At 35.0% G+C, this 144,179-nt stretch overlaps 8 protein-coding genes and 1 long non-coding RNA gene across 18 annotated transcripts; 3 read left to right on the top strand and 6 right to left on the bottom strand.

Annotated features, from left to right (window-relative positions):
- Positions 1-38,574: 38,574 nt before the first annotated feature.
- LOC136813614 (uncharacterized) lies at positions 38,575-43,847 on the bottom strand. Its single transcript, XM_067070120.1, has 7 exons — positions 43,537-43,847; positions 43,155-43,293; positions 42,223-43,029; positions 41,826-42,041; positions 41,460-41,643; positions 40,211-40,533; positions 38,575-38,919 (listed from the first exon to the last, which is right to left on the bottom strand). Exons 1-7 carry the CDS (start codon positions 43,806-43,808, stop codon positions 38,701-38,703), a joined length of 2,160 nt encoding a protein of 719 aa, XP_066926221.1. The 5' UTR covers positions 43,809-43,847; the 3' UTR covers positions 38,575-38,700.
- A 259-nt stretch (positions 43,848-44,106) lies between these two features.
- On the bottom strand, positions 44,107-45,189 carry LOC136813648 (small ribosomal subunit protein mS31-like). Its single transcript, XM_067070154.1, has one exon. It carries the CDS (start codon positions 45,187-45,189, stop codon positions 44,107-44,109), a length of 1,083 nt encoding a protein of 360 aa, XP_066926255.1.
- A 3,185-nt stretch (positions 45,190-48,374) lies between these two features.
- On the top strand, positions 48,375-76,092 carry LOC136813612 (rho-associated protein kinase 2-like). 3 transcript variants are annotated; one of them, XM_067070116.1, is made up of 37 exons: positions 48,375-48,815; positions 52,744-52,825; positions 52,996-53,096; positions 53,220-53,279; positions 53,577-53,654; positions 54,146-54,203; positions 54,357-54,474; positions 54,608-54,749; positions 54,925-55,012; positions 55,160-55,201; positions 55,366-55,462; positions 55,574-55,665; positions 56,005-56,108; positions 56,271-56,326; positions 56,538-56,613; positions 57,097-57,185; positions 57,294-57,570; positions 57,699-57,848; positions 58,033-58,308; positions 58,437-58,509; positions 58,656-58,810; positions 59,042-59,226; positions 59,463-59,532; positions 59,641-59,931; positions 60,726-60,819; positions 61,071-61,297; positions 61,491-61,553; positions 61,769-61,807; positions 62,055-62,178; positions 62,419-62,590; positions 63,024-63,102; positions 64,062-64,127; positions 64,402-64,537; positions 64,915-64,977; positions 65,429-65,531; positions 74,238-74,359; positions 75,053-76,092. In XM_067070116.1, exons 1-36 carry the CDS (start codon positions 48,735-48,737, stop codon positions 74,347-74,349), a joined length of 4,119 nt encoding a protein of 1,372 aa, XP_066926217.1. In that variant the 5' UTR covers positions 48,375-48,734; the 3' UTR covers positions 74,350-74,359; positions 75,053-76,092. The 3 variants fall into 3 exon arrangements, with proteins under 3 accessions (XP_066926217.1, XP_066926219.1, XP_066926218.1); XM_067070118.1 differs by lacking the exons at positions 74,238-74,359; positions 75,053-76,092 and adding an exon at positions 70,103-70,162; XM_067070117.1 differs by lacking the exons at positions 74,238-74,359; positions 75,053-76,092 and adding an exon at positions 66,785-66,840.
- A 580-nt stretch (positions 76,093-76,672) lies between these two features.
- Positions 76,673-94,427, bottom strand: LOC136813613 (fibulin-1-like). The gene is made up of 12 exons (XM_067070119.1): positions 94,297-94,427; positions 93,556-93,757; positions 93,225-93,427; positions 92,718-92,843; positions 87,465-87,608; positions 86,516-86,659; positions 86,036-86,161; positions 85,050-85,181; positions 84,411-84,533; positions 80,951-81,074; positions 80,185-80,351; positions 76,673-76,999 (listed from the first exon to the last, which is right to left on the bottom strand). The coding sequence occupies exons 1-12, from the start codon at positions 94,349-94,351 to the stop codon at positions 76,815-76,817; spliced, it is 1,731 nt and encodes a 576-aa protein (XP_066926220.1). The 5' UTR covers positions 94,352-94,427; the 3' UTR covers positions 76,673-76,814.
- LOC136813611 (acylamino-acid-releasing enzyme-like) lies at positions 77,518-79,991 on the top strand. The gene has a single exon (XM_067070115.1). It carries the CDS (start codon positions 77,580-77,582, stop codon positions 79,650-79,652), a length of 2,073 nt encoding a protein of 690 aa, XP_066926216.1. The 5' UTR covers positions 77,518-77,579; the 3' UTR covers positions 79,653-79,991.
- Positions 88,898-90,023, top strand: LOC136813596 (uncharacterized). Its single transcript, XR_010847506.1, has 2 exons — positions 88,898-88,952; positions 89,315-90,023. It is a non-coding gene; the product is annotated as an uncharacterized lncRNA (long non-coding RNA).
- Positions 94,428-95,145: 718 nt separating the features above from the next.
- Positions 95,146-113,273, bottom strand: LOC136813609 (uncharacterized). Of its 7 annotated transcripts, none has more exons than XM_067070109.1 (7): positions 112,761-113,273; positions 100,876-101,214; positions 99,791-99,955; positions 99,030-99,359; positions 98,553-98,810; positions 98,033-98,225; positions 95,146-97,027 (listed from the first exon to the last, which is right to left on the bottom strand). In XM_067070109.1, exons 1-7 carry the CDS (start codon positions 112,836-112,838, stop codon positions 96,567-96,569), a joined length of 1,824 nt encoding a protein of 607 aa, XP_066926210.1. In that variant the 5' UTR covers positions 112,839-113,273; the 3' UTR covers positions 95,146-96,566. The 7 variants fall into 7 exon arrangements, with proteins under 7 accessions (XP_066926210.1, XP_066926213.1, XP_066926212.1 ...); XM_067070112.1 differs by lacking the exon at positions 112,761-113,273 and adding an exon at positions 109,101-109,205; XM_067070111.1 differs by lacking the exon at positions 112,761-113,273 and adding an exon at positions 108,999-109,094.
- Positions 113,274-117,138: 3,865 nt separating this feature from the next.
- Positions 117,139-119,862, bottom strand: LOC136813647 (uncharacterized). The gene has a single exon (XM_067070153.1). The coding sequence runs from the start codon at positions 119,860-119,862 to the stop codon at positions 117,139-117,141; it is 2,724 nt and encodes a 907-aa protein (XP_066926254.1).
- A 3,931-nt stretch (positions 119,863-123,793) lies between these two features.
- On the bottom strand, positions 123,794-141,097 carry LOC136813608 (transcriptional regulator ATRX homolog). 2 transcript variants are annotated; one of them, XM_067070106.1, is made up of 18 exons: positions 140,956-141,097; positions 137,078-137,184; positions 136,839-136,882; positions 136,584-136,699; positions 135,961-136,064; positions 132,280-135,009; positions 131,909-132,046; positions 131,431-131,608; positions 130,950-131,087; positions 130,540-130,715; positions 129,600-129,744; positions 129,116-129,277; positions 127,182-127,715; positions 126,751-126,880; positions 126,039-126,216; positions 125,460-125,633; positions 124,725-124,896; positions 123,794-124,405 (listed from the first exon to the last, which is right to left on the bottom strand). In XM_067070106.1, the coding sequence occupies exons 2-18, from the start codon at positions 137,141-137,143 to the stop codon at positions 123,909-123,911; spliced, it is 5,682 nt and encodes a 1,893-aa protein (XP_066926207.1). In that variant the 5' UTR covers positions 137,144-137,184; positions 140,956-141,097; the 3' UTR covers positions 123,794-123,908. The 2 variants fall into 2 exon arrangements, with proteins under 2 accessions (XP_066926207.1, XP_066926206.1); XM_067070105.1 differs by lacking the exon at positions 140,956-141,097 and adding an exon at positions 140,732-140,836.
- Positions 141,098-144,179: the final 3,082 nt, after the last annotated feature.

The following is a 144,179-nucleotide window of genomic DNA, read 5'->3' as shown; positions in this document are numbered from 1 at the left end:
TCACCAATTGGATTTCTAACCTGGCAATCAAACGTTAAAACACCAGTCAAAAGCAGCCACTAACAAAGCCACATGAATTATCTGTTCCTGTGACCCATTTCTCATTAAAAAACTAGCTGTCGTGTATTAGGACACTACTGGAAATAAATCATCTGTTCGGGAAAAAAAAGAAATTCCTGGAAAACGAAGAGCTGTTCTATTGCAGCTTGTGGCGGTCCTAGAAAATCGGGACACCAAAATATGGATGAGAAAAACCTGTGAAAAGTAGAGAAGTGCAATGGGAGCAAGAGCCTGAAATAATGATCCTGAAAGCTAAATTAGCCGGTGAGTATTTTTATTTACGGCTGGGCATGTCAATAAGCCTTGCACTTAATCAAATTTCACGACCTGGCATCCATTTTCCCTAAGTACCCCCTCCCCCGAGGGTTGGATGTCAAAATAGGGGATTGTGCAGACGCACAGGGGTGGGTCATCATAGACGCCAAAAAGGAGAATGGTCAAGAAGAACATGTGCTTATTCTTCTAGTAAAGCTTGGTAAGAAAAGCTTTTGAGAGTTTTTTTTTTAATTTCGAAACGTTTGTAAAGCGGGCAAACGTTACGTGTACCCAATTCACTTTTTCTTTAAGTTGATATTTAAGAATTTTGTTCATTATTCTCAAACAAATGATGACAAGATGGTTTCATAATTAATATGAATAAAATAGCCGTAAAAAACAAAATTTTCTGTAAGGTATTATTTCATTCTTATATTGTAGATCTCGCGACATAAGGAACGAAGAAAAGATTTTCTCGTATACGCTCCATATATAGGAGCATCAAGAGAAATGTATAGTGTTTCGGAAACAACGGTTCAAAAGAACAAAAGGTCTTGCTTATCAAGATGTCGCATATTCTTCAATGTATGATTTCGAAAAAGGTGGGTTTGGCTTTATTTACAGAATTAGTCTGAATTACGTCGACCGCCATAAAAAGACATTGACCCAAATTTCATTTTCAATTACCACGAAACGAATCTACAGAAAGATCCTGGAAAGCAAATGGTCTTGTTTGGGCCTGGTGCACTAAAGAGAGTGGAAAAATTGGCCGCGCACTCAAATCAAGCGTACAGGTGCGCAAGAGTTCAACGTTGAAGTTTTTCAAGTATTTTCTATTGATTTTTCTTTTATTTCGTGAATACTATGTGACTGGGAATTTCTGGTATTTCCTACACCTCTATCGCAAAAACCCAGACAGAATGGTTTAGTCGATCAGAGTAAACCATGGTAAGAGGTGGGTAAAAGATTGCAGTGCTGATAAAAGATCTTACGAATGCGTATCTACTGTATGGATTCCCACTTTCAGCGGTTCACTTGGCAAGTAAACGAGCTTTTACCCAGGTCAGCCCATACCATGCGAGGGAAATCAGGTAGTCAATTCAATGTGCTGACGGGGCTGTCCATTGAAAGCTTCTTGTTTATGGCTCAAACACATAGAAATAGAAACACGAACTCGTTAGAGGATGCTTATTGCAGAAGAACAGTAACTACAATAGTATCTCCCAATAACTAAAATCTGTATGCTTAACTCATAATCGAACACGTTTTCTATCTTCTTCAGTTAAAACTTTTATAAATCAGCCTCTGAAACTCGAACAGATTTACATGCCCTTTCATAGCAAGTTCGAATTATGGAGATTCCATTGCATTCACAACTCCATTCTTTTCTGAATCGAACGATCTAATAGTTTACTTTTAACGACTTTAACTGTATTTTTGGATTGATTGTGTTCATGGAACTAGACAGCTAATAGCAGTATAAAATGAACTCCTCAAAATCGAATCAAAATTAATTTCAATCTGAATTTATTTTATTTATCTTTTTTTCAGACCACGAAGTTGTATTTGACACCTTGGAAGGCTTATTAATCATTGAAACAAACATACTGAACGGTTCCACAGTAAGCTACCAAATTCCATGCTGAAAATTAAATGATCAATCTCAAATGTTAATTTTGCAAACCATTATAAGTACCCTAGATACATTTTTAATTCTAATATTTTTCGAGTAATCTTCCACTTTTTAGGTTGACGTTGGCCAACACTCCAAAGATAACGATGCTTCATGCTCGAGTAATTCATATTTAGATTCCAGGTGTGAAAGTGACGCATCAGTTAGGCTCTTGTCAAAAAGGTCAAAAAGTCAAAAGCGTGACAGGCCAGTCATCAACCTCCCAACGCAACCCAGCAATCGTCAACGACCCTAAAGCCATTCATTAAGATAGGTCCAACATCATTGGAGGTTCCAATTTTCACCAGTGGAGCGGCGCACACAGCCAAACAGCCCCATTACAAGCCGTGGATGATATTTTATTTCCGGAAGTCCGTCATCCGTGCCGATTCTCCCGTTATGAGAAAAAGCTCCCACCCCTTCGATCGAACCTTAAATCTATGCAAATCGTCACGAGGAGAACCGTCGAAGACAGCTAGACGAACGGCCCACATTCAGTCGGAATTCAAAAAGACGAGCTGAACAAGTGAACATCCGTAAAGCCGCGATGGAGGCTAACCGAAAGAAAAAGCCATTAAAAAGAATTCCGCACGGCATGAAGAAATTCGAACGGAACAGTTAGAGCAACGTTTGTTGTTCTCGAGACAAGGTCGCGAACGTGGCAAGCAGGCTACGGAACGCAAGCTAGCATTAGAGCATGAACACGTTCAAAAGCCTTCTTGGAGATGTCAATCCAGTATTTCCAGACAGCGGCAACGCAGACGCCCGACAGTAAAAGCAAAATACCTTAGTACCTATTTATATTTATGAAGTGTGAAATTAATGAACTTTTTTTCTATGATGAGAATATTATCCAATTTGTTTTTTTATAGAACTGCCCTTCAAACAACTGCGGAGGGATCGCAATGGTTAAAGAACAGAAAAAACACTATGGATATATAATGCACAACCGTAACCAAAGATATGTTGTTGGGCAAGGAGTGGCAAACACAGCGACGGTGATGGAAGGAAGTATGGTCTTTGCACAACGGCTTTTTAATTTGAAACCAAACATTGCTCATAGTGATGCCGTGGAGCTATTCCAGGCCAACGACGAGCCCAACAAATATGCAACCAATTGGCTCAAAGAGAAGAGTGGTATTCCATGTAAAAAGGCTGGTGGCTTTGTAAACGAATACAATTTGAGATATTTTGTAAATCAGTCGGAAGAGGAATGTATGTCGAATCAAAAGAAACAAAATTATGCGAACATCTAAAACTCTTTCGTGAAATATATCTTGATCATGTTAAAAATGATGAAGACATCCGAATTATATAGTCGGAAGAGGGATTCGCTGATCGATTTATTCAATGCTTGGTAAGATCATACGAGAAAATTTTTTAGTCTTTTTGTCTTTATGTTATTCCTTTGTATTTCATTAGGATGATAATCTAACGAGTTTGAAAGTCATCTAGGATTGAGAGACCTTTGCAGAAAGCCAAGAAAAAACCTTGTAAGTGTATTGCTTTGCTAAATTGAACTTGGATTAATTTGGTCATAATCGCATTTCTAATAAAATTTTTACATGAAAATGTTGTGAATATAGTTAGCTACATTATGTTTGTACTTTTTTTATTCAGTCTTCTTTAGTTTTATTATTTAAAAAATAAAATCATGTAACTTTGTATTTTCCAAACTCATTTTCTTTTAATTTCATTTTTCTGTTTCGCAACACCTTTTGGATGTATATTTTTAAACTTCTTATTAAAACTTATTTAAATTTGAAGTTATTTGGAAAAAAGTTATTCCAATTCGAAGATTTTGAGATTTTGCAAGGTTTTCAAAAGTCATGAAACCCAGAAAGTTTTTTATTTCATTGAGCTATTAATGAAGGAACACCATTGTGGTGGAACCCCCCCCCCTTAATAAAAAATTAACTCTAAGCCTAACTTAATACTGGCTCAATAATAGAGGCTTGCCTTGGTATTGCTGTTTGAAACTAGATTTTCTTTGTCATTCAATGATACTATTTGAGAAAGACGACGAGTGTTATTGTATTTAAGGTTTTTAATGATTGTTTAAATTGTTTTAATTTTCAGTACAAGTTTACAAAAGGAACTGCAAGGAGGTGCCAAAGGACCCATAGTCGGCCGAGGAGAACGACAAGGTTGTGATTACTAGTATGAAACTTTTGGGCAAGGCTGGCTCTCTTCTTTCAGGGAAGATAATACTTGAAAAGAAGTTAGTTCTGCGAGCCAAAAGACAAGGAGAGCAGGAGAAGAAGCTGAGACGGCTGTTAATCGCAATGGAAGAGAAAGGTCTGGGTAGGATCGAAACCCTTCTCAAGGTCGATACCCCGTAAGTTGATCAATAAGAAGATCGCAGCTTTTTTAGCCTAATAGAAATATTTATTATATGATATTTTCAGCAGCAGGAAGTATCAAGGTTTTGCCCATCAAACCTGAATCTGATTCAATGACTAAAGAGGACTTTGAAAAATGGACTGTGGCTGAACTTCAACAGTATCTCGCCGACAGATGTATCAACAAGTCAGGAAATACATACCATACACATGCAGTAAATGAAAATGATGTTAATGAAAAAGTTTGTTTGTTTGTGCGTTGCATAATTAATGTAGATTTGCAAGAAAATGGGTGTAAGAAGCTCTCTAATAAAAAAAAGGCTTTCGATAGGCGTAAGCTTAATGGTAACAAAAGTATGCATGACATTTTGAAAAAAAAGGAATCATAAGGCGAAACAAAAAAAATTTCTTGTTTCCGGAAACCGGCCGGGTGAAAATCTTTTTTTTTCTGACCCGGCCGCAAACTTTCGTTCGTTAGTAGTCCGTACTTGTTGTAATTTAGGGCATAATTTATGCTGTGTATATACATAAAAGTTATTCTTAAACTCTATTTCAATGAGCCATAAATTATCAAAAATAGCAAAAAAAAATTGTTTTCCGGCCGGCCGCATGATAACTTTTTTCCTTCACCCGCATTCCGGAAACAAAACATTTTTTATCATTCGCCTAAGCTGAATTTTTTAGGCAAGTTGATGGTGATATAGAGTTAATAGATCCAGAGCTAAAATTATTGAATAGCCACTTTTTGGATTTGTGCAAGTAGACAGACTTAAACATTTTGGCAAAGTTTTCTCTCAATATTTCAAGCTCCAAATCATAGATGATGATATTCGTTATAGCCTCACCTCTCTTAAAAAAGATATGCAAAAAAATTCTAGAAACATAGACTGTGGCACTTTAAAAAAAGAATATCTAGAAAAGCCATTTGATATGAAGGGAAAATTTGATACAGTTCCTACAATCAGAGGTCAGAAATCAAGATCAGCTCAATTAGATGAATTTCTCATCATTCCTTCTTCTTCTGCCTGTCCTGGGATATCTGATTTGGATAGCAGTTTGATAGACTGTAGTGTCGAAAACTTATCTCAAAATTCAAGTGACGACACAAAGAAAAAATGAAAGCCTCTCTAGTTCATTTCTCGGAGAAATGGCTTCATTGAATTTTAAACCGTCATCTTCAAGAAGAAAATCAAAGTTATTAGGAGATACAAAGCTCTTGAACAGACAAATAAATGCCTTAACCCAGGGTCCCTTCTTCTTCAATCTTTCGAAATCTCTGACAGGGTCCCAAAATCACAAAATTTCAAGATATGGCTCTGGCAGGGTTGATATTTTCGATATTTTGACTCTGACAGGGTCCAAAAATTAAGGAAATTGGCAAAGATCTTGACAAAAATTAGTATCTGACAGGGTCCATTTTTGAACCTCCAGTGGCACGTCCCGTCGCTCGTCAAGGCCAGTGCCCCCACGGAATAAAATTACAAAGCCGTATAAATTTTCTAACCGTATCAATTCAATTCAAATATCAAAGACGCAGAAAGCAGCATCGTAAAACATATAAAGACTCTTTTGTCAACAACTATTAAAAAGTTGTGACAACCAAAGATAACATTACATCATCAACAGCCAATCAATGGCTGCGCGCTTCGCACGAAAGTGAACACCGGCCTTTATAGTTTCCTTTCTACTGGGAGGATGTTTTTGCATAAATTTTGGCAAATGAGAGTAAGACCCTAAAAACCTTTTTGGAAAATTTGGGTTATTAAATATATTTAAATTTCTGTTTATTTTTACAGATGAGAAGATCAAATTCACCATGAATAAACTTAATCAAATTACAAACAGTGGAAGAAAGAAAATCGACATAATTTTAGGCAGTAAGGTAGGAAAAACGTTCTTTCGGTACACATTTTTTATAAATGTATTGCTAAAGCCCTTAAAATCAAGCTGAAAATTTTTCTTATGAAAGAAATTCTGTATTTAAATTTAAAAATCCACGTGACCTGAAAATATGTCAAACCATCGACCATTACTTTATCCTTTGTATTTGTTTTATTTTCCAGGCAAAGCTATCGTCGTTGGCTTCCAATCCTTTAATAGTCGTAGTCCATGGTGACACTGTGACACAAATTTTGGCGCATGGGAAAGTGCTCGCCACTTTTCCAGAAAGTGTGTCGAGCCGCCTAGAATTAGCCATCATTACAATGATAGGGTTTTACTATCTGTTTGACATTGAATACCCCACGCAATTGCAACTGGCGTTTTCCCTACTCTCTTACACGATTTTCAGGGACTCTAAGGTTATCCCTGCAATTAAATGTCAGTTGGATAAATTTATGGAAGCATACACGAACTTTAAACTAAATCGCATTGGGGCGAGAAATAATTAGTATGCTTTTAACGTATTTTGTTTTATTTTTAGAAGTATTATCTGATTACACTCTTTTTTATTTATAAGCATACGGGAAAATTGGGTCGAGGCCCGGGGGGGGGGGGTACTTAGGCAAAAATAGGTGCTGGGTATGTGCGGACGGTAAGGGTCGGGTTTTTCACCTTTCAAAGTCTCTCTAAGGGTTACAAAAATCAGGAAATTTCAAAGTAGTCTCACTAAGGGTAGGAAATTTTTGAAAATCAGGGAAAAATTTTCGAAAAAGTCTCTCTAAGGGTCACTTTTTCACTAAAATTTGGTCTCTCTAAGGGTCGGTTTTCGGAGGTCCCGGCCGCACATACCCCTCATTCACCAACCCTAGTACCCCCCCCCCCGGGTCAAGGCTCAATATGATTAGAGAAATTTATTTTCAGCCTAAATTTATGCTTAAGAGGGACTTCATGAAAATTTCGAATTTTAAGTGGATGCAAATCCAATCAAAATAAAAAAAATTGCCCAAAGTTTTTCATATCATTGAAAATGGTAATCAAAATACAGGAATTGTATACTTGAAAGTGCCCTGGAAGAAATTAAAGTTGTTCAAAATTTCTTACTCTTAGCTTTGGTAGTATGCTTAGCACATTTGTTACCCAATTTTCAGCCTCATTGTGCTTATAAACTTTATGCTTATAAATAAAAAAGAGTGCACTTCATTCGTAACAAACTGTATATTACAAACAACATAGTCTCGGGTCCCTAATAAACGTACAAGTATACGTTTATTTTTTTCGTGTCAAATCCCCTCCCCCCCGTGCTGTACGCACCTTAGGGTCTATACGTTGCCTAATTTTTTTTGAAGAATTTTCCCGTCTTTACGTTTATTCCCTCCTGTACGTTAATCTATTTTGACCCAATATTATTGCTGAAAAATTGTTATTTTTTATTCAAGGAGTGCAGAAAGGCCATTAATTATATTTAAACGTGTTGTGGGAGATTTCGAAATGTGACACATATAAATTTGAACGATTTGCTATAAACTCGAACGTTTGACTTCGAGCTTTCATCAAAACATATCAAAGTTCCAAAGTTTTAAATTTTGAAAAGTGTGGCAGGCCCCTATTTTAGCCTGTACGTTTACTTATTTTAGCTCTGATTTCTCGCCTGTACCTGTTCTCTCGAGAGTACCGCTAGCTAACACCATTCTTTTTTTTATGTCATTAAAAACGGCAGCATATTTTATCCTAGATTTTAACAGTATATATTTTATCCTAAATTTATATTTTTAGCTTTTATGTGTAAAGATAAAAACGACATCTTAAAACAAGCTTTTTATTTCTTGAAACGAGAAAATTGAAGTAAGAAAATAGATTCTTATCAAGTCATCTATTTCTTACTATTCTGACTAGAATTTTTTGGCTCAAAACAATTTTTTTTTTTCTTAAAATAAGATTTTCTGAATTTGCTGTGCATAAAAACAAGAAACCTTAAATACCAATTAACTCTTTACAAAACCAAAAATAAACTGCTCAATGTCACTAAACAAGAAATCCGTAAAGGATTTTATAACAAAATGAAAATACTCAATCAGAGAATAGACAGAAGAAATGATAAGAAAATTGAATTGAGAAGATCTTAAAGTTAGAAACTGACGTTGAACCCTACAAGAACATTTAGAAGACCTAGATAAGATGAAGCAGCAGAAGGGGCGCATTAGTTATTTAGAGAATCTAAATGAAGAGCCAAAGCAAAAGTACGAGTCGTTGAAAGAAAAGGAGACAATAAATTTTTTTCTAATGGTCAATACGATGAAAAGATCCGTTCCCTCTGTTATCAATTACTCAAAATGAATATCGCCGTGGAAAGTGTTTCTCCTACGATCGAAGCTGTGTTAGATCAACTTTCTGGAATTAAATGTTATAGGTTGCCTTGTAAGTCATTAGTTGCTGAATTTTTAGCTGAAATGAATTTGGTATCTAGCTCACAAGGTGCCGAGGTCATGCTGAACAGTTCTCACAATGTTTTACATACAGATGGTACTAAGTACAAGTTCAAAGAAGTTGGAAGCTATCATGTTTCTACTGATTCAGGCACCCTCACATTAGGAATTGCAGACATGTATAGCGGGGAGGCACAATCTTATTTAGAGGAAATCCTGACCCTGATGTCAGAGACATTACCATCACCAAACGCAGAATCTGTAAAGAATAAACTGATTCACTCTATTAAAGTATTGATGACGGATAGAACAATTGCAAACTTAACTTTTCATCAAAAATTTCAGAAGTATAGGAAAGGCATCTTACCAGAAGCTATTGAAAACTACAACCTCTTACCTGAAGAAGAGAAAAAAGATGTTTCAACTTCAACTATTCATCACGCTAACTCCCCATTGAGGTCCTGCTCTCCAAGCGAAAACAATTGTTCCTAATGAAAATGTAAATGAGATAAACGGTAACCCCATTCACGTTGCAGACCCTAGACCGGATCGAATAACCCAACAGGATATCGGAACAATTAACTTCGGATATATCTATTCGAAGCCGCCAATTGGCAATCGGTGTTGTGAACTCAACTTCGCTGATCATGCGTCTTGGTTAAAGCACACTAAAAAGGATCATCCTAATGCTCCTATCACCTATCTCTGCTCAAGGTGCCAGTGCCAAAAACCATCCATCAGATCCGTGTCTACTCACTTCGTCAGATGTGAAGGTAATGCAAACGCTCAGGTTGTTGTTCACGAGCGCTTTATGAACCAGTATCTCATCGGTAAGTTCCCACAACGCTCCCTAGAATCCATCAAGGGTCAGCGGAAATCGGCCAAGTATCGAAACATCCTAAATAAAATCATCGTCCATGAGAGGGACGATAATCCCATCGCCAGTGGCAGTGACGACGAAGATCAGGGTCCCGATGCCGGGTTCTCTGATACACCTCCAGATTGTCGAGACCCATTCTTCCGACAGATCAGAGAGATTGCAGAGGATGATATCGAACACCTATCTCATAAAAAAATTTGGTAATTTGACTAAGAACATTGATGTATGCTTATTAATAGTGATTCTTATAGATAAACATGCGTTTTTTGAGCCAACAAATTTTTTTTGCAAAATTCTGCTTAAGCCATCTTTTACCAATGATGTTAGCCTACTTTCATGCAAAAAATCTGAAAAAACTAATGATCCAATTTTCCACAAAAATCGGGCTCCGTCACATTTTGGCCACTACCATTTTGCACCTTTGTACCAAAAATCAAAAGAATCCTATGATTCAATCCCGAGAAAAGTTGGTAACAGACGAACGAACGGACGGACGGACGGACGAGCGGACTAACACAGGTTAATTTATAGGACCTCCACCCCACCGGGGTAGGTCCAAAAAGGGGGTTATGTTATCTTTTTTGAACAGTGCAATTAAAAGTTGGAAAATGTTAAGTGTTGGTGCATTGGTATTATTGGTATCATTGATTATTTCGAAAAGCCATTTGAAATGAAGGGAAAATTTGATACAGTTCCTACAATCAGAGGTCCGAGATCAAGATCAGCTCAATTAGATGAATTTTTCACCATTCCTTCTTCTTCTGCCTGTCCTGGGATATCTGATTTGGATATCAGTTTGATAAACTGTAGTGTCGAAAACTTATCTCAAAATTCAAGTGACGACATACTTTCCTCTTCATTGATCCAAAAGGACATTTCTTTTGAAAGACAAAGAAAAAATGAAAGCCTCTCTAGTTCATTTCTCGGAGAAATGTAGACTGGAGTCGTTTATAATGCGTGTAATACAGTAGTATAGGCGTTATATGATAATACGATAATTGTTACGGGATAATATTAGTTTGTATAAACTAAAATTTGTTCCCTCCATTACTTTTAGTTTTAATTCTACTATATCTGAATTAGTCGTCTAGCTTGCTAGACTAGGAGAAATGGCTTCATTGAATTTTAAACCGTCATCTTCAAGAAGAAAGTCAAAGTTATTAGGAGATACAAAGCTCTTAAACAGACAAATAAATGCTTTAACCCATGAAAAGAAGAAACTTAAATACCAATTAACTCTTTACAAAATGAATATCGTCGTGGAAAGTGTTTCTCCTGCGATCGAAGCTGTGTTAGCGGATCAACTTTTTTAAATTAAATGTTATAGGTTGCCTTGTAAGTCTTTAGTTGCTGAATTTTTAGCTGAAATGAATTTGGTATCTAGCTCACAAGGTGCCGAGGTAATGCTAAACAGTTCTCACAATGTTTTACATACAGATGGTACTAAGTACAAGTTCAAAGAAGTTGGAAGCTATCATGTTTCTACTGATTCAGGCACCCTCACATTAGGAATTGCAGACATGTATAGCGGGGAGGCACAATCTTATTTAGAGGAAACTAAGGCTATCCTGACCCTGATGTCAGAGACATTACCATCACCAAACGCAGAATCTGTAAAGAATAAACTGATTCACTCTATTAAAGTATTGATGACGGATAGAACAATTGCAAACTTAACTTTTCATCAAAAATTTCAGAAGTATAGGGAAGGCATCTTACCAAAAGTTATTGAAAACTACAACCTCTTACCTGAAGAAGAGAAAAAAGATGTTTCAACTTCAACTATTCATCACTTGTTTTGTGGTCTGCATATTATACATAATCTTGGGGTTTATGCTGAAAATGCTTTAATAGAGTGGGAAAAAGCAGTAGCAGAGGAAGGTAGTACACATGGCAGAAAGCAACTCAATCTAGAACTTACAGCCTGCTTTATGAATTGTCCAAACTGACAACATACAACCATGGTGATAAAAAGAGCGGAAAAGCGGAAGAGTGGAGAGCGTTTTGAAAAAGAGAGAAATAGTTGATAGGATGGTTTCTTTTCTTCACCATCGCTTAAATATTATATTTGTATTAGGTGGAGCAGCCTTCTACCATAAAGATCAGTTGAGTGAATTTGCTTCAACATTGGACGGAACAAAAAAGCTATTTCCTCTTTCATGGATAAATCTATCCACTTACGGTAATTTCAACCTTTTTCTTTTAATCCTGATTACTCTCGTTCTACTTTTAGCTAACTAATTTTAGCAAAATGTTTTTTTTTTATGACGAAGAAAGGGCGGCTACATTGGCGATGGCTGCCAAAAAAAGAAAAACGCCAACAGCAACAGCCATAATTAAAAAGAAAAAGACAACAACAACCACATCCCAAACAACAACAACAACAACCACATCGAACGCCCCAACAACAACAACAACAAGAAAACCAAGATCAAGATCTTCAAAACGAAAAGTCGGAGGTAGAGGCAAAAATTTCGTTCAATTGGCTGCAAATAACCATCCAACTGGCGGAAATTTCCCAAATTTCTCCCTACAACAATACAGGGAGGCCCTTAGAATCGAAATATAGGGAAGAGCGGAGACATTTAGAGCAACGAGCTGAACTGTTGGAACGTTTAATCCAACAAGCGGTGAAGCCTTTGAGCTCAATTCCACCATAAAAACAACAACAACACAACACAACAAAACACAATGCCAGCCAACAAACCAATTAACACGTGTTTTGTTTGTAGAACTACATTTTATTACTTTATTTTTTATTTATTTTATTTCTTAATTTATTTATTTATTTATTTATTTATTTATTTATTTATTTATTTATTTATTTATTTATTTATTTTCCCATTCACTTGTTAAGCCGACTGCTCGGCACGGGAAGTCGTACCGGGTTCTAGGCCGACTTTTCTTAATTTTCTTAACTTCCTCATTTCTGATGTTTTCTTTCCATCGCACAGTGGCTGGCCAGCGCTGTTGCCCTCGTATAGAGATAGCTGTTGATCTGCTTCTTCTTTATTCTTTTTTATTTAAATGAACTTGTCAGGTCATCATTCGCATTAATGTATCACAGTTAGTTATGTAGTCTTCAATGATTTTAATTTCATCATATCTCTAATGGAAAATTGGCCCACTCCATTTAGAGTTTCAGCGTGGGCGGCCGCCAATCCGCCATGGGAATACCAGATAAGTAAGACGCCGGACCAAGTACTTGGACGACTTGCGCAGAGTAATATGAACGATATTAACTTCTATTCTATAAAATTGAACTAAATTCTAGTCTTTAAACCGCGCAAAAGTAAAGAAACTTCTTCTCAATACTGCTTGATTATGTTTGAAATACTTTGAACATTTTGCTTTTTTGAGCAATGAAATAGAACAACAACATGAAAATTTTAAGTTTTACCCTAGGAAAACTTGTTGTATTAATCTATAATACAAATGGACTTAGAAACGTTAAAGACCCGATTGTGCAATATTTTTCGTCAGGAAAAGCTAAAGAAACTCAAAGAAGAATTAAATGCAATTGGGGATGCAAGACTATTAAAGGAAATATTCAGTTCGAAGAAGGTAAAAATCAATCCGGGAAAATTCCAACATTATTGCAAAAGGATCAAACACAAATGGGACGATGATGGTTTTGATAAATGGTTTGAAGGTAATGTTATAACTGTCTTAGATGATGACGAATTCGATGACAAATACAAGTTTCAGGTTGCATATGATGGGTTCGAGGATCCTTATGTTATTCAGGTGGTTAAGGAATGGAGGCTGAATTGCATCATTGTACTTGGCAGCATACCAAACAAAGAAGTTGTCGGCAAAAAAAAAAGAAAAAAGTAGAAAAAAAAAACAAAAACAAAAAGTTTAAAAAATCGTTGAAATAATTGAGTTCATCAATGAAATTTCCACAGCTGTTTCAAAATTGCTGATGATGTTTTCATCATGATTTAATTAAAAAGTTCTTTAATGAAATTTCCACATTTTGTTCCAAATTTCTGTTGATGTTTTCATTATAATTTCTTATGGTGGAGGAGAGGACAAAGTGATGCGGGGAGGGGCATCACCAAGTTTTTTAGTTTTAAATTTGCTTTTTTCCAACTTCTATTAATTCAGTTTATTCTGTGTAGTGAAGTATATTTTTGAAATAATTCATTTCGACCATAAAATTCTCACAGCTGATGAATTAAAATGACATTGAATATAGGGTTTTCTTCTTACTCAAATTTTCCTTCAAAGCAAAGTTCTGTTTTAAAGCAATATCTGAAATCAATTTTTACTTTTGTGATGTCAAATCAGGTTGACGATTTCAAAAAAATTTTCTAACATCAACATAAACATATTTAATTTAACTATCTACCGCTTAATCTCGTTCTACTTTTAGCTAACTAATTTCAGCAAAATGTTTTTTTTTTATGACGAAGAAATGGCGGCTACATTGGCGATGTCTGCCAAAAAAAGAAAAACGCCAACAGCAACAGCCATAATTAAAAAGAAAAAAACAACAACAACAGCAAAAACACCAACCACATCCCAAACAACAACAACAACAACAACCACATCGAACGCCCCAACAATAACAACAACAACAAAATCAAGATCAAGATCTTTAAAACGAAAAGTCGGAGGTAGAGGCGACAATTTCGTTCAATTGGCTGCAAATAACCATCCAACTGGTGGAAATTTCCCAAATTTCTCCCTACAATAATACAGGGAGGCCCTTAGAATCGAAATATAGGGAAGATCGGAGACATTTAGAGCAACGAGCTGAACTGTTGGAACGTTTAATCCAACAAGCCGTGAAGCCTTTGAGCTCAATTCCAGCACAAAACAACAACACAACGCCAGCCAACAAACCAATTAACACGTGCTACAAACTACATTTTATTATTTATTTATTTATTTATTTATTTATTTATTTATTTATTTATTTATTTATTTATTTATTTATTTATTTATTTATTTATTTATTTATTTATTTATTTATTTATTTATTTATTTATTCATTTATTTTACCATTCACTTGTTAAGCCGGCTGCTCGGCACGGGAAGTCGTACCGGGTTCTAGGCCGACTTTTCTTAATTTTCTTGACTTCCTCATTTCTGATGTTTTCTTTCCATCACACAGTGGCTGGCCAGCGCTGTTGCCCTCGGATAGAGATGGCTGGTGATCTGCAGATAGCAGGGAGTGCTCACTCCAGACCGCACCGGACTCCAGGCACTTGTGTCTCCATCTCATCCATTTTCTTCCTAATCTTCTGCCATCTTTCATTTTTCTTTTTATTCTTTTTTATTTAAATGAACTTGTCAGGTCATCATTCGCATTAATGTATCGCAGTTAGTTATGTAGTCTTCAATGATTTTAATTTCATCATATCTCTAATGGAAAATTGGCCCACTCCATTTAGAGTTTCAGCGTGGGCGGCCGCCAATCCGCCAATGGACGACTTGCGCAGAGTAATATGAACGATATTAACTTCTAGTCTATAAACCGCGCAAAAGTAAAAATGGTAGACTCTTGCACTGATGAATCAACGAAGAAGCCTACTTCTTTTGAATTGAATTAGTTTTTGTGATTGTACAACTTTAAGACTTTTTAAGAATGTTTGATGGGTATAAATTGGTTTGTAAGAAACTTCTTCTCGATACTGCTTGATTATGTTTGTTTCTTACAAATAGATCTCCCACGAATTTTATTCGTGTTTTGCATTTATGTTTTTTACAACAACATAACCCTTAGATTGTAGGACAATATGCAGCCAAGAATTTTTTGAAGTGTTATATTTACCAAACTGTTATTCTCTTTGTTTAGGATATTTTGGATGACTTCAAACTATGGCTGAAAACTTGCTACGGAAAGTCTAGTTCTGCTGCACAAGCCATCTGGAATTAAGTGGAATTCATCTGGAAGACCATCGATTCCCGGGGGGGGGGGGGGCACTCGATCTGAAAACGACCATACGTTCGACCCAAAATTGGGCTTCTAAAATCAGACCCTTACAGTGCAGTGAATTTCGATGAAAAATCATACCCTTACAGTGCACTTTTTCAAAATTTCTCGCCCGTAAGGGCTAAAATTTTTGCAATTTTAAAATGTGGAATTTTTCCTCCAAAATTGACCAATTTTGTGCCAATTTTACCAAAAAATTGGCCTTTTATCACAATTTCCTACCCTTACAGTGCAGTTCAGTGCAGCTTTGTAATTTCCTACCCTTACAGTGCACTAGCTGAACTATGAAACACCTACCCTTAAGGGCCGAACGTCTGGTAGGTCATTTACCTTGAGTGCCCCCCCCCCGGGCATCGATTCCAGCCAGTCAACCGTCATAATCCAGCTCTTCGACGTGGATAAACTTGAAGACGACTTCTTCAACCCGAAGTTGGCCATTGCAGTTGTAAGTCACCATATTTTTAATTTAATCTACTTAGACTGGGGCTCTCAATCTTGCAAATTTGGAAATTCGGGATATACAGTAACCAAAAAATGATTCATCCTAACTTGTTTTAAGTTCTCTAGTCTGCCCCTCTTAATCTTAAAAATTTATAAATATATTGCAATAGAATAAGGGATATATCAAAATCGAATGAAAAGCTGTCCATTGCATTTTCTTTTCATTTCTTTCTTTTTTTCAGGCACAATCTAAGAAACCAAAAGACGAGCAAAGTCCACACCTTACAGCGGGTACACTGTCAGGCAAATTGGACAGTCTAACATCTCTGTGTGTGTACAGCAGCTTGAAACACGTATATGTCGGTATGTTGACGGATGAAAGGGAACTTCTTCTGATGAAGATCAAGGAGTTCAAATATCGGTTGAAGAAACCTGTTCTTCAAAGGTAAATTGCAGTTCTTTTATAAGTCTTCCTGTCTCTCCGTTTAAATCTTGGAAAAAAGGCTTGTTCAAAGCAAGTTATCTTTTCAGACCCATTTTTGGAGTTTATTTAATGCTCGTCGAACCTTTGTTTAGATTCCGATTGATGAAGAGCTGGAAACATGCAACGCTGATAACGCCTAACGACCTTCATCAATGGGGACAGTCCTCTCATATCAAACCTCTCTTGATCAAATTCCTTTCAAAAATATCGTACACATCAAAACCAAAAATGGACAAAGTGACTATTTCGCAAGTAAGGTTTTCTCTTTGAATAGTATTTACTATCTTTTATAAGAATATCAGGGTGAAAATTGGCAAAATCGTAAGAATACCCTAAGAATGCCCTCCAGGGTTTTCATAGATTTTGATAAGCAAAATAGTCGTTTTCTACAACTGTTTTTTTTTCGTATGACTTAAATTACGTTTTTCCAATTAGTGATTTCATTTCTTTTTTCGAGAAGCCATTGTTAAAGTAATTTTGTTATCTATATTTCTTCAGGCCTGTGACATTCGCAATTTCCTAATGATCAGCATAACAATAATCAATGGTGCAAGGGCTTCAAATCTGATCAACATTTCCTTACAAGACATCACCAAAGCAATCCCGACAACGCCCAACGATGGTTTCTGTGGATTTGAGTTTGCTTCGTCCAAGTACAAGACGTGCCTCATCTACGGAGACAAAGTGATCTGGGTTAACCAGGAACTCTACGAATTCATTACTGGTTACATCACTTTTATCAGGCCCTTGATAGCTCCTAAAGATTCAAAATTGCTATTCAGGAGTTCGTCAAAGAAGGCAAAGATACGGGAAGAAGGAGATGAAGAGAAGGACCCGGGACAGATGGAACACGCAATGATTTCGTCTGCATTTACAAGATCTTTTCAGAAGGCTGAGGTCTTTGGTTCCACGGACAACAACAGGGTTTCTCCGTCACGCCTCCGCTGCACCGCCTGCACGGAGCTTGTTGTTGTTGATGGGGAAAATAGCGACGATGTAGCCTTGCATTTCATGAAACACAGGTATAAATTCAGTTTCCGTTTGCAATACTTGCCTCTGTCTATTATTTTTATCAACCATCTCTGTCCGAGAGAATATGTCTGATTTGGCAGGTTTAGATTTTTTAGTCAATTTGTCATTAATATGCAACTTTTGCTTTTACAGACCATCCACATCGGTAAAGTATTACACCGCTTATTGGGAAAACAGGGAGGCACTTCGTATCTCAATGAAGTGCTATTCCAAGTTTCTCCCCAACGAAAGGACGGAACGATTAGTAGCTGAACGACACCGCATGCTCTCCAAACAAAAGCCACCGACTAGAAACGATATGCAAAAATGGTTTACGAAAATGGCCAAGCTGTTGCAGGGCTCGACCGGGGAGAAGTTCACGGACGAAGGCCTTGTTCAATGTTTCAATGATCTGGACGACGACGACGTTCATTGCGAGTTTATGTTTAAACCCATTAAATTAATTAATATGAATTTACATGAACTGTTTTACATCTGGAACTGATCAAAATAATGTGTGCTAGTCTGAATTACAATTCGGGATATAGTACAGTCTGTGTTGATATCAATTCGTAATTCTCTATTTAATGTGTGATTTATGTCATGTTTTTTTCAAATTTTTAGTTGGCAAGTCTCCGGCTGTTCCATCAACAACTTTAACTCAAAGTATCAAAGCATCAGGACCTTTTGATCATGACTTGACAGGAACTTCAACTCCAAAAAGAAAGGCACCAGAAACTGTACCTTACCAGTTTCTGGTGCCTTTCTTTTTGGAGTTGAAGTTCCTGTCAATGTGTCAATGTGTCATGTGTATCAAATTACCATTGAATTTTATTATTTATACCTGGCATAGGTGTCCGAGAATTTACCCAAAATGCACATCAATCTATGTCTGACTGGTCTTTCTTTTTTAAAGTGCTCATACTACATAAAAGGCTCTCATTAAACTTATCGATTTTTTTCTTGCTCATTCAGTATCTGCTAATGACGAATTGACAAACGCTAACCCTAACGCTTCACTCTCATCCAAAAAGGCACCAGAAACTGGTAAGGGACCTTTTGAATCAAATTTTTATTTACTTTCAATCACTCATGATGAGCAAGGGGCTGTCTTGAAATGCTCTAATCCATAGGCTTAACTTGAAGATTTGGGGTATTGTCTAACCTCCTTTTGTATCTTTAAGTCAAAGTGTAAACTTATCGCTGTGCATTGTATTTAAATTATAATGTTGTAAGGAAACTGAATTGCTATAATGCTGATGACAATCTTCACCTGTAGATTTGAACACTAGTAAGAATTTCTTGTTTATCCACTACTAATCGTAATGACTGTTTGTCCCGTATCTCGTCCACTGAGCTTATTGCTTCGAATTTGGGATATAGAACCACCCTTTTGGAATTTTTTTTTCATTCTAGTTGTTTAGACTTCTTATCCACTGAATTTTGGACAATAAACTTAGTTACAAATTTTAATACTGGAAAATTATTTAGCGGTTACTTGTTTTCATTATTTAGGTAATTCCTCTGAGGTTTTTGATTTGGTCTCCAACGCAAAGACTCCAACATCAACCTTAACTTTTGAAGACACTATTGAAGGTGAGAAAATTTGTCACTTTCCTTTTAGTGAACATGATAGCAATTCTTAGGTTTGGTAATACGTATCTGTATAGCTTTCATTTTTTAGGGATTTCTGAAATACTTATTTCTCTTAATTTCTTTCATTCAGCCACAAAACTGCCAGTGCACACGCTACATTCATGTTCGAATCGTGCAGCACAAGTCAAACCTGATGAAATTGGGTTATTCGTGCAGGAAAATGCTCGCTCCTACCAGTTGCAGAGTTCGAGTGCCCCTACTTCTCAGGAAAATATCTTAAGCCTCTTGATCTTAAGCACTGGCCCTAACCTTTTAATGGCGGAACCATTGTCTTGTACCCATTACAAATTTCCTTAAATGAGATTTAATGTTAAAGTTTTAAGGTGCTTTCAACTTAATAGACCAGTCGTTATGGAACACCATTAAAACGTGTCATTTTATATCACGAACTACAAGACTATGCCTTTTATGGTGAGTGTTCTTTGGGTGTTTTCCAAAGATTTCATTTGATTTTACACTCTGAATTATAATTCGGGATATGGTACAGTCTAGCGAAGTTGAGTGTTCTTACTATTAAACTATTAAAATTGCTTATAAGAAAGCTGTTAGGACTCCCAATCTCTTACCTCGTGATTATAAAGTTGATATCAATATTTTAATTACTCATATTCGATTTTGTATAGGTAGCATCCCAGAAGAAGCCCTTAATCGACTTGGGGAAGAACTAAATAAGATCCGTGCAGAAGTAAGTACTTTTTTGCAATTATTTTGATGTAATTGATGTTCATGTTATGAGTTATGTTTTTAGGGTTAGCACACGTTCATCTTCAAATTTTTATTCCTTTCTTTCTCTTTTTTCCAGGCAAAATTCCCCACGTCTGATTACGTAAAGTTAAAACTGGATGTGCTCTACCCAGTTGTCATCAAGTAGTTTCTCTCTTCGACGTTCAACCTTACACAACAAGAAGCGGAATTCTATCTCGGTCAATCCGTAGATTTCCCTTCCGATGATATGGATAACCGTAAGTCTTAATTATTGTTACAGTTTTCCGGCTAAGGACACCTTTGTGTTAGGCTATACATACACGGCAACATTAACACTTCGCACTTGTGCTAGCAGGCCAATTATAGTTTAAAAGCTAGCAAAATTTACTGTCTTTTTTAGATTCACAAGTATCCTTACATGCTGAGCCACCAGCCAAGAAGAAGAAAGTAGAATGCCACCCTACGAACGAATGGCACTCGTGTAAAAAGACCCACTTGCTGAATGCTACACAGCTCCGGCTGCTGTGCTTTGTGCACAGCAACATGATCGTGGATGACAATCAGCCAATAGATCAAGATGCGTATAATACCATGAATAAAATACTTGGACATATACAACTTTCAAATGATCAGCATGATAGAAGTAACACAAGAAAGACCTTGGGGCAAAATAAAAGAAGTTATAAGAAATATTAGAACCAAGGCTGCAAAGGATGCGGATGGATTCAAGGAGTTTATGCTCCAAGGAAAGGCAATATGGATGAAAAGCTTCCTTCCTGATTAATACACTCGTATTCATTATTCCAATTTTATCTTATTTAAAAAACATATGTCTTCTGTCTAAGAATCTGCTGAGGATTTGAGAGATTTGAAAGATTTATATCATTGATATTGCCTTCTGAAAGGATCTTGTAAATGCTGACGAAATCTTTCCGAAAGAAAAGAAAAGAAAATTCAATGGACAGCTTTTCATTCGATTTCGAGTCAAAGAATTACATCGAAACTTTCAAAAAATCAAAACTGTATGTCTGTATGTAGACCATGTTTTCCATTAGTCATATACTTTTTTAGTACGTGTACTTTGCTTTTTGTAGGTCAAAATTTATTCACTTTTGTTACCTTAAAAAGAAAAACTTTGAAACTTATTTGTTAATTTTTTATGATTTGACAAACTTAGATCATTGATTTTGTCTTTAGAAGACCACATGTTTTTATATCAAGCTATAGCTCAGCTAAAATTCAACAGAAAATGAAGGCCACCCTTAAACCCTAAAGTAGTTATAATTTTCTGTTTTAGAAACTAAGACTATTTTAGGGTTTTCTTTTTAACCCTAAAGTAGTCATCATTATTTAACCCTAAAGTAGTCATAATTTAACTATTATAGCATTTTTTAATAAAACCCTAACAGTCAGTAACAGTAGTCGTTATTCTTTTCACCGAAATCATGACTATTTTAGGGTTTATTCGACAAGCCCTAAAGTAATCATCGTTTCTGTTAAAGGAACTATGACTACTTTAGGTTTAAGTACAAACCATGAAAGTAGTCATCATTTCTGTTAAAAAAATTATAACTACTTTAGGTTTAAATACAAACCCTAAAAGTAATCACCATTTCTGTTAAAGTAATTATTACTACTTATACTTTTTTTGTTTGTTCACTTTTTGAAAAGTATTTCGAGTTTTCATAACGTCTAAAATGTTGTTTATTACGAAAAAACGTTGACAAATAAATTGATTAAAAACAATTTTCAAAAAGACATTCACTTTTTTGGATATATACTTTTTAGGATTGGATAGGCAAATTTTCATACGTAAATACGCCAAATGCCCTTAGTTAGAAGAGACTGAAAAACTTGAACATGTAACATTAGTTTTTTTTCTCGAATTAATTAAATCACATGAGACTGATGTCTAGTTCTTTTAAATAATGTTTGTCCTTCTTATTTCCTAAAAGATGATTTTTTACAATATTATCACTTATTAATAACGCAATCAGCTGTTTGGTCATAGCAAATTTTAAGGAATTGGTCTCGACAGTGTAAATCTTGTTCATTTAGGACCATTGTAATGACACGTGATCCTTTTTTATATCAGCTGTGGAAACTACAGAAACCAGCACTAAAGAACCAGATTTTCAAATAGAAACAGTCAACCAACAATCAAAATCAAGAAAATGCCTTGTTAAAATGTTACCCATCAAAATAAACGAGACACAACCTATCACCAGATATGGTATTACTTATAATCAACCTACCATTTTTAATTTCTCAACCCTTTGTCATCGAAATTGTTTATTTGTATTATTTTCTATATCTGATATAAAATTGACAAACCTGTAGAATGACCTTCCAAATAGTTTTTAGTCACTAAAGTGAACTCTTAAGATGGTAAAAGCGGCTGGCGCTAACGAAAAAAACCATTACAAAACGAGGAGAAACAAAGTAGCAAATATAAACGAACATAATATAAACCAATAACACTTCCATATTTGACAACCTATTACATTGAAACAAAGCAGGATGTATACTATTTGATTGAAAATATATAAAATTAATCCTATTTTTCAGAAATTGATGAAAATGGGAAAAAGTATTATGACTTGCTGGAAGGTAAGTTCTATTTTTTGGAATGATTTTTTTGTTTGTTTTTATATCGCCCAGTGGTGTAGATGACAAAGGGTCAGTAAAATTTCAGAGGTAGGGTATAGAATTAGAATTAACAAATGCATTCCCTTTCTCCCTTTCTTTTTATAGAAAAATGGATGAGTAGAAGTAAAATGAAAGAAGTTGAAGGAAAATTAAGAAATGCATCAAAAGAGGATATTTCTTCGAGTTGGGCTCGAATATGTCCGTTCTTAGATAAAGTTAAAGAAGGGAAAATAGACTCTTACCGTCACGATGTGTTTAAAAATCTAAAGCAACACATAAAGGATCATAAATTGATTAGACCACATCATATACAATGGGAAAGATTAGGTATTGCTTTATTCTTATAAGGTTTGTTACAATTTTTTTGGAGTCAGAAGATTTTCTTATAAATAACCGAGTAAAATAACAGGTAGCAATCTTGGGTTAACCTTCGGTGTTGATTGATGATTTTATTCAAAACATTGCATATAGGGTCGTAAGAACTTCAAAAATTCAATTTCGGTACATCATGAATTCGTTAATATGCTATAATACATTGTTTCATTTCAATTTAAGCTTGTCTCCAAGAAGATGTAAAAGACCACCTATGCAATCTTGTCAAGGAAGCTTTTCGAGAAGATGATTTTCAATATAGATTGGATGTTCTAGAACCCGTAGCGTGGAAATTTTTTGTGATCGATTTTACCGGAATTGAACATGATGAAATAGAGTACTTCATCGACCGCTTTGGTATTCTTAACCTTTATTCAAATTTAATGTTGCTTCTTATTTAAATGGTTACTCGAAAAAGGTTTAATTTTATTTTAATTGAGTCATATAGTGTCATTTATAATCTTAAAGATAAAGCTCTCATAAATATACTTTATTTTATCACTAATTTCAGATAAAGACTGGAGTGACATTATACATGAAGAAAACGAATTAGGTAAGATAATATGGATCAATAGAAGTTATTTCTTCCTCAGCCACAGGAGAAAGGGCTTCTTGCCTCAATGGGTTAAATTTTCAAGTTAAATTTTGCGATTTTAGCAATTTACTCAAGTCATTAAAGTACACTTATTAAAAATTCTATCATTATGAGGTTTCTTTGGCTGTTCCATCTCATCAAAATCATTTAATTTCTTTTTTTAGACAATAACCGTGGAAAAACTGCAAACGAAGAAAATTCATCAGATCAGAATCATTATCCTTTTGTTTGATCCGTATGCCGAGGGTCAAATAAGAGATGCTGCTAGTAAGTGCCATACATTTTATTTGCATTCAATTCTAAATTCTTTTTTCTTACTTTGAAGATCATTAACTTTGAAGCCGTTGTATATCTGCCAAAGGATGATAGAGGATGACGATTTAAATTCTTCTACATGGAAAGAAACTTACCCAAAATATGAACCAGTATTCAAAATTAAACTCGAGTACCAAGCTGTGAAAGAAATCGTCCGGTATATGCGGGACAGATACCAAAGAGAAGAAAAAGATAAGCCTGGAAAAAGACACCAGAAGTACGAAATCATGCTACAGGAGGGTCGCGATTTTTATCGTAGGGCAATGCTGTACAAAAATCAAATGTAATGTAAATGTGTAATTCATTTGTAGAACATGTATTATGTTAAGGTTTGGTTTTGTTTTCTTCTGTTTGTTTCTGTTAGGTGCGATCTTTTTTAAGCTAATTTATAGACTTTTCTGGTATTTCATGACAAACCTATTACACTGTAGGCAACGATATTAGTATCAAAGTAAAGCGCAGCGGGGTAATCATTTTTTTGATTTTTTAGGTTTAAGATTTTGAAACCCTTAAATAGGTGCTAGGTAGAATTTATAAATTTTATCCGATCAAATTTCATTTCTGCATTTTATTGCCTTTTACTAAACATATTTTACTCATAGATTTTGATCCATTTTATTGACTTTTTCTAGGAATGATATATTATCTTTAGGTTTTTAACCTTAGCTTTTAATCTTGCATGTCATTTTTTCTTCGTTGATGTCCTAAAGACAGCTTTATGTTGTATAATGCCCCAAACGACCCAAATCGCCGGTCTTTATGCCCGGACATCTTTTCCACTTTTCGAGTTCATTATAACAAGCCTTGGGGGCCTTGCAGGAGCCCTCAAAGCTTGCAGAAAGTCGCGAGTTCCGGAGGCTTGCCGGGGAGTTCCGGAGGGGTTTGAAAGTCTGGAACACCCGGATGGGGTCGGGCCACACCCAAGGAAGGTCAGGGTGCAATCTCAAGTGGTCCGGTCAAAGTCTCGAGGAGTTATGATCACTGTGACGTGGATATCCCAAAATGTTGTCCGTTTGGAAGTCAACACAATTATTACAACAACAATAATTACAATAGACTTTTTCAACCAGACGATCACAATGCACGAAGAGCAAAACCTGGATTGGCCGGATAACTTCATCAATCTTGTGGATGACCAGTTTTGACTGCACACTTGAACGACGATGCCAAAAGAAAATTCTTTTGTTTGCAAAATTTTAAACACGTTACGTTAATAATCAAGAAAAATACAGTCGCCCCGGATGTCTGTCCTATTTGTCATAAGGCAAAGGGGGACATTACTCAACACTTGAAAAATTATCACAAGCTGAATCCTGAAGACTTGATGGACAAACGTGATGAATCTAGAAGCTTACGGACAGGTTATATTCTTTTTCCTTGCTTTCAAAGCTGTATTCGAATTCTTTTTTTCTGTAAATTTTGTGATAATCCCAAGAGGGAGGATTAAATGGAGTTGAACAGATATGAAATGCTGTGTGATTTTTCAATTTATACGGTGTCATACTCTCTCTATAAGTAGTATATAGGGAAAGACTAACGCATTTCTGTATTAATGTTTCAGCTCCTCAATTCATTGATTGTTCAGAAACCACCAGAAAGACATCCAGCCAATTCAACTTTATTCCTGCTAGAGCAAACCAGTTCAAACAAGAAGAAAATTTTCGGCACACCTATGATTTCGAATCGAACTCGTGTGCACAGGTTGGTTTCTTTATTCGAAATAATTCTCTTTATTTACTTTGATCAAATTATGATTGTCAAGAAAAGTTTTTTACGTAGAAATAAGGTAATCGATTCTTACAAATGGATCCCACACAAATTTCATTCGTGTTTTGCACTTATGTTTTGTTACAAAAAGATTCCCTGAGATTGTAGGACAATATGTAGCCAAGAATTCTATGAAGTGTTATATCTAACAAACTGTCATTCTCTCTGTTTAGGACATTTTGGATGACTTTAAGTTGTGGTTACAGACTTGCAACGGAAAATCCAGTACCGCAGCACAAGCGATCCACAATTCCGTCGATTACATTTGGAAAACCATCGATCCCAGCATGTCGACGCTTGGTTCGAAAATCGCTCTATTCGACGTTGACAAATTGGAGGATGATTTTTTCAATCCAAAGCTAGCAATTGCTGTCGTAAGTCACCACTTTTGTGTCTACTTAGACTTAAGCTCTTAGTCTTGAAATTTGGAAATTTGGGATATACAGTAATCAAAAATTATTTATCTTAACTTATCTAGTTTTCTCTAGTCTGGCCCTCTTAATCTTCAAAATTTATAAATTCGGGATATAGTGCAATCGAATGATGTTTCGTTTAAACTTCTGATAAGTACTCTGTTTGCACCAAGGGCACGCAAAGTTGTGTGAATAGATGTATCGAAATCGAATGAAAAGTTGTGCATTGAATTTTCTTTTCATTTCTTTCTTTTTTCAGGCACAATCTAAGAAACCAAAGAACGAGCAGACGCCGCACTTGACTGCGGGTACTCTCTCAGGCAAATTGGACTCTTTCTTTCTCTTTCTCTTTACAGGTCAAATCTCTCTATCCTTCCATGGAGTTTGTTAAGCTTAAACTGGATGTGGTCTTTCCTGTGGTAGTGAAGTGGTTCCTATCACGGGAATTCAAAGAAGATCATGAAGCCATCGAATACTTCATGCAAAACCGTTTGGACTTCCCGTTCTGGGATTCTCGTGGTAAGTTTAGTACCATAAATGCTCCGAAATATTAGTACTTTTTTTGCTAAGAACACATCAATATAGAAAGGATTGCGCCCGCTCCAGAACGCCCACGTTCCTTCGCGTGTTCACATGGCGAAGAAATTAAGTTAAAGCCATCAACCATTCATAGAATAGAAATGTCATCAGAGGAATATTGATTGAAAAGTCTCTCGGAATATGACAGAAAGGCGAACGAAAGAGTGCCATATTGTTGGAATAATATACTTTACTGAGTCCAGCATTTTAAATTTTGATGATGTCATCGGCCCAAATTGCCTATAAACCTATTTCCTAAGTCCATCATCAAGCCTCATAACATATCCCATTGTATTCTCTGTGAAATTTGCAGTCTCGTCTCGTCAGTTTGACGCCTTATAATGTCAACCCTCCATTCGCAAATGTTAATATTTTTGCGGTCAATGGGTAGCCATTTTAGTGTTTTGTGACGTCATTGTGGCCCAAAATGACGTCATGAAAGGGTTAATAAACTTTCGTATCGCTCAAGATAGTTTTTAATCTAACCCAACAGATCCGCCATAAAATTCCCGTTCCAATGAGGGGTCAACCATCCCCATATATCGTCTCAATCCAAAGTTATCGCAATTTTAACATTCCGTGACGTCATCATTGGGTCTAAATTGCCCTCAAATCAAATTATTTTCCAAGTCGAACCTCAAGCCTCATAACCTGTTCCATTGAGAAGCAGCTCAAAGTTGATCTGACGGAAACTTTAGGGGCACCCCCCTACCAGTACCCCTACATACTCCCAACCCTACCGGAGCCCCTACTGACCCTCTACCGATGCTGCTCCCAACCCTACCGATGCTGCTCCCAACCCTACCGGTGCCCCTATGACTCACGAGCTCCAACCCTAACCCTAACTGATTTTATCCGAAACCCAATCGGGAAACCCAATCAAAAAATCGGGAAATCGGGAAAATTTCGAAAAGTTAAAGTTTCCGTCAGATCAGGTTTGAGCTGCTTCTCAATGGAACAGGTTATGAGGCTTGAGGTTCGACTTGGAAAATAATTTGATTTGGTGTGGTTGGGAATATTGCATGTAAATTAGTAGTTTTGAATTTCGTTTTCTGCCGTGTCTCGGTGGCGCAGTGGAGAGCGTGCGGGATTTCAAATACAATGGTTGTGGGTTCGAATCCCATCGTCGACGAAATTTCTGATGTTTCTGGAAATCGTTCAGAAACTAAGTCTGTTACTGGTCTCTTACTGATATATTTTAATTGTTTTGTTTAGATTCTGAAGTATCCTTTGAGAGTCCGCCAGCAAAAAGACGAAAACCCAATGAATCGACGAAAAAGGAATGGCACGAGTGCAGAAAAACCCAATTTTTTGATGCGACGCAGTTGCGCTTGCTTTGCTTTGTCCACAAGGAAATGATAACTGATCCGACGAAAAGCGTCGACAACGTCGTATACAGTACCCTGAATGACAAATATCGCGAGATATATGGGTTCGACGAGGTCGACAAAATCTCCATCACAAAGGAAAGGCCGTGGCAAAAGATTAAGGAGGTGATCAGAAATATTCGGACGAAAGCTGTCAAGGACGCTGATGGATTCAAAGAGTTCATGTTGGAGGGCAAAGCCATATGGCGAAAATCTTTTTTACCCGAGTAAAAATCTTTTTTTTCCTAAGGTTCCTTTATTGTTTTTTAGTTATCAGCTCTGCCAATAATATTAATAGCTAATTATCAACTTCTTCTCTATCGATCGGCATATAAATATACTCCTTAAATAACTTTTCATCGAGATCATCGAAGCACCGCACGAGTCGATCGTCCGTGACCTTCTCTCCAGTTGCGCGCTTCACAGATTTTTATTTCGTCTGAGCTAATGATTTTTCTTCATTCGTTTGCATTCTTTTTTCGTTGATTCATTGGGTTTTCACAGTTAGGGCATTGTCCGGAACGGTTCAGAATTTGTTTACTTAAAAATATAATTACATTTTGAAGGATTTCCTCCAGTGATGAATCAAGGGCATCTTGTGTTTCTTGTGGTATCCCAGTGACCCATAATTCACGTCTCACTAGGGTTTTCTGTTTTTTTATTTAGAAACATACATTTACTATTGTGTACGATACGAGTGTACGATTTCAGCTCGTTTTTGCATTTTCTAACGCCTCAATCAGCCGTTCAGCACCTTTGCACGTTTGCATTCTTTTTTCGTTGATTCATTGGTTTTTCACAGTTAGGGCATTGTCTGGAACGGTTCAGAATTTGTTTACTAAAAATACAATTACATTTTGAAGGATTTCCTCCAGTGAGTGATGAATCAAGGGCATCTTGTGTTTCTTGTGGTATCCCAGTGACTCATAATTCACGTCTCACTAGGGTTTTCTGTTTTTTTATTTAGAAACATACATTTACTATTGTGTACGATACGAGTGTACGATTTCAGCTCGTTTTTGCATTTTCTAACGCCTCAATCAGCCGTTCAGCACCTTTGTCATTTTAGATATTTGCTATTTTAAATCACACTAGTTTTCTTTTCTTTTATCTAGCTGCATATTAGTTTGATTCGATATTCTCATAACTAAATCTTAGCGTTTTTTCAATTCGTCAGAAACTAGATCAGTTCTCTCCCATCCTCTTTGCGTTCGTTTTACACATGTTAGGTATCATTTGAGGTATTCCATGGAAAGGTTCAGAATTTCGAAGGATTTCTTCCAGTGAGGAATCAAGTACATCCTGTGCTTTTCCTGGTATCCCAGTGACTCATAATTTACGTCTCACTAGGGTTTTCTGTTATTTATTTAGTAACATACATTTACTATTTAGAAACATTTACTAACGTGTCAAGATTTAGTTACCTTTACTTTTGTTCATGTTAAACTTGTAATTAGTTAGCAGTTTAAAAAAAAGACATTATCTTCTAAAGACAAATCTAACCCTAACAAACTCTGTGTCTTTCAGCTCTGAATACCATAATACGTTCTGACCCATAGGTTCTATAATCAATATTCAATAGAAAATATTGATAATTAATAAATAAAGAAAATTAAAAAGTTATATTATATCCCGAATTGTAGGTACTTTAAGTCCCGATTTTCCAGGTTTTAAATTTTTTTTCCACCGCCGTTTTCCGGCGGGCGTTTTATTGCAGATAAATGATACCCTCTAGTCTATAATGAGCAGATATTTAGTCTTTAATCAATAACCAATAGAAAATATTGATAATTAATAAATAGAGAAAATTAGAAAGGTAATATTATATCCCGTCCCAAAAACTATTGAGGATCCCAAACTCAGGGCTAGCAAATCTAAACCTACAATTGGGATAATCAATACCTTTTGGGTTGGGATATAGTACTACCTTTCTAACTTTGAACAATTTTCCGCCGCGGGGTAGCCTCGCACATTTATCTGTAATATAACCTTCTAGTCTAGTGAAAAATACTAGTCTAACATAATATTCAAACCTCGGGACATAGGTACCCCTTAAATTGAGAAAAACTTAGAAATTTTGAAAAAAAAAGTTGGGAGAAACACCCCATTCTCTTAAACCTGAGAAAACTATTGAGCATCCCGAAAAACACTCGGGATAATTATGGCCCAAAAAAAAACTTAAACCTGAAAACATAGAAATTTTTGTAAAAAATATCATTGTAAACCTCGGGATAATACATACCCATTGATATTTACAGAGTACCTTATTTCCCTGTTGAGAGTATTGTTTATCCCAGATTCGGGACACCTTGGGAATCACACCACTCAGAATCGGGAAATAATATAGCTATTCGGGATATAATAGAGTATAATGAAATTTTTCGACACATACCCTACCTAAAAATTTTTGATTAGGGAAAGACATAAGTCCAAATTTTTCAATTGGGATATTCAACACCCAAAATCTGGGCAGGGGGGGGGTCGGTACTAAGTTGTGGGGGCCAGTGCCGGGTGGTGGTCTGATAAGGTAAGTAAAAAACAACTTAGTACATGGTACTAAGTGGTGGTCCTAATTGAAAAAAACATTTTTGCAATTTTGTATCAAGGGGCTAAATGGTGGTCTCACTACCAAATATGAGGCATCAAGTTAGTATCTGGTACTCAAAATCCTGCAAAATCACAAAAAATGTTCCTTCACTTTCTCTTGAATTATCAAATTTGTAAGAAAATGTAAGCTAACTTTTTTTGTGTTGCCCTTTTTGCCCCTGATGAAATTTGAAAGTTTCAGTAGGGCCAAAAGAGATTTTAAAGGTTTTGTTTTTAAATAAGAGTGATATCGTTTGGTTACTCATCAATTTCAATTCACAAGCTTTTTCACATTGGATTGACACGGATGTGGAGCAAGATTGGTTAGAAAGGGGAAAAGAAAAACCTTTTTTTGCTTATATCAGCATAATACAGTGGTCAAAGCAACGTTTTCATCACAGACGGAAATGGACTTTTAAACAACAAATCTGGCCAGATTCTTCACATTTGGCAGAATTTTGTTGTATTTGGAGACGGAAAAGCCTCTTTTTGCAACTCACTGACAAGGAAATCCGTCTGAGACGGAAAAACTTTGAACACTGATAATATAACAATAAGAAGACACTGTCCTGATATGAAATATGTGTCTGATATGAAACGGAAACACTTATGTAAAAACAAAACCTTCAATTCAATAGTATACTTTATAAGTTCTTAGGATTTTCTTGGGATGGTTGTTACATTTTTACCTTTGGATGAGCAGTTTTAAAACTATTTTTAGCTTTTCTCCTACTCTTAGGTGCCAGGGTTCACATAAACAGGGGGAGGGGGTTGGAAATAATTTTCAAATTAAATAAACGGGGGGCGTAATTACCGGGGGGTTGGAAAATGGACCTTTAAAAACCCTAAAAAGGGTTAAAATAAACTAAATTAAGGCTTTTTAGAGTAAAACAAGGAACTTTTCTTTTGGTAGCTGGGAATTTTTTCAAAAATTAATAAACGGGGGGGGGGGGGTCCTAATGAGGTCCGGGGGGTTGGAAAAAAATCGTACCAGAACGTACCATTACTAAGAATTAAAGGGTGGTATACTTATTTTGAGGGGGGAAATCAACTTAGTACAGGGTACTTAACGGTGGTGTGTCATTTCTCAATGGTGATATCAAGATTGTACCGGGTACTAAGGGGTGGTATACCTATTTTAAGGGGTAAATTCAACTTAGTACCAGGGTACTAAGTGGTGGTGGTCTCAGATAAATTTCAAAAAACAAGAAAGTAGAACTTTTCGGCACTGGTCCAGTACCACAACTTGGTACCCCCCCCCTGATCTGGGATAGTCCTTACCTAAGTAAAGTAAGACCCTACCCCTAACCCAAACCCTAACCCAAACCCTAACCCAAACACAAACCCAAAAATTTCTCTCTGAATTTTTTCTTTCTTTAGACGTAGCTCAAAGTCAAACATTCGAGGAGTCCACGAATGGCGCCCACCGTGAAGTTGAATGGTTTTGTGCAGTAGAACGAACTTATTCAACCAAACGCAGCTGAAACTTCTTTGTTACATAAACAAGAAAATGATCATGGAGGCAGAAGCTAGCGTCGACAAAAAGGCTTACTCGAAAAGAATAGACCACTTCGTCAATATTCAAGAATTTCCACCAGCCAAAGATTTGGTCATTTCTCAAGAAAAAGATTGGGAAAAGATCAGAACTGTTATTAAAAACTTGAGAAAGAGATACGCAAAAGACCAAGAAAAATTTAAATCTTATGCCTTAGAAGGAAAAAACATTTGGAGGAAATAGTACACTGAGTTATAATTTTTTTATTTTGAACAACTTTGATATTAGTTTTTACGAGTGCAAGGTCAATTTTGCAAAATAATTGGCATTCTTTTTAGTTTTGTTGATATTTTTTAAGCATTTCCTTTTCTTTGTACGGGTTTCAGTTTTTGTCAGTTCATTTGAGTGATGGGCCGAACTTCCCGAAAGAATTTACGTCAGCGAAATTAAATAAGGGAAAAACGAAACACATTGTCGACGGGAAACTCCATGCAATGAGACTGCAAAATTCCAAGGAAGTCTATTTTCTTTCAACGATGCACCGACGAAGTTAGTCGTACTATCCAAAAAACGTCGGAATGACGATGACGTTATGAAGCAACAGCTTGTTTAAGACTACAATCAAAATATGGGCTTTGTGGACAAGTGTGACTCCGTCATCGGCCAACATGGGATGGTCCGAAAGTCACATAAATGGACCACAAAATGTGCCTTTCATTTAATTGGCGAGGCCCTCTTCAATGCCCACGTTCTTCATACAACAACACCAATTGAAAAACGGCTTTCATTCAACGATTTCAAACTAACTTTCGTAAATGTGATTTTTGGTGAGCTTACATTACCAACAACGTCAATGCCAATGTTTATGAGCTTTCCACTCATAATCTGGAAAACTTTCCTGTCCCCCCCCCCGGAAAGAATGTTGCGGATATACTTCTTTAGACTTTTTTTTAGAATGTTTGGTTATTCAGAAAAAAAAAATATCTTTCGGACTTTAAAATTTTCCAATTGTTTGAATCTGTTAAATTTGGATTTGTCGACATTTCCTGACATTGGCAAATAGAAAAACTGATTTTTGTAATTTCGGCAAATAGGTTTACTATTAAAAAAACCCCGTGGCAAATAGAACGACCTATCTCATGTCGGAATATGCCGACAGTGGCAAAGAAAGAGAATGTATAAATGTCGGCACTAAAGGGTTAAATCTCGAGAAAATGCCAAAAAACCGGCATATTTTTTTCCGAAAATCGGGCTCCGTCACTTTTTTGGCATCATCATTTTGCATTAATGTTAAAGAAATCAGAGACTAATCACGTCAATTTATTTCATTTTCAGTTGGTTGACTTTTGTACCCGGTGACTCAAGGGCGTACAAACAAATCGAATGCGATATAAGAGGAATTGTGGGCGCAGTGGGTTAAAGAACAAGTGGTCGATCTTTATGTAAACAGTGAAGACAGGATCTTTCTTTTAGACAGAGAACGCAGGTTCCAGGTTTTCCCGCGACCTGGTAGATTATCACTGCTATAGCTTATGACATTCTTTTATCTTTGAATGTTCTTCTAAATTGAAGTTTATTTTCAACTTGTGTAAAGCAATTAACTTTTGGCGCAATTCACTTAATTTCTCTCTATTTCTCTTAACATCCCCTGAATGGTGTTGATCGAAATTCTAGTTATTGAAATTTCGATACTTCTTTTAACGCATCAAGTTAGATTTTTTGAATAGCGTTTTATTGAAGAATACGTTTATAAACCAAGAAGACTTCCAATTGAAACATCGTTCCACAATCATCATTAGTGACTGCTAATGACATCAATCGTAACGCGAAGAGAATAGAGGTGAGAAGATGTTCACGAAAGTTCTTTCCGTAAAAATGGACAGTTTCATTAGTAGCTACAATTTCGGCATTTAACTTTGACATAGCCGTCTTGAGCATGGTATTTTACTCAACATGGAGCTTTCAGAAAAAAACCGTATAACTCCTGTTGAGTAAATGGAAACATTTGAAGCTGGAAAGTTTGCAACTCCCTGGAATTCCAGTAATTTTTTACATATCTTTGTATTTATATTTTTGTATATTATCCCTATGGAATTCCACCACACATCAAACATTTTCATTACCCTTTATACGAGAAATGGACCTCCTCAACAGGTGGACATCATATTTTCAATCCAAAATTTTGCCAACAATTAAATACAAAGGCTGGACAATACATAAACTAGGGTGGTCAGATATTATTGATTAAAATCTTACCACGACAAGAAAAATCTCTATTGTTTTCCTTACCGAACGATACATAACAGAAACAATTTTCTATTTAGCTAAAAGACATAACTTTAACTTTTCTACAACTACAGGAGAGGCTAATGACGTCGAGTCTAGTGAAGAGTCCGACGAATCCGACAAAACTTTCAACGAAGTCGTCATTGACGATCATTCGACTGTTGTGTCTAGTAGTGAAGAGTCCGACGAGTCCGATGAGACTCTCAACGAAGTCGTCATCGACGACCATTCGTCTGTCGTGTCTAGTGAAGGGTCAGGGTCGAACGATTCGATATAATACGTAAATTAGGTTAGTGAGATGGATACTGACTGAATAGTTCCCCCGACAAGAATAATCTCCATTGTTTGTCCCATTGGAAACCAAAATAGTGAGGTCTGTTAGCACAAAAATACTTCAGATGGTGATTAAAGCATGAAATTTGGCACAGATGATCCTTAGAGGGTCTAAAACTTAATTTTAGACAGTAACACCAAATTTTACCACCATTTTTTTGAAAATAGTTAAAATCTGATGGTATGAGCGGAAAGAGGATGAAATACTGATGAAAATCGAGGTATAAAACATGCCTTCAAAATCTTCCTATCAAAAGTTACGAAGGTTTAAAGTTTTGTGATGACGTCATCATAAGCCTTTCCAGGCAAAACCTAAAATCCCGTAATAACGGAACTATTTGACCAAATTTAGTGTTTTATACATGAATCCATGTCAAAATTTGAAGTTTCTTCTGATGCTTGGGTCTAAACAACATAGGAAGGCTTAAAACATCCAAAAAATTAGTTGGTTGTGCTCCTGAAGGGAGAACGCTGCGTTGATTTGCCTTGTAAAGCTTAAAATCTAAGATTTAGTATTCTGTAAGATTTAAAGCTTTTAATTCAATTTGAACATCAGAATCGGAAAAAGCAATTAATTTTGTTATGAATTCATGTATAAAACATGAAATTTGGTCAATTTGTACCAAAATTACGAGGTTTTTAAGTTTTGCCTGGAAAGGCTTGTGATGACGCCATCAAAAAACTTTCAACCTCCATAACTTTTGATAGGAAGATTTTCAAGGCATGTTTTATACCTCAATTTCTATCTGCATTTCATGCTCTTTCCGCTGGAACCATCAGATTTTGAATATTTTCAAAAAAATAACTTTTTGCCCAGCCACCTGATGACGTCATCTGGCAGGTGGCCAGGTGGCAAAATTTGGTGTTACTGTTTAAAATTAAGTTTTAGACCCTCTAAGGATCATCTGTGCCAAATTTCATGCTTTAATCACCATCTGAAGTATTCTTACGTTTTTATGTGCTACCTGACCTCACTAAAACAGCTTACCGACCAACAAACAAAAATGACAGAAAAATTTCCAATTTAGCTAACAAACATGATTTTCTCTTTTCTACAACTAGGAGAGGCCTCTGATGTCGCAACCAGTGAAAAAACAATCGACATTTTTGCTGCGCAGACCTGACTTGGATGCTCACAAATAAGCCAAATCATTTTCAGAAAACTGCTTACACTATTACCACTGGAATATCGGACTTTCACAAGATGACTCTAATAATCCTAAATGAAAACTTTGAGAAATTGCCACCGAAAACAATCAGATACCGATCTTACAGGACATTCAACAGTGATACTTTTCGCATGAAACTAGATTTGATCATCAATAGTGATAACAGTGATTTTGAATCAAAAATAAATTGTATCATAGAAGAACTAGACAAACAAGCTCCTTTTAAATATAAAACGGTTAGAGGTAATAACATGCCTTTTATAAATAGAGATATGAGAAAAGCCATCATGGTAAGATCCAAACTCAAGAACCTTTACTATAAGAATAAAACACAAGAAAACAAAACAAAATACAAAAGACAAAAAAATTTTTGCTTATCGCTATTGAGGAGGACTAAGAAAGACTACTTTGCCAACCTTAAAGATTCCAACATAACTGATAACAAAAAGTTTTGGAAAACTGTACAACCATTGTTTTCAAATAAAGGTTCAAACAATAAGAGTTATACCTTAGTGGATAAAGAAAAGATCATAAATGACGAGAAACAGATAGCTCAAATATTCAATGACTATTATGGCCAAATAATATCAAAACTAGACTTGCCTGAGCCTCCCTATGTTGCATTTGACAAAACAAATAATCATACTGAAATTTGTATTCAGAAATATAGACAACACCCAAGTGTCACTGAAATCAAGAAAACTGAGTATCTAAATAAATTTTCTTTTATACCAACAACGAAGAGAGGAGTAGGGAAAATCATTAAGGACTTAGTTCAAGGAAAATCACAGCCAAGCTCAGATATTCCAGTGAAAATCATAAAGGATAATTGTGATATGTTTTCCAAGATTTTATGCTCAGAAATAAATGCGTCATTCGAGTCAAACTCTTTTCCAAAAGAATTGAAACTTGCTGATATAACACCTTTGTATAAGAGAAAAGGTTCAAAGAATGACAAGGGCAACTTCAGACCGGTGAGTATTCTCCCAGTTCTGTCAAAAATTTATGAAAAAGTCATACATACCCAAGTCTCAACCTACTTTAACAACATTTTGAGCAATAGACAATTTGGATATAGAAAAGGAATGAGTACACAAACTCCACTTTTGGTCATGACTGAAATTTGGAAGAAAGCTACAGATGAAAAGAAAAAGTTTGCAGCGCTACTCATTGACTTATCAAAAGCTTTCGACTGCATCTCGCACGAACTATTGATTGCTAAACTTGAAGCATACGGATTTTCAAGGAGTGCCTTAGGTCTCATAGCAGCCTATCTATCAGATAGAAAGCAAAGAACGAAAATTGGCGACCATTACAGTACCTGGCATAATGTTAAAGTAGGTGTTCCCCAAGGATCCATTCTAGGGCCGCTACTATTTAACATCTACATGAGAGATTTGTTCTACTTCCTTGAAAATAGAAATGTGCTGAATTATGCAGACAATACAACACCTTTTGTGATAGCTGATTCTTGGGAACAGGTTGGTGAGGAGCTCTCGAATGGAGCTGCTATCATCTTTGAGTGGATAACCCAAAATCAAATGAAAGGAAATGCAGACAAGTCTGAGTTGATAGCTAACAATACCAGCAAAGAAATCTTTATTACTATACAGAATGAACGCATCTTTAACAGCAACTCAGGCAAGATCCTAGGATTAACTTTTGACAACTGTCTGACTTTTGAGCCACATATTAACAAGATTTATAAGAAAGCTAGCCAGAAAATCAGTGCACTTGCGAGGGTAGCACCGTACATAAATCAAAAGAAAAAGCAAAGGCTCATGAATGCCTTCTTTCGAAGTCAATTCAATTATTGTTTGCTTGTCTGGATGTTTCATGTTCGCACGCTAGATCAAAAAATAAATCACCTCCACGAAAGATGTTTGAGGATATTGTATTCTGTCATACATCTACTTTTGAGCAGCTTTTAGAGAAAGACGGTGCCATCAAATTCCACCATAAAAATCTTCAGTTGTTAGCAATAGAACTTTTCAAATGTAAAAATAACATATCAGATCTAACTAAAGAAATTTTCAAACATGATGAAAATATCAAAGTAAATCGCAAAACGCCTTACTTCAGATCAAGAGAAATAAACTCTGTTTTTCACGGTTCAGAGTCACTTTCATTTTTAGGGCCAAAAGTTTGGGAATTAATTCCGGATGAGTATAGAGACATAGTTGATCTTAGTATTTTTAAGGAAAAGATTAAGCAGTGGAGGCCTACATCATGCCCGTGTAGAAACTGCCGGACCTATTGACGGTGTCGGCTTTTTGTAATCACCTTACAAATTGTAAAGTAGCGTTGACTTTTATTAGCCTTTGTTGCTACCTGTTCGTCAACTTGAAATAAACTATTACATACATACATACTGAATGACGGAAAGGTGCCAAGAGGACAGAATAAAGTAAAACAGGGCCAAATTTGGAGGTTCTTAGATCACTCGTTGACCAAAAATGGTCAAAAAACGGTCAACATCTTTAAAAAGTGGATTTTTGTCAAATTGACTTTTTGGCTTAAAATCTCGCTGGAAAGACACACTTTTGTTCGCTTGACCATGAAACACAATCCAATTCTACGAGTTAGACAAAAAATGACGATTTCTAACTCAAACTGGGCATTACAGGACGCCCTCCTATATAGCCCATGTCCAATAGACTCGACATTGGCACTTAAAGGGTTAAGCAAAGTTCAATTATCAATTTAATGAAATAAACATCGCTCAGATCTCACTCATGCTCACTCATTATAAATAATACTGGAACATTTACGCTTTTTAGATGTGATTTGTTCTAAAAGCATGAAAGCACAAATCAGAAAGTCATGCTAGGGGAAAAGTATCTCTGCTTCCCTTTTTGAGTGCTGTGATATAATTAAAACTTTAAAAAGTATAAAGTTTATTTAAAAATAGTTAAAATACCTTGTGAACCAGGTGTGAATTTCAACCAATACGATGCATATGTGAGTTGGTTGAGTTAAAATCAGCAGGGAAGATAAAAAAGCTTGTGTTAATATTATGGTTAATTAACAATAAAGGTCTCAACATATTGATCATACCTCCATTTTGGCTCGATAGCTTCTCCAAAATAGCCTGTTATAACCAAGGTTCCTCTACATACCGAGACAATGTCAGATAGCTGGTCATCGTCTACTTTGTCGCAGTAGCTTAAAGAAAGGTTCTTTAGTCTTGGCTGATACACTTTGGATCGGAAAGGTACATGAAAATCTGCTTCGATGAACTAAAAAGAGAGGTATTATATTAAAGTCTATCCAGATATAATTGGCAGCGGAAACAAGAATGCCTGTAACTTTTAAAATAGTCAAATATAATTCCAAAATTTTTTTTTGTTTATGTTAGAGAATCAAAAGCGCTATATTTGAATGTCTTTTTTGTTGAAAAATTCGCGATTTTTAGCGATTAAATTTGCGATTGCAAAAATTGAGCTTTTTTTCTTTTTATGCTATAACGTTCATTTTTACACCAGTGGTAGTTCAACCTTAGGTAAAGAAGGTTGTTAAATTTCAAGGCAAACGGAAAAGTCCTTCGGAAGATATGGGACCCAAAGTACCCCTTGGTAGCACTTTTCTGTGAAATATCAAATCTCCAAATTTTTACTAAAAACGGGGGTTATCTTTTTTGAACAGTGCAATTAAAAGTTGGAAAGTGTTATTTGTTGCATTGGTGTTATTGGTATCATTGATCATTTCGAAACAAAGTGAATACACAATTTGATTGTCTTTATTGAAACGATAAGCATATTGAACTGATATTGCCTTTGTTATTTTTAAGTAATAAAAGAACTTTGCTAATTCCCAAAACATTAAGCACAGTTTGGCTATGAGGTCATTATTGTAAAAAGATCGTAAAATATGTTATAATATATGATTGAAAAACTGTTTTATCATCATTACCCCCCGTTTTTATTAAAAATTTGGAGATTTGATGTTTCACAGAAAAGTGCTACCAAGGGGTATTTCGGGTCCCATATCTTCCGAAGGACTTTTCCGTTTGCCTTGAAATTTGACAATTTTCTTAACCTAAGGTTGAACTACCACTAGTGTAAAATGAACGTTGTAGCGAAAATAGAAAAAAAGCTCAATTTTTGCAATCGCAAATTTAACCGCTAAAAATCACGAATTTTTCAACAAAAAATACATTCAAATATAGCGCTTTTGATTCTCTAAAAGAAGCAAAAAAATTATATCGGACTATCAAAAGTTACAGGCATTCTTGTTTCCACTGCAAATTATATCTGGATACACTTTAGTAACTATTCTCCGAATAAATCTTATTTATCATTGTCGACGTCAATCGTATTTTGAAATTTCGGACTTAAAAATTCTCGTATTTCTTATAGTGTAATTGAGTACAGCTACAGGTAGAGAAAGAAAAGAGAGAGAGAAAAGATGTCAAGTACCTCAGGTTCACCTCACCTCCCCTGCTAGTATAAAATGGTAAAGAGAAGCTCGAGGTTTGAGAACATTGTTTTAAGAACAACCTTGTGACAATAATCCTACTTATTTACTAACCTGGTGTTTGTGTATATTTTTCCTGAGCAATTTTTTCTCACTTTCTTCCAAGTCAGATTTTTCAGCCAATATCTTCTTCGTTATGTCTGTTTTCAATCTGTACCATTCTTTGTAATTATAGATCATTGGTAGGAATGGGTTGGAACTAAGACATTTTAAGCCGATCAGAACTGCTTCTTCAAGTACTGGCATGTTACCGAAGAGGGCTATAATTGTGTCATCTGAAACCATACAATTCCAACTAAGATCTATTGATGTCAATTTTTGAAGAGATGTAAGGTGTAATAAAGAAGGGTTCTGAGAAGCCAAGTCTTGATGGAGTCCTGTACAGAAGATAGAAATAATAGATTCAACTATTCCTGTATTTAAATTAAACTTCATTGGCAAGATGAGTAGTAGGGGACCAATCCTTAGGATCCGTGACACCTTTTATGCGACGCAACCGCATGTGGTTAGTTCGAAAGTAGGAAGGCCTGTAAACGTCAGTTTTTTAGTCATAAAAGCTTTTGTCGGGCCTTATTCGCCGCCCCCTCTCAAAAAAGTCTTAAAAAACTTCCTAACTTCCGAACTAACTACACGCGGTTGTGTCGCATAAAAGATGTCACGGATCCTAAGGATTGGCCCCCTACTAGAGATAAATCTGAGAACGACTAACAGGCTGCAAGCATCCCCTCTGAATGTTTTGACTTAGGGGATGCTAATCGTGTATAAGGTCCCCGTCAGAGAGTTACCCAAATGGACTAACCTGTTTCAGTTTTCTTAAAAAGGTTTAGAAATAAAAATCCGACGGGAATTTTATAAACGATGAGCATCCCATAACCAAATAATATCAGAGGGATGCGTGTCAAAATTCGGCAATTTTTCTCTTCATAGTGTGCAGAGGGGTCCAGCCCACAGCATTTTTCAGGGGGAGCTAAGAATAATAGCCCCCGGCTAAATTCTAGAAACATAGCCCCCACCTTCACAAAGCAAAATATCAAAGAAATTTTGCATGCAAATTCTCGATAGATTTTTTCCCACAGATTTTTCCCCTTTCCCACAGCAGAGATTTTTAACATAATTTGAAATATCTTCAATCTATCAGCTCTGCCCCCAGTTCTATTACACAACACTCAGCCCCCCCTAGCAAGCTAGCCCCCAGTATTTTTTGAAAAATACAGCCCCAATCAAGCAAAAATGGTTTAGCCCCCCCCCCTAAGCTCAGGGGGGTGCATTCTATGCTCTTAATCTATTTTAAATCTAAGCATACCTTTCAAACCACTTAGTCCAATGGAAGAAAGATTTGTTTGATATTTTCCAATAGCTTCAACCGTAGATGAAGAAACTTGACCCTGTCGCAAGTTCACACAATCCAATTTAGTACATTTTGTAATCAGATTGATAGTAGCAGCATTGGTTATGTTTTCACACCAAGACAAATCTATCAATTCGAGCTAAAATCAAACAGGTAGCTAATTAGGGACTTCGCTATAATCGCTGAAGTTTGCTGTTTTATATAAGTTCGCAATAGAAATTAGCAGCGACAACAATGTTTGAAATTTATGGGAAACTCAAACATTCAGCATACCAATCTTGAGAGATCTAAAAGATAAGGAAGCTCATCAAATGGAAGTACCTTTTCGCTTAATAAATCAGTAATAGAATGAACAACTTCATCTGATATCGATGCTTCTGAAAGTCCAAGTTTCCTTATATTTTGATTGTTTTGAATCAACTGGATGATTGCACGATCTGTTAAAAATGAGGCACCAGTCAAATTCAAATCAACCAATGAATGACAATATTGACCAAACCCATCCCAGTTCAAACCTATCAAGCCACTACAATTATCCTACAATAAACAAAGTTAATTGGAAATTTTTTAATGTTTGCGAAAGCGTCCAAAATTTGACAAGATTTCCAAAATTCAGTCTCTCTATGGGTCAATTTTGGAGCTTTGGCTCTGACATACCCTTCCATCTTGCTAAACTAGCACCCGAAAATATATCTCAAATAAGTGAGTTATTACTTACCAGATGAAATGTTTTTAGGTTAATATCATTCTTCGAAATACATTTTAACATTTCATTATCAAGATTATTCCAAGAAATGAAGAAATGTTCAAGACATTTATTGGAGTCCATAAACAATTCCAGGCACTTGCGCCCAAATTCATTGTAATAAAATTCAAGATTGTTTATATCCAAGTATATCAATTTCGGTTCAAACAGCTGCCCCTTTTCTAAACCTGGATCAATAGGTATTGTTGTCATCTTGTTCTGCTGAAGGTCCTTACAGGTGCATGACAAAAGATTTTCTTCTTGTGATAAAGATATGACATCCCAATCTTCATAATTAGTTTTAGAATTACATGGAATAATATTCCCTATGTTATAATAGTCCTCAATTAATGTTGCTTCTCTTTGTCTTTCAAGACAATCTTTACATTTTATTTCAGGACTAGCACACTTCATATTTTGATCGTACTCAAATAAATCATTTAGTTCTTCGTTGAGCTCAACATCTCTAAGAATGGTACCTCCTAATTCTTTAAGATTAGTAATTTGGCAAGCCATTTTCAAAGTAAACCCTGCAAGGTAGATTAATGCGAGGCAATCAGCTGAGGTATACGAAATGTCCAGCCATTTTAAATTTGACCTAGTAACACTACACAAGTTCCTGACGAATTTATTATCAACCGATTTACATCCGGACATGGAAATAGAGGTCAGGGAAGAGCCAAAAGTTTGAAATCGTAAACACGTTGAAGAAAAGCCACCCAAGTTACAACATTCGTCTAGTGAGAGATTCTCCAGAGTAGGACATTGACTGATGATTTTCTAAAAAAGGAAAGTGAAATACTTCAAGGAAAAAAACAATTAGCATAAACTTATTTACGTATATAATACACCTTAATTGGGATATAAATGCAAACCTCTATAGGAAATTTATCCAAATTTCTCACCTCAAACATAGAACCATTTAGTCTATTGCATCCATTGATTTTCAATTTCTTCAAATTCTGAATAAAGAGACAGTCAAAGAACTCTGGCTCAAGCAATTGATCACAATGTGAGATGTCAAGGTTGTAAATGTTTTGGCATCTGAAAAGAAAAGAGTGAGAATAAGAACCAAAGTGCTATTTTTGTTAGAATCAAAACAACTTGACGTTAAATTAATTTCAAATGCCCCGTGTAATCAGCATAATTGAAACACAAAATATTGCCTACTGTATTAGTCTCAATGATTTTTTCAGGTCCTTATTAAGTTTTTATAAAGAAGGAAAATACAAGGTGTCAATCAAATTAGATAAATCAAGAAATTTTATAAATAACGAACATATTCACCTGTTCAAAAGCTTTGAAACACATTCTGCAGTAACCTTTGTGCATCCATTGAGGCCAAAACTGCGTAAACCAGAACTTGAAACAGTATCGACAACTTGATCAGTAACTAACAAAGAATCCCATTCTATGAGATGTCCAATAAATCTGCTTGTAAACACTTGAACAATTCCTGATGCACTAAGTGTTTCCAAAACAATCTTGCAATCTTCTTTGGAGTAAAAGCACTTGACAAGAGTGTCCAGACATTGGGAATAAAGTGATATAACTTGCATTGTATATTTTCATTATGAGAATCAAGAATTATTTTTGCTGAAAAAAATAAACATGCAAGTAGAAAGGTCAAACCAAGACACCCTTCATCTTTTAATAAAAACAATTACATATGTAATTCTTATAGGCCTTTAAAAATCCATATCCTTAAAATTTGGTTTTTAAACTGATTTAACAAGAACATTTCCAAGACAAAGACTAAGGCCCAGTTTAAAGGAAATCTATAAAACTAAATTCATGTATTTAACAAAACAATCATGATATATATGTCATTCTACCTATAAAAAATATTTAACCAGACTAAAGCTCTAAATTTGAAATTTTTAAGTCATCTTCAGGAAATTTATCAAAATATTCTTTGAACCATAAAACTTGATTAGTCTTTTCTTCCACTGTCAAATGTGGATTCTGTTGAAGTCCTGTTATAACTAATTCAATAAATTTATAGACAGGTCCCTCTTCAGGAAATTCCTCAAGAAGATGATCAAGAAAAACATGTTCATCAAAACCAGTTTCCTCCTCAATTCCAATATCTTGTTCATTGTCAATTGGAAAATTCCATTCTCGATCAATGTTTAACATTTTCGCATCAAAAGCATTCAAGGGCTTCATCTCTGGGAGCAAATTATTTAGATCTTTGTTCCAGTTGGATTCGAAGTAATTTGGTCTGGCAACCTCTTGTGTATCAATTGATAAATTTGTAAATAAAGAAGTAGGATTATTGAAGGACAGCTTGGGTGGAGTTTTGCGCTGTGTTGTCTTTGATGAATCTTGATTTCTCAAGTTTTGTTTTCCTTTTCTTCTTTGGTCAGTATTACTGAAAGACTTCACTAATTTTTGAAAATTAACTTCAACATCATCTGCACCTTGATCTATCCTATCAATCATAGCACTCATCAATCTTGATACCTCTCTATTGTTGTGGTCACTCTTTATCTTTTCCCTCAATACACCAATATCCAATTCAGATTCTGTATCCACCCCTATATCAGGACTTCCCTCCATTGTTTCTGATTTCATTTCTTTTTTAGCCGGTTTCTTGGCTTGTTTTCTAGATTTCTCACTCTTTGTTTTTTCAGTTTGAGGAAACCAAAATTTTTGGCCAACTTCTTTTGTTGAACTGTCAAAATCATTCATTTTTTCTTTCTTCATCTGAGCCTTTTTGATAGCATATTGTTTTCTTTGCTGCTTTTTTTGATTCTGATCTTGAACATTTTTCACAAGGTTATCCAAGTATTGATTAGTTTCCTTGTTAGAAATATTTTCAATCAAATCTTTCAGAGAAGACTTTTTCTTACTTGACACATTCACAGAAAGATGGAACCAAGATGATAAGACAGGTCGGTTAACAGTAATCAGTCTTTGTCTTAGCAATGAATACATTTTTAATAACAGCCTAAAAATAAGTAGAAATAAGTTGTCATTAAACCATATATTATATTTTCAATAGTTATTTGGAATTGAATATTTAACAAAAAATTCTATTTCTACCCCAATCCTTGAAATTAATACCCCCCAGAAAGATTGAGTAGCATGAGTCAAAAAGAAGAAAGAAATTTCTCTTTCTCTTTCTAATTTCTATAGATTTCACATACATTAAGGGAAGAAATTTTTGCGAGAAGAAATTTTCGCGGAATTTAATTTCGCGAATCAGAGTTTCAAAATGGCAAATTTCTCGGAATTTAATTTCGTGAATGAGCCGATTTCAAAAGTTTCACGGAATTTAATTTTGTGGCGGTTGAGGGAATTATTTGTATACGAAAAGCTCTATTTTGCCCTAAAAAGACCAATTTTAGGGGTGATTTTTTTAATTGTGAGAATATTTGTGTTTTGCGGAATTTGATTTCGCGGTTCAGCCATTTTGGTGTGTTTCGCGGAATTTAATTTCGCGAATTACACCCAAATTCGCGAAATTAAATTCCGCGAAAATTTCTTCTCACGAAAATTTCTTCCCTTAAGGCACCTTAACCCTTTGGATCCGGGACGGGTCAGCTCTGACCCGTCAAAACAAACTACCATCAAATCTGATTAGGTTGCTGGATTTCTATGAAATTTTCAATAGATGGTCTCAAGAAAATATACCCATCTGAAAACCATGTGTTTTGAGTGGTTTGTAAGAGCAAAAGTATTGAATTTTTCAGTCTCTATCACAGGTTAAAATAGCCGTAATAATTTTCTAAGGAAAAATTACCCATTTTTAGCACTTTTGACTTTCAGCTTCTTACAATATCTTGGAAAGTAGACAAGCTTCTTCAAATATTTTTTTCTGCATTTGGTCAGTACTAAATTTGGTTTTATTTGTGTGGATATTCGTAGTCTAAACTCAACTAATCAACTCTTCAGATTAGACCACAAAGTTGAAAATTTACGAAAAAAATATTTTTCAGAAATTTTGGTTGCTAGGCAACCTAGGCTGGTTGCTAGGAGCAAAATATCATTAACTTTCAAATATGTTTTCAGACTCTACATTTCACATGCTTTCAGAAAATATATAGTTTTACAACCATCAAAAAGCCATTCTTCATCGTATTCGCCTAGCTGTCAAAACCCTAAAATACCAAAATAATGTGCGGATCCAAAGGGTTAGTTTAACTTTAGCAAGATTAAATTTCACGATTTTGCAAATTTTTGCCATTTTTGCGAAACTAAAACTTGCGAAAACGCGTGAGATTCCTGACTCGCAAAATTAAATCCACCACAAAAATTTTTTAATCGTATTTTTGGCAGAGAAACCAGTCTAAAGCCTCCATTTGAGGCAAAAAATGGCTATTTTTCAGCTGTATTTAGGCAAAATTTAATTCATGCAACATTTTTCGAAACTCTGACTCGCAATACCAAGAAAAATAACGATTTCAAGTGGGTCGGACAAAATGTCCGATCAGGGTTGCTTTAGCTTAAAAATTATGATTTTTGGGTCGGACATGAAGCTATTTGGGTCGGACAATGTCCGATGTCCGACCGTTATTTCGAGCCCTGAATACTAAATCCAGAAATCTAATCTCGCAAAATTTAAGTTCAAAGGTTGGGAGGATGCCAAGAAGGGGGATCAGACCCCTTTCTATACCAATTCCTGACTGTTTTTCAACGGGATCATTCAGTCATTGAAGGTTTCCAGGTCCTACCAAAGGTGCATTGAAGATTTCCAGGGGGTCCTTTCCTTGTAAGCTCAGGACTGGCGAAAGTGGGGAGACTTCAACCTCCCCACTTTTGAGCAAATGAGATTTTTTTGTAAATTCCTAGCAGATTTTGTCTCATTTTGAGTCTTCAGCCTCCCCACTTTTACGGTTGTTCTGCAAGGCCTGAAGGTGACATCACCACCCTGGTACTACCCCCAGTCTCAAGTGGGCGGGGTCAGTGAAAAAAAGTTGTTTTGGGGGGTCTTGAAAGTAAAGAGCTTTTCCGAATATGTCTGACTGTTCAAACTACTACTCTTCAAAAAACCATGAAAATGGGAAAATTCACGATTTTAAAAAACATCGGGGTACTCAAGAAAAAATTTGCATGAATGTGTGAATTTTGATAAACATTTGTGTGATTGGGGGAATTGGAGGGTCCCTCCTAGAAACAAAAATTGGGATTTTTAAGGGGGTACCTGATTCCGCAATTCTGCCAATTTTTTAATGAGTTTCTGTCAAACCGTCTAAAAATGAAGCAAAATTCTGCCACTCCGTCCAAAAAAAGGGCCGATACCGCTCATCCGCCAACTTTGAAACCCCCTATCAGAACTACCTACTTAAAGGTGGCCAAATTTCCAAGCAATTTCTCTGGCTGAATCATGTCTGTCTAAACCCAACAGAACAGTGTTTTGAAGAAGCCCCTAGGAAGAATCCGGGGGGGCCCTTAAGGGTACCTTTTTTGGACTCCCAAAGTCCCGCTAACCTAAGGGTCGGAAAAATCAGAAAATCAAATTTCAGTCCCACTAAGGGTCAGAAGAATAGGAAAATTTCAACTTTTTACCACTTGAAAGATCGAAATTTGGTCAAATTAGTCCCGCTAAGGGTCGTAAAATTCACAAAATTTTCCTTGGTTTTCTCTTTTTTAGTCCCGGTAAGGGTCCAAAGTTCGAAAGTCGGGCGGCACTCCCCATCAGCTCGCAACCCTGGGGAGGAATGTGCCTAGTCAGAAAATCTGCCGTATACTATCTGACTACCTTTGCTTTCTGATTTGAATGATGGCACTTCGATAGGACTACTTTTCCTTCCATCAGAATTATTAATTTAAAGGCAAAAAGTTAGTTGAGCTCCAGCGTGCCTGGCTGTTCGGCTGTTTATAAAAAATGATAATAGCTCAGTGAAATGAGAAAACTGTCAGAGCTTTAGACTTAATACAAGCTTGACCCGTTCATTCTAGTAAATTCAACGACATTTCAATCACCCACGTGCACCCTTAAATTATAATAAGTGCGTCCCTCGCTACTCTCCTCTTCATTTTCCCCTTTTCACGGCAACCAGGCAACACAACCATGCCTAAAGTGTGCAACTTTCTGAAGGACGCGTGCGCAACAGATCGAATATCTAGACGCGGATTTTTGTACTTTATCAACTTCAGGCTAGACTACGCTAAAAATCAAGGACCGTCATCAGATACTCCCAGCACGGTCGTTGTTTTCGATTTCGATTGGAGCGTGAAGCTGGAGATCAACTACGAGGAAAAATACACAAACAGCCGTAAACTTTTTAGTCACCCATTTTGATTTTTGATGATTTTGGATTTATTCCTGAAAATTTAATTGTCTCAAGTGTGGAATGGTTGTATGTGTGTTTATACATGAAAACGGCTAGAACTACAATAAGTATTGTATGCTCTGGGATATTGATTCATTGTCAATCGTGGCTCCTACGTAAACAAAACAAAAATTTTTGCAGAGGTCTGGAGTAAAAACAACCCTTCACTCAGCCACACAAATGACCTAAATTTATAATTAAGAAATGGCTCTTCAAAAACGTTATCAAGCACTAGAAGAGCAGATAAAAAATCCAAGGAATGAGCTTTATGTGGAAGGTTTATTGGTAAGAACACTTAGAACACACTCTGGTTTATACTTTGAATAAGCATCATTTGTTGCAGGTCTTACTTCTTCTATATCTACAATAAAGAAATCTGAATTGAGACTAATTGGAATCAATGAAGCATGTTTTGTGATCTTTTATAGTGCCTTTTCAAGCAAAAAAGTCATGATTGACCACACTCTGATCTGTCAAGTCAGGCAGTTTTCATGTTTATACTTTAATTTTCTAAAGGAAAGTTTCCAGACAGTCTAGTTGAATGCCGAAAACCAAACTTTTTTTTTAGTTCTGAAAACAGAACTTTTTTCATGTATTTTCTGATCCATAAAATTAAAAGTTCCATTTTCGGAACTTTTTTTGACGTAAAAGATTGACATGCGATCGGTAATTTGTAAAGGAATTTCTCTGCAAACCACTAATTTTCAAAAAACCTAACCAAAGACAAATAAAACCGTACCTTCAAGATTTTTTTATGGTTTGGAAGAAGAAAGATGAGATTAATTTTAAGGCACCTTTTTCGTTTTGTGAAAAAGGTATTTTTGTTTTACTAAAATTCAATTGAAATGTCTTGAAGTTGCAGCAAAACCAAGCATAACGTTTCAAAATTCCGACTTCATATAGAGGTCAATAGACCTGCAAAATATATTGTTATAAAATAAAATTATAAAAACAGTTCTGTTTTCGTAATTAAGTATTGTAAACTGCTCTAACCTGGGACGATTGGTCAAAACATGGGACTGTTTCATATCTGGTCTGTATTTTCACTTACTGTAAAATCAAAAGAGAAATCGTGTATTTTTAAATATGCCGTTCCATAACTCAAATCAAATGACTTTGGAGGTTCGGTGAAATGGTGGCCAAATTGCCGTCCCATTTGTCAGATAGTCCCAAGTTAGAGCAGTTGACGGTAAGAAGTTTTGTTTTCAGTGTTTCACTAACTAGACTGCCAGAAGGAGCCAGAAAATGTCATTGATTTTGCACCATTTTTTGAGGCAAAAAATTATCGAAACTAACTCAAAATTGTGAATTCTCTACCCTAAAAATAAACTTAAACAACTAAACTTCTGTCAGGTTTTTTAATGAATTTGATCTTTATGATCACAGATCAACTGAACATCTTTATCTTATCAGGTAAAACCTTTCCTGAAAAAGGACTGTAAGATGACGGTTTAACTTATTGAAACTATATTCTTGGTGATTCCAACTAATATTCCCATCTCTAAAGAGGGGTGTCGGAATTGCTGATTTTGATAGCAAACTAAACTCCTTTGCTTACAGCTGAGAGAGGAATCTTTTTTTCCAATCAGTGATTCATGGCTCCGACTGGGGTTCTAGGTCCCCCCGCTAAATTTAGGTCCCCCCTAAGAACAAGGTCCCCCCAGCCTGATAAAATTTTAGGTCCCAGTATAATAGGGGAAAAATTTTTGATATATAATTTTTTTTCAATGTGAGTTTTTACCATTTAGTCAATGAAAACACAAGTAAATAAACAGTAAAGTAAACTAGTAGTAACTTAACATTATACAACTTATGCACCCTTGAGTTCTTAAAATTGCCCTCTGAAATAGTGCCAAGAGGCAGTTTCCAAGATTAATTTTCCCTGACTTTTGGTAAAAAATCCACCCTTTTCCCCTGACAATTATCATGATTATTTGGAGGACCCACCATGGGTCCTTGAAAAGAGGAGATTCCTAGATTGGCTAAAAATCATCAAATTCAAGGCATTCTGGAAACAAATTCCCTGACTTTTCCAGGTTTTGCCTGACTTTTTCTAAAAGCAGTCCTTTTTCCAGGTTTTCCCTGACCGCTGGGAACCCTGCAAGGATTTCCAAAGCTCTATTTACATGTGTGTGCACTTGTTCTAAGGATCAGATCACACTTCGCATGAAGACATAAAGGTTTTTTAGAGAAATTAAAAACAGTAAAGAAAAATATTTAGGAAGTGTTATTTAGAGGAGAGTTCATAAATTATGCAGGTCCCCCCCTTCCCCCCCCCCTTCAGGAAAAACAAACAGCTCCCACCTCTTATATGGCAAATTTGAGGTGTAGCCCCCCCCCCCCCCGCTCAGGCGGGGGGGTTGGGTGCGAGCCATGTGATTCCTACCTTGCTATTATTCTACCTGTTTCTCAATATATTGTAAGTTTACAGATAAGAATTTCCTCTGGATTCTTTTTCTATTGTACAGGAAAAAGCCTAGCTTAAATTTTGGTGTATAAATTTTTTTAAATCAGCTCAGTCAGTTATAACTTATGTTAAAAAAATTGAAAATTTTAACCTACCCAAAATGTCAAATGTCATTAAAAACAGTTAGCCAAATTTAGTTAATTGCAACCCTCAGTTAATTATAACTTTAAACAGTTGAATAGCCCTGAAATTTCAAATTCTGCATAATTGGTAAAACATTGCGCTACACTTGTTTTCTTTTATAAAAACAATGAGGCTCAAAATCGCCAAAAAAAAAAGAACAATGCTGAGCCTGAAATTACTCAATTTCAAGCAATTTAGGGGTCTAAGAATTTAAAAAACAATTGGGTATAACAGGGTTGCCACGTCTGCCGAAAATGTCTGGAATTTAGGAAAAGTCTGGAAATGTCTGGAAAGTCTGGAAAAAGTCTGGAAATAGCATACCTGTCTGGAAAAAGTCTGGAAATAGAGAAACATACATTCTGGGAATAACCTGTACTGTTAACTTTATTATCTTTGTTAAAGACAACCTTAGAATTTTGGTTTTTGCACGTTTTTTTTACTTTGTCACTTATAAAAAAGTCTGGAAAATATTGGTGTTTTTTACCTAAAGTCTGGAAAAATTTGGCGACTTTAAGCAAAAATATCTGGAAAAATTGAGGTTTTTGGGCAAAAGTCTGGAATTTTGAAAGTTTCCTACCCGTGGCAACCCTGTATAACGTCTAAAATAAATTAACCAATCAATTAACCCTATAAATAAGAACAGGATAAGAACAATTCAAGGCTCAAAATGCCAAAAAATAAGAACAGCTGGGCCTCAGCAAAGTTTTACTGGTTCTAATAAAAAAAGTGTATTTCAAAATAACCTGATAACTCTGGATAACTTGATAATGATAACAGGTCAATTTTTTAGCAATTGATTTTTTCTGAGTGAGCATTTCACTATACAAGTGTGTGCACACAAGGCTAAAAAGTAATTGAAAAGTCATTAGGCTATTTTATATCATTGGACTTATGGACTTATATAACAGGCATCGAAATAAGGGATAGAAAGTGCATCGCAATTTTTTGATAAGCATGATTTTGCATCCTAAAATTTTTAGCTTGTAAGTAATCCAAAAACGCACTGCAAATTGCAAAATGCGATACGCTTATTCGATCCCTGTATAACCTAATGTTAGCATTTTGTACTTTTAGGCTCAGTGTGCAGATGTTTTGCTTAACAAAAACAGTTAAGATAAAAATAAGGTGCACTGAAATTGGTCTACTTCCAAGTTATCATGTCGCTAAGATTATAGAATACATTACTTCTTTTAATACACATCTACAGTAGGTAAAAAAGGTTTGAGTAAAATCAACAAAATTATAAAGCTATAAATGCCAAATGTAATTGTTCTTTGAATTGTACTGTGTCCTAAAAGAAATATAAAATGTCAAAAACTAGATATTGTGAAATAGTCTCATGCTATAAAATTAGATAGTTAGTAAAATATTGTACATTTAGGATCTGAAGATGAAAATTATCTGGGAAATCTGTACATTATTCAAAACGTGTAATAGTTTCATAACTTTAACTTACAAGTGGTATATATTTGATTTAAAGTCTCTTATTTATTATTTCCCAAAAAGTACTTAGAGTATATTTCTTATCACATGAAAGGTGCTGAAAAATATAGGATTTTTTAGGGAAGATAGTCACATTACTGACAAATTAAAGTTATTATATAATATCTTCACTTGTTTCAGGACTCGATCACATCCATTTACCATGACTGTGACTACCCAAGCATCAGAAAAGAGAAAAATTTTGAAAACTTTCTCAACAGATGTAAGATTTTTTGTATTATCTTGTTGCTGCATTACAAAGGCGTGGAAATTCAGATATTACAATACTTTGTATACAGAAAAAATGATAAATATAAGTTTGGCAGAATGAAATATTTTCAAAAAAACTTCATCATAATTTTCTATGTTATAATAACTTGATATGTTTTTTAGATGGTCATCTCGCCAAGGAGATTGAAAAATCTCGTGTCAATATCACAGACTTCAACCTGATTAGGGTTATTGGCCGTGGTGCATTTGGAGAGGTTCAGCTGGTAAGAAAAAAAGACCCTTTCATACCTTATATTCATCTGTTCTTAACCTAAAATTTGTCCGATAAAAATCTCTTATAAATCTGTTTTTTGAAATTGTTTATGTTTTGTTTCTTTGATTTTTAGGTCAGACACAAAGACAATAAGACAGTCTATGCAATGAAATCACTGAGCAAATTTGAAATGGTAACTTTTTCTACAAAGAAATCTTTTCCTAAACCATTTTAATCATACTTTATTGACAGAGACTTCTCTTGAATTTAGCTAATGTTTTTACTCTGTTAATGTTATTTTGATTACTAGGGGTCATTTGCCTGTCTCACTTCCTTGTAAAACACAAAGTTAGTTTATGTTTAACTAAAGCTCATGACCTTCTTATAATCAACCTGAAAACTGATGTCACTTTTATAATGTCAAAATGCAGCTCAAGTGAATACTCATTTTTGTAATAATCTTTCTTTTAACCAATTGTCCTTCATTTAGATAAAACGTTCTGAGTCTGCATTTTTCTGGGAAGAAAGAGATATTATGGCTCACTCAAATTCTGATTGGATTATTTCAGTTAGTATATATCTTCTCTATTTCCATTGAACATTTTCATTTCCAACACCAAACTCAATTTTTGTTTTCATTAGTGAACTTTCTCAAATATCTTTTCAGGCCATTTTTCATGTCCTTTAAGCGCCCGGTTATCAGTGGAAAACACTGGAAAAGTGCCCTTTTGGCCACCAACGGACGCTGCCTTGCCTTTCTAAGATTTTGCCTGCTTTTATTAGATTAGTTTAATATATATTTTCAGATCATCCAATCTGCAGATGCAGGCATCACATATTTTCCCCAATTCTTGCTTGAAAAAAAGTCTTTTCTGCCCTTAGCTAAGGCTGCTCTGTCTTTCCAGAATTTGTTCCCTGAGAGCCAAACTAAATGGGTTTTTATTTTTTTAAAGTATAATAAAACTGTAAACTTCCTCAAACCTCTCAAGCCTTTTCGCTTCTTTACATGAAAATCACAAAGAATTGCTTTGAACATTTTTTTAATTTGTTTTTTTTTAGCTTCACTATGCTTTTCAAGACGAAAAGTTTTTATACATGATTATGGATTACATGCCAGGTATATAATACTTGCTGCTAGCTTTATTTCCTGAAACAATCAACTGTGCTTTTTAGAACCTGCTAATTTGCATCAAATTTAATTTATAATAGTATTTTTATCATAGAAACAATCAATTAGATGAAAGTTATTATTTGAGAATTTTTATTTAAGGTGGCGACTTGGTAAACCTCATCGAAACTTACGACATCCCAGAAGGATGGGCAAAATTTTATCTGGCAGAACTTATATTGGCACTTGACGCAATACATTCAATGGGTTTCATTCACAGGTTTGTGGTAGTAATTCTCCCCTTTATCAAATCAATCAAACAGAAAGAATTTTCCATCTGTGGTCTACTAATAATTTGCCTTATTATGGTGTCTCCAGACATGCTTTTTATTTTTTATGAATTGATATTTCAGGGATATTAAACCAGATAATATGCTGCTTGACCGGACAGGGCATATCAAATTAGCAGATTTTGGGACATGTATGAAAATGGATAAAGATGGTTTAGTGCGATCAGACACAGCTGTGGGAACTCCTGATTATATATCTCCAGAGGTATAGGTCATGTTTAATATTTTGTTATTTGTCCTTTTAGTTAACAATATAAATGTTGAATTGCTCAATGTTATGTCTGATTATATGATATTATACTATCTCTATCTACTCAATGGTGTTGGTTGTTCTGAAGTTTGATCCTGTGCCAATTATCTGTCTCATTTTCTTTACCTAGGTCCTTAAGTCACAGGGAAGTCAAGGAACTTATGGACGTGAATGTGACTTTTGGTCAGCTGGTATCTTTCTTTATGAAATGCTTTTCGGTATGCGTTTTCAATGTTTTATATACTGGTATTTCTTTCAATTTATGTCTCAGATTTCCTATTTTAGTTTTCAAAAACAAAGTAATATTCTATATGTTGTTTTAGTAGGAAATGATTCCCAAATAACCTTTGATTTTATTTTTTCAGGGGAAACACCATTTTACGCAGATTCTCTTGTAGCAACTTATGGTAAGAATTTTATATAATTGAGTTTTGGAAGGTTTGGACTAAAAAGTTGCTTAGCTGTTAGTGAATTTGAAATGTGTAAGTGTGAGCATCTTCCTTAAAGGAAAAAGAGAACAAAGTTCATTAAAATAATTCATTAAACGCTCAATTTCTCCCATCTTTTCCAGGAAATATTATGAATCATAGGAATGTTTTATCATTCCCAGACGATTTTGAAATCGGCAACAATGCCAAGACCCTCATTTGTGCATTTCTAACAGACAGGTATACAAATGAAACTATTTTCCATTTTGTCACATGATAAAATGACAATCATTTTATAATTTTGATGAACTCTACTGAAGTATTTTTGAATATTAATATGTTTTTTTTCAGAGACCAGAGGTTGGGAAGGAATGGAATATCAGACATCAAGAAGCATCCGTTTTTCAAAAATGATAAATGGACCTGGGATGACATTAGATCAAGTGTGTATTTTGTCCCTGATTTGAATAGTAAACTGTCCTCTGTGATTTCAATTTAAATTAAAATACTGTGCCTATTGAAGAATTTTGTTATAATTTACCACCTTATTTGTTATTTACAAGAACTATACTTTGGAATCCATTGTTAGGATGAAATGTTTTACATGTAATGTTTCTGTGTGAAGATATCGTAATTTAGCATGGTTGGGCAAAATGTCAGATAGAAATTTTCTTTTGTTGAAAATGTTGGTTTTTGGGTACAACGAAAGAAAATAGGGTCTGACAATCCAATGTTTGCAAGTCCTGCATCAGAAAATCTTAACCTTGACTTTGATATTTTAGGTAATGCTCCAGTTGTGCCTGAACTTATGGGTGATGATGATACCTCAAATTTCTCTATAATGGAAGACCCAGATGCAGTTTCAGAAGGTTTTGAACTGACAAAGGTTAAATTTTTTATTACTAGATTCTAAATTTAAATTATATCTGTTGAATAATTATTTTGTTTTTCCCTGTTTACTAATGGTAATCTACAAATATGTAATAAGCCTGCTCCCAAACTGACATTTGTTGTTAGACTTAAAATCAATTGTTTCTTTTGTCCTCAGGCTTTTACTGGAAACCATTTACCTTTTATTGGATTTACATATTCAAAACATAACAGGTAAGTTCTTGTCAGAACAGCGTAGCTCTTCATTGTCTTCCAAATAGAACTTCAGATTTTCAGGCATTTTTAATTACTCCTTGAGAGCATTTTTCTTTCTGGTGTTTTTTCGAAATGGCTCTTCTCATGAGTTACTCTAGGTGTAAACATTTGCATGAAAAGTGCTTTCAACTCAATATTGATATGTTCATGATTATGTTTGTATCTTTAGCTTATTGACGGGTGCCGGTGGTGTCAGTAATGGAACATCGCCTACAAAAAATGCAAACAATAATAGTAATAACAAGGTAATCCAGGCTTTGTCATTTGAAAATTCCAGGCGTGTGGTCAATCACACTCCTAAACCATTAATTTAAGGAGTTTCAGGCGTATAATAAGGTGTGCAATGCACTACTTTTCGCTGAAAACGCAAAATTTAAGGCGTGTGATTTATCACTCTCCTAAAGGCTTTTAGGTGTGTGGAGGCGTGCGCGTGCTATTGCACGCCTCAAATGATGCGGCCTGGACTAATCAAAATCATTGTTATTCTATTCACTCAATAAGCTGCAATAAGACATAATGATATTTTTGAAATACTTGAAAAAAATATAAAATGAAACTATCATTGTTACTATGTGTCAAATGTCTTTACTACTGTGCGAAAATGTATATTTGATCACCAGAGTACGTGTGTCTCCATCTGGACTCAAAGTTCCAAAACTTGTCCTTGAAGTTGTCGTTGAGCTACTTAAAACAATTTCATATTGATTATTTCAACCCTTTACTTCTAGACTAAGAGTCTCATGTCAGAAAACACAAAATTGCTGGAACAATTGAATGGAGAGAAGAATAGTAAGAAAGAGCTGGACAATCAATTGAGGTATGTTCTTAATTTTTGTTCTTTTTTAAAGGAGTTCTGATTCTAATTTTTAATCAATGAGGTTTATTTAGCATTGTTCTTCAAAAAATCTAATTGTTTTGTTTTCAGAAATTTGAAATCAAAAGTTGAGAAAATGACAGCAGATCTGGCTGAACAGACTGAAGCAAGAAAGAAAGTAGAAACACAGAATCGTGACTTGGAACGCGAAAGAGCTTTATATAAACATGACATGAAAGAACACCAAAGGAAACTCGAATATGAAGTGAACGCCAAGAAACAAGCAGAAAAGAAAGTACAAGAATTACAAGGGAAATTGGACTCCGATTTCGATATTAGGGAAGAAAGCACTAAATTACAGAGAAAAGTACAAGGACTTGAGAAAGAGGTATGAGTATATTTTTCAAAATTCTGAACATTTAAAACTATTAGCGTCGCTTTTATTTTATCTAGGTAAACTCAATCGTCGACCCTCGTTTTACCCAATATTTCTTTATGTTTCAAATTTTCTTTCAGAACAACGAAGTCAAAGACAAATTACGAGCAGAGACCGATGCTAATATCAGGCTAAAGAAAGCTGAAAGTGATTTGATGAAAGCACAAGCCATAGCTGAACATTCAATCAAAGAACTGAGCGAAAAGAATAGGCTGCTTGCCAATGCAAAGGTATATTGTTTTCTTTGTATTTTGTAGAATCTTTATATGGATTGATTTTGTTTAATTTTGATTTGCTGTATTTTGAATTGAAAATATTTTCATAGTTCTATCTGTTAAAAATGAATGTATGATTATCCGAGTCGTAGTTGAATTTCCAGAACAAGTAGTTACTTTAAATTGTATTGATATTTAGGCTAATGTTGAGAACGAATTATTGAAAGCTCAAGTCTCACTAGAAGCAGAAATCCACTCAGTAAAACACGCGAAAGACATTAGACGTGAATACGAAAAACAAAACCAAGGACTCAAAGATGAGGTGGACCAACTACGAAGTAAATACAAGACGGATGCCACTGCTTTGCAAAAATTACAAGACGAACTTTTCACGTTGGAGAAATCGAAAGCCAACACTGAATTCGAACTCAAACAATTACAAGGGAGATTCGAATCCGATAAAAAGACATATCAGGTATGTAATTTTATTTTAACATTATTTTGATTATTATTATTTATTTAAAATTAAAAAAAAATTATTTTATTCTAAAATTCTTACTTTTGATGTTTTACTTATTGTTGTTTTAATTTTTTTCGTTTCAGTCACAGCTAGCAAAACTCAACGCAGAAAAGAAAGAGAAGAAACTATCAGAAATTCAAATTCTGGACAGGGAATGTAGGTTTGATTTGTCAGGCCTTATTTACCTTATCTGTATTTACCATTACAGGTTGAGATTTTTGCAAGGATATAATACTAATTTGTGTAAGTCTCGTAAAAATTTTATCAAGATGAACCCTTTGAATGTGTAATTCTTGTTTTAGCCGCTGATGTGCAACGTGAGCGTGAAGCCAGGATAACAGCTGAATCGAAAGCCGCAAATCTCGAGCGTCAAGTCAATGTCTTACAGTTGGAAATCAAAAACCTAAATCAAAAACTCACTCGTTCTGAACAAGATTATCAAGCTAGTCAGTCTAAGGTTGGTTGGTTGTCGCGACGTATTTTTTCGTCTTTAGCTTCATCAAGTGGTGCTTTTATTATTGTATTAAAAAATTAAGGTATAAATTTGATACGAACTCATCATTTATTCCACCAGTTTTGTTCTTATGGCACTAAAGGACGTTCAGTATCTTAAACTATTAAACAGGAAAAATTTACATTTTTCCGAACTGAGTTTTTCTCATTCTTCTATATTACCAAATTCTTGTAGGTGGATAGTTTGAAGAAATCGTTGGATGAGGAGAGTCTCAAACGAGCAGAAATTCAATCAGAACTGAACACAACGTCGAACAGTTTAACGGTGCTTCGATCGCAAGAAAAACAACTCAAGTCGGATTACAATCGAATCCAAGAAGAAAAGAAACAACTTCAAGAAAACCTCTTCAAATTAAAGAGGTATGGATGAACTCAAACGCTTGTTGAAGAAATATAGTTCTCACTCCTGTGAATTCCTACTCCTACTTCCTACTAGTTGTAAAAAGGGACTCTTCATTTTACCGATTTGCTTTGCTATAGATTCACAACAAGTATGATTCCGGTTCATCACTTAGATTCAAAAGCATATTTTTTTTGGATATTATACTGAGGATAAACGGTTTTCTAACTGATCATGAATTACTTTTTTTTCCCAGCGATACTGAAGTCGATGATATTCAAATGAAAGAGTTACAAGACCAGCTTGAAGCTGAACAATATTTCTCTGTAAGTTACGTATAATTCTCTTTGTACATCTTTCTAGAAGTCTCTTTTTTGAGTACTGAACTTTGTACCGAATGTGAAATTTTTGTTATTCTGTTTTCTTCATTTCAGACATTATACAAAACGCAAGTTCGAGAACTCAAAGAGGAGGTTGACGAACGAGCGAAACAATCTCAAGCTCTTCAAGGAGACTTACAACTCTTACAAGAAGACAGAGACTTGATGTCAAGACAGCTTGAATTGGCTTTGGCGAAAGCAGAATCGGAAGAACTTGCTCGCTCCATTGTAGAAGAACAATTCTCAGATTTAGAGAAAGAAAGAACTATGCTTGAACTCGAAGTCAAAGATATCAACGCTAGACTACAAGCTGAAGTTTCTGATAAAAACAAAGTTTACACACAGGTATCCCATTCTTCATCCATTTCTACTTTCCCTATGATTGACAACCCTTGGTGAACTAGTTTCCCCTTTGACAAATTCATAAATTTTCGCGCAGGGGGGGGCACGCAGTTACTACAAGACAGTATGACACTTACTACCGTGGTGGTACTGTATTCAGAAGTTATGAAAACAGTTACTACACAGTGTAGTAACTGCTGTTTGGGCTGGTGCCAAACACTAACGCTAGCACTTTTGGTGTAGTAAGTGTTTATATTTTAATTCTTTTTAAAGTACTTTCAAAATTTTTTCACCAAAAATGATTTTTTTTGTGAAAAAATTCTTTGGTAAAAAAAAATATTTTTGTTATAAATGGACGAAAAAAAATTTGAAATTTTTCTCAGACCCAACTTTGAAATTATGCTTTCCCTAATTATCATTAAAATGTTCTCAACAGCTGTTACCCAAGTAAATTAAAAGAAAATCTAGCACACAAATGGTTTTAGGTTGAAAAATAATCGCAATTTAGGGTAATTTCGAGCATGTTTTTGATGATATCACTCAAAAACAGGGGTGGTACCTGGAAATCTTTTCTGAAAACAGTTACTACCAAGGTGTAGTAACTGCAAAGGGTGGTGGTCCTGAAAAAAAGTGTTGAAAAAGCACTTACTACATCATGTCTTGTAGTAACTGCGTGCCCCCCCCCCCTGTTTCGCGTGTATTTTCTTTTTGGTGGCGAAGTCATGATGATAAGTTTAAGGAATAGCTATCTATAGTAAATTTTACTTTTTATCACAATACTTTGTCTCACGGAATAGGGCGAGGACCGCGTCAAAACGCTGGAAACGACCATTCGAAACAAAGAAGATGAGATCAAATTATTAGAAGAACGAATCGATCAACTCAAACTAGGTATGTACTAAGCTATTCATAAAATTATTAGTGTGTTCGTCCATTTATTTAGCGTGAGCCATCTTTATTTTTAGTAATTTGTCTGTTATTGATCTTGTCATTAGTTTTGTTTCAAACCATACATCATCACAATGTTGCAAGACTCGCCAAGCTTTATTTTTCGTAAATTCAATGATTATGACGGCTGTTTCAAATGATCTTCATATAACATTTCAAAAAATAATTATTTTCCTCCCCTCCCCCTCATACAGACGTCGACTCAGCCAAGAACGAAAAGAGCAATGACACAGACGCCGTAGAAAGCCTTAGGCGGCAACTTGCCACTGAGAAACAACTGAAAACACAGGCCGTCAACAAGCTGGCGGAAATTATTCAACGTAAAGATATCAGTTCCACCAAAGGTAAAACTAAAGGCAGCTCTACTGAAGTCAAGAAGAAGGAACGTGAAAACAAGAAACTCATCATGGAGCTCCGAGAGGTTCGTACATATCCGGCTTGAAACATAGGTTTTTTAACTGACTTTTGAAAATTAAAATTTTCTATCGCAAATATGCCAAAAACTCTTTTGAGGTGTTTTAAAGAACCTTTCCTATATTGTACACAAAAAGGCAATGAGAGTTTCCATGAGAAAAGACAAAATTAAAAAGACAATCAATTTTTTGTTTTTTCAGGAGAAGAATAAATACCAACAGTTCGCAACCAAATATCAAACACAAAAATACGACTACGAAACTGTAAGAGTTCCCGGTCAAATGAAATTTTTATTAGCAAGACTTTTTTGTTTTCACTCTAAGGCTAGAATTCCTAATATGTCTAGCAGATTTGAAGAAAGATAGGATTTCATTTTGAACCTTATTTTAAAGATTTCTTGATCAGCTTTTAACACAACTTTCTCTCCAATTTATCTATTGGGCTGACCTTTATGTAGCTGTTCAATCTTTCTTTTTAGCAAATCAGTGAGTTGAAAGAAGAAAATAATAAAATGAAGGTAATGAAAATTCACTTTTTATGCTTTTAGAAGACAATTCAGTTTAGTTTCCATATAAGAGATTTGATGTCGGTCATCGAAATGATCGAATTCCCGGAAATGGGCTATGATTCTTACAAGCTTGGTAATAATTCCCTTGCGGAATGACTTTATAAGGATTAATCCTAGTTTGTTATTAAATACAGTGCCTCCACTCTGGATTTGATCCCTTTTCAAAGGTGCTCATTTTATTCATCTTTTTATTTAGATGGAGAACGATTCGAAAGACATGTCCATTGAACAGTTAGGCGAACAAATCAATAACTTGAAGAAGGACAACGAAACGATACGTGCTCTGGTACCAGACGTCGATAGACAGGTTTCACAGCAAGGTTGGTTTCTGGTCGATATCGTACTCCAATTTGTGATATTATCTGTAGTATAGTTATCGAAATCTATGTAATGATCTCCTTCTAGAATTTAAGAAATTTCACTTATCCTAACTTTCACGTCTGAAATTATTATTATGTTAGTTTGAACTTGAAAATAAATTTTCTGACGTCACAAAAAGAGATGACTGAACAGTTTTATCATGTACAGTTACAGTATTTTCCTTCTTGAAAATTTTACAGCGAGCTTTAAAATGGAGAGTTGGCTATCGGTGCCAGAGACGGCGGGTGGCAAAAAAAAGAGACGTTTCGAATGGAAGAAACAACTTGTGGTTGTCAGTTCTCGAAAAATCTTCTTCTATAATACCGAAAAAGCCAAGAATGAGGCCACGCCCTCCATGATTTTAGATATCAAGTAAGTTCATTACATTATCCCCAAGATAAGACGTTAAAGTCAAAGAGACGTCTTGCATTTTCGTTTCAAACGATGAAGCGAGACCTTGGAAATCATGGTTTTAAATTCAGTTAGAATCTGCGAGAATGATCGCATTTGACTGAGATTCAACACACTTGTTCATTGGGTGAATACCAGGATTTTTTCATTTTAAAAATTTTTGGGGCTCGGGACGAGTATCTAACCATTGTTACAATTGGGCCTCCAAAAAGTGAGAAATTCTGTCACAGTTTGATGTGCATTTTCACTGATTTTCAATCAGTTTCATATTGCCAAAAGGTAATTGGTGCAACGTTTGACGAATAGCGAGATTTTGAGAAACGACTTCAAATTCATAACCCTTGTTAATACACCTGATCTGTTCTGGTTTACTAATTTTTGTTTCAATTTTCAGTAAATTATATCATGTGCGATCGGTGGCTCAAGGAGAGCTTATTCGCGTTGAGTCTAAAGATATTCCTAAAATATTCCAGGTAAAGCTAAGGTTTATTATCGTCTCATTCATCGTGTATTATTTTCCCTTTTATTTTTACTGCACTCGGGTCAATCAAAGGCACGATTCAAAATTCTGCCCTGATGAACCATGAAGGTAATGGAAATAGCTGGAGAGTCTTAAATGCCTTGTATTCTATTCTATATGGTGCTTGAAAGGAAAGCTGCTTTGAACATGGTCAAAAATACCCCCTGTTTTTGTGACATTTTGTATATGATATCTTTAACCAAAGGTTTTTAGGTGATATAATGTGGCTGACACTAAGTTTATATATTCCTCAAAAGGGGAAAAGATCGAATTTCAAAGTGCAGAAAAAACGGTTACAATATCTCTTCTAGATATCCCTAAATTTCACTCTAAATCAGGTGATTTTTTGTGGCTTACATTGTCATGTGGCTTACGTCAGTCACAATTTTTAGAGAACAATTATGGCTTACCAGGTATGTGTAAAAAAAAAAGCGAAAATTTCAATGAAACGATAGAGAATTAAAATTTTTATTAATGGGTGATGGATCGTGGTTAAAACTCGACGTGAAAACATGTGGTTGACATTTCCAAGTAGTCAACTGTAAATGGTTGTAAGCCACAAACCATCACCTAACAGAACTTTTCAAACTACTACAAGCCTAGGTTAAGCTTTGAACTTGAAGTGTGTAAATTTTCAGCTGTCAAAACAAATGTCAGCCACATTTATCACCTGAAGTGTAAAAAAATTGAAAAATTGTCAATTTTCAAATGTCACACTATTTTTGACCATGATCCTTTAAATAGATTTATAAAAGATTTGAACGACCATTTAGGTCATTACCGAGACGTTTTCTCTCCATCTATGTCTTCATTACCTTCATGGTCGAACTCAAAAGATTTAGATAGCTTTCTGTGTAAGAATTTAGTGACTCAAAAACATGTCCTTTTTAAGATATTATGCATGTCTTTTAGATATTATACTCTATGGAAGGAGAAAGCAAAAGTTCCGAGGAAAAGAAAGACCAGCAGGAAGCTGACGTAAGTATTTATTTTTATCTACGCTTGGTATGAAATCAATTTGTTCTCAAAGTTCACGTTTTCTACGAATGCGTCAAGTTTCCCTAAACCCCAAGTTGGAAAGTAGAAGTTTTCATTTCTTTGAAGCTATCACTGATAATTTGATTTTAAAACTAAAAAAGCTTGACTGAGTTGCATTGTATATTTGTTAATTAATTTGACTGGTCTTCTAAACAATTGACGCCATGGCGAAAACCATTCACTTATCTCTTAAGGACTTTCAACATTTTTTTAGGAAAAGGGAGTCGTTTCAATCTCCTTCAAATCACATCAATTTTTTGTCATGACATATCACACACCTACTCAATGTGATCTATGTCCAAAACAGATGTGGAATTTCGTCAAACCTCCGCCAGCTTTGCAATGTCGAAGTAAGAGCTTCTTTCTTTTCTTTTACCGAGTGTATATAAATGTATTTCTGTAGAGAATTACTTATCTTGAATTCTAGTATATAATATGAACACTTTCTTTATGGAACCCTTTTTTTAACCCTTTCTGAAATCTTTCCTCCTTTCAAGCCCTGAAAACTTCAAATCTGCGGCTAAGCACAAGTCAGATAACCTTAAAAATGAGAATTGCAATTTAAAAACCTTCCCCATTGAACGAATATATTCATTAAAAGTGGAAGTAAGAAAATTTATAATGCCTGCCGCCTTGCTCAATTTTCTTCTTGTCCAATTAAATGCTATTACTCTCTCCTCTTTTCAAATCGTTTGGACTTTTGGTAAATTTCTTTCTCTTTTTATAGGGTGTCATGTGAAAATGCACAAAGAACATGTCGATCGTGAAGAAGATATCGTCGAATGTAAAGGTAAATTATCTATTGACTTAATCACTATTAGAGAGATCACTTATACTGTGATCTTGACTGACAGAGGAGGAAGGTAAATCAGCACTTTCACTGTTCTTGATTTTCGGGTCAGAACTATTTTTTGTTCCCGATCGTTTTAGTCACTCCTCCGTTATCAAAAGGAAAAGATAGAGAGTCTCGCTATTGATACATAGAGTCGATGCAACACCTCAAGTTAAACATGAAGAATTCAGAATTTGAACGTTCTCTTCATCACGTATTTTAATATAGTGCTCATTGCTTAATCTCTAGAGAGCTAAAAATATGTCTTTGCACTGTAGGATGAAAAGATGACGTAAATATAAAATCCACAGTCAGTTCAAGCAGAGTTTGAACAAGAGAATTTAAACGGTTATCTCTATGCGCTGTAAGAGGTCTATTTAATAAAAATATCTTATTTTTTTACCACCAGCTGATTCTGCAACTGCCAAAGAGTTACTTTTGATGGCAAATAATGTCGACGAACAAAAACATTGGGTTATGAACCTCTCATCTAAAGTTGTCCAACCAAGGCGGTACGTTACATACTTTCTCATAATTTTCTGTTACTCGAATCACTTGTAGCAAATTTTCTTATATATTAAAGACGTTATTGTTAATATCCATATAGGGTATTGAGTGACTCTCCTTTCTTTTCCTTTTCTTTACTCCTTTGTAAGTAAACTTCACTTTTTCCTCTTCAGTCTTTTCTTTCGTTCCAATTGTTTTTAACGTAAGAAAGTTCAACTTAAGGCAGGGGGGTACCAAGTTGTGGTACTGGACCAGTGCCGAAAAGTTGTATTTTAACTTGTTTTATGAAATTTTTTTGAGACCACCACCACTTAGTACCTTTAAAATAGGTAAAGCACGCCTTAATACCCAGTACAATCTTGATATCACCATTGAGATATGACACACCACCGTTAAGTACCCTGTAATAAGTAGTCCAGGAGCTGGAGCTGAACTACTTTTTGCCTTTACTAATTCTGATGTTTGGGGGGGGGGATAGCAGCGCCATTCAAATCAGAAAGTGAAGATAGTATACGGCAGATTTTCTGACTATGGAAATTTCAAACTCATTTTAGGCCAAGACCAATTATAGAATCTGAACGCTCTTGAAAAACTTAATAGAAGACTTTTCAGCGAGTATGGCTGATTTCTGTACTGAATGGGAGTTATTTGATGTAGAAGTGTCATTTTATAAGCGATTTTTGACAAAAATGAGGGGGAAACCACCACTTCTTCATCAAACAACTCCCGTTCAGTACAGAAATCGGCCATACTCGCTTAAAACTCTTCTACCTAGTGTAACTGCCAAAATGCAGCTAATTTGTCCTTTAGTTTTACGTTTATTTTCATCGTTTCCTTTGTACTTAGATTTATTATTTGATAGGAATTTTGTAGTGAAACAGTAAATGATTACTATATAATTTGTATTAGTCCCACGTGTATTGTTTATATCATGTGTCTAGGGAATTGTGTGTTGTATTTTAAAGTGTCGTATTGTGTGTATAGTTACGTGTTCGTCCATTAAGGATCATCTCGTTGTTGTATGAGTTGTTATGATGTGTTATAAATCTGCATGTTGGAATTGTGAGTGTTAGTTGAAAGTATCTGACGAAGTGTACGTGTGTGTTCAGCCACAGTGTTTTTAGTAAGTATTTATTTCTTCTTTTATATGTTATATCTTTATCTTGTCTTTGTAATCTAACTTGTGTATCTCTTTATATCTTGACTTGTACTTTATTTATATTTCGCTAGCTAAACGTGTTATTTTATTCATTTTTAGCCATATTCCACAGTGAAGATGCGTCAAAGAAAACCTATGGCTCCGTTTTAACTAAAGTATTGACTCCCGTTTCGACTCGATCGACATTCACAGTAAAAACACTAATGAACACAAACTCGTACAGTGATAGCAGCGATATTGATTGACAGACTTGATTTATGGAATATAGTTATGGTTCTGAATGTTAAAGCCAATGAAGAAACACTGGTAATGTCTATTGCGGAAATTTGAATTCTATTTCTTGAACGTGAAACAATATGTCGCTTAAATTAGCCTACCAGTTTGGCACCCAGAGGATCAAATTTATTGAAGCAATATCTCACTCATGTCGAACTCTAGAGTATATTTTCACAAGTGATGACGATATTGCATGGGTCACTTGGATGTTTCGTGGTGAACGTGAAGCATTGTCGAAACTTCTGATCGATTTTCTCAAGTTTTACTCAGAATACGAATATTTATTGTCAAACTGTCCAGAAGATGATGTCTACGGTAAGAATTTAATTGCAAACGCCTACAAACTATTGGGCTCTGCTCCAGATTACTTAAAGGATCGTCGCTTTGTCACACCAGTCTTGGAAGAAGTTCCTTTGAAAGAAGTGAGCGTTGTCTCACCCTTGTCTGTGCAAGAAGTTGCATACATTTGTGATAAAGTGTCGATTGCTTCTGTTGAAAAATTCAAAGTCAAGTTTGTTTGATTTAATTGTACCCATTTGGAACTAAGTTACTCTACCTTACCACATGAAGAATCAGCGCTTTTATTTGAAAAACCGAAGAAATTTGTTACTGTCGTTGACAAGAGACCGAATTATAATATTCTACCGACTCGTTTGAGCAATGAACCAGACTCTGTTGTTCCTGATCTAAGTTTTCAAAAATTTATGAAAGAATTATGCATGACAAACTTTCATCTTACTTTGATGGCATTTTTGACTCAAGACTAATCAAAATGATTGGTCAATGGCATGAAAGCTTGGATACGTCTGGTAAAGTTGGAGCAGTTTTAATGGGCTTATCTAAAGCTTTCGATTGCATAGACCACAAACTTTTATTAGCTAAACTCAAAACTTATGGACTCGATACTAAAAGTCTTGGCCTTCTTGCTATCTGAGTAATCGCTATCAGAGAACAAAAATCGGCTCTGAATATAGTGAATGGTTGGAAATACATCTTGGTGTTCCACAGGGCTCTATACTTGGACCCCTTTTATTTAACATTTTTTTGAATGACTTATTCTTTTTCATAGTCAAAACCAGCATTTGCAATTTTGCAGATGATAATACATTGCATTCTTCTGCTAAAACTCTTGCAGAGGTCATCTCAAATCTTGAGTTTGACTTAGAAATTATCCTAGATTGGTTCTCAAAAAACTACCTTGAAGCAAATCCTGGAAAATTTCAAATGTTGGTATTAGGAAATAATAAAAGTATTATTGTAGAACTTTCGGTTGGACATGTAAAAATATCATCAACGGATTCTTTTGAGCTCTTAGGCATCACCATTGACAATAATCTATCATTTAGCACTCATATCAATTTTTTTTGCTCTAAGGCTAAAAAGAGAATTTGGAGCTTAAACAGAATACGAAACCTTGTTACATTTGACCAACAGAGATTAATTTTTAATGCTTATGTTATGTCTATATTTAATTACGCGCCGATCATTAGGATGTCCTGTAACAAGACTACATATGAGGAAATCACTAAAGTCCACAAGCGGGCTTTGAGGATATTACTTTGTGATTTCCAAGAAAACTATGAATCTCTGTTACAGAGCGCCAAGTGTAAAACGGTCCATGGAATTCATCTTCGCTTTTTACTTTGTGAGGTTTTCAAATCTGAGAAAAAATTAAATCCTGAATTCATGCAGCAGATCTATAAATCAAAAACAATTAAGTTTGATTTGCGAAACAAAGTCTTGATGCCAATACCCAAGACTACCTCCCATCGTTTCGGAACACAATCCTTTTTATTTCGTGGAAGCTTGCTTTGGAATCAAATTCCCGAAAATACTAAGCTTAAGCCTTCCATCGACTCATTTAAATCGTCACTTAATGAAATAAACCTAACAAATATTCGCCTTTGTAAAATATGTACCTTTCTAGTTTCACTTTATTATATTAGTTTTATAGAAAATTATCTTTTCATATAATCATTTTTGTCATTAGTTGGTATAAATTAGTATTTAATTATAACTATGTAACACCAACGTTAAATAAATCGGAAAATAAAATAAATAAGAATAGTTGAAAGTATCTGACGAAGTGTACGTGTGTGTTCAGCCACAGTGTTTTTAGTAAGTATTTATTTCTTCTTTTTGGACCTACCCCGGTGGGGTGGAGGTCCTATAAATTAACCCATGTTCGTTCTTAGTTAGTGTGTTAGTTACCAGCTTTTCTCGAGATTGGCTCATTAGTTTTTTCTGATTTTTGGCACAAAGGTGCATGACCATAAACCCTCGAATGTGACGGAGCCCGATTTTCGAAAAAAAAAATTTGGGGGCAAATTTGGGCCAAAAAACGTCCTAAAAACGGTTTTTTTGGACTTTGTGAAAAATTGGATCATTAATTTTTTCTGATTTTTAGCATGAAAGTAGGGTACAATCATAGTTAAAGGATGGCTCAAGCAGGTTTTTGGAAAAAAATTTTTTTGGCTCAAAAATCGCATTTTTATCTATAAGAACCACTTTTAATAAGAATACATCAATGTTCTTAGCCATATTATTATTATTATTATTATTTTTATTAGTTTTTTTTACGATGAAAATGTCACGGTGGAGGGTAATTATTTGAATTTTCTGTAAACACTTATTATTTTTTTGGCTGAAAAACGAATCTTTATCTATAAGAATCACTATTTGTGAGCATACAGTAGATCAATGTTATTAGCCAAATTGTTTTTTTATTATTATTTTTCTAACAGAAGAAAATGTCACGGTAGAGTGCGACGGTTTGAGTTTTCTGGAAACCTTATTTATTAAGCTGTGCATTTTTCTGATAGTTGTTTTTATAAAGAAAAGCGCTTAATAGCCTTTTTATTTCTTTTTCAAAAATCTTTTTCAATAGTGTTGATAGTTTCTCTCGATAGATATGCTTTCATTTTCTTTATTTTTTTGTATTTTGACCAGTTATGTCTTATGTGTTTCATTGTTTCAATGTTCACTGATTAGTTTGATAACCAGGTAGGTCCATAAAAGTATCGCTTGTATATGTTATATCTTTATCTTGTCTTTGTAATCTAACTTATGTATCTCTTTATATCTTGACTTGTACTTTGTTTATATTTCGTTAGCTAAACGTGTTATTTTATTCATTTTTAGCCATTTTCCACAGTGAAGATGTGTCAAAGAAAACCTATGGCTCCGTTTTAACTAAAGTGTCATTCGTGACTTATGTTGACTCCCATTTCGACTCGATCGGCATTTACACATAGTTTTTCAAGAGCTTTCAGATTCTATAATTGGTTTTGGCCTAATAGTCTGGCAGAAATAAAAGTTGACCTGGAAAAAAATTCCGCGTAAACTTTCTTGGTATCGTTGGAAGCGGAATTTTACGAGGTTTAACATACTCAGAGCCTCACGTTGAGGCCCTTGGGGAAAAAAATTGGTAAAATAAAACACTTAGGACCCATTTTCGATTTAAAATGCCTTGAAAAGTGCTATCCTTGCAATGGTAGGTGTCTTTCAATACACTCAAATATGTATACCCCTGTCTCAAAAATCTGGGGGGGGGTTCCCAACAAACACATTTCTGGAAACCACAAGCAATTAAACAGTGTTATCCATGATATGAAATGGGTCAAGTGCAAGGCGAAAGCCCTTGGGCGAAAGCACATGGGGATAGCGCTGACTTTCAAAGACTTTGAATAGCTTTGATAGGTTTTTAGTGTAGCTGTTGACCAGTACACTGCTAAAAAACGTATCTATTTTGGGGCGAAGAAGTACACTTCAGTCTTGATTTTACCAAAAGTTTTCCCCAAGGGCCTCATCATGAGGCTCTGAGTATGATAATCTACATAAAATTTCGCTTCCAACGGTACCAAGAAAGTCTACGCGGAATTTTTTTCTACGTTCACCCCTATTTTGTTGTATTTCGGCCAGACTAGCATTTTCAGTCAAAAATGATTAATTTTTTGCACAAATACATAATAGATAGTAGCATTTTCAGTCAAAAATGATTAATTTTTTGCACAAATACATAATAGATAGTAGCATTTTCAGTCAAAAATGATTAATTTTTTGCACAAATACATAATAGATAGTAGTCTGGCAGAAATAAAAGTTGACCTGGAAAAAAATTCCGCGTAAACTTTCTTGGTATCGTTGGAAGCGGAATTTTACGAGGTTTAACATACTCAGAGCCTCACGTTGAGGCCCTTGGGGAAAAAAATTGGTAAAATAAAACACTTAGGACCCATTTTCGATATAAAATGCCTTGAAAAGTGCTATCCTTGCAATGGTAGGTGTCTTTCAATACACTCAAATATGTATACCCCTGTCTCAAAAATCTGGGGGGGGGGTTCCCAACAAACACATTTCTGGAAACCACAAGCAATTAAACAGTGTTATCCATGATATGAAATGGGTCAAGTGCAAGGCGAAAGCCCTTGGGCGAAAGCACATGGGGATAGCGCTGACTTTCAAAGACTTTGAATAGCTTTGATAGGTTTTTAGTGTAGCTGTTGACCAGTACACTGCTAAAAAACGTATCTATTTTGGGGCGAAGAAGTACACTTCAGTCTTGATTTTACCAAAAGTTTTCCCCAAGGGCCTCATCATGAGGCTCTGAGTATGATAATCTACATAAAATTTCGCTTCCAACGGTACCAAGAAAGTCTACGCGGAATTTTTTTCTACGTTCACCCCTATTTTGTTGTATTTCGGCCAGACTAAAAATGAGTTTGAGATTTCCATAAAAAATGAGCTCTTGGGCTTTACCCTAGGTTTTCAATAAATGGGTCCAGAAATAAGGGCTACCCTTAAAATTTTTCTGGGCCGCCCTTCTAATATCAATCCACAGGGTATTAGGCATATCTGGTCCAAACTTGGTGCTTTGTTCTAAATTTGCATGTTAATTACACCAATTAGGCCTACTATGGTAACACCCCAGGGGAAAACAAAAAAGGATTTTGAGTACCAGATACTAACTTGATGCCTCATATTTGGTATTGAGACCACCATTTAGTCCCTTGATACAAAGTTGCAAAGTTGTTTTTTGGACCTACCTCCGGGTGCCCCGGTGGAGGTCCTATAAATTAACCCATGTCTGTTCGTCCGTCCGTCCGTTCGTTCGTCCGTCCGTCTGTTACCAGCTTTTCTCAGGATTGGCTCATTAGTTTTTTCTGATTTTTTGCACAATGATGCAAAATGGCAATGCCCAGAACGTGACGGAGCCCAATTTTTGAGAAAAAATTTATTTGGGCAAATTTGGGCCAAAAACTACCTAAAAATAGGGTTTTTTGGACTTTGTGCAAAATCCTGTCATTACTTTTTTCCTGATTTTTTGTACAAAGATGGAGGGCAAGATTCTCTAAAGAATGGCTGAAGTGGTTTTTCCCGGAAAATTCTTATTCGCCTTAAAAAACGGATTTTCGTATTTTGGGGGAAATTCCCTTTAACCAAATAAGAAAATATAGCTTTTAACAATGTTGACTCATTATTTTTTTCTGATTTTTTGCACAATGATGCAAAATGGCAATGCCTAAAATGTGTCGGAGCCCGATTTTCGAAAAAAAAATATATTTGGGCAAATTTGGGCCAAAAACTGCCTAAAATAGGGTTTTTTGGACTTTGTGCAAAATCCTGTCATTACTTTTTTCTGATTTTTTGTACAAAGATGGATGGCAAGATTCTCTAAAGAATGGCTGAAGTGGTTTTTCCCGGAAAATTCTTTTTCGCCTTAAAAAACGGATTTTCGTATTTTGGGGAAATTCCCTTCAACCAAATAAGAAAATATAGCTTTTCTCAAAGTTGACTCATTATTTTTTTCTGATTTTTTGCACAATGATGCAAAATGGTAATGCCTAAAATGTGACGGAGCCAGATTTTCGAAAAAAAATATATTTGGGCAAATTTGGGCCAAAAACTGCCTAAAATAGGGTTTTTTGGACTTTGTGCAAAATCCTGTTATTACTTTTTTCTGATTTTTTGTATAAAGATGGAGGGCAAGATTCTCTAAAGAATGACTGAAGTGGTTTTTCCCGGGAAATTCTTATTCGCCTTAAAAGACGGATTTTCGTATTTTGGGGAAATTCCCTTTAACCAAATAAGAAAATATAGCTTTTCTCAATGTTGACTCATAATTTTTTTCTGACTTTTTGCACAATGATGCAAAATGGCAATGCCCAAAATGTGACGAAGCCAGATTTTTAAGGAAAATTATTTTGGGCAAATTTGGGCAAAAAACAGCTTAAAAGGTTTTTTGGGCCTGAATGGTTCAAGTGATTTTCGAATTTGGGGAAATTCCTTTTTACCATTTTACATTATTCAACACACAAGCTTTATTTTTCCATTCTGAATTTTTGTACAATTATTGTCACTTTTTTCTTATTTTCATCTGATGTTAATCATTAGGTAGGTCCATTCAGCATGTTGCTTGTTTCAATTAGGACCACCACTTAGTACCATGTACTAAGTTGTTTTTTACTTACCTTATAAGACCACCACCACTGGCCCCCACAAATTAGTACCGAACCCCCCCCCCCCCCCCCCCCCTGCTTAAGGTCTTAAAACACTTCGTGAACCTAAGAAAATTCTCAGTACATGGGGTACTTAGGTCTGACATTCACGTAAAATATGCTTTAATAAGAAATTAAATATTTGGTAGAGAACATTCACTTGACTTTTCGAAACGACGGTATGTGCCGCGCAAAATCTGCTTTTCAAAATCGTTCCCTTACAGTGAAGTTCAATATGGCTGAAAAGGTACCCTTTCAATGCATTATTTTCTCATGATTTAACCAACCCTTATAGTGCACAATATTTTTCAGCTGTAAATCTGCGTGAAAAAAGAAGCTTGGGAAATTTTCTGTTTCAAAGAAAAACTTAGAAAATTATTCTTGTCAGCTGTAATTATCAGACAATAGAAACTTTTTCAAACAAACGAGAAGTAAAAACCTTTCTTTTTACCAATTATTTTGAATTTGTTTTAAAATTCGACCTTTGCAGTGCAATCTCACAGAAACACACCCTTACAGTGCATTTTGGGATGCTGAAAAACCCCACCCTTAAGCGCGGCAAATGACATAGGCCAGATCATATGAGTGCCCCCCCCCCCGGGCATATCCGCGCATGAGAAATTTAAGGGGTCGACTTTGGGAATGCTGAAGAATGAGATATAAAAAAACTCTCTTAGTAATAATTACAATAGAAAATTTTTCGTTTGAATGACTTTCTTCTGTTAAGAGAAGAATGTGTTCTGTCACAAGCGACCAATTTTCTTCTTCCTTCGTTTTAGGTCTGACCCACCTGGTATCGCACGTTCGCAATCGACAAAATCGATGAAGAATAAAGCGGCCCATCGTTCCGTCTCCATGTCATCACAACATTCAAGTAATATCAAGGAATAACCACAATAAGGTATTTTTCCTTAATATAATGATAATATTTTAGGAAAAAGAGTGCAATTTCTGATTAACTGCATCATTTTTTAAAGCAATGATTCGAAAGCGAGGCAACTGTTCATATTTTCTAGCCTATCTAAGGTAGATGGTGAAGCAAGCGATTTTCCACTAAAGTAGAAAAGGGTCGGATTTCGGGGGACTTCTTGATAAAGGGCGTGGTAGTTTTTAGAGGGTTGGGTTGAAGACTTTTTACTTCAATTTTTAATTGTCTTTTGTTTTCTTTTAATTGATTTAAAATTGGGCCTATTCTGAAAGGATGGGGTTCAGAGAAATTTCTTTATTAAAGGTTTTGTTTTTAAATAAGAGTGATATTTTTAAATAAGAGTGGTATTGTTTGCTTACTCATCATTTTTAATTCACAAGCTTTTTCACATAGAATTGACACGGATGTGGAGCAAGATTGGTTAGAAAAGGAAGAGAAAAACATTATTTGTTTATACCAGCATAATATAACAATAGACAGACACTGTCCTGATATGAAATATGTGTCTGATATGAAACGGGAACACTTATGTAAAAATAAAACCTTTAAAGGGCAGGGTATGTGGCAAAGGGTGGAGTACCACTTAACTCCGGTGGAAAGTATTGTTCATGACGCAAATCATTGAACTGTAAATTGTATCATCTCGGTGTTCTTATTCCTTATCAGGGTTAAGATGTCTGGGGAAAACTAACGAAAGAAAGAGAGAGCAGGCAGAGCTCATACGACCAGGTGGGTTGTTCCTAACCATGTCATCGTTGAAGAGAAGACCTGATTTAAGAAAAAGTAACCGTTGCAAAGACATGTTCCGATCTGAGCGTAGTTTGTGTTAAAAGAACCTCATCGACTTCATCAATTCAATTTGACAGATTCTTCGGACCTTTGCATCTTTGGAGGGAGATCAAGAAACTTGACTGTCAAACGTTATGCTTACTCGAGAAAACAAGCCTCTGACGAACTTAAAAGTTCATCAATGATATTAGAGCTCAAAAATTTCTTTTTATATATATTTTTATTATTATTATTATTGTTTTTTTTCATTCCTGGAAATGTTCACCTTTATGGAGAATGGAGTTAAGGAACAGTTTATTTTCATTGCTTACCCTCTAATTTATTAGTGCCATTTTAAAAATAAATTTTTCATCGGTTAAAATAAAATTTTTGTCCGTTCATCAATATATTATGTAAAACTGTAAAAAAAATAGTATTTGTAGCATGATATTTTTTCTCCCCTACACATTTTTATAAACATAACTTTTCAAAATCTTTAAGCCCAGAGCCAAAATGTCATTCGTGTATTATAAGTTTTGAAAATTGAACGAAGAAAATCCTGTATAATTCAACTGACTTTTTGTACTTTTTTATGAATCAGTTGTTTTATGAAGTTCACACTATCTTAGTAAAAATGATTTTTATATGGTGAAAATTACTAAATTGATATCAAGTTCAGTTTTTACAAAAAGTTTTTGTGCACACTTTTCACCTAGATCTAATAGTTAGCTATTTTATGATATATTTTGTTTAACGAATTAATTTAAAAAGACCATATTAGATATTTTTCATCGTGTTTTTAAATTTCTACTTTTTTTGGTAGAGTAAAATTTAAACAAAACCAAGAGAAAAAACTTCTCTGGAAAATGACATTTTCCAGTTTAAATGTACTTTTAATAACGAGCGAGCGAAGAAAACTTATTTAAATCAGTAAATAATTTGTTAGTTCTGATTTCTCATGATCAATCCCCTAATTAATATCAAATATCTCCAACCTTTTCCTGACATGTTGGCAATCTTTGGAACAATATTTCAAAAAATTCTCCCCAAGCCCAATCTGTCTTGGTTAGTGTAATAGAATAATATCAACCTACATGTGATAATGTATGTGAAAACAAAATAAGCCATCTCGATTTTATATAGGACTATGCTCGATTCAAAGGATTGGGCGGAATGACAGAGCTGCGTGATTGTGTTTAAAGATAGGGCACCGTATCAGAAAAAGTTTAATTTTTAATGTTATGGCACGTACCAAATTTCTTAACATATTCCTAGGGGTTTAGAGGATTTTTACCCTATGGTAAAAATAACATTTCGCGAAAGTTAGTTCGGCTAAAATTAGTTCCCGAGAAAGTAAGTTCCCTTGAGGTAGTTTGCATACATGACATTCTTTTTCACATTGAATTGACACGAATGTGGAGCTATATGGGATGGAAAGGAAAGAAAAAACCCAATATAACATGTGTCTGATATAAAAATGGGAACACTTATATAAAACTCTAAAACCTCTACTAATAGAAGAATATGAGCAACATTTTATTTACTGGAAAATCTCATAAAATAAACGAGGTAGGTTATAACAATTTGCACAAAACGCCATTAACACTAATGTATCCTATCCATCCATCAAGCAAGAAGGGACCTTGATGATGATGTTACTTTAGTAAAAATTGAGATATAAATGATAAAGAATTTTGACAGGACTACTGTTTAATCTTGATATTGTTGCTTGAATTTTCAGCTCTGTTTTGAACGGTTCGACCGTAGCGAAATTTCCTTTTGTAGCGTGAATTAACACGGTGTTTGCTGCGAAACGTTTCAGTTTGTATTCGTTCTCCTCGTTCCCTGAAATAAAATAAGACAAACCTTCAAAAATCGATGATGACAATAGTAGATTGAACAGCAGAAAGACAAGTGGGAATAGAAATGTCATTTCGAGTGTCTCATTAATGGCATCAATACTCAGTCTCCTTGACAAACTCATCCGGTCCGGGGGGGAGTGCGCGCATGTGCGGCATCACCCTCGCGAGCCAGGGCTGATAAACGACTCTGCGACTTAGGCCAGTACCGTATAATTGGAGGAATCGTTTAGGGTTATATCCCCCGTCAACGCGTCCATCAGAATCATCAATAGCGTAAGGGGGGTAGATAAGCCATGGAGTCGAGGGTGGTGCGGCATTTGCACTTGTTCTTTGTTCTCCACAATTTTACCCGTTTATGTCCCGATTTTTCCTTTTCTCAGTGTAAACCGGCTGTTAAAAAAACCTAAATTCCATCTAGATAGGGCGTTAACTTTAAAATCGAAAGTGAAAGTAAAAACCACCGCAGTAAAATTCATTTGAGCTTTTTCTATAACATTAGTACACGTGTGACAAAACGACAAGACCAAAAAGAAGCTGTTTATCAATAGAAAAAGATCATTACAATGGAGTTGTCTCTTGAAAAAGCTGCAAAGGTTTTCCAAGATGCATCTATTCCTATGATTGATTCAGTTTTTGTAGATCAAAGTGAAGAAGGGAAGGCAACCTTTCGTTTGATTTGGCAACAGAATGATCATGCTGCTTTGCAAAAGAAGAACTTCTCAACGTCTTACAAGCTCGACACTGAAAAGTCTGAATTCGAATCTATTGGATTTCCATCCGATTTAAGTAATGAAATCCTTCTAGAGACAGTCAGTAAATCGAAAGAGAAAAGGGCAGTCATTAAGAAATCCACAAAGCAAAACACGCAATGCTACTTTCTTGAGGTATGGTCCATGTCGAGATTGATCAAAACTGTGGATTTATCTGCACATGCTAAACATGGAATTGTACATGCTGATTTATTCTTTTCTTCATTCACTTGGGATCAAAAAGAAGAGAAACTTCTCTATGTTGCTGAAAAGAAAAAGCCTCGATCTCGTGGATTTTTTGAACAAGGGGAAGCAAGTTTGGAAACAAATATTGGCAACCAATATGATTACGAAGAAAGCTGGGGAGAGATGCTCTATGACATAATAACACCAACAATATGCATTTTTGATGTTCCTTCTGAGACACTTTACACTTTAGAGCATGAAGACCTTGAAAGCTACTCTCTTGCACAACCACAATGGGGTCCTAATAACTCAATTGTTGTTTGTGGGTACAAAAAGGAGCCTTTTCGACTTGGAAAATTTTACTGTGAAAACCGTGAAAGTAATATTTTTGTCCTTGAGTATGACAGTGAATTCAAAGTGCAATCTGCTCAAAATATAACTAAGAATATCGTTCAAGGTAAAAGCAACAATTGGTGTCCAAGAGTTAACAATTCTTTTGAAAAATTTGTTTTCATGCATTGTCCCCTTGCTGAAGAAGGAAATCCACATGGTACTAATTCAGTTATCTACACTTGTGATTTTTCTTCCAAAAAACTATCCAAAGTAGAATTAGAGCCAATGTTCATAACAAACTTCCCATCCCAAATATGGTTTGATGATAACTTGCATATTGCTTTTCAAATTAAACGTGATGGTTTGAGTCACATTGTGGTAGTGAATACTGTGTCAGGAAACGTGATGAAATCTGATAACCAATGCTTTAGATTATTTGGTGTTGTCAACTCATTTGCAATTTGGTGTTCGTCAATCCTTGGTATGAATGAAATGGTACTTGTGCTTTATGAACATAAGGCTTCAGAGGGAACATTTGTCAGGCACCAAGTAAAACCTCTCGAGTTCACTATGAAAACAGATTATTCAAAGATCCTTCTTAGAGACATTCCCAATATTTGTTCATGGGTTGTGTATCCTCGAAATAGCTCTGCTGAGAAAATGCCTTTGATTGTTTGGGCTCATGGAGGGCCACATACCGTTTTTACAATTGATTATGATCCCCTTGTTACTGCTTTTTGTCAGCTTGGATTTGCTGTATTGCTTGTGAATTATACTGGCTCCACAAGCTTTTCCAAAAAGTCATTGCTTGAGCTTCCTGGTAAAATTGGCTCGAGAGATGTCATCGAGGTTCAAGCGATGGTGACAGCATGCATTGCCAAATTCAAAGGCAGACTTGATGAAAATAATGTATTCTATTTTGGAGGATCTCATGGTGGCTTTCTAGGAGCACATTTGATGGGTCAATATCCTGATTTCTATCGAGCAGCTGCGATAAGGAATCCTGTTATCGAAATTTCATCAATGTCTTTACTATCAGATATACCTGATTGGAGTTACTTCGAAAGTGGGCTTGAATACAACCAAGGAAAAATCCCAACCGAGGCTGATTTTTCCACGATGTTAGGTAAATCCCCTATCGTAAATGTTGGGAAAATTAAAAACCCTATTTTAATTTTCGTTGGTGAAAAAGATGCAAGAGTGCCCCCATCTCAAGGAAAAGCTTTCTACAGAGTACTCAAGGGGAATGGTAAAACTGTAAAACTGATTTCTTATCCTGAAGGATCGCATCCTTTGAAAAATGTGAAAGTTCAAGGTGATTTCTTTATGAATACAGTGAAATGGTTCTTCGGATATTACAAACATTGATATGAACACCTTATCACAAACATTATGACCAATGATCTATCATTTTCTCGTTATTTGTACTAGTTTTTTTAGAAGCACGTTTTTTAGTCAATTGACATCGTAACCTCTTGTATTTTTGTTTTGTGTTTGTCCAATTTCTGACAAAATTATTCTAGCAGTTCCATTGAAGGAAAATCAAATTCTTATTGAATTAAATTAGAATTTTATTTTCTACCATCAATTTTATGTTGACAGTGGAATCGTAGTGTTTTTGGAGATTTAGAGACTTTTATATTATATATTATATGATATTTGATAGGATTTATATATAACAAACAATCTTATTACCATAAATGAAAATTAATTTTGTTTCGTTTCATTTGTTTTCATATAGAAGTCGATGTTTGATAAATGAAAATTCTTTGGGCAGAGAGATTATTTTCAAGACTTTCAAAATGTACAACTAAGAAATTGACAATTCTAAAGTTTTTAATCGTTGACAATTTTAATCAGAAGATGAACTTTTCGAAAACAAACTTTATAAAACTGTTACCTTGTGTGAATTCAAAATAAACATCTGTGACTGCTCCATAGCGTCTAGTGCTGACAGTGAGTGGGATTCGGAAAGTACTTGTTCTACTTCGTGAACGAATGAACTTTCGGATGTATAACGGAAGGTTTCCACAGTTCTGACCAGTTGGACACGCTTTTTTACAAGTGCTGGAATGTAAGAAGGGGTAGTTTGTCAAATCATTAATTGTTTTTTTACATCAGTCTCATCAGTGATCTGGTAAGAACCTTTTTAGTCAGTATGGAAAGTAATGAAGGTAGATGAGTGTGCTAAATGTCCAAGGGAATGTCCTTGTTGGATGTGGTTTTCATTTTTTCAAGGTCAGAAATCCATTGACTTTCCTTAAGTCTGTTCCAAAGAAATTAGCAAGTCCCCGCACATTTTGATACATCGCTCTTGACGAAGAAAATATTTATGACTCGTTGAAGAAAATAATTTTGAATGGATACTTTTCATGGCCTTAGGATCTCAAAACTGAAAAGCTCGAAGTGTTCCAATAAGACACCGAATATAGCCTAGAAACCACTGATTCCCTCCGAAATCGAAATATCCAATGAAATAAATCGAAAGTGCTAAAATTGCAATTCTCTTTTTCGACTGCTCTCAATCGTACTGCTAATCTTTTTTGGAACACCTTAGTGGAGATGAAAGTTTCAGGGTATTGTTCTAACAGGGTCTGTGACAAGATGTTTATGAGATTAAAAAAAAAACAAGGGATGATAAATTTCCTATGAAAGATTTTACGAACCTTCGCCCTTGTTTTCGATAATGTATTGGACATGTGTTGGCGAAACAAATGAAATCACCCCGTACATTGATACAACGATCGTTGCTTCCACAAACATTCTTTTTCTCTCTACATTCGTCTATGTCTGAAAATATCAATGAATAGCCCGCACATTGGTTTAAACTACCTTAATAGTGTGGTCGTTTAGCATAATTTACAGGAAAACAATATGATCTAGCTGAAACTTTCTCCAGACCTTCTCTATAGGATGGTTATGCCTCAGGAAAAATTCCCCTAAAATCCCACTGGTGGAACATCCCTTTTATGGGACATTTCTTTGTGGCGAAAAGTGGAACTTGCGCATGAAATATCTCGAGTTAGGTAAGGAAATCAGCCATAAGCGTTTAAAAGTCTTCTTTTCAAAGACAATCCTGGCCATAATATTTGAGACAAAAGGGAAATTCCCACGAAATCTTATAACCACAAGTATTTTGGAAGCGCTCTAAATTAGGTTAGACGAATAGAGTTTTAACTCTGAGTTTCAACATTAGACTTAAGACTTAGGACCTTAGAATCTGAGGATCCAAAAGTCCCAGAATGGTCCAACAGGGCTCAGAATATAGCCTGGAAGTCAATTAACCCCACCCAAATCGAAATACTCGAATAAATTTATCAATTAGCCCAAAAACGACTTTCTCGCCCGAATTCCAAATTTTGAAAAACGAGGAAATAAGCTAAATTCTCAATATATTTTGGCCAGGATTGTCTTTAAAAATAGAAAATGCTAAATTCTGCTCTGCTGGGGGTCTAATTTCAAACTAGAGGCATTTTTTCCTGTTAAAAATGTCCCATTCTTCAAATTAATAGCCAAAAACTCAGTAAAAGTTCAAAATTTTCTGAAATATTGGCATTTTTGGATTTCCGTAAAAGTGATCTTCACAAAAAGTGAAAAATTTCACAAAATACTGATTTTGACTCGACGAAAATGCTTCAAAATGGCCAGAAAAAGGTTTTTTTTCAAATTTTTCGGCTTTTCTCGTAATTTTAGACCCCCCGCAGAGCAGAAATCAGCAATTTTTATTTTCAAAGACAATCCTGGCCATAATATTTGAGACAAAAGGGAAATTCCCACGAAATCTTATAACCACAAGTATTTTGGAAGCGCTCTAAATTAGGTTAGACGAATAGAGTTTTAACTCTGAGTTTTAACATTAGACTTAAGACTTAGGACCTTAGAATCTGAGGATCCAAAAGTCCCAGAATGGTCCAACAGGGCTCAGAATATAGCCTGGAAGTCGATTAACCACACCCAAATCGAAATACTCGAATAAATTTATCAATTAGCCCAAAAACGACTTTCTCGCCCGAATTCCAAATTTTGAAAAACGAGGAAATAAGCTAAATTCTCAATATATTTTGGCCAGGATTGTATATAGTTTTTCGAGAGCTTTCGAATGGTATACATGATATTGTCTGGAAAAAAGTTTCAAAAAATTTCGCCCTTAGGATTTTGCCTGGGGAAAATAGAAATGTCCCAAAAAAGGGATGTTCCACCAGTGGGATTTTAGGGGAATTTTTCCTGAGGTATAAGCATCCTATAGAGAAGCTCTGGAGAAAGTTTCAGCTAGATCTTATTTTTTTCCTACAAACAGCCTGTATTTTTGTAACACGACCACACTATAAAGCATGGAGGTAATAAGAAATAGATGGAGAATGAACTATTTCATTGTACCTAATCATCGGAAGCAAACGGCTCCTTGATTGCAATGGGAAAAAGTGATCAATTTTGTGTGCATTCATGGGAATATTTAAGTTCATAAAAAACTGAATAAAAAGATTTTGGATTTTTAACAACTCTATTGTGAGATAGTAGCTTTGTTGATCAAAATAAGAAAAAGCTTGCCGTAACAAGCACAAAATGCTATATTTCTAAGGGTCCCCTGTCATAAAATCATCGATAAATTTAAAAAAGAATTCTATATTACGATTAGGTAACCTTTTAATTAATCATCCATCAGAATTTGAAAACCCCCTCCCTTCCAGACGTAAAGATTTATTTATTATGAAGAGATTTTCAAGGAAAATGTGCTGAAACTCTCAAAATTTGGACAGTGTTCGCCCAAAAATACATGGATTGGATATGAAATCATTGTAACCTTAAGTACTTTGAGAAAATTATTTTGTATCGCGTTTGAACAAGAACTTTTTGCATAAAATGTTTACTTCAATCAGGATAACATTCTCACTTCTGTTCTTATAAATTTACATTTCGGATTTTTTTGCTTCCAATGATGGTACATCAAAGAAAAGCCGCTTTGAATAGATTTATAATATATTTCAACGATCATTTAGGTCGAGACACTTTCTCTCCATCTATATCTTTATTACCTTCATGCTTAAAGGAAGAAAATTTGGCGGATTTGTCTGAAACCCGCAAAATTAAATTTTTTTCGGCCATCCGCCAAATTTAATTCCCGTCAAATTTAATTTTTTTTTCTTTTTTTATGACCGATTTTTCACAATTTACCCCCCATATCAATGTTTTCACCCTGATTTCGGATTCAAAAATCCGTCATCCGCCAAATTAAATTCTCGTCAAAATTAGCTTTTTCCTTAATCCGCCAAATTAAATTCCCTATGAAAAAACTTTTTCAGCCATCCGCCAATTGTTTTTGGTGGATTTATCGCAACTTTATATTCTTCATTAACTCAAAAACGAAAATTTTGGGTAGTCTTTTCTTTACAAAAAATTAGCACAAATTTCCCCATTCTAGAAATTCTGTTATTTGACATTCAGAAAAATTTAGGTATCGGTACCTTTGAAATTGTATCATTAAACTTTGTTCTATTCACCTACACATCTCTTTTCACAAGAACAATGAGTTTAAATTAAAGCAATTTAAGGAACCAAGGAACAAAGTAGTACTTTAAGGAAATTCAATTTGGCGGGAAATTAATTTGGTGGATGGCTTAAAAAATTAAATTTAGCGGGAATCTAATTTGGTGGATTAAGTTTATGTATAGCCAAAAAAAAACCTATTAAAATAAGAAAAAAAAGTTTTAACCCCTTGATGTTCTCAAAAAGCTAAAGAATCGTATTTTTAAGATTTTTCAATGCTTAAACTTTGATCAGAATCGGAATATTTCGGCTTTGGTGATAGCTAAACCCTTAATGTTTGGTACCATTGGAAAGCTCTTTCAAAGCTCTATCTTTTCATTTTTTGAATTAGGTCTTCAATGAAAACTACCGGTAGACGAAAATATCGTTCCGGAGAGAACCAAATTTCGCTGATGGGACGTCAAGGAGTAAATGCCTAAAATAGCGCATATTTGGGGAAATAAATCCGACAAAATTTCTTCCCTAAAGGTATTAAACAAGTGTAAAATGCATCAATATTTTCCTAAAAGTAAAGTAATCTGAGAACAGTTTGAGAATCAAGTTTTGAAAAAAATACTGCGGTTCTTATAAAAAAAAGTTTACCTAAACAACTTCTTTTATTCGAGTGGAGCTTGAATCCTTTGTGACATGCGCATTGATATCCACCAATCAGATTGTAGCATTTGTGAGCGCATAATCGAGCTCGATTCGTACATTCATTTATATCTGAAAGGAAATTTCGAAGTGTCTACAAATACACCCCCTTCTCACAGACCCGGTAGTATTTTTTCAGGCTGTGGGGATAAAAATTGAAGGGTGATTTTCCGCTGGGGACGATATTTCGGCCAATTTTTCCATTGGGAAGCAGTGGGTCTGTGAGAAAGGGGTGTACAAATGGATCTATTATCATTTTTACCGAAAATAACATTACGCCTGTCTAACACTATTGTGTATCTGTATTGAGACCGAAGTTTCTCTCAAAAGGGAGTCCTTTCGAAAAAAGTATAATTACAAAACACTAAAACAATACTTGATTCAAAGAAACCTCATTAATTTGAACAGCAAGGTCAGAACTTTCATAATTTACCTCGTTCGTAACAGATTTTTGGAGCACCAGACGTGGTATATCATCTTCAAAAGGAGGGGTAAATTTGAGGCAATTTTACAAAAGCAAGGAAATGTGTTATGAAACCATTGAGAGGAGAATCTTTCTTCTGTCTATGATGAAAGTAACAAACAAACCTTCACATGTTTTGGAGATTTGATTTTGTTTGAAGCCTGATTTGCAGAAACATTGATAAGCACCAAGTGTGTTAACACAACGTTCACCAGAACCACTGCAAATGTTCTTCACTTCTTTGCATTCGTTTATGTCTGGAGAAAGAATGAAATGAACGTGATAGGACAAATAAATCATATACCATATTGAAATTACAGAGGAGTAAAATCAATAGGAATCTTAACTCGAACCAATTTGTGCTCCCCGTGTTCGGATTATGGAGACTTCATTGTAGTTAATAGAGGTCTAAGCGTCTAAGTAAAATGGCTCTTTTCGCAAATTTACCACATTTGTAAACATCTAGTGGTTAGAAATATCTTTGTCGATCATATCTACAACTTTTTAAAGCTAAAGAAGCCCATAGAACACATCTGCCTCAACGGGTGAAGATTTCAAAATTCAGTTATTAATGGGGATAATTCACATTGTATTGATAATTTTCGGAATTAGATTTATCATTCGACCCGTCAGTTTGGATTTCTAAGTTCGGGAAAGTAGGGATGCTATGAAAAACGATTTTTCTTTTCTGTAAGTTTGTTATCAATTTGTTAGTGATAACAATCGCTAATTTTTTTATTGAGGAAGACTAAAACTTTGTAGTTATTTTCTTGGTGTGATGTTTTGATTCATCAGTAGAGTGCTTCGAAGTTGGAAGCGTGATATGATACTTTATAGTTACTCATTTGAGAAAATGAAAAAGTTTTTCGAAATTAACTATTAATGATTGGAAAAAAACCATTTTCCAGAGCTGGAAAGTACCATTTCCATAGCCTAGGAAATCGATAATTTTTCTAGCGAAATACTCAGTCCAACGAGCAGTTTAGTTTTCCGACAGAGACGAAGTTTCAAAATTTTCTTCCAACTGTACCGGAAGATAATTTTGGCCGATTATTCCTGGAGGGAGGGTCCTTCAAAGTCGGTCACAAGGTGTTACAATAATATATATAACCTGTGCAAGAAGAGCCATCGAACCTGTACCCTACAGGGCAGGCAGCTGCAACACACTTGTAGCTTCCGACGGTATTAACACAACGCTCGTATGCTCTACAGGGTCGTGACTTGCACTCATTCTTATCTGAAAAAGATATTAAAATTTTGGTTGTACGAAATTTTGGTGCATCGCTAAGGACGTCAATTCTACTGCATTTTTCGTTACACGAGGAAGAATTCTTGATATGCGTAAGTCATTTTTCTAGCGGAAACACCCTAAAAAAGCCGGGATTTGACCTCTCTCTGTTACTAAAAATAGAAACACAGAGGTCAAAAACCGGCTTTTTTGGGTGCTTCCGTTAAAAAATATGACGTCATCTTGACTTACGCATATCAAGAATCAGTAAATGAATCATGCGTTTTTTGGTAAGAGTTAAGTCCTTTTAAAAACACCTCTCTTTGGAAGCTTCACAAAGGTTGAAGAAAGATAAAACCTTACCAATACACCGTCCTCGGTATTTATAGGATCCAGCTTGACATTTGTGTTTATTGTCTTTAACTGTACACTGATATCCTCCCAAAACATTTTCACAGAAGGTTCCATTCTGACATTTAGCTTGCCCATTCTTGCATTCATCAACATCTATGAGTCAAAAATTCCAAAAAAAAGATTTAGACCAGAGGGGGGGGGTTCATGACTTTCTCCATCAAGAGCTTGTTATATTATTCTTGTTTGTGACCTAAGGTAGAACCAACTTACCAATGTATGATACCTCATCGGTAGAAAACTCGTCGGCAAAAAAATAACATTCCTCGGTAAAAATTTCGTTACTAAGCGATTTTTCGTCACTTTTTAATGACAAATTTCCTACCAATAGGCCTTTTTATAAATTATTTTGAGTGCAACGACTGCCCCATCCCTTGAGGCGTCGAGTGTTATTTTTTGAATTAGAGTGAACTTGAACTTCTCAGGGAGTCAATTACCACGGCAACATTTTTAAAACAAAGTAAACGTTGCTCGTGACGTGATTTATAAAAAGATCTATATAAGGTATGGTCCAAAAGGTTTTTTCAGAGTGGGTTGAAAATTTAAATGTATAGCGGGAATTCAATTTAGCGATATTTAGGATATTTTTGGACAAAAAAACCTGTTTTAAGGCCTTAAAAAGCACACTTTTGGGGAATGAATACAACCATTTAAATTTACCGGGAATTCAATTTGGCTAAATCCGCAAGCAACTCTGCCAACGTTTCTTATTGGAGCGAATCTCTTACCCCCCCTGTTCAAAGACAATTGGCAATCAAGGGATTTGATTACCACCTGGTATTGGTTTCAAAACGAGGCAGTCATCGCACTCGAAATGACTTAGGAAAAGGCCTATTAGTAGAAAATTTTCCATTAAAAAGTGACGAAAAAGTCGCCCCTGGGTAACAGTCCTCTGACTTACCTCTACAGAAATCATTGACTTGTTCGTAACCATCTGGACAGTTGATTTTCTTATAGACACGCCTACATGTGTACGAGCCAGGGAGGTTGTGACATTCAAATCCTTTCACACATTTGTTTGATTGCGTCAAGCACTCGTTGATATCTGTAGAAAAGGTATAATTTCTAGCTTAGCTATCTACAGTTCAGCTCTAAAGCTCTAATAGAGCATCTAATACACTTTTTTTAAAAGAAAATTCAAAATTTTTAGAGTCTTCGGATGTTCTAACTTTTGTAGTTTTCAGCCTAAAAGCGTCTTTAAAACCTTAAAGTGTTTTAACTTGTTCTTAATATTTTGGTCATTGAAGCTTATATGTTTCTAATATAATTCTTCAAAAACGTGTAGACTGAATACCATGATGTGGATCTAAATATGCGCTAACAAACATTGATTTGTCAGATAGAACAAAATTAATAGCGGCACTTTTTTATCGTTTGTTCGTTTGTTTGTTTGTTTGTTTGTTTGTTTGTTTGCTTGTTTACAAACGGGCATACGGGTAAACTAAAAGAACTTCAAATTTTAAAACTATAAAAAACTTTCGTAAGTTTTGAAAATTTTGATCTCAATGACAAAAAAAGTTGTGCAATGTAACGGTCAAGCCTGAGGTCAATGTGTGGTTTGAGTGTAATCAAGTCTAGACGTTGGTCCAGGTTTTAAAGATTAATGAGATTAAGAATTGAACGCCTTCCAAACTAGCTTTTAGCAAATTATATTATGACACAATGACATTTCTTTTCTTGGTCTTGTCTCTCGGGTAAGGTTAAATTCATCATTCCAGATCATTTTTCAAGAAAGGCTGACAAATCCTGCAATTCCAAAGACTTTGTTAATATCCACCCAATAACTTTATTATAGCCTGTTAGACGGATTAAATTTCTCTCGGGTGAGCATATCCCAAACATATTTTGCGTGACGCGCACCGCTTCCCATTATTCCTTAACTCTCATATATAACACAAAACAATCGTATCAACGAGAGGATTTCGAAAAGTGCTCGGTCAAAAATTTACATTAAGTCAATCTGAAGATATCGGTCAAAAACTGATTTTGACGTTATAAAATACATCGAAAAAACACGTCATGAGTAAGATTCAAATGACGTCATTATTGAAAAAGGCGATAACTTCAATTCTATCAATGCAATCAACACCAAATTTGGACTGGAGTTGTAAATTAACGATTGCGCGGTGCGCGTGCGGCAAAATATATTTGGGACATGCCTTAACTCACCCGAGTGGCACAAGATGAATCCTGCCATAACCACGGAAAATTCTAGATGTATCTCTCGACCAGAGAGTCATTAAGGATGTTGACATAGAAACATGATACCAATCAAGAGTTTAAACCATACTAACGAAACATACTTAAACGAAACTACTTCTACTCCTCGCAATAGAGAAAACTTTTGCGTGTGTAGTACTTTCATTTCTGAAAGAGTTGAAGTTGAAAGGTAATGCTTGATTTACTATCACTATAGGAATATAATTCTAAAAGACATCGTATTATAAAGTGCGTATGTAACAGAACTTCCGTTTGAATATCACCAAGGTATGCAGACTGGGAAAAATCGCCATCATCTTATATTGTCTTAGCAGGATTTAAAACAATCATTATAAATTAAACGAAAAAATACTCGACTTGAGATCGACAGAATTTAATAAAAGTTCAATCTTTTGATACTCTAGAACAGCTTGTCGTGCCAGATGTACGTAAAATGTGCGTAATGTCAGAACCCAGCTGTACCGTGAAGTAAACCCTGCCGTTAAAAACGAAATTATATCTTAGACTGAAAACCTTTTTTTCCATTTTCAGAGATAAAATGAGCCCATCCAAAAAAAAGAAGGGAGGTGAATGGAAAGGAAAGCTTTATTTCAACCCTGATGCAAAAGTAGGAAAAGATGAGGGAATTAATCTGTCGCACGATGAGCTTCAATCAAAGTTAGCAAGCTTGGTAGATATTGGGGAGAATATAAATGAAGTCTGGTTGTACACAACTCCACTAAGTGGCTGGCAACTTACTCATGCGCTTCTTTATCATGCATATATTGTTTTAGAAACAAATGATTATTTTTGGTCACTCGAGAAAAATGCAGATGAGTTGGTCCTACAGCGTAGCAAGGTTGGTAATAACGTTAAAGAATATTTGCATGGTAAAAAAAGACCTGTTCTATTGCTGAGCTCTAAGCCATCTCAACACAAGCATCAATGGAGCGACCTGAGATTGAAAAACCTTTTCGATCACTTGTTCAAGAAACGCGAACTGAGTAAAACGTATAATTGGTTGAACGATAATTGTCAAGATTTTGCGAATAGAATTTATGATTATATCTCCAATAATAAGAGAGACCCGAACCAAGGCTATTTTGGACCTTCTCGCAGAGTGAAATGCGTATGATGCAAAGGTTCACAATAGATGTCATTATGTCGACATTATTCGATAGAAAGTTTTGATTTTTTTGGCTAATTTTTACTCATTTCTTCTTTATAATCGGAAAATATAAAGCTATTACTAAAAACTGAAGATTCTGAGTGTTAAATTTGTTGCAAGGTTACAATATAACGCTCAAGAATAGCCTTAATATGCTTGGAGAGGGATGGAATAAAAATGTGTTAGGTGGAAAATTTACAGTAATGATGCTTACCAGAAAAATAATTATTTCCAAAAAAGAAATAAAAAGTACTGCATGGATATCTAGGTATAATCAAGGTTATAACTTTAAAAATAAATAGCAGGAAAAACAAGAGAGGTTAATTTTGTCATCTTACCGTGTTAAATCAATTCACTTTTCAAGGAGGAAATTTTGAACTTTCAAGAAAATTTTGAGAGTGCGAGAGAAGAAAGATGAAGCAATAACTTCTAGAAGTGCTGAGTTTTTACAATTGGCATGGATAATCCCTTCGATTTTAATTCGTTGAAAAATGAAAATTCGTTACGAGAAAAGTGGAAACAATCTGGTATAAAAAACAATCTGGTATCCAATTTGAACCAGGTTTCGGACATATCTTCCTTAACTACAAAATAAGCTACACACTTTTTTATTAGAATAGTCAAGCATCAATATTTCCAGTATGTCGAAAGATGGAAAGCTGGAACAGACCGTCGGTGAAACACATCAACTGGAGATACCAGTCCTCTTAGTTAGAATATCTACCCACTTCTTCAGAGCTTTAGAGTGAATGTCAGGGTGAATGTCAGTAGGCCAACATTTGAATACCAGATATAATAGCAATGAACACCAAGGAGAAAACTAAATACACGTTTTTTTTTTTTTAAGAAACACACTTTTAAGAAACATGAGGCTCAGAATGCTTAAAAACTAAGAAACATCTAAGAAACATGGTGAGGCTGAGATTGAGAAAGTAACATTTTTAACTCGGTTTTTTTAGAACCTTCCATTCTTTGCATGAAAAATAGGCTGATTATGTCAAAAAGTTTAGAAACATGTAAGAAACATTTAAGGCTCAAAAGGTCGATTTCTTAAGAAACATTGAGGCTGCTTGGTAAAACTAGTTTCTTAAAAAAAAACAAACGTGTACCCTTAGGATGTTTACAACTAACGAAACAATGTAAACTATCAGAAAGACTCAAATCTGCATGTTTGATAGCCAAACGCCTGATTGCAAACAATCTTGAATCAGGTTTAAAAGTTGTTCACGACGAACAAACCGAGAAAAAACGTTTTTCTCTTGTATAATTCTTATGTTTCAAAGGAAAGTTACAATCATGGTTGTAATATTTAAGAAAAAAGGGAAATCCACCGGGAAGTTTTGAAACCACAATCGGTTTGTAAGTGCTCTAAAGTAGCTTAGAAGGGTAGAATCCCGGGGGGGGGGTACTAGGTTTGCGAGGTGACGGGTATGTCCGAGCCGAAAATCGACCCTTTGAGAGACAAAATTTTGGTGATTTTGGGACCCTTTGAGAGACTTTTTCCAAAATTTTGGTCCATTTTTTTCAAATTTTGGTTTTATTGTCACCAAATTTTGGTCAAAATTTTTGGAAATCGTGACCCTTTGAGGGAGAAATTTTTGATTTTCATGATTTTGGGACCCTTTCAGAGACTTACTTTTGAATTTGTACCCATTTGAGAGACTTTTGAGGAATGAGAAAAGGTACCCTTATGGCTCGCACATACCCAGCACCCATTTTGCCTAAGTACCCCCCCCCCCCCGGGGGTAGAATTATAACTCTGATTTTAAAATGAGGATCTGAGGATCCAAAAGTTCAAAAATAGTCCAATAAGGCTCATAATATAGGCTGGAGGGAAATATCCGAATAAATTTGAGAGATGGCTCAAAATTGACTTTCTCGCCCGAACTCCAAATTTCGAAAAACGAGGAAATAAGCTTAATTCTCAATAGATTTCGACCATGGTTGTACTTGCTCTTTAGGGCTACAGAATTACTGTGAACTTTTAAGGAATAATTTAATGTACATGACATCTAGTATATATTTCTTTCATTTCAAGGTTAAAATGGCAAAGATGAAAGGAATGTATTGGCAAAGCAGTCTATATTTCAACCCTGATGCTGATGAAAATAAAGGATTTTATCTGTCGCACGATGAGCTTCAATCAAAGTTGGCAAGCTTGGTGGATGTTGAAGAGAATATAAAGGAAGTCTGGTTGTACACAACTCCACTAAGTGGCTGGCAACTTACTCATGCATTATTTTATCATTCATATGTTGTTTTGGAAACCAATAAACGCTTTTGGTCTCTCGAGAAAAATCTAAAAGGGCTAGACCTGCAACGTAGTAAAAATCCCAATAGTGTTAAAAATTATTGTCGTGGTCAGAAAAGACCTTTACTTTTGGGTCGCTCTAAGCCATCTACACACAAGCATCAATGGAGCGATCTGAGCTTAAAAGACCTTTTCGATTACTTGTTCAAGAAACGCGAACTGGGTAGAAGATATAATTGGTTGTACGATAATTGTCAAGATTTTGCGGATAGAATTTATGATTACATCTCCATTAACAAGAGAGACCCAAGCCATGGTTACTTTGGCAAACCATATGTGACGCAATTTAATGTAAAGCAAGCCCACCGTTGCCGTGGTAAAAGTAGAATCGACAAACTAGAATATTAACTTTTAAAAGGGAGTCTGAACAGTTAAACGTCCCTGTATCTCATTTTGCCCGAGTGCCGAGGATGCCCTTTATATAATCCATAATAATATAAATGTATTCGTTTGATGTCAAAAATACATTGGTTTACCTTCACAAGTTTTGTTATCTTTATTGAGTTGATATCCTTGTTTGCAAGAACAAAACGGTCCACTGTTTGTTTGTTGACACACATGCTCGCATTCTAGCTCTTCACAGCTTTGTGGCTTTTTTGCAGCTATAAGATTAAAGATTTCCTGAGTAAGAGATTTCAAGTCAATCAAAATTCATCCTAATTTATTTATTACTACAGTATAGCTGACAAATGTTCATAACAACAGCTCATTGATGAGATGATGAGGGGTGTGGAAATGTCCTAAAATATCTGCCTTATTGAGATAAACAATACCCACTTGATTCTACTATACGAATCAGATTCGAAGACCAACCACCCTTTAGTGTCAACTCATTCAATCATGATAATCGCGGTCAGTTTGAATGAGACAGGGGTGTTAAAATGACGAAAAAAAATCTAATGTTAAAATTAAAGTAAAAATTTTAAATGTTTTGAAAAATCACAAATATGTTGAACAAATTTTTGACCTACAAAAGCACTAACCTTCTTTAGTTTTCTTGCAGCACGATTCAAATACATTATTGCATTGTTTATCATTGAATTCGGATGTTTTACACCCTTCTCCATCTTCTTTATCAGGGTGGTCGAGGGCGTGTTGTCGCCCTAGTTTGCAACATTCACAGCATTTGAACGATGAACCAAGAAAAGCGACGCTTGTTAGTTTGTTACAACTTCTTCCTGAGACCCTAAAGATTGAAATAGATCGAAAATAAAAAACTCGTGCAGTCAAAATAACAGAAAAAAGAAAGTCAAGATCAGATTTGGTGATCTCAAAGTTAGTCTGCACATATCACAATGAAGAATGCTAGCTTACATGACAGCTTCAACTCCTTGCTTGCAACTCTCTTCACGTTGAGAGTTCAAACAACATAATGTTCTGATGGAGTGACAAACCAGTCCTTTCGTTCGGTTGCGTTCTTCATAACACATTCGTGAGTTTTCTTTATCTTTGATGTTTGCATTGTAAAATGAAACGCCTTCTTTGCAGCACGATGATTCTACCTTTAAGGTATCAACTAGAAAAAATTTAAGTTGAAAGAAGTGAAGGACTCAAGCTATAAAAGCTAAGAAATTCTGAAATAAAGACCTGTCCCTTAAGGAATTATCCTGTAAAACAGTATTTGAATACTACAACCAAAAGCTCACTGAAATTTACCAAGAGGGATTAAAATCTAGCAAAAAAGATTTTAGTTTAAAACATTAGTGGAGGAACTTATCAGGAATTCTCAATTTAAAATTGTTATCATCCCTTTCACTCAATAACATAGTTGTCGTCCCTATAAAATACCTCAATCCCATTACGTTTCGCGTATACCTCTTAAAATAGAATATTCGCAATCCTTGTAATTTCTGGGATACTCCCAGTGCATGAGTGTGCTTTTGATGAAAAAATATAGGTGAAGAGGGCGAAAAAGTCATACAGAACTTTTAGTCACTATTAGTTCGAATACTAACTATAGTTACATCCAAAAGGTATGCGCGCGAAAATCAATTGGCTTAAGTAACGATAGGTAACGATACAGACAAATGAAAAGTGATAAGAAATGAAACATACCACTGTTGTAAATACAAACAATCAATACCAAGAAAAAGAAATTCATTGCCACCATTTTCCTTAAAAGAATGTGAGCTTATACCAACACTACACACTCTTTCGTCAGACTCTGTCCAAGCAGCGAAAAAGGATACAGTTATATGAAAAAAGTATTTGACCCGTTTTACTCCTCAAAGTGATAATAGACTAGATGGTCAAATTTAGAGGGTTTGATGGAGTGTTAACACCAATATTATCTGGGATACATATTCCTTTTCTCAACTGATTTTTCTCTTACGTAACTCTATACGTTACAAATTTATTCAACTTTATCCACTCAAAACCATTTGATAGACAATATTATTGCCAACAGTACCTGGTGTTTATATCCTTCACTGCAATTTGAATTTATCTAAAACACTGTACCAAGCCTTCATTTTGAATCGGCACCAAATGTTTGAAATGGTTAGGACAAGTTCTTACGTTTTCAATATTCATATGAATGTGACAATTTGAGGTATTTTAAGGACTTGAGAAAAACGCTCCAAAGTGTTTTATTTCTGGAGCCATTTGAACGAGCTGAAATCTTTTACTTCTAAAGAAAGCCAAGGCAAATTTAAGCTCTTTGTAAGACAAGTGGATTTGATTACATTATGTAGGGAAAATAAACATGACAGAAGCTCCCTTGATAACAGCAGATAGACAACCGCGATCTCAAAGAGGCCCAGATTTTCATCAAAGTGGTACCAAGTACAGACGGAAATTTCGTACTTTGTGAAATTACTCGGGATCCTAAAAAAGAGAAAATGTCGAGAACGCATGTTGATGTTTTACTGAGAGTGAGAGAGGGAAAATAGGGACTAAGTGTAGTTTTGGGGGTGCTCAGTTATCTTAGTTATGTTTCGAAGGATAAAACGGTTGGATGCAAAAAATTCTGTAAAAAATGCTTTTTTAAAAATCTAACAGCACATAAAATTTGCGCATACACTATTCTATAAACAAAAGAAAATATAATAAATACCTTAAAATTTTTAGGAAAAAATTATTTCTTACCAAAGACGGAAAAAATTACGATAATAATTTTTTAATATTCGTCAAAAGTTTTGTGGTACGTTCAATGAAATGTTCCCTGATAGAAAGTTATTCTAATAGTCATGGTTTAACGAAGCTATAAGACTTGTTTTCTTGCCGTCTCAAAGCACAAAGGTTCTTTTTAAGTCAATAGGGGGATTTTAAGTGGGGAAACATGTCCACATAAATCTAGAATAAAGTCCCATATAAACAATACAAAGATTACAATATTTCGAAATATCGTCACTTTAAAATGCAAGGAAAATGTTTTACCACAGATTTCTCTCAATTAGCTCAATAAATTATTAAATTTTATTTAGTAAAAAAATCAAATTGAAAAAGCAAAATTTTTGTCTGAGCTTTTTTAAAGAAAAAAAAATATTTTGTAAAAACGTCAAATGTCAGTAAGTAACTGTAAACGTCCAAGCAATGAGATATGACCGAAAGCTAGAGCTGAACCTTTCCTATACAAGATAATGTGATGCTCTAAAATTTCTGCTGCATTTTGGTTGACCGATTGAACTCAGCGCTTTCTGTTTTTTTTGCCTGGCTCATTTCCATGAGTATGGCGGTAGATATTATACTTTCAAATGTTGGATATTTCGGTGAAAACCATGCGGGTCGCGTAATGTAAAATACGAGTAGCTTCAAATCCTAAATAGGAGGCTCAATCATCGCCTTCGACAATATCTCATCGAGTCTGAGTATGTTGTCAGGAAAAGTGTGTAAATGTTTAGGTCACGTAGTAAGGTAATGGAGGGGTTAAGCATGGAGAGATTTACGATCTTTTGGCGAAATTACAAGCAAGAATATGATATCATTGCCATAGTAATAGAAATCGATTAGAAGTTGGGAACATTTTTGGTTGTTAATTAAGTTGAATCGACTAAGGAGTAAATCAAAACTCACATCGGGTATTTTAAGTCGTAAATATTTTCATACTTAACCTGCTCTAAAGAATGTTACGTCAATTGCAGTCCCATAATAAATTTAGTTTATCTGAAATTTTCCATTTCGTAAACTGTCTTAAGTGTCGAAAGAGCGACATAAAAGTCAAGAAAGAAGGCCGACAATCAAAATCAACCATATGTACAAAACACCAAATTTTCACAACAAATAAACGGTGTGGGCCAAATCTTCAAGAAAACTTGAACGGTTCAAAAAACAACGACACAACTAAACACTCTCAGTTAGCAATTAAACTACACAAGCACAAGCTTTTAAAATTTGCGATCTTCATAAGCTTGCGCCATTTTCTTTTTTTCAGCGTAAATAGCTTGGCGTTCAATCAGACTCAATCGCCGATTATTTTTAGAGTTCATTGTAGCGAGGGAGCCGAGCAATTTACTGTTATTATTATCAGCGCTCGATTTTCTCATGTTCGGAGTATACTCAATTCGTGAAGAAGGTCGAGAAAGAGGAGTCGAAGGTCCCGTGCTCGTGGATAAACTCATCGAATCACTCGATTCATCATAATCGATATTATCGGATGACGAGGCGGCACTTCCGAGAGAGGCGGATCGTTCGTATCGATTTGGGCGGTAGGGTGTCCATGACTTGGGCGTCATTCGAGTAACGTTTAAGTTGAAATTTGAGCTCTTTTTATCGATGGGCGTTAAATCCAATCCAGAAAGATTGAGCGATTTCATTTCCTGTGAACCAGCTTCCATTGCTTGTTTGGCTGCAAAGGAGAAAGAAAATTTTCTCATTCATATAGTTCCAAACATAGAGTAGAAAAAAAATTTACTCAAGAAATATTTAGTGGATGTGACAGGAAAGAAAGATCCAGTAATGAACCTTTCTACTCTTATCTAGAAGACTCTAAATACACATCAAGATCTTCATAACCTACAAGAAGTTATAAAACGAACAGAGTTGGGGTTAGTGATAAACATCTTTCCTACATTTTTACCGTAGTAAGAGTTCGTCGAAATAGATTTGTTTGAGTTTTGACTCTTATCATGAACATATAAACGACTGGACATCTATCTTTTATTGTCTCTTTGAAGAGAGCTTCGTTGCCGCCTGTATTTCAAAATTGATATGAAAAATCCGACAATATTCCGTCATAATTTTATTTCTTTGAATTATTTAGGTAAAAGGATTAATAGAGCTTGAACATTATTCCCAATTCACAAAAAAAATTACTCTCGAATTTTTTCACAAGTTTGTAATATATTTTATCAACATTTTCAACTCTAAAATACAGAATTTCAACTGCGTGTATACTTTTGAATCCCTTTTGTCACTCCAATAATTTTTTTTATGACTTGAAAAAAATAGCTTGCTAAAGTTTAGAGCCTGTATCATAAGAATATCGAAATTAGAATGCGACACTCTCTAAAATTATTAGACACTTTTAAGTCAAAATTTAGAAATATTAGTCGGAGTTTTGACAAGCTGACGATGATTTTGTCTCTGTTATCTTTGTTATGATATAGATAAAAGACTTGAGAAGAGTAGAACAACAGAGACTTTTGTCGAAGTTTTGACGTTGTTAGCAAGGTACTCCCAAGTGGTATATCATCAAAATCTATTGTTTCATTTTATGCTTTTAACGAGGCGGCAACGAAGCTAGCAGCCCTTTCTACAAAAAGACAAAGGAGATGGATGTCCAGTCGTTTATATGTTCATGCTCTTATGAAATCAGAAACAAAATATTTTTTGAGAAAGAGTTTGGACTTACCACGACATGGATCAGCTTTGAACAGGAAGTCGTACAAATATTCCCATCCACCACCAACACGCACCACGATACTGCTTCCGTGGACACGAACTAACCGCACAATCTTGGAAGTTCCAAATGTATATTTCCCTTCACCAACACGAGTGATTTGAAAAGGTTTATGACAAGTACATTGTTTGGCTTCGTTACGGATCTATAATGGCAACAATGATGCAATCGTCAAAAACACAGTTTATGGTCCTTTTGGATTGGTTAAGAAGGGACAGGATTAAATTGAGATAAGTCCATGAGAAATATTGTCTTTTTTCGGAGAAAACGGTTTTTGTAGAGAAAACGGTTTAACACCTCTCTGTTACCACGTAGTTAATTGAAAAAAAATCACTTATGGTTTATTTACTTTAAAAAGCCAATCGGCATTACAAGACTTTCACCAGTCAACCGTCATGGAAGCAGAACTTTCCAGCCTCGTCTTGATTATTAAGTTCACTCAATCTCGAAAAAGAATTTGGATATATGTTACCTTTTTCTCGATCTTCTCAGGGTCGGTATTGATCGTTCTCGATTGTTCTGATAACACCTTCTTTGCATATACCAATCTGTTCAAACACTTCTCAATGTTGCTACACAAAGTGTCCCATCTTGAGACCACGTGGTCATGGTCTGTCCGAATTTGAATGATGACCTCATCATCACTTGATAACAAATCCATGATTCCTTCACTGGCATTTAAGAAGTCTTCGTAAGCATCTTTTTGTACGAAAAGTTCTTCTTTGATTTCCTGAGAGAACAAGATTTGAAATTACTTAAAAGAAGATCAAATATTAGGGGACCAAACCTTCAGATCCGTAACATCTTCCGCGCGACGCAACCGCACGTGATTGGTCCGAAAATAGATAGGATTTAGAGACTTTTGAGAGAGAAATAATTTAAGCAAGCTATATATCGTCATAGTATCTGAAAATAGATTGTGGTAATAAATTGTATCATAGGAAAGTACCTCGATCAAATCTTCATTTTTGACAATAATTTCATTATTATTGAAATTTGATGTGAGAAATTCAGTTCGTGACTCCGTGACATCAAGCCAACTCTTAATATCACATCCTTGGTCGCGGTACTGCTCTAGCAACGGTAACAACCATCTGAACATTTCCTTTTTCTTGCATAATTCTTGTAAAACTTTGAAATAACGTCGTCTTAGAGTAACGATCTTCATTTTGAGTTCTTCTCTCTCTTCAATGGGAGCGAGATACTGCGCGACGTTCTGTGTGGCTTTGGCAACTTCTTTGATTTCAATATCGTAATCTTCAACTTCAAACAAACCAGCCTGAAGAATTAAGCATAAAATGAGAGCGAGTTGTATTTTTGGCCAATCAGCATAGACAGGCCTTTCATTGGTAAGTCGCTGTCAGCAATGCTGTAAGTCCGTCTTGAAGAATCAGCGCTTTGTCAATTCAAGTTCATTTCAGAAGAAACAACACCATGTCACAATCAGTACGAAGTATACGCATCGCGAACAAGCATTAGACTTTTGCTGGGCTTTCATGCCGCTGCGGCTTAATTCAAAAGTATTTGAAAGCCTGAAAGCTGTTTGTTAGTTTTCAAGAATGCAATTAAATACGTCCAATTCTATTTTCTTCTCTAATAAAAGAGTCAACAAAAAAGACGCATTCTGTTTATCCGAATTCAACATCAAATGTATAAGAGATATTTGACAAATCGCCAAAATAGAAAGATGAAAAGAGAAGAACCACTGACCTCTATTTCACCTTTCTTTTCTTCCAGCGATTGGAATTCCAATAAGATTTCAGCAGTGATTTCCCATGCAGCTACATTCTCCAAGAAGTCTAACCGTTCACCAAACTTCTCCAAGGCTTCTTCGGTGATCAAACGACACCTGTTCCAAGCCGCTTCTGCTGTTATCTATAATAAATCGAGAGAATATGACCATAAATCTATCTTCAAAATTTTCCGAAAATATATTTTTAGTTCGGCAAAAGATACACCATCTACCACAAAAGTTTTTTCAAAATGTTTTTTCTTCGCCGAAACTAAGCTCTTTAAAGTTGAAATACTCTTCGTTGCAAAAGTCTTCATTTTCTTCTTCATTAATTTTTTTTTTGCGATTCTTAAATTTTCAGACTCAAGGATAGTTGGCCTAAAAGAAAATGTATAACATGTCAAAGTTTTGTTAGCTACATAAGGCAGAAATTTATATTTTGTACGTGATAAATATTAAAATTCACTATGGTCAGAGCCCCTAATGGGAAAACATTTCGCAGAATCTTTCATCAAGAAGTGAATTTTTCGGATTTATGATTACTACTGTTGCTAAACAGGAATATTATAGAAATCGACTTGGGGATTGACTTAAAATTTATCAGATGATAAGAGCCGTTAGTTAGAAAACTATATTGATAGCGTGACACCCCTGCCCCTAAAATACTAGCAGGTAATTTTCGGACTGGTTTTCTGGTCTAAAATGCTGATTATTTCAATAAAAAGTTTTCATGTTTCAATGAAATTCTTGGAATCAATCACAAGAACCAGGTTAGAAAATCGGATAAACTAGATGAGAATTTTTTCCATTTAATGAATAGAAAGAAATTTACAAACATGAGCACAAAACGGAAAAAAGCAATAAAATATATCGGCTCTGTCGCGATAATTAGATTGATGAACTGGATATATTTAATTTGATTAATTGGCGATTTGGTTTTGTTTACAAAACGTAATATTCCAATATCATAGATTTAGCAATAGAGATGCAGTAATTTTGAAGTAGAAATTCTATATTTAGCCAGGAATCACATTAAATAGAATTTCCTTAAATTATTCCATACCTGATCTTTAGACAAGTGTTGACTCCACAAATTGTAAATCTTTACATTCGGTAAAATATCACTTCTCTTCAAAGGTAACATTGGTTTATCGTCTTTGGGCGTTGTGGCGCGTTCAGAGGCGTTCATGGGCGGGCCGATGGGCGTGTGGATTTCGCGTGTTAATGAGAAAACATCCATAGTGACTTCTTGTGATAAATGAGGGTCCATGTGATGTAAGCGAGTGCTTGTGTTCCAATGTGGTTTCTTGGACTTCCGTACTATATTGTTATTGTCGTTGTTGTTATTATTGCTGAACGTTTGGTTTGGCGAGCAAATACGAAATGAGGAGTTCGGTGAAATCTGAAATGAAAAAGAAATAAAAAAGGTAATTTGCCATCCTTGTCGAGGGTAATCCAAGGGCTCTCTTTCCTTCAGCTTTCCAGGGCCTCCTCCTCCTCTCCCTGGATTTCTCTACTAAGCGATTTCTTTAATAACATGATCTGAAAGACGAGGATAAAGGACAGTGCGTAAACAGCATGTTAAGTATTCGAAGGTTTAAAATCCAATACTAAAAATGCGTTCGGTTATTTAAAAAAAAAACATCAAGAATACACAATATTCACTAGTGTAAAGTAGAACATTACAACAGTTTAAAATTCCGCTCTATTTTGATCAGACTTCAGATAAAACTTCAAATGATGCTTCACGAGACGTACTTAGCAATCAATTAAAAGCTATTTCACGGGTAATCAAGATTAAAACCCACGATAAACAAAATCAGAGATAACTAAAAGAAAACAGCTGAAAAATCTTAAGTAAAATTAAACAAGATTCGTTGACTTCCTACTGCCTTCAAAGTAAGGTTTCAATCAAACGTTTTAATTGCAGCGAAACAACCCAAACGACCAGCAATTATCAATGTCTTTAAAAACAATTCGAACAGTTTCGTCTTACCAAAAATAACACTTCCTCGATAAAGGAAAAAGATAGGGTGTAGAAATCTTCAGCTAATTTTTCGATTTCACCCATCACAAGGTCTGAAGTTTCGAGACACTGTAACCACTATTATAAGACTAAAACTCTTTTGCAGACGTCAGAAGACAACCTCAAAGGAAGAATTAAGGGTAGGTAGCAGACGAGAAAGAGAAGAAAAATGGTTCTCATACATGAGAAGGTTTGAACTTCTTATGGTGCCGAGAAAAAACATGTTGAGGTCTATGAATATAACTTTGTGAGAGAAAATGATCTCGTGTAGTAGAACACTAGTTCGCTAAAGGGAAAGAAACTTTTCATGTCGAGATGAAGAAAAGACACAAAGAGAATATCCGAACGAAGAGAAATTCATTTTCAATCGATGGACTAACAAGTCTTTCAGAAACATTCAAGTCTCAAACTTTCTTAGAAGCAAATCTTACCCACCAATAAAGCAATGGGAATGTCGAAGTACTGTACCCCAAATATAAAATACAGAAAATCAAGAGAATTTAGTTGATACCTCTGAGTGCTTAAACTCTTAGACTACTCCAAGAATTATGAAAATTAATTTTTCCTTTTCTCAGTAAAAGTTCTTCATCAAATTCAAATCTTTACAAATAATTTCATCACCTTTTCAACTTCTTTTAGTATTGTGTAACACGTTACATCAAAGTTGCCAAAAAAAATTGAAAGAGAAAAGAGGACAGTTATGCGATAGTATGTTATGAGGAAACTACGAATATCCGTAATACATAATATTATTATTACATCTTCACTACACGGACAAAAACAAAAGCAACTGAGGGAAATCAGAACTGTGTGTTGAAAAACAAAGAAAAATTCACTTTAGAATCAACCCTGAAAGGATGTTTTTACTTATTGGTTAAGATATTTCAAAGAAAGTACACGCTTCTTTACGAGAACCAGTAAATTCTTTGGTTGTTCTTAATTTTCGAAATTTACAAAGTGAAATACATTCCAAATGTGATCATTATTTCTACTCAACCCAGCGTTGTTTCAACGTTTATCTAATGTTCAAAACAACGTCCGTATAACGTTAGATGAACGTTGAAACAACGTTGTGTGCCAGCTGGGAAAGCTTAAAAACGGGTTGGTTGAATGCCTCGTATTTAAGAAAGGTCAGGTCATTTTTGAAAATGTGATGTTCAGATTGTTTTTAAAGCTCTTACGAATTCCTGTAAAAAAGCAGACATATGTATTCGGCACTATGCGGGTTAATTCTGAACCAAGTCCGTTCCATTTCTGAACTAACTTCAAAAATAATAAAGTAAGAACCTGCCCAAGTCTCTTTTAAAAAGGGTCAAAGACTCATAGTTTTATATTCAAGAAATTCAAACCAGTTATCTAACAGCAATAGCACTAGAGAACTACACGAAACCAGCCACGTCAAAACAAGACTTGAAAACCGACTATCCAAGCACCAAGAATTAACCTATAGACTAACCGCTAGAGTAAAAATTTGATATCGAAAAACACAAAAACATTTATGTCTCTTAAATTTAAATGTTTGCTTAACTCATTGGGAAGTTAAACCACGAGTCTGACTCAATCTCTTAGATAATGTCGATTGGAGGTTTATCACACTTAGGTATCATATCCTGATGAAAAGAGTTCTCTATAGAGAGTTTTTATAACTAGAAGGAAAAGTTGAAGATAAGTAGAGATCTAAAGCGGAAAAGTAGGATGATTCAGCAGTCTTGTCGAAATATTTTACCAGCTATATAAATGAGAAACCAAAAAAGAAGATCAAAAAAGACAGAACAACGAGGAAGGAAGCTCGAAAGTAAACATTTCAAACAAAGTCGACTTAATACTTCTTATTATGATTGACTCGTCTTAAGCCTGTCTGATCTCCGAAACAAAAATCTAGATTTATGATTCAAATTGAAGGAAATTGATAATACAAGACACCAATCTCATATAATGTCTTTAACTATAGTGGCTTAAGACTTTGGTGTCTTTCCCAACTATCTCTACTGAAGCAATATAACTGACTTAAACTTTATTTCAACTAAACACTAAAATGAAAAGTGAATTCTTCAACTTTTGGTAGAAAAGCAGTCTTGGTGAGGTCATTGCTACCCTGTATCTATTAGAGCGAGAAGACAACAAAGTTATCGCAATAAGTCAGCTATTGTATATTCGGAAAGTCAAAAACGCTTTAAAAGCATGTCAAGGCAGATGAAAATTGACACACAGTAGCCTATCAACAACATGGTATATCTTATCACTTAAAATAACAAATTGATCCCATCGATAAGGCAACTCGAAACACTACAAATTCGTTGCATAAATCAACACTCTCGACATACCATGCAGTTTTGACAACAAATAACCACTGCAATTTTCGATATGCACACTAGAGACAAAAATATTTTTATAATTATTCATTTAATTTAAAGAAAAGGTCTTCAGAGTGATTAATCATCAATCAAGTACCAAACAAAGCAATTTTGCAATTTTTTTTGATCGCTTTCGGAGCATTGGTATTGGAAAATGACCAGAGAGACGATTAAAAATTATTTCTTTTTAATGAACAATTAATAAGCGACAATATCAAAAAGGCATCAAAGGTCTACCATACAGTGAAAGATTCTTTTGACAAATAGAAAAAACCCGCCCCCCATTGAACAGCAAGCTTCAATCCGAACGCCCAAAAAGCATTGAAAATGGCCCGGTACGATTTCACTGTTACTAGTCGTAAAAAGTGTCGAAAGCTCATTTCTTCACTAGGATCAAACAAAGTTTCAAGTGAACATCTCTGAGTAGAAAACACACTAAGTATTTATCCTTGAAAGAACATTTCCCGTTGCTTATCTACCAATCAAGGACTACTGAAAAAAACTGGGTAACCTTACCAATTCCAGAAAACGATTTTTGCCCAACACAAGCAAAACAATCAATTGTATTTGCTCTTTGGTACTACACCAAGTCCATATATCATCTTGTGAAATTAAATTCTTGATTTGCGTCAAGTCCATCATTTGAGAATCGCAACGAAAAACATTTTGTAGATCAGTGGCTATTTTTTCTGGATTATATTCAAAGACCTCCATTGTTCGAAAATTTAACACAACCTCACTGTATGGTTTCTTCACCACGAAATACAAAACTCAATTCGAATCAAAGTACAAATCTCATCCATTCAAACATCCGATAGGATGATTTAAATTTCAGTTACGGAAACACTGAATTAAGAATAGAGGAAATCAAAAAATTGGGAATAATCATTAAATATAATAAATAAGGGATAATTATGATAATTAAGAGGTAATCTTACCGACGATCTTCGATCGCTTATCGTATGAAGGCTGGAATCACATGACAGGCTAAGAACACGATTATTCCTCTCAGACAAGGCGCCATTTAAGTAATTATTCTTAAGGCGTTTCATAATGAAATCTTCCAAAAAAATCTTCACTTGGATTAACTTTTGATCCAAAAGTAATTTCCCTCTAGACGGAATGATAATTTCCGCGCAATTAAAATGCTATCCTCGATTGATCCAAGTGTTAAACAAATGAAAAAATCTCTCTATGTCCAGCTTTCTTTATAGAACACATAAAATATGTTTAAATGATCAAAAAACGTGCCACATTGCTAAAGAAATTCTAATTGTTTTTCAGGGGGAAGAATTTGAAACGAGATTTCGTAATAAAAAAGTAGAAAAGCAAACTCTGAAATGACGTAATTCAAACACAGGCTTCAAACGAAAAACGATCCGTATTTATTTGTATGTTTGAATATCCTAATAACCGGGGCATCAAATTATTGCAAGCGTCAGCTTTCTGATATTCTACCCTTCATAATCAAAAGCACTGTCTGAAGAAAAAGCTAAGTTCGCTTTATTAGACACCCCTGTATCACATCAAAATACTTCAGATGCTCAAAATCATTTACTAAATCAGATTCAATATAATAGCAGCTGCCCTTGCTTCATATATGCAACGCATGCGCTCTAAAGGCAGTCCGTGTCTCCACTAGTTTGGCGATATTGACCCCCCTGGAATCCACTATTGGTATCAAATCCAGTTTCCAGACATTAATTAAGATTTTTATGATGACCAAAATAAGTGAATTGTTGACAGAATTTCATCACCTCTGTCTGGGAAATTTATCAACATCATAAATACGAAACCCATCGGTAACAAAGTAGTCATTTTGATACAAAGTAATGACGTAATCTTGACAAAAACAGACACACAGTGGCATTTTTTTAATCATACGGGTTTTCCAATTAAATCTTTCAACAATTACGACAAATTTCTTATAATGCTATTTTTGTTCAAAGTATGAAAAGCTGTGGGCAACAATTTACCACTGTGTCAATACCAAAAAGAGAAATTGATTGGAAAGTTACGGCTTATGGTTGAGTTATGATATTAATTGGGAAAGGCAATGTACAGAGATGACAAAAACTGTCTAAAATCTGTAAAACGTCCCCAAGAAAAGTCACATAAATAATAAAGTAACAATAACAAAGTCTGTCTTAAAATAATCTAGAGCAAAGAAAAAAGCCTATTACTTTTGTTAGAATTCGAATTTGATAGCCGCTTTGTTCTCGTTGGAAAGATAATCAGGAATGGAATATCATTAAATATATAAAAAAATTAAAAAAGTTTGGAAAAATGAAAAAGAAAATCAATTTTTTGTAGAATTGTACGAACATCACTATCATCAAGAAAATTTTGAAAAACATCTACCAAATTTAATTTGTGGCACTTTTTGACTAATAACAATATTGTCAAGTGGGCAGTAAGATAAGCTTGGCCGAGCAATTAATTAATTAAAGCATGATCAAGAATGATATCAATGCACGAGGAAGCAGACTGTTCAAATAGTTTTTCGAATTCAAAAGTAGTTAGGAAGATTTGTAAGGAAGTCAACGTTTCGCGTCTGTGTTTTGAAAAGTCGTTCTTAGTTCAGGCGTACGTAAAGGAGCATCAAAAAGTGCCATGGTAAGCAGAAACTAAATGGACAATTAAATATTTTAAATTCGTGCATGATCACAATTAAAAGATCTCATTCGTGCATCTTTCACGCAAACCGTCTGGATCCCAAAAATAAGCATATGCCAAGTAATGCAAATCGCTAATAGACTTCAAAATCACATTTATTAAAAGATATCTGACGAAACAGAAAACGTCGCCACTGATATTTATGTTAGGACACGCGCTTAGAAGTCGTTTCCTAAGTACACTTTAGGATGATCAAAATTCTTTTATATCATTCCAATTCCAAGATGAAATGTTTATAGTTAAAAGTTCTTTCTTGAGTTGATGGTATTGCATAACCAGAAAAGAAGGTATTTGAGAAAAATTAGGCCAAATCATGTCAAAAAATTAGAGTCGGTTCGTAGAAAAAGATCATGTTAACACAACGGAAAATTTCTTAAGAGCTGAACAGCTAATAGAATCGAAATAAGGGTTTTTTAAAGGCACTACTACATTTTGTCTAAGATTGGACTGTTCTTAAAAAAAGCACCCTAAAGGGCGTCACACACCCGTTCCATTCGCCTAGGTACCCCCGGGACTTTTAAGCATTTTTAAAGCTGAGGTTGTTCGAAAGTTTTAGGCAAAGGGATCATAATAAAATTATTATAAAAAGGATTTTTAGCATAAAAAAGCACCACTTGATGCAACGAAAATAAATATCTTGTGCGTCATTCAATAGAAGGTCACTAGGAGGAGACTTTCAAGTTTATTTACTCCTGCACCAAAGCTCTACACTAAAGGTCAACTAGATAAAATGGACCACCTTGCTCTCTAGGCTTTCAAATTGTTTTAAATTATACCGTATTTCTATAATGGAGAAATGCGGACAATAGACGAAGCCATAAATAAAAACTTTAATAATGCTAAAAATATTGTAAATTTTCAAATCTAAAATTTCCGAGGGTTCACCAGTGAAAAGCAGTAACATCCCAAAGAAACTGTCAGTTTAAAGATACAACTTACATTGTTAAGGTACAAAACATTGACAGATCGGTAATCATGTTCACTGTCCGCCATTATGCGTTCATCAATTTTCATGATATTGATGTCGATGGAAAATTTAAGTGGAGCATGTCCATCAAAATCTTCAGTATCAACGTTCGAAACCATTTTGATAACAATTTTAAAAAATTCTTCGAAGAAATATCGAAGCCGTTATCTAAGGAATTTTATCTTCTATAAACAATACTATGCGTATGTAGCTACTTCAGAAGCATCAACAAGTATGAACTGGATAAGAGAATCTGACTTTGTCTACGATATTTCGTATCTTCTGATTATCTTGTCAGTTTTTTCTTGTCAATGGGCACCATACGGAAATAAACTGTCTAATGTCTTTTCTGAAGGAATCACAGGCACCCACCTTTCAAAAGTAAAATCTATTGACATTCTCAATCAAATTGACATTAAACACTAGAAGAACTCGAAGAACTGGATCAATTATTGATGTCACTCTTGCTATTTTTAACACCTGGACTTTTCATTTAAAATTCTAACTGTTTTTCCTTTTAGACATTTCGTTGAATACACTGTGAACTCTATGAAGTGGGAAAATGAGCAAGCAATTGGGATAACCGAGCACAAACAAATCTTCGATTTTGGATTGAAATTGGCGGCATCAGAATAGCCTAACTGCCTGTCGGCATGCACGTTTTTTATAAGAAGAAGCTATCTAAGAACATAAGGCTTCGGTGACCTAAATCTTAAGAATAATTTAGTAACGCACTTTAAGGTTATGCGGACTCGAAAAAACCGATTTCTCCCCAAAAATACTAACAAGATCGTGAAATTAAAATCATGTTAATAACATTTTTGGGTTAAAGACTCGAAAAGTTAAGAACATCCAAAGGCTTCAACAGTTTTGGATGCTCTTTTTTAAAATAACGTATAGAACACCATAGAAAAAAATCCAGTAAACTAAACTGGGAATGAGAATAATATGAACATTTCAAAAATAGAATACCAAAACTCCAGGTCTTTGAAAAAAAAGATTAGAAAAAAAAACATACCTCATAAAAAGATTTCCAACAAATAATTCGCGTTCAATTTCTCAAAAACACCACCCCAGCAAAGAGTAGAGTTTCAAAGTAGATGGCCCTTCCTGTCCTTCTACTACACGTTAACAAAATAAACATAGTCACAAAAAATACATACCATCAACCCACTTACGTATTATGACAAGCAAGCTGTGTTCTTGTCTGTTACACACTGATACTCATTCAAAGATGCCTTTCACAAAAAATAATTCAAACTCACCATTCAAAAGTACTCGATGCAAGCAACACAAGAATCACTTTTTGTGTCATCGCGGTTGGTGTTTTTGAATTCTCACATAAAACTTTTTTAAATGCACGGGACAATTAAGCGCAATGAATGAGTAGAGAGAAACCGTTAACCGTCGAGGGAACTCACTGTACAAAAATCGCATTAAATCGATAATAAGCCCTAACTAATGACTTTAATTCCATTGATAATATGATAAACTTTCTTCTCATTTACACAACTTGATTATGAATTACACATCTTTTCTATGAAACTTGTGAGGTACTGTTCGAAGCGTAGCCTGAATTTCCATGCTGTAAATTATTTTTCTATCTGGATATTTCGGCTATTTACAGGTTGGTCTTCCTATGTTTGTAAACCCACGGTCGGTAAATTTGTAGCTTCGCGTATAATATGTATTTGAATTGACAAAGTACGCCTTCCAATTTTAAAATTCAAAAGGCTTTAGAAAAGCAAAACGATAAATCTGAAACATCAGAATAAATTTACAGCCTGGTGAATATTCATGCTACCCGACTTGTACGGAGGTACGGAAAATTGGAAAAATTATTTTGTTATTTTATTGAAATTTTGGTATTAAACTGTCTTTTCTCTAGATACGAAGACCCCCCTCCCCCCAAAAAAGAAGAGTTTTGTACCCTTGGAACCGAATTATTAACAGAGCTGTTGAAACAAATTAAAGTCACGGTCCATCATTGGATAACCTGAGATCAGATTGTGAATGTTTTCTGCACACCACGCTGAAGCTCTAAAGGGATATGTGAAAACAAACAATCTGACGAATATGCAATCTCGAAATCGTAAGGACCGCGTTCGTCTAAAAGGACTGGGAATGACAACAAAGTTGCGCGATTGTGTTTATGAATAGGGCGCCGTATTAGTTTTTATTTTTCCGGCGCACAACAAGATTCTTGTTGTAGAATTTTCCGCGGGAGGACTATTTTCCTCAGATGTATAATTTTCAAGTGCCTTTAGAGGTTTACCGTGCGCGTAAGAAAATTATGAACATCTGTTATCAGGTTATCATTGGACTTCTCAAATTGGAAAATTGTATTAGAAAAAGAAGCCTTCAAAAAAATTCAAAAAGTATGAGATTCGAAGATTGTACTTTCTGGGTGCTGTATTAAACCCGTCATACTGTCCGATCCTAACTGCGTTGACCCTGCGAAGAGATAGACAACTATAAACTGTTGGTGCCCACTGATTGCATCGAAACTTTCACTTTGAAAATTATCTTAGGCAAAGCGAAACAAATTGCTAGACTGTTGCTAAACTATATTATACCAAAAAGTACAAAAAATTGTTTAAAAGAATTAATTTGTTCTACAAAATTGTCTGCAAAAAAAACTACTCTAATACCCTTTCACAAATTAAAGTGTCTGCCTTTCAAAAGGATTCCAAAGATATGAAGAACATCATTGATATAAAGATGAAGCCATGACACCCGAGAACACATTTTTGTAATATTCACGGGACACGCAACTAAATGATTGCATCAAGATCAACGTTCATCTTGATATCCAATGATATTGCGATTGTAACCGTTATTAGCAAGACGTCATATTAACGTCTTCTTCCATTAGAACAATAGAATGACTTCCCAATTCATTCTTGCTTACTTTTGACTCAATAAGTCCAGGTTCAAATAACAAAATTTCAGCTTGAAAATCTAGTATTGCAAAATGTAGTATCTCAGCAGAAATTTGACTTTGAGTTTATCAAAACAAAGGTAGACGGTAACAATCAACAGTTCTCTGGTTTCAACTTTTCTTCTTTTCTACGCAATTCTAAAATTCCAAGAAATTAAACGACGATCTTCTAATAATTCTTCAACGCAATCTTATTAACACGATGGCTAAGTTTTTTTCTACAAAAGTTGAATAATTCGAACCACAATAAGACAGAAAAGTGATAACATTTCTAACTCGTTCATAGCTGCTAAATGAAGATTACTTGTCTACTCCTCATACGAATCACCATAACTCCAAAAACTTTCGAATCTGGAAAAAACACTCAGTTTGAAATTTATCACATATCTAGAGCTATTTATACTAGGAAAACAAGTCGTAAGTAGATTATAACTTGACAAGATTATTTCCTTGAAAAACTTTAAATCCTCAAATTTTCAATAAACTACACCAAAATATGGATGACTTCAATCTAAGAGAGCTTACAAGATCAAGTCAGGCATCATGTTGTGTTGTCCATTGTAACAGTGAGATGTTTCAGAAACAATGGTTTGAATGACATTCAAGGAAAATAATTTTTGTTTATGCAGCTACTTCCGAAAGCAACTAGACAAGATTTGACACCAAAATGTCAACTTAAGTTTGACTTTGGTAAGCTACAATATGATCCGAATACAATTGTAGACATAAACGCATTTCGCATCTCCTTACAGACAACAATTTTATCGGCATTGATTCGGACAATTCAAAGTGTATAAACTAAAATATTGGGAAAATCTCTCAAGATTTGTTTCAGACCATTAATTGAAGAATTAAAATAAATTATTTTCTTTCTATAGGAATATATAAGATATTCATGACGAAATTTGCCAAAAAATTAAGAATATGCTAACCTTCATGGGGTTTGGCTGCAGAACCTAAGAATTCTAGAGCTTTTTTAACTGTAAATTGTCAATTTATTCCAAGTAAGGCTCAAAACTTTCATAAAAATGCCATTTTATGCTTCCGGTATGTACTATATGCTAAATTTCTGTTGAATTTTGATCCTAACCTAAGAATATCGCTTACCAAAAGGTTAGGAATAACTAGATGAAATCGAAATACACCATTCTTATAAAAAAGCGTGTATATTACACCCCAGAACTAACCACACCCGCCTCACGCCCACAAAGAATAAAGGTTGTATTACTTTACCTAAGTCCCAATAAATTTTCTTTAAACTTCAAACTTGATGGTCAGAACGATTTTCAAAGTCTCATACATAAAATAAAATCTTCAACTCCAAATTAATTGAAATATTCCAAAGAAAGAATTAAACCAAGAACCGATAAAAAGATAAGCGCCAATATAATAAGAAGAAAGCTATAAGACTTCTCAAGTCTCAATGGTCCCAACTTTTAAGTCATAAAATTTTAACATGAATATTATTTTATCACTTTCATTATAATATATCTGAAAAAATTATATGTAAAGCTCGAACAATGAGAAAATATTTCATAGACGTGGCTACAAGAGAAATTCACTCAAATTTCACGATTTTTTTCTGATGTGTAAACACATGCTTTACTTAGCAATGATGATGTAATCTATTTGCTTTGTTGATGGTTTCTGTTTTTAGAATCTGACCCTGGGTGTCTGTGTCTCAGATTCAAGAGTTATTCATCTCCGAGCAGAGTCCCTAATGATGCTTGGATTATAATATTATATTATAATATTATAGCAATTTTGTAAGAATGGGCTCGGGGGCTAAATTTCAAATTCTGTAAGTAGTAAGAATTGAGTATAAAGACTGCTAACACTTCAATTTTTACTTAAGGGCTAAAAGGTACTAGGCTATATAGGCCAAAAAAGATAAGAGCAGACGAACCCAAAAAAAGAGTGTATGTACTTCATCATAAAAATGTAGAATCCACTATGTGTAAACAAATAAAATAGGATTGCATACCTTTGTATTTTTACGCTGCATTGCCATCATTCCATCACTGGAAGAAAATGACGTTCCACGTCGACTACCTGTTCCCATGGTTACACAAACAATAGCTGGAGATCAGGTGGTGTAAAGTTGTAAGAAATTTATAAACGCAAGAATTTGTGACAAATCAACGATAACGAATGAGTAAGATGTCCTGCGATATCCGTGCGGCGAGTCTTCAACAATTCGAAAGTGTTGAAAAATTTGCGATTACAAAAAAGTTTCCAAGTGACAAGAACTTTCGGACGATTTGTGCAAAAGTATTCACAATCGCCAGCGAATAATCCAGTCCACAATATTACATTTGTACAATGCAATATAAAAAATCCAATAGGTGTGAAAAACTTCTAATTAAAACTAACTAAATTATTAAAATCAACAATAAATGAAATACTACATACTGCTGATAATTAGGGCGTGGGTAACCAGGCGAAACTAATTAATTAGAAGCTGTATGTTTCACGTTTAAACAATGCAAAGAAGTCGAACACAAATAATTTAGTGTTATTGTTTGTGTTCAGTTTATTTAATTCGAAAAAATATTTAATTCGATTAGTTCTGAATGTGAGCTAGACGAACAAAAGAATGCTAAAATGTGCAAGATGAAAACTTTGATTATTTCCCGGGGGTAATGAAAACTTAGTTTTGGACAAATATTAATATAATATAAACTGACCAAATTAAAAATAATTAAATACGGAAAGTATAATGCACGACTGCAATATAAAGCTCCAAAGTAGCCTCTAAAAACAATTCAAAAAGATACAAGACTCCTCCCGAGCAATTCGAAAATGAATTACGGCAAAAAGTTGACCCCCGGATTTATCGAAACGACGCTAGATAAAAATCAAAATTTGGATATAGTAGGTAGAGAGTAAACTATCTTCGACAACAAACAACACAAACAATCGCTGTTTATTGGCGATTCTATCTATCGCGTCCTTAAGCACACCAAACTGTAAAAGCTTTTTGAAAACGATTCAACAACATTCATAAGACGTTGAAATCAAGTCGTAAACATTAAGTTTGGCCTAAAAATTGTTTAATTAAAGACGCGGCGTGGATATTTCTTTGAAATTCAAATCAACTTTAAATCAAAGTTATTTCATTTTAAGCGTGATAGAAATCAAAATTGGCTTGGCATGGTTGTTGAACCATGGCTTCGGTTGAGGTGAAATTTCACTAGTTGAAAGTTTCTGCAGTTCAAAATCAAAATCGCAGAAAAGAAGAAATCGACCTTGTATACCATGAAACTTAAATAAATTAAACAAGTTAAAGTTCCTTGTGTATACAAAGGTACACAGAAAAGCGCAGACATGCACTGCGTCAGGCCAGTTTTGGAAAATTACATTAACAAGGAGTAAAAATTAAACGAAACTTCCTCATTCTTTAGAATATAATAATAAACAAGCGATACTTTTATGGACCTACCTGGTAAAACATGTACATTTAACTATGAACATTATAATGAAAGAATGAAAATTTAAGGCAGCAATAAATTCTTTAAAACATGAAAGGTATAAATCCACAGAGCATAAAATCTTGAAAGAGACAAACAGTGTTTATTAAAAGCAAAAAAATACTGACACTGTAAACAATCGTTCAGAAATAAATTAAAACTGAAGTAAGAATAAACTTGATTACATTTTTCAGTTTTCATTTCATCATAGATTGCGATTCATGTGGCGGAGTTGGGGATGGGGAAGGGGGGAGCAATAAAATTACAAACTCAATTCTATTTATTTACAAAGTCCTATATATACATTTTACATTTAAACAAAATATACATTAAAATATACAGATGAATTACCGAATTTTTAATTATCAATTATGAAAATTCTAAGAGTATGGAATGAGGTTAACAAAAATAGCAAAGTGATCACTGAAAGGAGATGGCATCCACCCTGCTGCATCGGAGCAATTATTTTGGAAGATGAGATCTAAAATATTTCCATCGATATGAGTGGGATATTGACAACGCTGGTGAAAGATATGCGGTGGTAATAATTCATTCAGATCATTTCTGTTATCAGGCAAGTTGAAATCACCAAGAATTACTGTCGAGTATGTGGCAACGTCAATTTGCTGTCCAATTTGATCGAGTTCGATTTGCAGCGACTGTATAAACAAAGGAATTGAACTTGCCGGAGGTCTGTAAATTAAAACGAGTAAAATATATTCACCATTGACCATGACCAAAGACGGAAGTAATTCTATGTTACTAACTGTATTTAATAACTGAATTATTTGAACATGATTCGTATCATAAGTTATTGCTAGTCCATGTTCAGTTTGTTTGTGTAATGTTTTCCAAGTAGATAAGTTTGGATTATCCTCTACCCTTTTGGCAGTATTTCTACCAGTTTCTGTAAAACATAGCAAGCAGCATGTAGAGGTGTAAATTTCTTGAGATAGGAAATGCTCAATATGCATATTCCATGATCTAATATTGAAAAGACACAAGTTTGGACCGTGCATTCTTTCCAACGGATGAGTTAACAATAAAGCCTTATTCGATCTCATTTCCTCCATTGCTTTTAGGGCCTTATTATTTACAACAATATGTTTATCAGGCTTGAAATTCAATAAATGTATATTGTTACTAGATGTGGCACGAGAAAGTAGCGTGTATAGAAGCCCTGGTCCAACTGGTGTTAACCCTTTCCCACTTCTAGTTGATTGATCTAAATTCCCACTAGCGTATTCCAATGTACTACCTTGTGCTTTGTGAATCGTAGTAGCAAATGCAACAATCAATGGGAACTGTTTTCTTGTAATTTCAATGTCATTGAATTTAAAAGTTTTTGTTTCTGGGTAAATAGGAACGCATGATTTGTATTCATATTTTAATCTCGAGTCTTTCAGTTTGTTACCAGATGAGGGATTGTCAAATTGAACCAATATCATACCTGAGGGTTTGTTGTTTCTAAGCCCTTGAATGTATCGAACTATCCCGGTTGAGCCATTAATCAATTTATCTTCAACATCTTTGTTGATTGTGAGCATGACTCTAGCTCCAACACATATCGTCAATTCCTTTGGTAGCCCTGCAGTCTCATTGATTGGCATATCTTTCTTTAAGCTAACTTTAGTTCTTGACTCATCTTTTGCTAAAGAGGTATGTTTATTACCCCATTCTTTACATTGTCTCAAGCAAAGAGAATTTTGCTGATCTTTTAGTCGGTTAGTTATGTACATTTTCATGAAATTCTCAGGCCATTCAGTTGTATCAGTTTGTTCGAAAGATGAAATTTTTTCGATATCAGCTGACGTATGGTTACCTTCACGAAGCCTATTAAGTAATTCAGCGAATTCGGAATCTCCACTTTGTCTAACTATTTCCTCTAACTCGTAAAGTTGGAATTCGTCCCATGCGAATCTTAAACCTTTTGGGTCGTATATTGAGTTTTGACCAACAGGTGTCAACTGAAAAAAGTCTCCAATCAATAACAAGGAAATGCCACCAAACGAATCTTTATTTTCTTTGATATTTTGCAATCTTAAATTCAAATCATCAAAACTTTTGTCACCAATCATAGAGATTTCGTCAATTATAAGAATCCTTAAGTATTTAAATTTTACTCTCAGATTTTGCATATTTGAATTGCTGAGTGATTTATTAATAACGTATGTCCCCTTTCCATATATCGGTAGTTTCAACACTGAGTGCAAGGTGGTTCCGTCAATGCTTGCTGCTGCTTTACCAGTTGATGCAGTTACAAGAACAGATGGTTGTGTGTCACAATTTTGACCAGGCTCTTTCAAGATCTTTCTCAACTGTTCAGTCAAAGCTTTTACTAAGAAACTTTTTCCAACACCTGCACCACCACTTAATAGAATTCTAAATGGGTCTGGTTTTTCAAGGGAATTGTTTTTCTCAGCTAATTTAAGAGTCACGACATATTTAAATATGTAATTAAAAAAGTTTTTCTGTTTTTCGTTAAAATTAGAACACATATTGTAAAATAAATCACGCGGCATAGCAGGATTTTGATTTGTCACAGTAAAAGGTATCAAGGGGTTCTCATTCGATTCATCATTAGATTCCTTGTCTTGATCAAAGTCTATCAAATCTGGATGAAATACACCATAATCGTTGCCTTGTTCATCTTCACTGCTACTTTCTGAGTCAGAGTTATCATAAACGGGTATTTCGTCCAGGTCTATTTCATTTGGTTGGTTAAAATTAGAATCATGTTTTAAAATGTTTGGCATAATCACCTCTTCAACTTCAAAGAATTTTTCTTCAAATGTTGCACAATCTCCTTTAATGGTATCTTCATTTTCCCAAGGCATGTATAATTGGAGAAGTACAAGGTAGTAATTATTTCTATCTTGAAGTTTACTAACTTTATGATATCGGATTACACACGCGCGGCTTCTTTTTTCTCATTTTCCCCATGCCATTTTTCAATGTAATTGTTTTGGATAATTCAGCATTAATCTCGATAGTTTCTGTTTCATTGTCAGATTCATTTACTTCATCTTCTTCTTCATTTTCGTTTTTCTTTGGATAAGTATACGTGGAAGCAAAGTCAGCATAGCACATGTCTCTTAAGTTATTAGGACGATTAGCATACTTGTCAATTAAATTCTTTTTGTAAACATTTTTGGACTCTGGATCGAGTTTAGCTAGCTCAGATGGATTTTTTAACATCCTTAATCGCTTTTCTTTTGGTCCTGATGGAATATATTCAACATCAATATTCGAGGTTCGCATCTTTAAAGACAGAGTCCTTTTTATCGCTTCATGAGTCGATACTTCACGTTTAGTCAAAAACACATTTCCTATAGCACGCAATTTATCTTTTACAGCTTTTCCAGATGCCTCTTTGTGTGCCTTTTTCATAAGTTCACTCATATTTCTTTCTGGTTTACACATGTAAGAAGTAATATACGCTAACACCGCATACATATTTGTAACGTACTGAATGTTCATGTTTGATTGTAAAAGGCTAATTATGACAGTATTGTATGGGCCGATGTTAGTTTCATGAGGTTTCCTTTTGTAAATCACAGTCAGCTTTCTTTGAACTATATCTAATGCAGAGAAATATTCATCTCTTGAAAGATCACAAGATAATAATAAATCATCAAGAGTAACACTTTCAAGATCTGTACTGCAATTATTAATTTCGTCAAGTACCTTATCTAAAATTCTTTTGCTTTGTCTATACTCATTTTTATCAATGTATTTTCCACGTATAATACGAGTTTCTTCACAAGGTGGCCAAGGTGCTTTAAACCTACATCTTGATCCACTTTTCTTTCTACAAGTAAATGTGTGATGATGTTTTTGAACTGTGTTAACTAGATGATAGAGCTCAGGATATTTTTCTTTATCCGGTAGCTGACACGTGATATATTTGTCAATGAAATCTATAACCTCGTTGTCTTTGCTACTGTCTCTCTCATTGATTTTAGGCGCATCTTTAATATGGACTTGTGAATGGACGTGTTCCAGCCCCGTACGATGTTGAAATTCTCTTCTATCGTCATAATTTAAAATCTGTCCTATTGGATGCAAGCCGCTCATGAGCATTTTTGGAAAAACTTTATTGAAAATGTGATCGATTTGTCTGGCTACTGTGACAGGGTTTCTTTTTAAATATTGAACTTTTTCACTCCAGCTCATATTATTCACCTCTTCATCTGTTAGAGTTTCTCCGTATTGTGTAGCGACTACTTTGATAATATTAGTCCATTTAAATAATGCTGCACTCCATGTAAGAAAGTATGTGCTAGGTCCAAACACACGACATTTAGCTAAAACATCCAACATCATGTTATGGCACCACTGTGGAGTTCCTCTAATATTCTTGAATGAGTTTTGGAAAATTTGGTCATCATTTATCATTTGTCTAACGTTATCAGGGTTGGTCAATGATCCTGCAGAAATATCACTTTGAAAGTGTTTTTGCTGTGAAAAACTGATTGCACTAGCAACATTCGAGCTTTCCGTCCAATGCAAAGAATGAAATATGTACTGAGGATCTGAAGCAAATCTATCATCTGACGATTTCAGCCTGGCATGGACATATTTTATTGGAGTTATATTCCTATCTCTAGGCGTATTGAAGTAATTCTTAGCATCAGGATAATGCCCTGGAAAAGCTAATGCTTCCCAATCTGGTTCAGAATAGAATGACACAGGCAATTCGTTTTCGCACGGTGCAATATTGACAATTTCATCAGATGATATAGGGGTGGGTTGTTTATGAGCAATCTCAATAGCTTGTTCTGAAGTAATATTTGCGCCTTCAATTTCATACATTAGAGTTGGCTGGGAGGAATTGTTATCTTTAATTTGTTTTTCGTGATTTTTATCATTGCCTTCAATGTTATCATCACTATCACTTTCATCATCTTGCTGAGGTTGTGCATTTTTATCAGTAAGTAGTGACCATAATTCAGGGTCTCTTCTCAAACTTTCATCTTCCCATCTCGCATTAGGTACAACATTTTCATAAAATTTATTTATTTCAACTAACTTTTCTAAAGCTTTTGTAACAAATGCAGGTCGGATATTTTGTTTATTCACATAGCTTTTATCTGTAAGACGTCGCTTTAAAGCAAGTGATATTAAAAATTCTTCACTGCAAACTCTTGGTAAAATCTTTTGAATTTTGTCTAGATTTGCCGGAACCATTACGCACTGTCCTTTGAGACCTTGCTGCCCACCTTTATGTTTTGGTACAATAAACATGAAGGGAATAATTTGCGACACAAGCATCATTTCTATGGGGCACAAATCATCTAATTCAGGAATTCTTGTAGACAGTTGCAAATTATTTGCTTGAGCCTGCACTGGTAACTTTTCTTTTTTTATTGCTTTATCACATGGGTGGCAAATCCAGTATTTTTCTTCTGAATCACAATGTAAGTTGACAGCATCACATTCTTCAAACATTGGTAAGCCTTCATATTCTTTATGGAGGAACCGCTTGCCGTTTCCCTTGTACTCCCATTTTAGACATATGTGACATTTGTTTGTCGGGCCGTTTTGTGTAGCTGTTACAAATTTTTGCTTTACGATTTCAAAAGCTTTGGTTAAAGTTATCGAAGGGTCAACCATGCTTGATCTTTGAACTTTATCAAATTCTTTTTGTTCCTCTATTTTGCTAAGCTGTCGAAATTTCCCCTTTTTTATCCGATTATTTTTTTTAACACTTTCTTTTTCAAAATCATTTTGATTCTCCCGCAAATTTTGCATTCTTTTCCGTGCAGATTTTTGGTTTTCTTTTTTTTTTAAATCATTTTGATTTTCTCGAAAAAGCCTTTTCTTTGATTTATCAGATTTTCGACTTTCATCTCTTTCAAAATCATTTTGATTTTGCCTCAAATTTTGCATTCTCTTTTGTGCAGATTTTTGGCTATCTTTCTTTTCAAAATCATTTTGATTTTCTCGAAAAAGCCTTTTCTTTGATTTATCAGATTTTCGACTTTCATCTCTTTCAAAATCATTTTGATTTTCCCTCAAATTTTGCATTCTTTTTTGTGCAGATTTTTGGCTTTCTTTCTTTTCGAAATCGTTTTGATTTTCTCGCAAATTTCGCATTCTTATTTGTGCAGACTTTTGGCTTTCTTTCTTTTCTAAATCATTTTGATTTTCCCGCAAATTTTGCATTTTTTTTCGTGCAGATTTTCTGGCTGAATCAATTTGAGTGTTATCAAAATTACACCGCATTTTCTTCATGACAGATTTATTCGAAGAAACTGTTAGTTTACGTTTTCTTTTTACAGGTGTGGTGGAAATTGACTCAGACGGGTTTATCGTTGTTTTTCTGCTTTGTCTTTCTAGCTCTAAAACAAGTGATCTCTTTATCATGACTTCAGGATTCAACTCATTATTATCATCAATTTTTGAGAAAAAAGAATTTTGATTTTTTACTTCGGGAGTGTTGTTTTCAGCTACATATTGTGTGGTTATATTTGCTGTTGGGATATTATCTTTTGAAGAATTGACATTTGGTTCAATAAAAAAATCTTGACTCGAAGGAGTAATCGGTATTATTTCGGTTGTTTTTCTATAGATCAATAAGTAAGGAACAATATGGTCATTGACCGTACATCTAAATACATTATTTCCAATAGCCACAACACGCTCATCGTCAACTGAATACCACATTTCTCCGTATCTTACAGCTGCAGTGTAGTGACCACTATTTGCAGTATTCCCATGGTGATAAATAATGGCCTGTAAATGAAGTTTCCCTATAAGTACATTTTCAATGTCCGTTTCGATTCTTAAATTTGGAGCTAACTTTCTAGAGGTGTTGGTTAATCGGTCGTAACCAAAAATGAGTAATTGAATGATTAAAGTATCTGAAATGTTGTACAAAGTTTTGGCTTTAGTTGCTTTTGTTCTAACAGGGCAAGTAGAACATTCGTACAGCTCATCGAGAAATTCCCCATTTGGATTGTTGATACGTCTAGAGATTTCTACTTCGATTGAATTTTCTTTAAAACGATTAGGGAATTCGATATGGCATACGGTATCGTATAAGGATCTTTCAGAGGCTTTGAAGCAAGTTTGACATAATATAGATTCTAAAAATGATATTTGGAAAATATTTTCGGGTACGTTATTATTAGCATTGAAAGGGTAAATGAGATTCACAATGTGCATTAAACATTCTTCAGCGTCAAATTGTTGTCGTAGGGCAGGGTCATAATTTGGTAACTCGATTGATGAAATAAATTTATATGTTTCGATTGTGGTAGCAGAATTTTCCATCACTAAGAATAATTCTTTAACTTTCAATTTAGCAGGGTTGTTTGTATCAAGATGATTGACAAATTCTCGAAAGCTATCGATTGAGTAAAGTACTTGGAGGACTGAATTAAAGAAGCAAACATTTTGCTGTAAATTTTTCAACCCTAAAGGTGATTTTCCTCTCAATGGTAACAAGCTACTTACACGTTCTAGATTCGAATCATCAACTTGCTTCACTTTTCTAGGTGTTTCTTAAAACCCTTTTTCTTTTTTGATGTTCCTTTTGGTCTCCCTTGGCTTTTCTGAAATCTTTCGTCAGCCATCTTCAAAAAATCGAACTCAAACAAAGTTTTAGATGTAATAATTTCAGATTTCGTAATTTCAAGTCTCGTAATATCAAATTTTGTAATGAGCGTAATGAGCGTAATGAGCGTAATGACAGCCAACACTAAGGTTGGCAACTGATTTAATAACCTCTCCACCGCTTTATAGGTGACACCAGGTATAAATCAGTAAAAAACTAATTACAAAAGATAGATATAAATGTTGCTTTTATTTGCTTTTTTATTTATTTTTTTATTTTTTTATTTTTTTTATTTTTTATTTTTTTTATTTTTTTTTTTTTAATTTTTTTTTTCTGTTTTTGATTTCTTTTTCTTTTTTATTTTATTTTCAATATTTTTTTTCAATATTTAACAACAAATTATATCTATCAAATTTCCTAATAAATTTGTTTTTCTTTCTCTTCTTCTCCTTCTCCTTCTTCTTCAGGTGACTTCTGTCTTTGCACAGGCTTTGCACCACGGTAATCTTCTTTGAAGAATGTCAGCAGTTTTTGCAAATAGCAAATTGATTGGAAAGTTGTTTGTTTGTGTTTGTATTTTTCTTGCGACACTGGAATTTTAATGAAATCGCCTACTGTGGTATTGATATTTTCTCTTGTTGTTTAATATTATTTGGTTTTTATGCTAAATAAAGATTGAAAGAGACTATATTGTCATGAAATATTAAGGAGACGATGAGTGATCCGATAGTAATACTTAATATCACTCTGTTATTTTCAATGTCTTCAATGGTTGATCTGATTGATTAGAAACTTTTAAAATTCATAACAGTAAAACACCAGAAACATCTCTCTTCCACAACGCGTGTCTCAGTGTCATAACATAACACAAGCTAACACAAGCAAATATTTTCAGGAGACAAACTGAAAAAAATATGCAAGCGAAACCTCTCTCCTCCATAGAGACTATTCATCCTTTTGTCTTATATTAATATTAATTGAATGGAAAATATGTCGTACCGGTGGAGATTTTACTTTCTCTTTTTCTTATTTACAAAAACGCACACAGTCGGTCTTATTGAAATGATAAACATTTTTTCTCATCAAAATAATACGTAATTAGTTTTTAAGAACATTGATCTATGAATAGTGATTCTTATAGCTACAAATTCATTTTTTGAGCCAAAAAAATTTTTCTATTAAAATCTGCTTCAGCCAACTTTTGAATGTGGTGGTACCCTACTTTTATGCAAAAAATCAAAAAAATCTAATGATAAAATCTCGAGAAAATCACAAAAAACCCTAATTTTAGACATATTTTGGCCCAAATTAACCCAACATAATTTTTTCTCGAAAATCGGGCTCCGTCACATTCGAGGGTTTAAGGCTATCTATCTTTGTGCAAAAAATCAGAAAAAACTAATGAGCCAATCATGAGGAAAGCTAATAACTAACGAACGAACGGACGAACGGACGAACGGACAAAGGTTAATTTATAGGACCTCCACCGGGGTAGGTCCAAAAAACATATTGATTTTCTTAAACCTAACAAAGTATATCAACAAAAACTATTACGAAAGGTAAAAAATGCCAAATGTCAAATATTTCAAAATTGACAAAAAAACTAACCCTGAGTATGAAATCACGTGCCTAAGTGCACTGTTTGCCACCGATTTGGATTTATCAGAAAAATTAAAAAATACACCCTTTTATTAAAATAATTTTGGAACTCATTTTTTAAGTATTGTTGCTTTAATTTTATTCGTAATCGAGGGGCTGCGATGGTTTTGATTTACCTCGAAAACAGGTTTTGAAGAGTTACTTTTCCATAGAAGGGTTGGGTCGACAAGGGTTGGGTCTGACGAAAAAAGACAGTCAATACTCGGTCAAAAGTCTCCAAAAATTTCAATGTTGTTTTGAAGAATTATTACCACTTACTAAAAATGACCGTTTTTAATCGTAACAAGATTAAGAAAATGAAATACTAAGTACTAAATAATACGAATTGGGTAAAAATGAAAATATAACTTTTGTTTAAGATAGAAGTTAAATAAAATTTTTACATGATAATAACGGATAAAAAATTTCTGTGATTTTGCATTTTCAGAAGTTGGTGAGAGATTTATTTAAGGTTTTTGATGGGTGGGGGTGGGAATTTGCTTGGATCAAGGGGCGGTCTTATTGGTTGGCGGGCGGTATCATTTGGTGCTAATACTCGAACAACTGATGAAGGACCATTATTATGTCGTTGTTGAGGATTCGCACTATGAAAGCGTAAAGTTTGTTGTTGCGCGCCTGTATTGACGTTTACGATTCGGTTAGCCGGTAATTGGTTATAGCTAGACTGCGCTCCAACGGTAGCCGGTAGCCGGATGTTTTGAAGGGTGCCTCCGGCGGCTGAATTACCAAGTTTGGATACGATATTTCGGCGTATTGCAGCTTCGTAGATAGCTTGTTCACTTGGACTGAGGTTTGACGGTACAACAATGTTGAAACGAACGCCAGTGTTGGGATTGTAGAATTGTTGCATTCTCTTCTCGACCATTTGTTGTTGGGAGGCCATCATTTGTTGGAAACTTTCTGCTCCTCCTTGCACTGGTGGCAGGTTTTGACGGTATTCTGTTGGAGAAAGTAGAGAGCATTTTGTATGAGTTTGAATAGGAGAAAATTAAGAATTGAAGGCAATTTTTGTCCTCAATTTGCTAAAATTTGCTTGAAGAGTGTATCTTGGAAAAACATAATTCCGTTGGAAATGGTAGGAAAAGGGTTCAAACGAAGAATGTTTAGAAAGCTGTTTTGGAGTTCTTTTAGTAGACGAAAAATCAAAAACAACAAAATTCGATTTAAATGGTCACTGTGGGCCTCGATTCAACAGAATCAAGCTATACATCCAAATCGATAGATAAGTCACAAAACGAAGTTTTACAAAATTACTCACGAAGTCTTGAAGCAGACATGTTTTTCTCATCTTCGTATTCTTTCCATGCTTGTTGTTTCTCCTCTTCAGACATTTCTTCATTTTGAACGTTTGCCAACAGTAAATCATGTTCATGGTAACGTACAATGTATTGAGGATGCTGTCGTTGTAACACTTCCGCTAGTAACGGATCCTATGGGACAAGACATGGCACAATTAAAGAATGACCTTCGAAGAAAATCGTAGTAGATCAAACTATTTAACTCGGAATATTTTTGCGTCATACAGAACATCACGTTTCATCTTCCGTTTGCTCTCACAACTGCACAAAACATTTTCAAATCAAAGAAACAGCAATATTTTTTTAATCTTCCGTGCCGCACAAGCACAATTGTTGCAAAAGTTCTTTTGCTTACGCTACTTTGTGATTTCTCTAATAATAAGAGTATCTGTAACCGCTTCATGCCTTTCATAGAAATTGACTGTCTTTCGTGTTATTTTTTCAGTGAAGAAAAGCTTGATAATGGCTAAGCATAGGGTGTTAAATAGAACTTTTTTATTTATTGATCGGGAACAGATATGGAAATAGCCTGAATTTTTTTAACACCGTGCGGTGGCTAAAATAAGCATAACACATGCAACAAAAAATAGTTTTAAAGAGATTCAATTATTATGTGGCTAAAGTGATTTTTTTTCTTCAAACAAATGTTTAACCTACTGTAAAGTTGATTATTTCGTATTTTTTACGAGCCATACCTTTGGAAGTTGTGGCGTTTCAGGATTAGGGCCAATGGCTTCAGGTCTGAACGAATAAAGTTCTCGGATTTCTTCATGTGTAAAATGACGTTCAATTTGCATTTCATCAACAACACGACTTGCGACAGCCAGTTTTGTGATCTGACGGTCGTAAACTTTCTCTTCCATTGTACCCTGTGAAGAGAGAAAGTAAAAGAGTTGAGAGTAGAAGGAAGTACGAAGTAAGGTGCATTTTATGTAGGAAATTCATCAAATTTCTTGCCTTCATGAAGTTTTTAAACTTGTGCAGAATCAAAAAAAAACTTTAAAAGCATTGAATCTTGACTCGTTCTTACAAAGATTTTGCTTGCTTCATATTCGAGAATGGGTAGTTCGATGTTTGGTCAATTTTGAGTTTTTCAAACTCTGGTTATCCACAAAACTGACCCCCTGAAAACGGCTTTTTTATGTTGGTAAATTCCCAGTGGACCCGAAATCCTCAACACACGCCTAACAATATTTTTCTGGAAAAGCCCAATTTCGTAAAGGTAAAAGAAAATGTTAGAGAGGAATATGACAGAATGTAGACAGAACCCTAACCTGGGCGATAAGACGATACACATAAACAGGTTTTTCCTGACCGAACCGGAACACACGGAACACGGATTGGACATCATGAGAGGGATTCCACGAACAGTCGAAAATGATGACACGGTTTGCTGCGACCATGTTGATACCCAGTGATCCAGCTTTTGTGGATATCAAAAACAACCGACATCTGTGAGGTAAGAACGAAAAGAATTGAAGAGGTAAAATCAATTGATTCTGAGCTTTGTCACTTGTCTCCTCCTATGACTTACATTTGAATTGCAGATTAAGCAAGCAGAAGAATTTCATTGGTAGATTAGGCAAAATATCTATACGCTACTTGAAAAATTCAACTCATACAACAGGGACTACTTCTTTAAGTTTTGCACAGATAATCGTTTTGTGACATTTATTAACTCCCAGCGGATTTTATTAAAATTACTTTCTATTCATAAAAAAATAATTTAATGTCTCAAGGGACATAATCACCATGGAAATTGTTTGAATACGAGGCAAGTGATGTTCGTGACGTAATTTATGAAAAGGTCTATTATAATAGTTTTATTTTTTAGCGAGTCCTTTTCGTGAACATACTGAGAAAATAAAAAAGGGTAAAAAAACGTCCACAATGGATTTTTCCCACTCGTCTGTTGAAAGACTGTGACTAAAAAAAAGCGTTCAAAGCAGAGTAGAATGGCAAAACACCAATGAAAGATTGACATACTTATCATTATCAGGATCATTGAAAGTATCCGACCATCGTTTCCTTTTTTGTACAGGAGTTGAACCATCCATACGAAAATAATCGATACCACGGCACCAGTTCAATTGGTTGCCTCCTATTGTACCTCCACCTGAAGCACAACGGAATGGTGAAATACTAATTCCAAACACCAGCTTTTTTACTTCTGATTAGTTTTCAGAGATTGAATGGTACAAGTAATTTAAGAGCACTTCAATAAAGATTAATTGTTAGTGTTTGGTCGGTAAAACTGTTGTAAAGGAGTATTCTAATTTCAATCTAATTATGATCTACTTCGCACAAAAAATATTTTCCATCTTTTCCAGATTTAGTTCAGTTTTGAGACGAGAGTTAAGGATAAGGCCTTATGCAAAATTATTTTAAATCATTGAAAGTTAAACAACAAAACTTACCCAAAGCAGATTCGATCAGATCCAGGGAAGCAAGACTTTGCGTGAATACTAAGATTTTATCACCAACCACTTCAGCATTAGCAATGATTTCGAGCATGATGACAAGTTTGCCACTCAATTCAACATTAGTCTCGTCCTCTTGCGTGAGGAATTCATCATACCATTCACTGAATTCGTTCGCTGATTTCCTCTCATCATATTCCTTCTCTTTATTGTATTCAGATTTCACCACAGCATCTTTGAAATTGACGCCCGATCGAAGAGAACCTCTTGTTTTGACATCTGCATCTGTCGAATTCGAATCTCCATTTTCCATCTCACTCAAATCAACTGCTGCAATATCACCCGCCCGTCTTGACGCCCGTGTTGCTCTTGCTGAGGCGGCGGGCGCAACCATAGTGGGTTTTTCGTCTTCGTCTTCACGCTCACTGGCGGATGTTTCTTCATCGCTGCTGTCAAATTTCTTTCGTCTCTTGCGTCGTTTGTCTTCATTTTCTTCTTCACTATCTGTATTCTCATCCCATGGCTTCTTTCCTGAGGTGGGAAGAAAAAAAGAAAATTAGGTCAACTGAAGAGTAATTAGTACAGAAATGATATGCAAAGTCTTCAATGCAAAATATAAGGAGTAATAGAGTATGGAGAAAAAAATATGAGTTATTTTATGAAAACTTATTATTTTATCCCGTATAATTCTCGCATTATCGTAACATTCCCAGTCGAAGACTCCGAATATGCAGACGACACTGCAGTACTTTTCGAATCTCGCGAGATTTTGGCTGAGTACTCACCGCTACTTATTGAACATTTCGATCTTTTCGGTATGGAAATCCATAAAGGTGACCTAGAACATCCAGACAAACCTGCGAAAACGGAAGTTCTATTCGTATCCGCTTCTGAGAAATCTTACCGAAACGCTGCCACTTTTGATGATACTGATCTTTCAAATATCAATTTTGGTGGAAGTTATTTCTTCCCTGTAGTTGAAAAGTTCTGTTACCTCGGCACCATGATTACCCGCGACTGTAAAGATAGCGAAGATGTATGTTGTCGAATCAAAAAAGCAGGTAATGCCTTTGGTGCATTACGTAGTTCTTTATTCTCAAACCCATCGATAACGTATGAAGCCAAAGGTGCTGCCTATTGTATCCTCATCCTTCCCATTCTTCTGTATGGTGCAGAATCTTGGTGTTTAACGGAAAATCTTTATAATCAATTACGAACATTTCATCATAGATGTGCTCGTTCAATGCACCGAATAAATCGTCGACACGTTTATTTACACCGGATAAGTAGTAATGAGTTGCTTGAAAATTTAAATATCCATTCGATTGATGTTTATATTACAAAAAGGCAATTGTCGTGGCTCGGCCACGTGTCTAGAATGTCTTTTGAAAGAATGCCGAGGAAATTGTTATCTTCGTGGGTCAAAAATCGTAGACCAAGGGGCGCACCTGAATTTACTTTTGGGCGTGGAATGTATAAAGCACTTCGTCGTGCTAATATCAGTAAAGATAATTGGTTTGTTTTGGCGCAAGATCGTTGTGAATGGCGTAGAATGATTAATAGTTTTACATAATGTCTATTTTTTTAGTGCTATATTGTTTTGCTTTATTACGCGTAGTAATTTCCTAGAGATATTTTATTTAATATTTAATTTTTTCTAGGCCAATTCCTAATGATCTAGGATGGTTCACTCTCTCTCTCTCTCTCTCTCTTATCGTAACATTTATATAACTGTATGGCACGTATTATAAACGGCTCCAATCGACATAGTGCCACATATTCAGAGATTTAGAGCTTGATTAATACTGTGGGAAATTAAAAGTTTAATGGCAGAAAAGTTCAGATCAAATAGCGTCGTTCGTCGTCATTCAAATAATCATACCTAAAAAGGCGGAGTTTTCAAAAATAATAACAAAAGTCAACAAGTCTACCTTCAGACTCTGATGCAGAGCTTTCTTCATTATCATCAAGGAATTCTTCCATGCTATCAGGAGACTTTTGACGTGCCAACCTTCTCAATCTTTCCAGGTGCAATGACCATGGGTGGCACCAAATTCTCGACAAACAATGAAAGTCTGAGAATAGCGAACTTCCTGGAAAATCAAAAGAAGAGTGTACAAACATCATTTTATAACAAAATTTCAACGTTCAGACGATAAATTGATTGGCTAATTCATCGCCAAAAATGTCAGAAAAATGGGCTTGCTCGCTATTATTATACCTCTAAGTTGAGTGTTTTTTTTCAACTGCACGAAAAGTTGCAAACCGAAAAACTCAGAAACCGATTTTTTCCCTCAACCCTTTTTCTTCCCCAAAATAAATAAAAAAGACTATTCAATATTAGATGTTGGGGATGATACCAAAGGTACGAGGATGTAATATCCAAGTACAGTTATTGATAAGAAATCAACCAACCTTTAAGTTTATTCATTGCATCTTGATAGACAAAGTTTTCCAGGTAATGTTGGTACATTTTCGTTTGTTTTGGTTGCATACGGACGAAGATAGTGTACTCGCGCTTCATCGGTAAGAATGGTGTCAACACTGAATAATCTTGTCGCTAAAATCATCAAAAAAAGTAAAATCAAAACCCTGAAGAAGTCAGATGAGATGGAGTTTTTATAAGGTACTTTAATAATTGGTCATTTGAAGTAATAAAAATGACGCGTTCTTTAGAAAAAGTAAAGCTTGAGAGAGAGCTTGTAAAAACTCCATCTCGTCCGAAGAAGTCCTATCAGAATAATCCATTAGGCTCAATTTCAAAACAGAAAATTTCAAAACAGAAATAACGACTTCATTTCGCTTGGAACAATACGAACCCTGGTATAGGACCTCAGATCCTCAGAGTCTAAAAGTGGATATGGTATTTGCTTGTAGAATCCAAAACTCGTTTGTTTTTGACAACGGTTTTCTACAAAACGAACATAGAGGATGCCTGATCGAGTTAAAGGTTTTGTTTTTAAATAAGAGTGACATCGTTTGCTTACTCATCAATTTTAATTTACTAGATTTTTCACATTTGATTGACACGGGTGTGGAGCAAGATTGATCAGAATCAGGAAAAACATTTTTTGCTTATATCAGCATAATATAACAATAGGTGATATGAAACAGGAGCACTTATGTAAAGACAAAACCTTTAAGTAAATAAGGTCCTATGTCAAGATTGGTTAAGAGGCTACCCAGCTGGTACACAACGTTGTTCCAACGTTTATTTATCATTTACAACGTCCATATAACGTTAGATAAACGTTGAAACAACGTTGTGTGTCAGCTGGGTATATGCTAGGGGATTGGGCAAATAAGAAGTAGTCTTTTTATGAAAATGATTGTTTCGGATGAGATGGTTACCTACCTGTACACAACCAGAGAGTAACTGGTACAAGACGTGACATCTCTGTTTCATGATTCTCACATCACGAGGTGTAGAGTTGGAACAACGTCCATTGTTGATCGGGTTAGCAAATCTATTTAAGAACTCTTTCTTTGTTCCCAGTAAATTAGGCTTGACGAAATCAACCATGACATGGTCTTAAAATAGAAATGGGACAGCAATGTAGAAAGTATATAACCTGATCTTAGAATTTTAAAATCAACGAATCTTCAATAGGAAAACATTACTTTGCTCTGCTTTGCCTCCTATAAGGAATACAAAATAGTGAATCCAAAGAAATTCTACAAAGAATTTTCACATCTATTTTGGATGACGAGTTGAAGGTGACGGTAGGCTATCTATTTTGTTTTTTTGAAAGGGAAAATACATACATTCAGGCAAGTTATTTTGCAAAGGAGTTCCAGTGAGCACAATGCGTCTTCTGGTTTTCACTTTATTCATTGCAATAGAAATGGCTGATGTGTTATTCCGCAAGATATGCCCTTCATCACATACAACCAAATCTGGACCTGTAGAAAAATAATTGATCAATGTTTAAAAACCAACACGTCGAGAAAGAATTTTGAAAACAGGAACATAATTGACGGTGAGGGAAGAGAGAAACTTTTAAAAAATAAGTCACGAATCTTAAATAAAACCACCGGAGGAAATTTCAGCATTTCAAACTTTCTAGATTGTCTAAAACAGACACTTTTTAAGTAGTTTTTTTGCAGCCCTAACACTCACATGTGTTGAACATGGATTATGGAAGACAGGAAGACAAAGATCTTACGTAACAAATAATCCTTTGTTTAACTTTATAAATGAAAAGTCAATTCATACCCTGAACTTAAATATTTGAAAGGTCCTTACCAGGGTCAACGAGATACTCAGTGATTTGTTCTTTCATTTTCTTTCCTTTGACAAACGTGAAATTGACGAGATTCCGATACATTTCGTAACCAATGATGAGCGCCCCACCATCTTCAAACCACTCTTTGAGCGTGCGGACACGGTCTTTCATACCGTTACAACGTGACATCACGTAAACCTTTGAATAGGAAAAAAGAATCCCAAACAGTGAATCGAAACAAAAAAACTTTCTTCCTTTGGGCTCTTCCAGAAAAAAAAGTAGAATTTGAGGGGTGGAGGATTATTGTGAATTTTGACCCTCGGACAACGGATCTCACCTCCCGGACATTCAAAATCACCCCTAATCAGACTGAATCAGTGCAAGTTTGACCCTAAAACAAGACAAATTTGCGGATTGTAAACTACCCTCCGGACAAAATATCCAATATCTCCTCCACCCACCAAGTACAGAAAACAACAGCCAAAGGAATATACTTACGTCCATCCTATCTTCAACGCTCAACCATTTTTCATACTCTTGTTCCCAATTCAAAACCGTGTTGAGAGGAGCGACAATCAAAAAGCGTTTCATTTTGATGTTTTCACTTTTCTCAATGGTACTGGTGAATGATACGATCTGAATGAAAACAAGATTCTAATATTTTCAATAATTCTTCAGGAAAAGAAGAAGAATCTTTCTGCAATTTTCAAAGAACAAGAATTTTCCATGTATATTGCTTTAAAGAATGGTCAAGAAAACTGTTTTCAAAATTGGAAAATGGAGGCTAGAAAAAAACTTAGAAATTGCTGAGAAACTTCCGGAAAATCTCAAAAACATTCAATAATACATTTTCATTGATAGATTCGTACCTGAAGTGTTTTTCCAAGGCCCATACAATGTGCAAGTAGACAACCACCACCTTCGTCGCCTTTCTTGTAACCGTTGATGCTCTCAATACAGCAATCATACATGAACTGGATACCTTTACGTTGATGAGGTTTCAAATGTTTGTTGATATCAGCCGACACTGAAACAAGTGGTTGCTTGTCCTTATTTCGCTCCAATACGTATTCTCCCTCACTGATCTCAAGAACTTTGGTGTATTCCTTGCGATCTTTGGCTGTTCGGTCGAGCAGTCTTTGGCGTCTTTGTTCTTCAAGTTCTCTTGCATGACGAGTCTCTTCGGTCAGTTGATTGTCTTTCATGATTTTGCGGATCTTCTTTCGTCCTTTGGTTGGTGATTTACCTTCTTCATCGCTCTCCTCATCCTCATCGCTACTATTCTTCTTTTTCTTCTTCTTACCACGCCCTCCTTTCTTCTTCTTCCCTTTGTCTTTCTGATTCTTTTTACGTGTGATAATGATCGAAGCATCACTTGATTCATCAGATTCCGATTCAATCGTGTGTTGAATTTCGTCATCATCGGAATCGTCTGATGAAATCTCCTCAAAACTAGAATCAGACTGTTTTCTTCGCCGACGTCGAGTCGATTTCGTTTGGACATCAGAACCACTGGATACAGTCTCAGCATCATCATCATCTGCATTCTTTTTCTTCTTCTTAGTAGCTTTCTTACCATCCTTTTTCTTCCCTTTGGTTCGCCTGCTTTGTCTTGTTGATCGTTTCGGTGTGGCTTCTTCAAAATCAGAATCATCAGAGTTCACTACCTCGGTATCTTGTTGTACTTCTTCGACATCAGAATCGCTCTTATTTTTCTGCCTCTGCTTCTTTTTCTTTGGTTGTACTTCTTGCACATCTGAATCTTCATTAGAATCATCTTTAGGTTTCCGTTTCCGTAAGAATTTCTGTTTTGGTTGACTCTCATCATCATCACTGTCATCACTTTCTGGTGGTATTTGTTCCTTCTCATCTTCATCTTCATCTTCATTTTCATCTTCATTTTCATTTTCAGAACGTTTCTTATCTTCACCTTCAGATTCCCCAGATTCGTCAATTTCCTTCTTCTCATCTTCTTTCTTTCCCTGTTTACTCTCCTCGTTATTTTCTTTATTTGAGTCATCAATCTCATTATTCTCACTATTTGAGTCAATGTCTTTTTCACCTGAATCGGAATCTATTTCAGGTTCATTCATTTCAACATCATTGTCAGCTTCAGTGTGCTTATCTACCACTTCATCCTCCTTTGTTTCACCACTGTCCTCTTTGTCTAGTGATTCATTATTTACAGGGAAAGCAAGTTTTGTTAAACTCACAGAACAACTTAAAGCTTTCTCAGACAGTTCTTTCAAAGGTGGCGGACTACCTATAGTTTCGTCATCACTTTCATCAGCTTTTTCAACTACTTCTTCAGATGTCTCTTTAGAAGTGTTTTCTGGGTCCTCAACATTTTTATCATCAGTGTCTTTCACAGTAGAATCGGATTCATTTGCATTGTTTTCTTTATCAACAACAGGGCTATGAGAGTTTGAACCCTCTTTAGAACGTCTTACTGTTTTAGTGGGTTTGATGGGTAATTGATCAATAAATTTGACTGTTGGTTCAGGACCGAGCATTTTATTTGTGATTTGTTCTTTAGCTTCTTCTCTCCTCTTTTCGTGTAGTGCTTCAATGCTCGGTATAAACTCATCCTCGTCTGATGATGCATCTTGATTTTTTACAACCTTTTCTTTACGTTTCTTTGATTTCCTTTTTGAACGTATACCTGACGGTCCAGGTTTTTCACCATCAATAACAACACCATCGACAATCTCCATTTCCTTCTTCTTTTTCTTAGACAAAACTTCATCGTCAGAAGATTCAGAGGAGCTCGATCGTTCTGGAGGACTATCACTCTCAGAAGAAGGTTCAGATTGTTTTTTACTATTACTTAAACTAAGCCTCATGAAATTTTCAAGTTTCTTTTTAGTTTTCTTAGGTTTTTCCTTTGCTTCTTCTTCTTCCTTATTTTCAAGTGGGTCTTGTTTCTTTTTAGATTCCTTTTTAGTATCACTATCACCTTTCTTGTTGAGAAGTTCTTGTGCTGCCATTAATACAGCTTTATTAAGGACAGTCTTTTTACCACTTTTACTGATCACCACAATCTCTTCGTCAGATTCTTCACTGCTTGATAGAACAACAGTGACCGACTTCTTCTTGTCTTTTTCCTTTTCCTGTTTGATTTTTGGTTCCTCTGTTTTGACATTAGCTTTTGGTTCCCCAGAGTTCTGTTCAGTAAAACTGCTTTTCATTTTAACTTGGGAATCTGCTGTTTTGGAAATTGCATCGGAGGCATGTTTTAATCGCTTTTCTCTGTCTTTCAAAGAAAGTCCATCTCCGACGTGGGTTTTCTTGACTTCAATTGTTGACTCATGAGCTCTATATGTATGTACGTGATTCATCATAATACTGCATTGTGAGATATAAACACTTATTTGACTTTGATCGCAATGGAAACATTTCCATTTCACTTCCTCTGTTGCCTCTAGGAGTGTTTTTAAAAACGGTTTTCCTAAGTTCCTTTTTATGCAGTGTTTACAATAAGCTTTCTCACAGAAATCACAACATACTAAATTTCCACCATCTCCACACCAAGTACAGAACTCTTCCACGCCTTGTTCATCTCGTGCATAATCATTGGAATTGATGAACTTCAAGCAGCTCTAGAGGAAAGAAATATTAAATTAATAACTGTGATAAAATCAACAAGTATTGTGTTGCAGGAATAATAAAGTATTTGTATATCTTAGCAAATCTTTTTGTGACGACTGGTCACTGTTACCACTAAGCCACTAAGCCACTCATTGGGTAGGTTAGTGGCAACCAGGAATCAAATTCACAACCCTTAGATTGCAAGGCGAATTTTTGTTTCTAACCCTTTAACGACTGCATGCTTTTTTTTGTCCGTGCCTACCGCAGCCTTTTGAACTGACTGTTCTTAAAATACTGAGTCTTTTTTCGGAGGTGGTTGGTAAAATACCGCAATATTTTAAACATCCTGTGCCAAAAAGACTGAATGACAAAATAACTTGGCAAAAAGTACTTTAGGGGTTCGCGACTGTGAGACGAGATAAGTCACTCGTCAATATAAAACACGGAGTTGGGGAAAATTCATCATTAAAAGGGGTTTTCTTTTAATATTTTTTCATTTTCTGATTATTTGTACTTCTTTTTTCCATATGTGATATTAATTTTTTGTATCTGACTGCAAAAAAGAATTACACAACTATAAAGTTATAAGAGAAAATTACATAGAGAAAATGGTCAGGGTTTATAAAAAGACTCATATCAGCATGATTGAAATAAACCATAACTTTTTTTGAATTTTGTTTTGGACTTTTTGTTGGACTTCTGGATAGTTGGATATTTTACGAATTTCAATTTTTCGGTATACTTGGAACATAATGCCCATGCGAGATATCTCGTCATCAGTATTTTTGGCACGGAACGTGATGATGAGATCATCGGTCCTTAAAGGGTTAATAACCTGTTACATGCCAATTTACAATGTAGAATGGCTCAGAATATTTGCCTATAAGCCATATCAAGTTTGTTTATATTGAATAAAAACTGGCTTTGCAGCCCCTATTATGATATACTTATATTATACATACTTTGCAAAGAATGACTCCCAATCTTGGATGCTTACAGACTTTTTTCACCTTCCATTTGATCTTCTTACTGCATGCCGTGCAATTAATTTCGTCAGGAATTTCAACTGTTAGTGTTATAAAAAGAAAATATATTTAATTTGCTATGTGATCATAACTTCCTAGAGAAAAAAATCTCTTAAAAACAGGGCTTCTGAAGTAGTAAAAACTTTTTATAACAAGTTCATGGAAGTTCTTTTTTACTAAAGCAAGTGGCTTTATCCATAATTATACTTTCATTAAAGGTCTCTTTAGTTTCCTTTGATCTCATCATTCAGCCATATTATCAATGTATACTTCTTTCCTCATCTCCCGGGAAATGTTAACTCCTTTTTTATCAGAATCCATAGTACTAAATTACAACACTTCCTGGGGCACCCCTTATCTCTGAGCATCTGCTCAAAAATAGTGTTTGTGGTGTACTTTTAATACAATGGACCAAATTTGATATACAACCCGACAATGTTTAGCTTTCCTATTTCCTCCAATAGAATAAATTATTATATATTCTTTAAAATTCAAAAACTCCAAGATATTGGATTATTTCTGGCAAGGGGAATAACAATAGAAATTTCAGTAAAATTAACCTGGAGTGTTGTCAATGATATCAGGACTTGGAGTTGCTCCGTTACTGTTTGAATGGTTACTTGGTGCTGGAGATATCAGATCAATCCTTTCTGGAACTTGTTTCTTCTGTACAACACTGAAAAAAAAAGTTGAGATAAATTAGCCCAAAAATGCATTTAAAACAAAAATCTGTTTTTAAACCAAAATATACCAGTTTTAGTTTAACAAAAACTTTATATCCTATCATACCAACTAAAAGGAAAACAAAATATCACCTAGAATTGTTGTGTATAGTCTCAATTTCATCATTGTCAGCTTGCTAGAAGAAAAAATAAGATATGATAACTATTCAAGTCACAGCATGCCAGTAGAATTTTTAATTTGTCTTCAATATTTTTAACCTTTGTGCTGCTTTGTGTGAGGATATCTATCAAATGATACAAATGAGAGAGAAGAGTCCACCTTTAGAAATATTTTTTTGTTTCGAAAATAAATCAATTACAAACCAACTAACCTGCTGTAAAAGTAATTCAAGTCTCTTTTTTCTGTCGTCCTTACTAGGACCTGATTTCAACTGCATCTTAGAGCTTATGATTGTTCCATTGCTAATTCATTTTCTCGCTAAAATATAAAATAGTAAAATATACTATTAATGGGACCTCCCAGCATCACTCTTCATGATGTGATCATGTGACAATGTGGTGTGATCACACCGTGCAAATTTTTCCTCATCACAAAAATCAGGACAATTTGTCATTACAAAAAAACAGTGAAAAATAGCCTAAATTAAAATGCATAGCAATTAAAATCACAGACCACATAAAATTCTTGATCATGCCATCACGCAAACGACTTGAGGCCGACCCGGGGAGTCTTTCACAAGGCCAAAATATTTAAATTTCATTTATTTGCAATTTTATTGTGTTAAATAAATTTTAGTGCAGTTATTTAGTTTCAAAAGGTTATTGGATTGTTTGGTACTTTTAATCCCATCAATTTTTGCGCCTTTTATCTTCACACAGAAAACATTTGTGAAAATAAAAGGCTCACAAAATAAGCTTATTTTTGTGCACTTGTCTGCGCGAAAACTAGAGGGTGTGCGAATTAGTAATCACTATAAATGTGCAGAAATATTATTCTAGTGCTCCTTTAAAGAATAGTCGAACGTGCGCAACGCACTGGGCTCAACTTCAGTAGCTTCAAATTATTTATAGGCCCAATTGTAGACCCCAAGATATTCATCAAAGGAAAAAGTGTGCCAAATTTAGCCAAATCTGACAATTTTTGAAGTCTCCAGGCTGCCCTAAGGTTTTAGCCTCGTTTTGGCGAAATACTGGTCCCAAGGCCCCAAAAATCAAAAGTTTTGAAAAATGGAAAAAAAATCCCCAGATATTCACCTAAGGAACAAGTGTGCAAAATTTCAGCCAAATCAAACAATTTTTGAAGTCTCCAGGCTGCTCCAAAGTTTTAGCCTCATTTTAGCGAAAAACTCGTCCCCAGGCCCCAAAAATCAAAATTTTTGAAAAATGAGAAAAACACCCCCAGATATTCACCCAAGGAACAAGTGTGCCAAATTTAAGCCAAATCTGACAATTTTTGAAGTCTCCAGGCTGCCCTAAGGTTTTAGCCTCGTTTTGGCAAAATACTCGTCCCCAGGCCCCAAAAATCAAAATTTTCAAAAAATGAAAAAAACACCCCCAGATATTCACCCAAGGAACAAGTGTGCCAAATTTCAGCCAAACCCAAGCATTTTTGAAGTCTCCAGGCTGCCCTAAAGTTTTTGTGACAGACAGACACACACACAGACACACAGACACACAGACATTGTCAGATTGTAGCTCAACTGAAGTTGAGAATACAAGTCCTCTGCTGATTTACTGATTTAGTTTTTCTCTCGCTCTGTAAATTGTAGCGAGTTTCCAAAATTGGTAGGGGGGTTTGTACTTTTACGGTGTGATGGGATTGGCCCTATTTTAGTACAGTATTACGGGATTTGACGAAAATGAGACAGGAAAAATGGTATTGTAAAATCAGAGGGTGACTGTGATTAGCCTTATTTTTTATCAGAATACCGGTATTTTAACCTCTAGGTACAAACCGGTGTGACGGTGTTATTAATTTTTTCAATTTTTGGGGATTCCGGGATTCAGCCAAAATTTTGATGGGAAAACTGTCATTCAAACGCTGCCATTTCCAGCAGCATGCACTAAAGCAAACTTTCCTGTTCAGAGTTTGAACATGTTACTGTCCTAATTGGGAAAGTTTTTGGGAGTTTTCCAGCTTCCTGCTGGGAAATATTTCAACTTTTAGGCAACACTTGCCATTTTAAAAAGTGTTTCTAACTAACTAGCCTAAATAGCCAGCCTGTTCTGTTAAAAATGGAATAGCTAGCAAAATAAAAACCCAAAGACAACAACTTTACAAGTTCTTGGATTTCAGACAGTTAGTGGAAATACCTCCATTTAAAGCATGTTCAAAGTTCACAATAACGACTTTCTTTTTATTACGGAAACCAAACAAGTGAGAACAAGTCATTAAAACTAAAAGTCAGCACTCCTTGGTTGTGACGTAGTTTTGTAATTGATTTTCACAGTTTCTTGTTTCTACGTAAATTTTTAAACCTCTTAGTAGGAGAAAGTGTCATTCTATGAGGAATTTTATAACACTTCATGGCAGATTAAAAAGACAATTAGAAAACGAAAGTTTCTTCAATTTTCATTTTCGCATTTTATGGGGAAGGATGAAATTTTCAGAAGATGCTTTATTCGATATGAGGATTCCCATTTCCGTAAAATCGCGATTCCCCATGGTTGCGAAATGGTAGCTATGGGTAATTCCTTTGATTTGTTCTTTTGCTATTTTCTTTTGTTCTGTGTGACTTAAATAAATCATTTTCGACAACGGATCACGTGGTTAGTGGTATCCCACAGGGTAGTGTCCTTGGACCGTTATTGTTCGTTCTTTACATCAATGATCTTCCTGAAAGAGTGATATCATCATTTATACTCCTTTTTGTTGATGACACCAAAATCTTCCAAGAGGTCAACACTATCGAAGACTCTATTTCCATCCAACAGGATATAGACGCGCTAGTCAAGTGGTCGAAAGAATGGGTTATTAAATTTCCATCCCGACAAATGTCACGTACTAACTATTGGCAAATTCTCTGACATCAAACATGCCTATCCATATTGTTTGGATGGAAATCAGCTAGAACATGTTTTTGAAGAGAAAGATCTTGGGATTGTGATCAACTCAGAACTTACATTCGAGGAGCATATTGCAAAGCAGGTAAAGAAGGCAAACTCAATACTAGGAGTGATTAACAGGAGCTTTGAACATCTGAATCCATCCATCTTCCTAATACTATATACTTCGTTTGTCCGTCCGCACTTGGAGTATGCTCAGTCGGTATGGTCACCTAAACTTCGAAAATATGTTAATTTGATCGAGGGTGTACAAAAACGCGCCACAAGACTCGTGCCTATCTGCAAAGATATGTCCTATGAAGAACGCTTGCGCATACTTGACCTCCCCACACTTGAATTCAGGAGACTCTTTTGTGATATGGTCCAAGTATACAAACATCTCCACTACTACGACAAAAATACTCTTCCAAGTAAATTATCGACTCGAACATGTCCTAACAGGAGACACAATGATGAGCTGATACCAGATTTTGGTAAAGATGGATTCCGAGGCACACAAACCAACTCGTTCTTTTACAGGAGTATACCAAACTGGAATAGATTACCAAGATACGTTGTAGAGGCAAAGACTGTCAAAATCTTTAAAGAAAGACTCAACAAAGCTTGGAAAAAACATCCGAAAAGATTCGAGACAAGACAATTGTAATCAAGATCCGGTTCTCAGAAGCCCTCGTGTGCCTTGAACTTGTATACATTATTATTATTATTATTATTATAAAGACGCTTCGCAAATCAAAGTACTTCCACTAACTGTCACAAAGTTTTCCAGTTCCTGTTCAAGCATAATTTCCGATTAATGCAAAACTTGCCATTTTCATTTAGTGTTATCAAGACTATGCCTTTTTGCAAAATGAAAACCAGAACATGAAAAATGGAAATCATCACATGCATGAAAGTTTGATTGAAACAAAATCAAAGAAGGTTTGAGTTAAAAATGTCAATACTGGATATTTACTTACCAATTGATTTTTATCAAACCTTTTCTCAAAACTCAAAACAAAATGTTGAAATTCTGGTGATGTGTGGTGTGGTAATAATAAAAAAGGAAACAAGAAGAGAGAGAAGGAGATTATTCATAAAATTTGCCAGAACAAAAAGCAAATCCTCTGCAATGGAGAGACATTTAGACCCAAATAGTTAAGCATATTTCCTAGGTTTATATCTGTATAAAATCAATACACACCTATAGGCCAGTGACAATTCAGTCAAATGATCATTCTGAATGGGAGCAGACAGAGATTATCCCCTTTTGAATTAAATTTCTTGGAACTTCTTGTCCCTCCATCTCTGGGGTGTCACGTGACATACATCTACCAATCACATTTAGCGCGCGTTAAATTTTTTTTAATAGATTTGAGCAATGGCAAAAAGTTTCCCGCGAAAAAGTGGCGGTGAAGGCGGGCTAGAGTATGTCTATGAAAAATAGGGGCGGGCATCTTAATCTCCCCTCCCCCCCGGCCCCGCGCCTTCTTCTGCTTTTCTTTTATCGGCAATCTCGTTATTATTTTCAACCACCCTCTCTCTTGACCCCAGGCTGCCTGACCCATGCCCATTGAGTTTCATCAAGCCCAAAGGGCTAGAGGCGAAACTTTAACCCTTCTCAGGCAAGAGAAATTGAATTGAAGCTAATTATTTCCCATCCAAAACGCACATACAAAGCGCCGTAATCATGACGACGGATTGTATCTAGCAGTTCCTTTGTTTTGGAGGATTACGATTACATTTTTTGAAATCTAGCGATAGATTTTAGTTTCTTTCATTTCAATCCGGCGTTTGTGTAAAAACTACGCGCAGGCGTTCTGGATGATTCTGATTGACACGTTGAGGTTGACGGGGGGCGAGGTAGTTGATTCCTCCAGTTTTACGGCACTGATCCCCTTGTGTTGCAGAATCGTTTAACGGCCCTGGCTTGCGAGGTTGTATTGTATTTTTAACATAGTATACACGATTTTCACATAGCTTTTGCTTTAATCTCATGTAATTTGAATGAAAAAAATCATAAGTAAACAAGATAGAAAGTAGCCTAGTGACTAACAATTTTAGCTCATTTTTCCATTTTGGCATATACTGTATGGGCCACTGTAATGTAAGTATAACAGCCAAAAACATTTTTTGAATGAATAAAAAGAGAAATAAGAGCATATCTATAAACATTTTTAAAAGGCATTTACGCTTACTTTGTCTTTACTTTTACTTGTCTACGCGTGCGTAGTTTAATCCGAAACCCGAGAATTGCCCTATGGTATGATCTTCATTTTCATTTTAGTAAATCTTCAATTTTAGAGGGTTATTTAGTGGTATGGTGATTATTGTAACCATCTAAGAGACACAGTGTGCAAAGCTTCAGTTTAGTGTGAGTTGGTATTTCACAGACTGGTCCATTTTTACCTAAATTGCTAACTTTCAGCATAACCGCTGCAAAATTTCAAGTCAATCAAAAATTTTCTAGATAGAAGGGTTAAATTCGAATTAAAACTTGTTTTTAGCCCCTGGAAGTCTTAGTAGAATAACTTTTAAGCCCATGGTAAAATGAGTTCCCCCGAGTTTCCCGGAGAATCTTGTTCGGATTACCCCCTGGAAATATTTACATATATATATACTAGCCATAGCTTTCACTAACTGCCACCCGCTACAAATGCTTATAACGACTAAATGCTGATTAAAGCTTTTTAATGCTTTATAGTGAAAGTTTCGAAAATTATTAGGAGCAAGAATCGCAAATTTGCGACTAAATATTTCCTTAAAAATGAAGGTCATTATCAACATATACTAGCAAGTAGCTGTCGCTAAGAATGCCCCGCAGAGCTTCCTATCGAAATATCCCTAAGTAAGCAAAATTACGCATGTGTAGATTTTAAATTCGTTTTATCGGTAAAATTTAAGTTGGAGGAAGAAAGCTTGGTTTCAACTTTACATTTGAGATGACATGGGATAGATGGTCGCTCACATCTCAAAAAGAGAAGTTATCGCTCACATTAATCACAGTGAAAACGCAAAAAATTCTGAAATTGATTTGATTCTTATAAAGTAGACACTTATAATAAAAATAAATATGCTCATCTTTTTCGCCATCCTTTGTTTACTTTGTAAGAACTAATCACCGAAAGATATATTGCCTTCAATGAAAAGTTATTGATTTAATTCTTATAAAGCACATGCCTATAATAAAAATAAAAAAGCTCATCTTTTTCGCCATCCTTTGTTTACTTTCTAATAACTAATTACCGAAAGGTATATTGCCTTCAATCAAGAGTTATTGATTTGATTCTTATAAAGAAAATGCTTATAATAAAGATAAATATGCTCATCTTTTTCACCATCTTTTGTTTACTTTGTAAGAACTAATTACCGAAAGATATATTGCCTTCAATCAAGAGTTATTGATTTGATTCTTATAAAGAAAATGCTTATAATAAAAATAAATATGCTCATCTTTTTCGCCATCCTTTGTTTACTTTCTAATAACTAATTACCGAAAGGCATATTGCCTTTAATCAAGAGATATTGATTTGATTCTTATAAAGTAGATGCTTATAATAAAAATAAATATGCTTATCTTTTTCGCCATCCTTTGTTTACTTTGTAAGAACTAATTACTGAAAGGCATATTGCCTTCAATCAAGAGTTATTGATTTTATTCTTATAAAGCACATGCCTATAATAAAAATAAATATGCTCATCTTTTTCGCCATCCTTTGTTTACTTTGTAAGAACTAATTACCGAAAGGCATATTACCTTCAATCAAGAGTTATTGATTTGATTCTTATAAAGTAGATGCCTATATAATTGTTCATCGAAAATGTGCATAGAATTACCTGCGTTTGAAAACTTAACCCACAAATTAACGCACAACAGAAAAAAACAAAAAACCCCGAAGGGAAAAACAACGAAAAACGTCCGCCGCGCATTTAGCGAACCCGATAGCTACTTGCTAGTTTGGTAAGCTATAAACGTTGCCGGATAATTACGGAACACTAATTAACCGGAAGACCGATTACAAAACAAACGCAAAAATCGAGATTCCTGTCCAATATCCTTGCGTGAAGCTATGTAGGCCACCCTACGCTCGCAAGCTCGCTACGGGCGGCAAAAACGAACGGTCCATTGGATAATGTGACGTTTGGCTATTTTAAGCGCTTAATTTTTGTGCTTTTGAAATAATATATATGAAGAAAGATATGTTGTTTCGTTCTTTGATACCTTAATGCCCTTAATTTTCGTGGACTACCACCACTGCGCGGAAATTAAAGGGTGCGCGAAAAAAGCCTATTTTCGCGCACTAGGCCGCGCGAAAATTAAAAGGTCTGCGAATTAGAATAATTAGAAAATCAATTTAGATCCTTTTTTTAATTGTATTTTTATATATATGATATACTTTTAAACAAGGTACTCAAGAAAGTCACAAA

The sequence above is a fragment of the Clytia hemisphaerica genome, unplaced genomic scaffold (assembly GCF_902728285.1).
Source record: "Clytia hemisphaerica strain Z4C2 unplaced genomic scaffold, Clytia hemisphaerica genome assembly, whole genome shotgun sequence".
Taxonomy (NCBI): domain Eukaryota; kingdom Metazoa; phylum Cnidaria; class Hydrozoa; order Leptothecata; family Clytiidae; genus Clytia; species Clytia hemisphaerica.
This window is presented reverse-complemented; position numbering and strand designations above follow the sequence as displayed.

What these genes read in the sequence shown, in the direction of transcription:
- LOC136813614 (XM_067070120.1), bottom strand. Translation starts at nt 43,808, where the DNA reads ATGCAAGTTATATCACTTTATTCCCAATGTCTGGACACTCTTGTCAAG. An exon ending in GTTTCAAAGCTTTTGAACAG is followed by an intron (nt 43,294 to 43,536) that starts GTGAATATGTTC and finishes TTTTCTTTTCAG; the next exon opens with ATGCCAAAACATTTACAACC. An exon ending in TGGACTAAGTGGTTTGAAAG is followed by an intron (nt 40,534 to 41,459) that starts GTATGCTTAGAT and finishes TCTTCTGTACAG; the next exon opens with GACTCCATCAAGACTTGGCT.
- LOC136813648 (XM_067070154.1), bottom strand. Translation starts at nt 45,189, where the DNA reads ATGTATTCATTGCTAAGACAAAGACTGATTACTGTTAACCGACCTGTC.
- LOC136813612 (XM_067070116.1), top strand. Translation starts at nt 48,735, where the DNA reads ATGGCTCTTCAAAAACGTTATCAAGCACTAGAAGAGCAGATAAAAAAT. An exon ending in CTGGGATGACATTAGATCAA is followed by an intron (nt 55,666 to 56,004) that starts GTGTGTATTTTG and finishes TTGATATTTTAG; the next exon opens with GTAATGCTCCAGTTGTGCCT. An exon ending in AAGACCAGCAGGAAGCTGAC is followed by an intron (nt 64,128 to 64,401) that starts GTAAGTATTTAT and finishes ACATTTTTTTAG; the next exon opens with GAAAAGGGAGTCGTTTCAAT.
- LOC136813611 (XM_067070115.1), top strand. Translation starts at nt 77,580, where the DNA reads ATGGAGTTGTCTCTTGAAAAAGCTGCAAAGGTTTTCCAAGATGCATCT.
- LOC136813613 (XM_067070119.1), bottom strand. Translation starts at nt 94,351, where the DNA reads ATGGTGGCAATGAATTTCTTTTTCTTGGTATTGATTGTTTGTATTTAC. An exon ending in AGATAACAAAACTTGTGAAG is followed by an intron (nt 87,609 to 92,717) that starts GTAAACCAATGT and finishes CCTTTTCTACAG; the next exon opens with ATATCAACGAGTGCTTGACG. An exon ending in ATACCGAGGACGGTGTATTG is followed by an intron (nt 86,162 to 86,515) that starts GTAAGGTTTTAT and finishes TATCTTTTTCAG; the next exon opens with ATAAGAATGAGTGCAAGTCA.
- LOC136813609 (XM_067070107.1), bottom strand. Translation starts at nt 107,954, where the DNA reads ATGGTTTCGAACGTTGATACTGAAGATTTTGATGGACATGCTCCACTT. An exon ending in AACACTTGTCTAAAGATCAG is followed by an intron (nt 99,956 to 100,875) that starts GTATGGAATAAT and finishes GATTTATTATAG; the next exon opens with ATAACAGCAGAAGCGGCTTG. An exon ending in CAAAGCTGATCCATGTCGTG is followed by an intron (nt 97,028 to 98,032) that starts GTAAGTCCAAAC and finishes TCTCCTTTGCAG; the next exon opens with CCAAACAAGCAATGGAAGCT.
- LOC136813647 (XM_067070153.1), bottom strand. Translation starts at nt 119,862, where the DNA reads ATGGTTGACCCTTCGATAACTTTAACCAAAGCTTTTGAAATCGTAAAG.
- LOC136813608 (XM_067070106.1), bottom strand. Translation starts at nt 137,143, where the DNA reads ATGCAGTTGAAATCAGGTCCTAGTAAGGACGACAGAAAAAAGAGACTT. An exon ending in TGGGAGTCATTCTTTGCAAA is followed by an intron (nt 135,010 to 135,960) that starts GTATGTATAATA and finishes TCTTTCCTCTAG; the next exon opens with AGCTGCTTGAAGTTCATCAA. An exon ending in AAACGCCACAACTTCCAAAG is followed by an intron (nt 124,897 to 125,459) that starts GTATGGCTCGTA and finishes CTTGTCCCATAG; the next exon opens with GATCCGTTACTAGCGGAAGT.